This window comes from Microtus pennsylvanicus, chromosome 10 (assembly GCF_037038515.1).
Source record: "Microtus pennsylvanicus isolate mMicPen1 chromosome 10, mMicPen1.hap1, whole genome shotgun sequence".
Classification (NCBI taxonomy): Eukaryota; Metazoa; Chordata; class Mammalia; order Rodentia; family Cricetidae; genus Microtus; species Microtus pennsylvanicus.
This window is the reverse complement of record NC_134588.1, coordinates 28,486,420-28,627,311: the sequence shown is the minus strand read 5'-3', so window position 1 is coordinate 28,627,311 and position 140,892 is coordinate 28,486,420. Positions and strand designations below refer to the sequence as shown.

The 140,892-nt window shown below is 50.0% G+C and overlaps 3 protein-coding genes across 13 annotated transcripts; 1 reads left to right on the top strand and 2 right to left on the bottom strand.

The window, feature by feature from the left end:
* The first annotated feature begins 54,059 nt into the window (after positions 1-54,059).
* Positions 54,060-106,747, top strand: Sox13 (SRY-box transcription factor 13). Of its 9 annotated transcripts, none has more exons than XM_075987977.1 (15): positions 54,060-54,196; positions 57,584-57,692; positions 94,940-95,138; positions 98,667-98,778; positions 98,858-98,944; positions 99,749-99,921; positions 100,120-100,188; positions 100,502-100,613; positions 101,933-102,015; positions 102,191-102,353; positions 102,735-102,844; positions 102,942-103,038; positions 103,353-103,496; positions 104,315-104,531; positions 105,094-106,747. In XM_075987977.1, exons 2-15 carry the CDS (start codon positions 57,667-57,669, stop codon positions 105,368-105,370), a joined length of 1,869 nt encoding a protein of 622 aa, XP_075844092.1. In that variant the 5' UTR covers positions 54,060-54,196; positions 57,584-57,666; the 3' UTR covers positions 105,371-106,747. The 9 variants fall into 9 exon arrangements, with proteins under 9 accessions (XP_075844092.1, XP_075844090.1, XP_075844098.1 ...); XM_075987975.1 differs by having other exon boundaries at positions 100,499-100,613; XM_075987976.1 differs by lacking the exon at positions 54,060-54,196 and adding an exon at positions 54,426-54,903 and having other exon boundaries at positions 100,499-100,613.
* A 2,460-nt stretch (positions 106,748-109,207) lies between these two features.
* Etnk2 (ethanolamine kinase 2) lies at positions 109,208-128,124 on the bottom strand. 3 transcript variants are annotated; one of them, XM_075987971.1, is made up of 8 exons: positions 127,569-128,124; positions 125,765-126,024; positions 122,655-122,777; positions 116,971-117,113; positions 115,688-115,771; positions 113,430-113,575; positions 111,899-111,972; positions 109,208-110,123 (listed from the first exon to the last, which is right to left on the bottom strand). In XM_075987971.1, exons 1-8 carry the CDS (start codon positions 127,821-127,823, stop codon positions 110,051-110,053), a joined length of 1,158 nt encoding a protein of 385 aa, XP_075844086.1. In that variant the 5' UTR covers positions 127,824-128,124; the 3' UTR covers positions 109,208-110,050. The 3 variants fall into 3 exon arrangements, with proteins under 3 accessions (XP_075844086.1, XP_075844087.1, XP_075844089.1); XM_075987972.1 differs by lacking the exon at positions 122,655-122,777 and having other exon boundaries at positions 109,916-110,123; positions 127,569-127,933; XM_075987974.1 differs by lacking the exon at positions 125,765-126,024 and having other exon boundaries at positions 109,916-110,123; positions 127,569-127,793.
* A 3,030-nt stretch (positions 128,125-131,154) lies between these two features.
* Ren (renin) lies at positions 131,155-140,652 on the bottom strand. The gene is made up of 9 exons (XM_075987412.1): positions 140,540-140,652; positions 137,371-137,521; positions 136,725-136,848; positions 135,839-135,957; positions 134,904-135,100; positions 132,941-133,060; positions 132,396-132,540; positions 132,045-132,143; positions 131,155-131,316 (listed from the first exon to the last, which is right to left on the bottom strand). Exons 1-9 carry the CDS (start codon positions 140,632-140,634, stop codon positions 131,155-131,157), a joined length of 1,212 nt encoding a protein of 403 aa, XP_075843527.1. The 5' UTR covers positions 140,635-140,652.
* Between the last annotated feature and the right edge of the window lie 240 nt (positions 140,653-140,892).

Below are 140,892 nucleotides of genomic sequence, written 5' to 3'. Positions count from 1 at the left end.
TTGGAGCACCAATTGTTGTAGGGGTGTTGGGGGCCCACCTGTTTGTCCCAGCCACCCGGCTTGCTTAGCCCTGAAATAACCACACAGAAACTGTATTAATTAAATAACTGCTTGGCCATTAGCTCTAACTTCTTATTGGCTAACTCTTACATATTTAGTTTAACCCATCTCCATTAATCTGTGCATCACCACATGGCATGTGCGCGCGCACACACACACACACACACTTACCCACTCACTCACACACACAAATAATACATTTACAAAATAAATGCAAAACAAGACCTGGTCCCTAGGATACCCCAGAATCCAAAGAGACAGCCCAAGAAAAGATAGACAAAGAAGAGCAAGAGTGGTCAGAAGAGTGGAACTCACTCTTGGTAGCCACTTTTTCTAAGCAGTGTCAGCTCCTCACTTGGACCCACAAATAACAAAGGGCAGGATAGAAACCACACATCCATGTCTTCATTTTGTGTCTCTCTGAATCCTTCACTTTGACTAAAGACACTTTAGCCTTTCCTAAGTCACCTTGGATTCCAGGAACAACAAAACCTTGGAGGACAGCATACCCATCACCCTTCTACAGAGGGTAATGTGGTGGTTTGAATAGAAATGTCCCCCATAAACTCATGTGTTTGAATGCTTGGTCATAGGGAGTAGCACTGTTAGGAGGTGTGGCCTCGTTGGGGGAAGTGTGTCACTGTGGGTGTGGGCTTTGAGGTCTCATATGCTCAAGCTATGCTCAGTGTGATACACAGTCTCCTCCTGCTGCCTGCCGATCAAGAAGAACTCTCAGCTACCTCTCCAGCACCATGTCTGCCTGCATGCCATCATGATAACAGACTAAACCTCTGAAACTGTAGGCCAGCTCCAATTAAAGGTTTTCTTTCATAAGAGTTGCCGTGGTCATGATGTCTCTTCACAGCAATAAACACCCTAACTAACACAGTAATTATCTACTAGGTTGAGGCTCCACCCACAGCTGAACGAATCATATCCTAAGAACCAATGTGTTCACTCATGCCTCTTTTGGACCATCTTATTGTACCAGGATTGAGACCACAGCTTGACAGGACGGTGTCATTATGCGTACCTTTTGTCCCTCATCCCAGTTCTTCCTTTATTTAAATCTGAAGCTCAAGTAGTCACATTGAACAACTCTCCTCCCCGCTTTTCACTGTTATTCACCTCCTTAATCAATGTGTTAAGAGCAGGTGGCTGGGCTTAGCCTATTCAGAATACCCTAAAAACCCCAGCTTCAGCAGGAGTCAAACCAGGTGAGGCTAATGTTCTAGAAGCCAGGTGGGAAAGTCTTTCCAGGAAGACTTGAGATCTTCACCTTTGCCAGGGCTGCTGGAGAAAGCTGCATGGAGGAGTATTCACTACTACGCTAGAGCCTGTGGCAATGGGTGGGTAATAGGCTAAAATGAGAGAAATTGGGGGCTGAATGTTCTTTTAAAAGATTTTGTGAGGAAGAAAGAAGAAAATAGGGTTTGTAATTGAAGAGGGAAGTAGAGGTCAGAGATTCTGTAGCCCAGGCTTTCTGTTTCAGCTTCCCAGGTACAGCTGTAGGCCTTTCTCAAAGGCATGAGACAAGAACATTGTATGTACAACTGTACACACGTTGTAGATTGCATGCTCAATAGGTGACAAGAGGAAACAATGAAACAAGAGACAGCGTGTGGACTCGCTGTGTGAACTCTGGGTGAGTGAGGGTATAGTGGGCCTGGTGTCAGGGAGAGGGTGCCCTCCTTAAGGAGCACAGGGGCAGGGGAGGCAACGTTCACAGGCAAGGGGCAGCCAGGGGTATGGATGTCGTCAGCTTGGAGTGAGGGGGAAGGAGGAGTGCTGGGGCTTTGAGTCAGGGAGAAGAGAGGTGAAGGCCCTGTTGACAGAGTGGGTGCCATGGCCACATGCCAGTGATGAGTCCCAGGAGCAGGCAGGCCTGGCATACTCGGCTGACCAGAACAGATGCAGAGAGATGGGTGTGGGCAAAGCATGGGTTTCACCAGGTTCTTCCCACTCATGCTCATGGCTCTGAGGACCACTGCGGGTGGTTGGTATAGACCTAGTGTATGCTGTTTCTCCAAAATGATTATTAATAATCCCTCCTTCACTCTCAAACATCTTGGTCTCTCTTTCCTCTCTGAAATAGGGTCTTATGTAGACCTGATTAACTTCCAACTTGATATGTTGTGGTGTTACAGGAGGTCCTCCCACTCCTCCAGCCTATTGCCGCTGAGATACCAGCCCCTTGGGGCGTGGTCTCTCTCCCTTTAAAAAAAGCGGCCACTTCCCTCTCCTCTCTCTTCACTTCCTGCTCTGCCGGCGACTAGACTTCCTTCCTGGTTGCGCAGAGGGCTGACGGTGATCTGTAAGTTTTTTCCCCTTTAAATAAATACCACCCTATTAATCATAATTCCAAACTGGTGTGGCATTGTTTATGACTTACGCCTTCATTGTAGGAGGCTGCTTGTTTGTTTCCAGTTGTTCACATCTTAAATTAATCCATCTCCATTAATCTGTGTATCGCCACGAGGCTGTGGCTTACTGGGTAAAGTTTTGGCGTCTGTCTCTGGCAGGGTTCCATGGCTTCTCACTGACTCTGCATTCTTTCTCCCAGCATTCAATTTAGTTTTTCCTGCCTACCTCTATTCTGCCCTGCTCAGGCCTAAGATAGCTTCTTTATTAACCAATGGTATTCACAGCATACAGATGGGAATCCCACATCATTGCTATTTATCCAAAACTGACTTTGAACTCCTAATCCTTCTACCTCTACCTCCAAGTGCTAAGATTATAATTGTATGCCACCAAACCCAGCTATCAAATCTGTATTTGTTTGGATAATAAATGAAATGTCCTTTCACTGAACCTAGAGCCAACATGGAGTCACTGAAGTTTCTAGACAGAATTTATCAATGTGACTTGTTTATTTATTTATTTGTTTGTTTGTGTGTGTGCTGTGCAATGCACATGCGTGTAGAATGTGTGCATTGGCGTGTCTTCTGTTGATGATTTGGTACTTCGAGGCAGGTCTCCTGTTGAAGCTGGATGGACCTCCTGTTTTCCAGCCAGACTAGCAAGGCCCAGTGATCCTTCCCACGCCTACCCTCACCTCTAGTGCTGGCTTACAGGTGTGCATGGGACTGTCCCAGTTTCCACACGGGTGTTGGAATCTAAACTCCAATCCTCGTGCTTGTACAGCAGATAAAACCAGATTTTAGTTGGCTGGTGTCCTTAATCCAGAAGAGTTGGTACCAGTGATGAAGTCTCAGGAGCTGTAGTATGAGCTGCGGGCCTGCTTTTCGTCCCGCCCGGCTCCCACACGGCTAGCTTTACACCAGAAATAACAACACACAAATTGTATTCTTTTAAACACTGCTTGGCCCATTAGCTCTAGCCCTTACTGGCTAATTCTGATATCCCGATCAACCCATCTCTAATAAACTGTGTAGCACCGGTCTTACCAGGATAGATTCAGCATGTCTGACCTGGCGGCTTGCTTCATCTCGTGCGTCTGCCTCAGAGAGCAGAGCTATCACGTCTGCCGGGGAGAGGGGAGCATGGCGTCTCTGAGCTCGCTTCCTCTTCCTCCCAGCATTCTGTTCTGTTTACTCCACCCACCTATGTTCTAACCAATAAAATGGACCAGGGCAGTTTCTTTATTTTTTAACCAATGACCTTCCTCCATCAAGGAGCTGGTGTAGGTGTTAGCATTGTCTGGAGAGCACTTTTTGAGTTGGTCTTGGCCCAGGCAGCAGGACTGACCTGTAAAATGTGCTTAAAACTGCCTGGGGTTAGTGTTTCCCAGAACCTGTAAGAGAACTGGAACAGAGTTACATCTTGGTGTCATAGCAAAAGGCTGTTACTTTAGGTTAAGGCAATTAAAGGAACTGGGGACCCTGGACTTCTGAAGACACACCTGAAGCCTGTTAGTCCTGGACTCTGAAGCCTGTGAAAGAGGCACACCTGTCTGTATTTTAGCAGGAAGCCTTATTAAATGTCATGGATGAAGTAATAAGTTAACAGTACCTTAAGTTGTCAAATGCCATTAGGCAGATCTGGGAGGGTTAAACGAGCAAAAATGAGACAGCTTTTTAGCAACACAGGCAATCCCAAATTCTCTCCTTGGTCCTGGGAGAACACCAGTCTTAGAAGCAGTGCTTGCTGTTAGCTGCTGAGTACGAGAGGCCCAAAGATTTTTCCTGTGGGGGGAAGATGTAGTCTATCTGTCTTGGCAGGAAGAGAAGATCAGTTCCCTGAAAGGCACCCAGGAAGCTGAAGAGCTGAAAGGCCACTTTTTTGCTGTGTGGGTGGGTTTGCCAAACCCAAAGGCAAGGCCTGGAGGCAGACGGTCTTCCATCTTCTTGGAGGAGCTAAAGGATGCTGTGGAAGCTGGCAGGTCTGTGATAGAAGCTCTTTTGTTAAAATGCCATACCCTCAGATCTGTAAAGGCACTTGAGAACTAGGTACCATTACCTGTTATTTTAAACTGGGCATATAAGTTAAATTTAGGCATGTATTTTATCCAATTGGTTACAGTTTATCAATGCTAGTAGATGTAAGAAGATTAAAAGGAATATTTTAATAAGTAAAGAATTCTAGCATATGTGGGACTAGCACACATGGGTGCCCTTACCAAAGAGGGCAGACTAGCACATGTGGGTACCCTTATCAAAGATGGTGAGGTTAAAATGGCTGCTACCCATGTGTTTGTATTTTTCCAGAGTTGCTGTAATCTGGAGATATAAGTTTTACTGATCTTAACATAAGCACACATGCATACAGAACTTAAATTGCGCACATCACTAAAACACATTTACATACTCACACAGACATATGTCCCCAGCCAATGGAAAGGGAGTTGGGTTTAGATTCCCATGGGCGCTGGCCACACCTCCGGGCACCGCTTCGGAGGCCCTGCAGTCTAACGAAGAACTGGACAGAAGTGGGGGCGGGACAAACCATGGGTTGCAGGAGGGGAAACGGAAGTGGGCGCACTTAGAAACTGCGGGCTTTTAGAGCATTATTAATTTAGGTTAGTCCCAATTTAAAAGGATTTTTTTTGGTAAAAGGCCGTGTGAGGGCATTTTAGGAATCGGCTTGGAATTGCAAGGAACCCATGAGAAGCGCATTCCTGTGTGACTCAAGTCTGTCACAGCACGTTCAGCAAGACAATTCTTGAACCAAAAATGGGGCTATGGAAATTGAATGGCAGGCGTCCCTGGCCAATCAAAACTCACCTCAGCAAGCCTGGCTCAGCTGCTTGGATAGGATAAGGCTTTCGGTGAAGACCGCTTTAGCTAAAACCCAAAAAGCTAATGGGTCACCCCAAAACCCTAGGGGTCATGCACCTTAAAAGGGGAACTCACCTGAAGCCGACCTTGCCTGCTGGAGAGGGCACAAGGGAAGGGTGTTTTCCACATGGCCCTGGGCCCTGGGCCTGCGGGGGAGGGGGGAGGAACGGACCTTCTAGGTGGGGGACCCCATCTGTTAAAAATAATCCTTAAAAAGAGCCTCTCCGCAGGCGCAAAGAACTCCAATCAAAATAGATTAGACCGAATCAAAAATGCCCGTGTTTAATAAATGCCACATTCCCAGGTGGACAGGGACAGCATGGCGGGGAGAGGAGGCCACACAAATCCTGGAGCAATTCTAAATTCCCTGTGGGAGTGTTCCTGACCCTCCCCCGGGAGAGGTCAGCGCTTGGCAAGCTAGGAATTGGAGTCTGGATCAGGGCAATTCCTAGGCCAGGGGCTGGGGTGATACTTCCAACTCAATATTACAGAGATTGCAGACTGCGCACCCTCAGAGAGAAACTGCAGCTCACTGGCACAAACAGCTCATTTCAACTCCAAACAGTTACCGGTCTGTGGTCAGGTATCAAACTGGCTCTATGGCTGTGTAAAGAAATACCCCAGGTTCAGTGGCTTACACAACACAAAAATTATCTCCTACGGTTTCTATGATCAGGATGGTCAGGAATCTTGCTCTTGGTTCTACCCGATGGAAATGTAAGGGCTGGCTGGAGGGAAAGGTCCCTTTGCGAGTCCCCATCCCCACCCCATCAGACACTGTTAGGGTTCCTTTCCTTTCACTTTTGGCCTGGAGGACAGCTCGGGATACAGGGCATGCTCAGCCAATGTGAGGCCCTAGGTTCTATGCTGAGCAGCGTGAGCATGAGACCTTTCACCTTTGTCTTATCACCTATCCTGGTGTTGCTACCCAAATTATTCCCATATTCATTCCCAGGTCAGAGGGAGAAGGCTACGTAGGACTCACATCAACCAAGGTCAAGGGTTTTGGGTCTATTTCTTTTAACCTGAAAAGGGATTGTGGTGCCCCTTAAAGACAGCTAGGTGTCCCTGTGGTTACTGAGTTGTGGTGGTTTGAATGAGAATCCCCCATAGGCTCACTATTTAGATGCTTAATCACCAGTGGACCTCTGACAGGATAGAAGGATTAGGAAGTGTGGCCTTGTTGGAGGAAGTGTCCTTGAGAGCGGGATTTGATGTTTTCAAAAGTCTGTATCTGGCCTGCCAAGCGGATAATGTATTAAGTCTCTGAAACTGTAAGCCAGCCCCCAAGTAAATGTTGTTGTTTTTTTTTTTTTAAATAAGAGTTGCCTTGGTCATGGTGTCTCTTTACAGTAATAGAACATCACACATCAACCAGCAGAAATCTGTGAGAGCTCTGGCAACCTTCCCCAAAAAATCCTAAGAACACCAGGCAGTGGTGGTGCACGCCTTTAACCCCAGCACTGGGATGGGGGGCAGAGGCAGGCAGATCTCTATGAGTTCGAGGCCAGCCTAGTCAACCCGAAGCAAGTTCCAGGACAGCCAGAACTGTTTCACAGAGAAAGACTGTTTTGAAAAACAAACAAACAAAAACCCCAAACAAACAAACAAAAGAGTCCTAGGAAGCTGGGAACTGGAGAGAAGGCCCAATGATCGAGTGTGCTTGCTGTTTCTGCAGAGGGCCAGACTTTGGTTCCTAGTATCCACATTAGACAGCTAACATCTGCCGGTAACCTCAGTTCTAGAGACTATGATGCTCTCTTACGACTTCCACAGCTACTACACTTACTTGCACAAACCTACACACAGATACACACATACACATAATTAAAAATTTAACCGGGAGGTGGAGGCTCACATCTTTAATCCCAGCAGAGGCAGGCGAATCTCTTGAGTTCGAGGTCAGCCTGGTCTACAGAGTGAGTTCTAGGACAGCCAGGGCTACACAGAAAAATCCTGTCCCAAAAAAACAAAATAAAACCTAAAAAAACCAAAATATTAAAATAAAGTAAGTTTTGAAATGTCCAGGAAGCAGAAAGTCCCCGAGAGAGTGGAAACAACCAGGCCCACCAGACTTATGGAGTTCACTCCACATGTCCAGAACTGCAGACAGTTTTTCAGCCAGCTCCCAAATAACTACACAGAGACTTAATATTAATTATAAAGCTCAGCCGATAGCTAGGCTTGTTTTCAGCTAGCTCCTGTAACTTAAATCAACCCGTTTCTATTCTTCTATGAGCTGCCCTGAGGCCCATTTACCTCATCTACGTACTTCCCATCCTGCTACCTCTGCATCTTGCGGCATCTCCTCCTGGGTCCCAGGGCTTCGCCCCTCTTCTTCCCAGAGTTCTCTTAGTTTGCTTCTCCTGCCTAACTTTCTCCTGCCTAGCTATAGACCAGTCAGCTTCTTTATTAAACCAACCACAATGACATATATTCACAAAGTATAAAAGGAACATTCCACAGAGAACTGGTTCTACACAGGAGCTGCTCCCACAGCAGGACTCGGTACCAAGGGGCAGTGCTGGGGTTGGCGCCATGATCAAGACCTATGGAGGACTTCAGAGAAATGATTCCAGGACCTGTCACTTCAGTTGAAGCACGAAGAATGTGGCCTGCCAGATCCTTCCAGCCGTTGAGGGGTTGAAATGGTAGGAAAAGACCAAGATGGAAGCCACAAGCTCACATCTCAGGGACGAGAGACCTGGGCAGAATGGCCAGGCAGTTGGCAGCTGCCAACAAGAAACATTAAAACAAAGGACGTTGGGTTGATGCATGGTCTCATTTGAAAACCAATAAAACAATAAAGGTGAAGAGTGAAGTAGACAGGGAGCAGAACTCAGGCCTCCTCAGCTCAAGGGGCATGTGGTTGTGTGTGTGTGTGTGTGTGTGTGTGTGTGTGTGTGTGTGTGTGTGTGTATCTGCTCAGGCCTCCTTAGCTCAATGTGTGTTGGCAGGGAGTTTATGTATGTGTGCAGGGGTCCACTGGGGCCTCCTCAGCTCATGGGGCACATGTGTTGAGAAGGGTCTATGTGCGTGTGTATGTGTGTATGTGCGTATGTGTGTGTCCACTCGGGCATCCTCAGGTCAAGGGGCACATGTGTTGGGGTTTCTATGTATGTATGTGTGGGTTCACTTGGGCCTCCTCAGCTCAAGGGCCATGTGTATTGAGGAGATCCATGTGCATGTGTGTGTGTGTCCACTTGGGCATCCTCTGCTCAAGGGGTACGTGTGTTGGGGAGGGTCTATGTGTGTGTGTGGGGGGTCCGCACGGGCCTCCTCAGCTCAAGGGACACATGTGTCTGGCGGGAGGGCTGTCTGTGTGTGGAGGGAGGGGAGGTCCGCTCAGCACAATTGCATGGTGGGTTTTTTTTTTTTGGCATGGTTTTGTTTTAAACAAAACCTCATTGTGCATCGCTGGCTGATTTAGAACTTGTGTATAGGTCAGGTTGTCAGGTTGGCCTCCAGCCTGCAGCAGTCCTGCTAGCGAGCCTTCCCACGTGCTGGGATTACAGGTGTGCGCCAGGATGAGCACCACTATGCTGGTTTGCAATTGCCTGTTAGAATTGTATGTAGAAGAGCTGGGGTACATCTCAGTGGTAGAGCACTTGCCTAGCATGTGGGGGGCCCTGGGGTCCATCCTTAGTGTGGATAGGGTTGGTATTTACTAAAGTTAAAATTGAGGCTGAGGATATATATCAGAGGCCTGCCTAACTTGGACAATGCCTGGATTTGATTCCCAGCACTGCAGAAATAAAATAGCATAACATTGAACTGAATTAAAAATTTGAAATCAATAAAAAGTTAAAACTTTAATATAATCATGTAAAAGAAGGCAACCATAAAGTTGAAAGTGATATGGAAAAACAAAGTGTATGATTGACAGAGAACAAAAAAATGTAAGCAATGCAAGAGAATTAAACAGGAACTCACTGTGGCACACTAAAAACAACCAAACTTTGTCGAATCGGTCCAGACTGAAGGAGGCAATGAAAAGGACCACAAAACTCAGAAGAACATAAATGATAGCAATAAATCCGATGTGAGAAACGGAGAAGCAGCACCGGGGCATGACGCTGGTTGTGGTAACACCGTCTCCATTTCAGCACTCAGGAGGAAGAGGCAGGCAGAGCTCTATGAGCTTCAGGGCTACCAAGTGAGGTATTGTCTAAAGGAAAGAAAAAGAAACTGAGGTAAGGATAATAATAACAGTGCTTATATCCAAAGCAACAGCAAATTGAAAAGCTTTACAATGTCAAGCTAAGTCAACTACAGACAATGAAGTTGCCCCAGACTCAAAACATGCCCCCATGAGTGTCCTCACACAAGGTCCCCGTCCCAACTGAGGCACACAGAAAGCTATTTAAGTGACTCTTTTCTCCTTCCCTAAAGATGATACATAAGAAGTACCATTTAAACCAAAAAAGAGTCATGTTACTGTACACTGGATGCCCACAGCGATTGGCCTAACTCCTCTCACCGAACTGACTGAGCTATGTCAAAACACAGAGCAGGGTACAGAAATTGCCTGGCATCACAGCTCGGGCTTTGAAAGCCTTGCCTTGTCTCTTATGGCTCCTTCTAGGTGAGAGAGGTGGAAACAAAAGCCAGATTCCTGTGGCACAGCTCCCTTAAGAGCTGCTCCAACAGATAACAGAGCATAAACCAGTTCCAATGGCTGTCTGAGAATCGCAGAGTACACTTGGGAACTAGTGTCTTTAAAAGAGAAAGAAAGAAGAAGGAAGGAAGGAATAAAGGAGCTAGGTGGTGGTGGTGCACACCTTTAATCCCAGCACCCAGGAGGCAGAGGCAGGTGGATCTCTGTGAGTTCAAGGCCAGGCTGGTCTACAGAACAGCTCCAGGACAGGCTCCAAAGCTACACAGAGAAACCCTGTTTCGAAAAAAGAGGAAGAGAAAGAAAAGAAAGAAGGGAAATGAAGGGAGGGAAAGAAAGGGAGGAAAGGAAGAAAGAAAGAAAGAAAGAACAAAAGAAAGGTCAAGAAAAAGAAAGGAAGGAAGGAGGCCCTTCCAAATTCCTAGTTCAGTGGCCAGCACCGCTGTCCTCTGAGGACTGATGAGTGGGTCCAGGCTCACATCCCTACCCCTACCCCTAAGTGAAGAGCAAATGGCTTGAGGTTTACACACAATTGCTTTCTCCAAAAGCTGAGTTAAACTTAGGAACAGTCCAGCAGAACTCAAGACAGACAACAGCAACCAAACTGTCCAGGACTAAAGAGAACAAAATGACCCACAGAAGGATACTCAGGGGAAAAATGGAGGCGGGAAGACAGAGGGGCTGTTAAACATTGTTGTCACGTGTGGCGGTTTCAGAGCAAGTCTGCAGAAACTCTGCTGTTGCTCCCTTTGAAAAGGGATGCATCAGCTGGGGATTCCTGCAAAAACTGAGTTAAATGTAGGAACAGTCCGGCAGGCCACAAGACAGAAGACAGCAATGGGTAAACAAACACTCAGGCAGGATTCTGAACAATAGATTGGTTATCTTCTGTCATGTGACACAGTACTCCAAACTTTAGTGGCCTGTGACAACAGACACCTTGGATGCTTCTGAGGGGCAGGAGTCCCACAATGACATATATTCTGGTTTCACAGTCTCACCAACAGGTCGCTGGGATGGCTACAGTCTGTCACTGTTGGATGCAGACTGAGTCCCTGGTCCTGGCTCCCGCAGACATCAGGAGAACTATCCAGTTTCTTCTTGGTGTGACAGCCACTTCCCCAACCGAGAGGAGAGGTCCGTAGAGTCTCCGGATCCACACGTGTCACTTCCGCTTTGTGCTGTTCCTCAGAAATGACTCACTGTACCGTATGCAGCCCACACATCAGGGGGACAGTCAGACACCCACAGTATTTTCCTCTGTGTGTGTCTGGGTCTCATTGTATAGCCCTGCCTGGCCTGGAACTCACTAGGTAGACTAGGTTGGCCTTGCACTCACAGACATCTTCCTGCCTCTGCTTTCTGAGTGCTGGGATCAAAGGTTGTGTGTGTGTGTGTGTGTGTGTGTGTGTGTGTATGTACCACATCCCAGCTGGGATCAAAGGTTGTGTGTGTGTGTGTGTGTGTGTGTGTGTGTGTATGTATACCACATCCCAGCACGGCCTGTCCTGCTGGGCATAGTTACTGACCCCGGGCTAACTCATCCCAATCTCTCAACCCCTCTTCCTCTTCTAGACTCCATTTCCTTTAGACTCCTGTTGTATCCATTTTGTTTGCTTGTTTGTTTGGGGTTGGTTGATTTTTTTCGAGACAGGGTTTTTCTCTATGTAGCCTTAGCAGTCCTGGAAGTTGCTCTGTAGACCAGGCTAGCCTCAAACTCACAGTGATCTACCTGCCTTGGCCTCCCGAGGGCTGGCATTAAAATTGTGTGTCACCACCACCCTGCTGATGCATCCGTTTTTAAAGGGAGGAACAGCAGAACATCTGCGGGCTTACTCTGAAACTGTCATACGTGACAACAATGTTTAACAGCCCCTCTATCTTCCCACCTCCGTTGCTCCTCTGAGCATCCTTCTGTGGGTCATTTTGTTCTCTCTGGTCCTGGACTGTTTGGTTCCTGGGGCTTCCCTTCTCATTCTACATGTTTGCTCACAGCTACCCTGAAAAGTGTGTGTGTGTGTGTCCTTGAGATTTCCAAGTGTGCTTCCTACCACTTTGCTATATGTCCATGTCCAGCCCAGGCCTAAGCTCTTCTTGAAAGAGCCATGGCCTCACGGGCCATGCAGTCTCTTACAAATACTCAACTCTGCTGCCTTGTGGGCAAGCACCATGGATAATACAACAATGAAAGTCTTGACTGGTGTGCTAATAATACTTTATTTGCAAAACAGCTTGCCAGCCTGCTGGGCATAGTTTGTTGATCCCTGGCTAATGAATCCAAGTCTCCCAACCCGTCTTCCACACTCCAGTTCCTTGGGACCCAGATGCCTGTCCACTGTACTCTGAGTATTGCTCCTGGGTGTCACTGAGGGGCAGAGTTCTCCTCTCCATGCTTCGATTTTCTCTTCTGTTCTTTCTCTTCTAAGTGACAGCCCCAGCTTGTCAGTGCCTAGAGCCGGAAACCTCTGTGTGATCCCAGTTTGTCCCTCTTCTCCACCTCACACGCACATTCAATCTATCACCAGTGTAGTTCCTGGTTATCCCAAGTCTGTTCTCTTGGCCACAGCTCCACTGCTACCAGCGGGTTTAAGCTTGCACCATCTCCTGCCTGAAATACCTCACTGGTCTTCTGGAAGAAAGAATGAATCGTCTGCCGGAGTTCACATCCACATTCAGATCCTGGGAAAATGTCGCCTTACATACCAAAGGGGCTGTGCACATGCGGTCAAGTTAAGGATCTAAGCACAGGAAGGTCAGCTTGGATCTCTCAGTGTAATCGCAAAGGACCAACCAGAGAGAAAGTGACGAGGAAGCAGAGATTGGAGAGATGCCACTGAAGATGGAAGCAAGGAATGGCCCAAGGAATACCAAAGACCTCCAGGAATTGAAAAAGAGGGACAGACTGTCCACGTGGCCCTGCGGAAGCAGCCAGCCCCGCCTGTCCCTTAAGGCCAGCCTACTGAGTCTGACTTAGGGCTTCTAATCTCTGGAACTGTAGACAGAACAGCTGTGATGTCTGAGGCCACTGAATCTGCCGTGAATCACTGGAGCAGCAACAGGAAGTGACCGTATCTCCTAACCCTTCCTCCCAGCTTGTTCCACTCCAGCCTGTTTGTCCACACCACCCCAACACAAATGTGACCTATCACTCCCCATGGGGAACACGTCAGTGACTCCTCCTCCACCCGTCATACAAACTGCAAGCTTTCCTGCAAGACAGTACCATCAATCCCGTTAATGCCCTGACGATTGTGAAGTTTACATCACTCTTTCCCAGTGAACTGGATGCTCTGCTGAAGATATGAAGATATCTCCTCTCTCTCTCTCTCTCTCTCTCTCTCTCTCTCTCTCTCTCTCACTCTCACTCTCTCTCTCTCTCTCTCTCTCTCTCTCTCTCACACACACACACACACACACACACAATTCTTCTTAGGCCTCCTTCATTTTCTGGCTTGAGTGTCACTTCCATAGGTAGCTGGCCCCTGGCCATGGATGCCATTCTGAAGTCAATCCTGTTGAAGGTGACACCATACAGCCGGTTCGTGAAGCCGAAGACTGCATGTCTGTGTGGGCGGCACGGTACACCTAGCACCCAGCACGCTACCTGGTATGCCATGAGTGAATGAGCGGTGGCTCAAGGGACATTTGCTGGGCTGAGCTGGGGGGCTCCTTGTCTGTCTTTCCCCATGTGGGGAGAGAGAGCGTGCGGTGGGAGCAGAATTGCCCTCATTCCCTCTGTGCTCAGCCCTGGTGGAGAAGATGCTGGAAGGAGCGCCAGACACCACTGCCCCTCTGCTACAATTAGCTGAGCCTTTCATTCCTCTCTACAAAGAAGAGCAAGCAAATCAAAGGGAGATAAAAGTGGGTGCCCCACAGAGGACTTTGAGAAGAGGGAGAAGGAAGGGAGGGTGGTGCAGCAAGAGGCAGAGGCGGAGAAAAAGCCCCGCAATCCAAACAAAGACTAAAGCCAGCAGATCCCAAGGATCAGACGTGGAGACACACGGACAAGAAGAAACCAGGCCATGTGGGAGCCTGCCAGCCAAGGAGGAGGGGATGGAGACAGATAAAAAGCCATGTGAATGGTCAGAGAAGAGGGTGGAGAGGGACCCCAAATGGAGTTGGGACAAAGGCTGCCACTGTCCCAAAAGCCACCATGGAAGACAAAGAGGAGCTGAGACAAAGGCAGAGAGAATATGGAAGGGAGCCATGTGGCCCTGTGCTGGTGACAGGGCTGTCAATGTGAGGACCTCCATCCAGCATGCACGGCTGGGAGAGGCCATCATGGGACTGGCCTCTTCTTCAAACCTGCCTCCTGGGTTTGGACTTTATATAAATGGAATTTAAACAACAGACACTCAGATACAAGGTAGCAAGCGGCTTTCAAACAGGGAGGAAGGCCTTTGTCTTCTTTCTCTCAGCTTTCTGTTGCTTGTATTGCTAAGTCATTGTCCTCGGAGTACAGGGTTCCCCTGTGTGGTTGGACCAGAGCTCTCAGCCTTCTGTCCATCCGGTGAAGGATTTTAGTTCAGACTCCCAACCCCTCGTCTGAAATGTTAGGTAGAGTGTGTTTCAAAACTTAGAACGGAAAGGACACGCGCTGTGTCTGCTGCAGCTCCCTTAATCAAACACATTCTTGTTTCTTCAAGGATAAGAGTAAAAATTCTCCCTGTAGATAGTGTCTCCTTGCTTGGGGTCAGGGGTCGGGTGTTGTCATCATAAAAGTTCTGGCTAGATCCGGTTATGCCTCCAAATAAGAGTTTTTTTTTTCTGCAGGGGCGGGGACAAGTGCGTTTCGGACCTGGGACTGAGGAACTGTGGGCCCTTCATTTTATTCTTTCTCAATGACACTTATTTTGGAAACTGGCAGAGAGACAGAAGGACACCACGTTAATGACAGCCCTAGTCAGAAGTTTGGGGCGAGATTCGGAGCTGTTGGCCAAGGGTTCAAGTTCTGACGCTGTGGGAGCAAGGGAGCCTGCTGGTGCAGCTGAGCTCACTCCCTGCTGTGGCTGTTTGGACATCATAAACCTCTTTGTTTCTCTAACCTCAGCTTGTAATCCTATGAACTGTTGATTATATTTTTTTGTACGATTTTTTTTTTAAGCTCATTTCTTTCTTGTTTCCTTTAGTTCTTAACTTTGCTGGTTCTGTTTTACTTATCTTGATCATTCCTTATCTCCATTTTGTCCTTTATAATTTTATATTGCATTCTTTTATCTCATCTTTATCTCCTTGTTTTTGTGTGTGTGTGTGTGTTTTTTTATTGCTATTGTGTTATTTCTTCCTGACTGTGAAGAGACCCCTGGGGCTTGGAGGAGAAGCTGTGCTAGCTCCCTCCCCACCCCTCCCTGGAGCCAGTGTGCTCTGTGTCTGGGAAAGTTTCCTCCCCCGGGGAAATTTCTGGATGGTGGAGAGCCTCAAAATTTAAGTTCAAACCTTAACTATTAATCGGTGGTGAGACTTATGAAGACTTGGGGAACGCTTGATCTCCAAGCAGGAAGCTGTTATAAGTGGCGGGGATTTAATTCTAAGCAAATATTTCTTTGTCCCTGACCAAGGACCTCGACAACCCAGCACGAGTACCCCTTCCTGTCCGCTGGACAATGTTCATCTCTTGCCGGCTCTCACGAGTTGGAGAAGGTGAGGTCCCAGTGCTGGTGAGGTTGAAGCAATGCTGCTGCCTTTCCCCTGGTGCCAGGCTCTCCATGTCCATCCCGATGTGGGAGTGTTCCCACGCAGGCAGGCGTAAATCGCTGCTCCTTCCTAGCCCTTGCCTATGGAACTCAGAAAAGAAGCTTCCAGAAGGATGGCTAGACCTCCTGCTCTCCAGTCTGGCAGAGGTGCCCTCTAGCACCGCAGTGACCTTCAACCCAAGAGGAATGCTGGGGTCTCCTGACTGGGCCCTGCCTTGGGGAGGAATCAAGTTGGTGCCTTGAGAGGACGCGTTATACGCGTAGCTCAATGCTGGGTCTTTACAGACCCTTTGCCCGGACACTGCTGCTCCACAGGGGAATGAGACCTGCAAGTGGCTAGCAGTGGGGGCTCAGGATCCCCGTCAAAGGACTGAAGTCTGCTTTCCTGATTGGGGAGAGGTGGGAAGCAGGCTGGAGGGAGCTGTCTGGTCAGGACTCACTTCCAAGCCTGTCTCCTATCTCCAGAACCCCTCAGAGGTCTGAGCTTCACTGGGCTTCAGACTCCAGTTCTGTTGTGGTGAGCAGGGGCAGCTATTCATGCACTCTGGGGACTGCACGGCAAGAGAGCCCTTCTTCCCCAGCCTCCTCCCCATCAGTGCAGAGGGGAAGGCTTTATGGGGACCAGTGGTTGTGCCTGGCCACCTCAGAGCTGACCAGCTGGTGAGCTGTGGGGCTGAACAGGGGTTATTTTTAGTTCATTTAATCATTTTGCTGCATATTGCCTTTTATATTATTTTAATAATCTCTTCATTTATTCTAATTTGCTTCATCTATTTTTATTGGCTAGGCTACTTTTTTTCTTTGCCTGTTTTCTTTCTTTCTTTTTTTCTTTCTTCCTTCCTTCCTTCCTTTCTTCCTTCCTTCCTTCCTTCCTTTCTTTTTTTCCCCATCTTAATAAGCAGGATGGCTGGAAGCACAGGCTTCAGAGGACAGTAGACGGGGCTTCACTCCACAAAAGGAAAGCCTTCGGGTGTCTCCCTCTAACTGGCCCAAGTCTCTTTGCCAGACAGCTCATGCCCCCAAGGACCCTTGTAGTCTATTTAAAAAAAACTTCTATTGTGGAATGTGAGGCCTCAGGGCAACAGTTCTCCCCAAGGGAGATAGTAGCACATTCACCTAAACTAACAATGCCCTGAATTAGGCAAAGAATGGTGCCACTTTCACTATTATAATTGAAATGATAATGCATATACAAAACACCAAAAAATAACAAAGTGCAGACACTGGGCTGCGAGGACAGCTCAGCGAGGCTTGCTCAGCATATAGGAGACCTGGGTTCAATCCCCAGCAACAAACAACCACAGCAAAACCCAGGTACATTCATAATCTCAGCACTCAGAGGGAATAGTGTGTGGGGGAAGGGCTGTCTAGGTGGCTCAGTGGGCAAATGTGGTTGTTGTGCAAGCCTGGAAACCTGAGTTCAGTGCCTGAAGCCCATATAAAAGTAGGAGAAACCATTTTTTCTAAGTTGTCCTCTGATCCTCATACAAACATGGTAGCACACATGTTTATGCACACACATCATGCACACACAATAATAACAATTATTATTATTATAAGTAATAGTGTTAAACAGCAACAACAAAAGGCAAATGAAGAGTATGAAAAAACCCTGTGTTTTCCTGTCCCCCCTCCTCCCCATTCCTACTCTCATCTCAGAGCAACGTCTCCAGGAAACGCCAGTGTGGGGCTAGATATGATGGATCAACAGCTTAGCTCTGCACAGCCCATTTGGAACAGCCAGTTCCCGGGCTAGCTGGATTCAAGCAGGGGGTCTGTATGAGTGAGCCTGGTCCATTAGTCACAGGAGAGGGAGAGTCCTTGCTGGGCAAGGCTCCTGCCTAGGCTTCATGGCATCAGGTGACTGTTATCCCTGTAAGGGTGAGCCTACAGGCTCTTTAGAGCCCCCAGACAGGGACACCCACTCCTTGCAACCAGGTCTGTCTGAAGATGGATGGCACCTGTCTCTGGCTCTAAGCTTAGAGATTCCCACCAAGCATCAGTAGGAGTCAGTCCTGGAAGTTTATTGGGTTCCCCGCCCCCCAATCCGGCCCCTCTCCCAAAAGAAAATGGCAGTAGCCATGTTCCCATTGTGTCTATATCTGGAGAACACTTTCAATAGGACCTGCATCACTGGCTGGGTGCTGCAGTTAGGAAAGTTGGGCTCCCTTCTAGCATCCTGCAGGGGGTAGGAAGAATGGAAGGGGGTCAGCAGGGCCGTGAGAGGTCATGGCACAGACAGCTTCTTAGAGCATCCATCTGCAGGTGAGAGAGGATAGACAGGAGGGGAGGGAAACAGAAGTAATGGGAAGGAGCTGGGCAGCCTGGATCCCTGGGCCCGAGTGACTGCTATCTCTCTGAAGCCAGGTATCCCTCTGAAAGGTGAGAACCCCTTACCATTCCAGACACCAGCCTGACTCTCTGGCTGAACCAAATGCTTGTCTTTGCCTCAGAGATGCAGCCAGGAAATTTGCCTTGAAAGTTAAGTGAAGCAGAGCATGCTGGGCGTTGTTCTGGATCTACAATCTCCTCACAGAGGAAGCTGAAGCAGGGTGACGTCCTCAAGTTCACCTTGAGGGCACCTGCACTCGCGCCCCCACATAGACACATGTATGCAAAATTTCAAATAAAATAGATTTTTTTTACAGGAATAAAACAAAATATATTAAAAAGAAAACATCAAGGCAGACATCATCTTCCAAACTGAGATGCTGTGGCTGCGACAGGCATGAATCTCCCAGAGATGGTGTTGTCAGCTGCAGCCCTAATGCCAGGCTTGAAGTGAGATCATCCGGGCTCTGTGAGTGCCCCTGCTGACTCCTGGGAGAAGACTCCCCCTTTAAGGAGAGGGGGTTTGAATCGGCAAACATCTAACCATGGGCAGATGCATCCATACCATTCAAAGCTTCCTTTAGCTTGCCGACTTCTACCCAAGCAGCTGCAAAAATACAAACCGACTTTCCTTATCTTCTATAGCTGAGGGGCACTCATGGCCCCTGGGAATGTACTTGAGTTTGGGGAGATGCTTCCTTCTAATAAACAGAACACATGTATCTGACACCATTTGTTCCACCTTGAGTGCAGATGTGATGATGTCCTTATTGTGACTCTGAGAGAGAAAAAAGACCAGGCAAATACAACATGCTTTTCCCAACATCATCATGCCCTCAACTAGTACCAGCTGCCATTAATCCCCAGACCTCAAGCTACGTAAAGGAACACAGATTCCAATTTGTTATGCCCGGATGGACCTCATCGCTAAGAGATCATGTAGCTGTAGGCTGATCCCATAAGAATGGGTCTTTGTGGAGCCATTGACCCTTCCGGCTGAGCCATGTCCCCAACACCCGCCATCTGGGAAGGAAAATCGAAAGTTTGCTGAGGCGCTTCCTTCCCCAAGGGCTCTAGACTCCGCAGCTCTGCTCAAGGGCCTCCTGGAGCCTTCCCAGATGAAGGGCCCTGTACTGTTCCCTCTGCAGGAATCTAGGCGCTGGGCTGAGTGCCAAGGATGTGAAAAAGACAACTTCACCCTGATGGTACCTCTGCCTCTTCCCCCAGGACCCAGGAGGTGCTGGGGTGGTAGGGAACAGTCTGCTGTGAGCCAGGGTTGGCCCTCTCCCCGGATAGCAGGTACACCTGACACTGAGACATGTGTTTGTCACCTCCCTCTTCCTTCAGCCTGGGACTCTGGGAACACACAACCCTGTCTCCAGAGACTCTAGACAAACTGGAGATTCAGACAGCATGGAAAATAAAAAGCAACCCCCAGGGACTAACCCTCATCACTGTGCTGTTTCACACGGAGCAGTCACTAGGGGTGACGTTCTTCTCCAGTAATTGTTCTCGCCTCCTGCATCCTCCTGTCCACTCTGGCCCTCTCCTCCATCCCTTTCCAGCCTCCTCTGCTCCCTCTCGCTCTCCCCATCTCATATCTCACCCCCTCTACCTCTTCACAGTCTCGCCAGCCACTTCACCTCTTCCTCCTCTCACCCCCCCTTCCCGTCTCCTCCCACCGTTACCGTCCTCCATCTCTTTTTCCTCTGCCAGAATTCATTTCTACGGTCTCCATGTCTCCTAAAATTCTAATGGTCCCTGGGTCTCTTTCCCCAGCAAGACTCTCTCCCGAGCCGCAGTCTCAAAAAGCCACCTATTCCTTGCACATCTGCCCTGAGGCATGGTAAACCTAACAAGTTCAGATCATAACTTGCCCCCATCTGCCTTGATGTCACCATTATCCACTATATTCATTTCCCACGTCTGCTGGAGTAGATTCACCATAAACTTACTGGTTTATTTGTTTTGAGACAGTGTTTTGCTGTGTAGTACTGACTGGCCTCAAACTACAGATCCTCCTGCCTCATCCTCTGTGAATGCTGGGAAGGCAGGCATGTGACACCATGCCTTGAAAACTCAGTGGCTGCAACTCCACAGATTTCTGTTACAATTCTCAAGGCCAGAGGTTTGAAGTGCATCGCACTAGTTGAGAATCAAGGTCTAGGCAGCACTGTGCCCCTCTGGAAGCTCTGGAGAAATTCATTTCCTCACCGTTCCAGCCTCCGGAGACTGCTTGCATTATCTCCTCTCCACACCTCATTGGTTTTTTCCTGTGTTGGAGATTAAATCCAAATCCAAGACCTTTCCCTACCACCTGCCTGCATTCCTGGCCCATGGCTTCCTTCCATTCTCCAAATCAGCCACTTATGGTTCCCATGATTGCATCAGGTCTACCTGGATAATCCAAGATCATGTCCTGGACTCGGGATCCTTACTTATACATCTTTGAAACAGGAGATACATTCACATATTCTATGCGCTACAGTGTGAACGGCTATGGGACGGGTCATTTTTCTGCCTGCTCCTGGGTTTTGCCCTTTCAAAGTAATTGCTGCTACCACCGAACGATTTCTGTGGGTTTTTTGAACATAATGTTGGAGGTCGAACTCAAAACCTCACACATGCTACGGCCCTTTGCCACCCTCTGAGCTTTTTCAGACAGTATAGAAAAAAAAACACCAAATTAAACGTGGCCTCTGGACTCTGCAGTTCCTGCTGGCAGGAATCAAGCAGACACTGCTCAGCTGCAAACATGGGCCGTCTTTCATGAGAGAAGAAGGACGAATTAGTAGTCAGAGGGGAAAGCCAGGAGTCATGGAGATTTATACTCTCTGTCTGGCTAGAGGTCAGGATTACTGTGGGCCACTTGCCCTCTCTTGAATAGGAATGTGCGTGGCAGCTAGCCCATCACATCATATATTGAGTGTTTGGGGAGTCAGATAACATTTCTTTGTAGCTGGTCAAGAAGAAACCATTCTGGGAGGGGGAGTGAGCTTGTCAGAATCTGAAACCACCTGAAATGGATCTCTGGGTATAACTGGAGGTTTCTCTCCCACCCGCCAGTCCCTGAATAACCACTCTGAGGCTTAATATTAATTACAAACTGTTTGGCATATGGTGCAGGCTTATTATCAACTGGCTCTTACAACTTAAATTAAGCCATTTCTATTATTCTCTATTTTACCACGAGGCTGGTGGCTTGTTAACTCACATTTTGCTTCCCTGGCGGCTTCTGGCGTCTATCTGATTCTGCCCTTTTTCTCCCTGGATCTCTGTTTGGATTTCTCGCCTGGCTCTATTCTGGCTGGCCATTGGCCAGATCAGCCTCTTTATTGACCAGCGGCAATAAAACATATTCATAGCATACAGAGGGACATCCCGCATCTGGGCATGCCTATGTGGGATTAGCTTGGTTATATTAACTGATGTGATAAGACTCATCTTAATTGTGGGCAGGACCTTTCCCTAAGCAGGGCTCCTGGACTATGTAAGACAGAGAGCATGCGTGCGTTCTTCCGACAGGGAAGTGGTGCTTCGGGCTCCTGCTGACTTGAAGTCCCTGTCACGATGGGCTGAACCTTGAACAATGAACTAAAGTCAACCTTTCCTTTCTTAAGTTGCTTTTATCTGAGTATTTTATTGCAACAGCATTTTTAAAAAAAAAATCTAAGGCACTTACTTAAGCAGCCACACCTGAGGAGCATCACCTACCTGGACCGGACAAGACTGGATTTAGATGGTGCAACATCACCACGTAGTATGCTAGGACGGGGCAGGACTTTGGGGTTCTTGGGAAGGGTGAGCACATTTTGCCTGCAGGAATGGATATTAGGCATGTGTAAGTTTTTCATTGCTGTGACCAAATAATCTGAGCAAGACCGTTTAGAGATGGAGGATTCTCATGGTTTCAGAGGTTCCTGTCTGTGGGTAGTGGGCTCCATTGCCATGGACCTGAAGTGAAACTTCATCATGGGAGGCCACGCCTCCCGGTGACCAGGAAATGAAAAGAAACAAAAGAGAGAGACCAGGGGGAGTTATATCTCTCCCAGGCACACTCACAGTGACCTATTTTCTCTAACTAGGCTCCAGCTCCTGAAATGTCCATTATCTTCGTCAATAATGCCATTCATGGGGAACTAGGCCAATGTACAGGAACCTGTGAGGGACACACTATGAACCAACACAACTGGAGGCAGAGATAGCTAGTCCTAGTGGTCACCACCTCTCCACTGCCTCACTCTTGTGCACCCTTGCACGCTGCACAAAACATGTTTGGATGCCACTCAGATCGGGTCGGAAGGATGGTGGGTGGCAACTGGGTATGCTAACCCTCATCCACCCACAGTTCACCTGTTCTGGGGAAGACGAACTGCCATGTTGGGAGTATCCCACACGCCAAGGAAGAAAGACCCTGGGTCAGAACTACTTCCAGAACCAGAGACAATATCATTTTTGTTTTACTTGGCCTAGTCTTGTGATCTTCTGTTTGACAATAGCTAAAAGCTAAAGAGGCAGGGGGGACTCACTGAAAGCAGTTTCTCTGAAGAAATTTAAATAGCTGTGTTCACTGTGTGCCTCTGCAATGGTGTTTCTTCAGCCTGATTCAGGCTTCCTTCAGCTCTCTTGGGAAGTTGTTTCTAGTGGCGTGTATCATGGAGGCTATTGTTTTGTCTTCACTGCCTCCCCTGCTAGAATGGAAGCTCCAAGAATGCCTTAGTTCCTTTTTCACTGCTGTGACAAAAATGCCATAACCAAGGCAACTCATGAAAGAAAGCTGGGCTGATGGTCTTAAAGACTTGGAGTCCATGATGACCGGGACTAAGAGCCTGAGCCTAGACAGGGGAGATCTACTACCGTCATTCAGTCAAGTAGACAGAGAGACCTCTAATAACTGTGGCTGCAAGCATAGATTAGTGCATCTCCCAACCCTCATCAGAGAGCTCCTTGACGAAGCAGGTCAAGGTGCAGAGAGTAAGAGCCTGGAATTCCCAGGCCTAAGTGGGACATCTGTAACACATCCCCTCCTCCCAGGGCTCAGGGATCGTTGTGAAAGAAGGTGCAGAAAGATCGGAAGAGCCGAGGGCAGCAGACGAATGCACAGAGAGCGTGTTCTCCAGACCCAACAGGGCAGTTGCACGTGTGAACTCACACCAGTGTGGCAGCACCGATAGGACCCGCACAAGCTCAAGCCAAAGAAAATCCCAGCCTGGGGAGGTGAATATGAGATCCCACTCCTCCCTGCGTAGCTTCGGGTAGCGGAGGGAAAGGCAGTTTTTTTAAGGCTGTGGCCCACAGTAGGGCAATCACACTCCAGTAGAAGCCCACATATCTAAGAGTAGATGAGCAAGCAGCACAAATTGGACTTGATGGGTTTCTGGGGCAGGGGACATAAAATTGAGTGGCTTTGGGAGGAGTTGGGGAAGGGGTGAAATTCTCAAAGAATTGAAAGGGAAAAAAAAGGATTGAGAATGGTAATACATGCCTGTACTCCCAGCAAGCAGGAGGCAGAAGCAGAAGGATGGCAACAGGTTCTAAGCCAGCCTGGGCTACATACAAGTTTCAGGCTAACCAAGAGTACACAGTGAAACCCAGTCTTCAAAATCCAAAACCAAACCAACCAACCAAACAAAAAACCCAATGAAAATAATAATAAATGATAAAGTCTATGTATATGAGTACATAAGAAATTAAAAACAAACAAACAAACAAACAACCTTTTAGTCCTTGGCTGTTGAATCCATAACGTGTAAGCTGTGTGTGGAGGGCTGAGTGTAACCTGTTAGGTGGGAAATGAATAACCGCTGTGACTCGACACTGGAACCAGCGTAGCTTCCTCTTTGTCTTCAAGTGGACTGAGGTGGCTCATGCTACCCTCAGGCTGGACCGGTGGGTTCCAGGGATCTCTTCTCCCTCAGTGGATTGCACACCTTCACCACGGTAACTAAGCAGGGTGATGCTGTGTGCTATGCTTTCCTACCGTGAAATCAGGGGAGTACATGGTGGGCACCGGCGCTAGTGGTGGGGGGAGAGTATGAATTTAGGGGCAGAACCCAGTGAGGGAGAAGACACAGGGCAAAGAGGAAGATGGGAGAGAGGCACCATGCCGGCTCATGTGACTTGACTTGAGGATCTCGCACATTGAGACTCCTAGCACAGCCCCCTGGGAACGGCACATCTTCTTCCCCAGCAAAAAGCCTTCCTCAGAACAAAAGGCCTGTCACCAAAAGCATTTATTTAGCAACAATAATAGCAAACATACAAGGTACAAAAACATGTTTCTCAAAAAAAAATTCCAATTCAATTCAACAAATACTTATTTTACTGAAAAAAAAGCAGAGATATATAAAGAAATAGAAACATGGATTTTTTTTTCTTGGTTTTGATTGAAAAGACTATTGGTACAACCAGGAGAACAGCTTTGCCCCAGTGAGCCAAAGCACAATAGAAAAGCATTTTTAAAATAGAAAAGAACACTAATATATAAATATACCAAGGTAATTTTAAAACACAGTGGTGTCTCAGCCCTCCGGTGGGGGATGGGTCTCATGCCCAAAGGCAACTTATGTTCTGTCTTGCTAATGGGCTGCTTGGGGAGCCAGCCTAGCCCAGGTGAAGGTCCATGTCATGTAGTGTGACTGGTAGCTGGAGAGATGGCACAGCAGCTAAGGGCACTTGGTGTTCTTGCAGGGGACCAAGGCTTCATTCCCAGCACCCACACGAGTTCACCACCACTTTTACCTCCCATTCTAGGAGATCCAGTGTCTTCTTCTGACCTCTAAAGGGACCAGTCATGCAAGGTGCATATACATACATGCAGACAAAACACTCATATACAGGAAAAGAAAGGAAGGAAGATAGGAAGGAAGGAAGGAAGGAAGGAAGGAAGGAAGGAAGGAAGGAAGGAAGGAAGGAAGGAAGGAGGTATGGGAACAAATGTTAAATGATCACTAATATGCTTGATTTTAGCCAAAATGCCAAAAAAGATACATTATCATCAGTAAAGACATATATGGCTAGCAAAACCCAATGGAGAAGGGTCAGGTATCGTGGTACACTCTTGTAAGCCCAGAACTCGGGAGAAGGCAGATGGAGGATAAAAGTTCAAAGCCAGCCAGATGTGGTAGCATACAACTTTATTCCCAGAACTTGGGAGCCTGTGGCAAGTGAATCTCTGAGTTTGAGGACAGTATGGTCTCAGAGTGAGTTTCATGACAGCCTGGGCTACACAGACAAACCCTGTCTCAGAAAACAAAAAGTTCAAAGTCAGCCTGAGCTGTATATGGAGTTTGAGGCCAACTCGGGCTACATTGCTACATGAGACAATATCTCAAATAAAAAGAAAAAGGAGAAGGACAAAGGAAGGGAAAGGTAATTTAGAAGTCAGTGGAACTCCACTGAACCAGTTTGGGGTAGGGAGAGAAAGCAGAAGTCCACTTCCCTCCCTGCTGCCTCAGTTCCCACACCGTCTTAGTTAGGGTTCTGTTGCTGTGAGGAAACACCAAGACCAAAAGGCAAACTGGGGGCAGGGGGAGAATAGGATTTATTTGGTTTACACTGCCACATCACTGTTTGCTGTGGGATGTTCTTCATCAAATGAGTCAGGACAGGAACTCAAACAGGGCAGGATCCTGGAGGCAGGAGCTGATGCAAAGATCGTGGAGGGTGCTGCTTACTGGCTTGCTTCACATGGTTTCCTTACCTTGCTTTCTTATAGAACCCAGGACCACCAGCCCAGGGATGGTATCAACCACAGTGGGCTGGGCCCTCTCCATCAATAACTAATTAAGCCGGCAAGTAGTGGCACACACCCTTAATCCCAGCTGTCCAGAGGCAGAGGCAGAGGCAGGCAGATCTCTGTGAGTTCGAGGCCAGCCTGGTCTACAAAGTGAGTTTCAGGATAGCCAGAGCTGTTACACAGAGAAACCCTGTCTCAAAAACAAACAAAACAAACTGATTAAGAAAATGTGTTACAGCCGGGCGGTGGTGGCCCATGCCTTTAATCCCAGCACTCGGGAGGCAGAGACAGGCGGATCTCTGTGAGTTCGAGACCAGCCTGGTCTACAGAGCTAGTTCCAGGACAGGCTCCAAAACCACAGAGAAACCCTGTCTCGAAAAACCAAAAAAAAAAAAAAAAAAAAGTGTTACAGCCAGATCTTATGGAGGTGTTTTCTCAGTTAAGGTTCCCATTCAGATAACTCTAGTTGGGTGTCAAGCTGACCTAAGACCAGCCAGCACACTCACATATCAAAGGGACTCAGTCATCTTTACTATTCCTTCAAGCTGTAGTGTGCTGTAATTCTGCCGAGGAAGCATAGGGACCTAGGGTTCAATACCATGGGAGAGACACAGGAATTCTGTTGCATCCTTGTGGGCACTCCTATGGTAAGGACAGCCCAGGGAAGACAACCTTGGCCAAATGCCCTAAAAAAACCCCACAGGCTTGGGACTGGGGAGATGAAGGACTCAGTGGTTAAGAGCACGGACTACTCTTCCAGAGGACCCAGGTTCAATTCCCAGCACCCACATGGCAGTGCCCAACTGTCTGTAACTCCAGTTCCAGGGGATCTGACACCCTGACACAGACAAACATGCAGACAAAAACACCAATGCACATGAAATAAAAATAAATTAAATAAATAAACAAAAAGAAACCCACAGTCTCAGCCTAATACCAGTAGGGATGTTTAGCATGGTGTTGTGAGCCTTTGCACAGCAGGGGGAATGCAGCCCTGGGTACTGAGTGGGGAGGTACAATACTAGGGGTACCCTGTTGCCCGGCAGAGGCAAAAGGCATCCAGGAAAGAAAACTTCCCAGAATGATGTCAGAGAGAAACAGCCTTGCCATAGTGACCCCTCTGCTTCGTTTGGGATGATGGCCAGCTGTCCTGAGGTCTCTAGCAGTTACACAAGGGATCTGCTGATCCACCCAGTGTGGTCTAATGTTTTTTCGTCTGTCGAGGGTGGTCCAAAGATTGTAGTCTTTGTAAATGGGCCATGTGCACTGGAGAGAGCTCAAGGTGGGAGAGATAACCAGGTCTTGCCTGGCTAGTGAGGAATGAGGCTCTTGGATCTCACTCAGTTCTTTTTCTTTGTGGAAGTCCTTGCCATCCAGCTACTTGGCCTCCCTTGTTCTGGTTCTCTGTCACCCACACCCACCTGATGAAGATGCACTGAGGGTGTGGGGGAACCTGCCACACCCCTCCACCCTGACACCCACAGACACTTCCACACTTCTGTCACGAAGGCCATTCCTGGCTTAATTATTTGCAGATCTTCTCTCTCTCTGGAGTCTCCCAAAGTCCAAAGACTCTTCAATGATTAAACCCAGAGACACGGAGAGGAAGGGGCCCACCCCTGGGCCTTTGGAATGGGTTGGGCGATTAGGTCATCATTGATCTCTATTGTACAGCTGAAGCTATTCCTTTCCCAGAGGAGCGGGTGTCACCATCTGCCCCACCTCCATCTTCCCTGAAGCTGCTCTGCCAGCTGCCTGGAGCCCCCAGTCAGTACCTAGGTGGAACGGGGGGCTATGCTGGCTGTTTACTCACCCTTCCTACTTAAAGATCCTCCTCTGCTGCCCCTCCACATGGGGTTTTCACTCTCCCTGCCTCTGGGCTTCTGTGCCTTGGGGCTCTGGACCTTGCTCAACTCTCCTGGGTCATAGCAAGGGCTCCAGGGCAGTGTTCCTTTCCTGAGCTCCTGAGTGCTTGCTTTCCCAGGCCTGCCCTGGAAAGGAAACAGTCAGAGGCAGGAGGATTCCTAAAAATACACTGTTGTTTCCCAGTGGCTGGATAAGTGGGAAGTAGACACAGGTCTGCAAGCTACAGCAGCTGTTTAGCTCCACTGCCCCTCCTGGAAAGAAGAGTTGATCCTGCCACACACGTGTCTCCTAGACTGCCCTGACCCATAGAGATCCACTACATAGCTATTTGTGATAACCATGCATTTTGTTTTTATAGTGCTAAGACATTTTTGCTGATGTCATTTAGCTCAGAAGCATGACCTCATCTGTCCCGGGCAACGAGGAGGACAGATAGGAGCTCCCCTTTGAAAACAAGAAGCAGCTAAGTCACTTTCCCAAGTCAAAACCAGAACGTGTACCAGGCAGTTGGCTCAGCAAGTAAAAGTAGTAGTAGCCTGGCAGCCCAAGTTCAATGCCCAGAACCCATGCGAAAAGCAGGGTGTCACGGTACCCATCTGTAATACCAGTACTCCCATGGTGAGATGGGAGACGGAGACAGGAGAACTGCCTGGAAGCTCACAGCCCCTCTCTCACCCCCACCCCCAGCCTGGAGTGTATCTGCTTGAAGCACGAGAGAGATCCTGCCCCAGCTAGTTAGCAGATAATAACCGACTCCTGGAAGCTGTTCTCTTAACTCCACACACAGACCAAGGCATCTGTGCGTCCACACTCACACACACATACAAACAAATAAATCCGCCAGTCCCAGCATCTGAGTCTTCTGGCTCACAACAGTGATAGCGAAGCTTTGCTGAAACAGCACTGGGGTCTCGTCCAGGTACAAAAGTTTCACTTCTGTAGAAATCCCCTAATGAGACCCCCGATTCACACCACAAGAGATCCAGGTTTCTGGCCCTCTGGCAGGCTGCAGGTCCTTCTGTGTCAGAGCAGAGTGGCGGGCTATGTAGAAAGAAGGATGTTCACAGTTACCATCGCTGCACCTTGCCTTTGGACCAGATTCAGTGCACGAGTAAGCTAATTCAACATCTCAAGAACCCGTGTTGGGGCCCTCTGGCTACTCTTGTTTTCTGCTGAGATGATAGACTCAAAGGTGTTAACGCGTCCTGAGTTGCACAGGAGTAAGAGTCAGGAAACAAAATTTGAGATCAGGACTGCCCAGACTCTGAAGCAAATGTCTTTACCTGTGAACAGGGTACCTGCTGTGGCTGCACACCCTCCTGGAAGGAAGAAGCCCACCCCAGTTTGCGCTACTGTTACAGAATGCAGAGACTGGATTTGTCTGAAACAACAAGCGTATCTCACAGTTTGGGAGACCGAGAAGTCCCAGGTCAGGGTGCAAGCTGCTTTCTCCACTAACTTCACCATTTTACGCGCCTCCCCGCCCATCCCCACGAGTGCATGCACACACACACACACACACACACACACACACACACACACACACACTGCCTGCCATGCCAAAGATCAACAGAATCAATGATGAGAAAGAACACTTCTTAGATTAAAAACAAAACTCTGAAATCAAGCAAACAAACATCCCTTAAATACTTATAAACCCTCTGAGCTCTGTTCCTCTAAAAGTCTGCCAGTGGGCGTGGTGGCACCTACTTGTTGGCAGCTACATCACTAGACCCTACCTACCTATCTCTATCTATCTATCTATCTATCTATCTATCTATCTATCTATCTATCTATCTATCTATCTATCTATCTCTATATCTGTATAAAGAGATAAGAAAGAGGAGCTGGGGAAATGACTCAGCAAGTAAAGTTCTTGCCACTGATTCATGAGCATCTTAGTTGAGATCCCCGGAACCCCAGAAGCAACACTGAGGGTGTAATTCCAGAGTTGTGGAGGCAGAGATCCAGAGGATCCCTGAAGCTTGCTGGTCAGTCACACCAGCTGATCAGGTTTAGTGAGAAAACTTGTCTCAGAAAATAGAGAGTGACTGAAGCCACTAGATGCTGACCTCTGTGTCTATGTGTACACAAACATCAGCACACATGCGCACCCACACTTATGAACACACACACACACATATACACACACACGCCAAACACAATTTTTAAAAAGGAGGGGAGAGCAAGATAAATGAATAGGGTTGGGGGCAGAGGAAGGAGGAGAGAAGAAAAATAGATATCTCTTATAGTCACCTCAGGTGGCACCCCACCCTGCTGCCCCCATCTTCCAGGCACACCCCTCCCACTTCCTTTTGTGTGTGAACCCAGATAAAGAATCCCCCAGAGCGACAGCCATCTTAGCATCCGTCATACAGCACCGTCCCGAGCCTGTCACACAGGCGTCCCTTCCTATGCACCTTCACCTTGATTTCTTAATGTCTAGAACTCAGTATGGTACAGAAGAGAGAAGTTCTCGCTCCAGAAGGGGGTCCCAACACCCCCTCTCCAGGCTGTTTCAGTGTTCCCACTATTGATTGGGTTAAGTCATTTCCTTAACTTCCCAGGCCTTTGGTCTTCGGGAGTCTATGTCCAGAGAGCAAATCAACCATACTTGGATTCAGTGGTTTAGAAGGGGAATGCCAAGGGATCTCAGAAGTCCCAGTGAGTCTGTCCCCACGCTATGTATGCTAGGACACCAGCTCTCTAGTACCATAAAATCCCCTGATTTGTAGTTTATTGATCGCCATGGAATTAAGACTTCTACAACCACCAGTCACGTGTCACCAGGAATTAAATCCCCCAGAGCTCATCACACTTGGGAGGGCCAGTGTGGTGTCACACCAATGACCCTTCCTCTGCACCTGTCAAAGCTCCCATGTCTCTGATGAGGGGCAGTGTGGCTTTGTCTCAGTCCCAGGCAGGTGTCTGATGAGCAGTCTGGGAAAGCCAAGCCCAGACGGTACATCTCCCCAAGCACCCCTGTTCCAGCCACAGGGGAAGGGAGCAAACACTGGGAAGCCTTGATGTCTGAAAGGTTTTTTTCTTCTAAGGAGTTCAAAGTAGTTCTGCGTCTGATCTTACCTTAGCCTCCTGGTACCCTGGGGAGGTGGGGGAGACAGCAGGAATGATTTCAGTACACCCTGAAAGCTGGGGCCACTGAGGCGCAGCAATCTCAGACGGCTGGGTTCAAGGCCACTAGTGATAGGGAACAGGGGCTACTGTGGGAACCTTAGCACGCCTCGCCGCTCCCTTCCCCCGCTCCACCTGCTCGTGACCCGCAGAAGGAAGCCTGGATGAAGAAGCATGAGAGCTCCCTGTGGTTTTCCCAGACAGAACCCAGGTCTCAACTTCCCAGCTCTCCCAGTCTCAGACCACACACCCTTAGTGCCTCCAGGGGAGCTGGCCCGACAGGCTTCCCTTGGGGCTGAGCCAGCTCTTTCTCCGCTCATTAGCAGGTCTGTTTCCAGGTGGATCTACCACTGGGTCATTAAAGCAATAAACAAGTCGCTGATTGTCGGGTGGGCTAGACCTGGCACCCACGCTCCCGGCATTGTGCTGAGTTCCAGCGGGCCCACACAGTCCCTGAAACAATGCCCCACTTCCTCCCAGGAAGCTGCAGACCCAAGCCAGCCTCCTGGGCTCGCCCACGTGCTCTGGCCAAGTCATTGTCTTGGAGTCCTATGGATCTAGCCATTCCCATGGCTAGGGTAGTTGCATCCTCTTTGCAGTCCAAAAGGACGGGGGTCAAGTGGCCGTGGCCGGGACAAAGAGCTGTCACTCCCCGTGGATGTTATTGCCAAATCTCCAGGCTTCTGGTCAGGAGTTCGAAGCTCTTGGCAATGCAGGGTTCATGTCCCAGCCTCTCTCCCTGGAATGTGGATGCAAAGCAGAGTCTAGAAACAAATGCAGGAAAGGAGTCCTGACCAAGCCTCATAGGCAGTGGGTCTCAACCTTAATGCTGCGACCCATTAATACAGTTCCTCATGTTGTGCTGACCTCCAAAGGTAAAATTTAAAAATTATTTTTTGCTACTTCATAACGTTAATTTTGCTAATATTATAAATCATAATGTAAATATCCGTGTTTCCTGATGATCTTAAGAGATCCTTGTGAAAGGGTCGTTCGCAGCCCACAGGTTGAGAACTGCTTCTCTCTGTCTTCCAGGCTCACTCCCTTTTTCTTAGGCTTGGCTAGAATTTCTGTCTCCAGAACGTTTGTGGGTATATCCCCTTCACACACACACACACACACACACACACACACACACACACACACACACACACACGTGAGGTTGAAGCAAAGATTGTTAGTAAAAGAGTGAGAGAATCACTCAGGTGCGCAGCCACCTGCCTGGTACTCAGAGTTTTCTTTCTCAAAAGATTCTATGGGGCATTCACTTGGTCATCCTCAGAACTGAGGTAAGGACCACTATGCTGGAATCACAGCCAACCTGGGGTTCTCCCCCCCCTTTTTTTTTTGTTCTGGCTAGAGATTGAATCCAGGTTCCTATAAGTTGTCACTGAGACCCATCATCAACTGTTGGATTTTGGTTTTGGTCCCTCCCTCTCTTTCTTTCTTTCTTTCTTTTTTTTTTTGTTGTTTGTTTGGGTTTTTTTTTGTTTTTCGAGACAGGGTTTCTCTGTGGTTTTGGAGCCTGTCCTGGAATTAGCTCTTGTAGACCAGGCTGGTCTCGAACTCACAGAGATCTGCCTACCTCTGCCTCCCAAGTGCTGGGATTAAAGGCGTGCGCCACCACCGCCCGGCCCTCCCTCTCTTTCTTGAAACAGGAGCTCACCATGGTAGCTCTGAACTCTGAACCACGTTGGCTCAGAACTCATCATGTGGAACAGTCTAGCATTGAACCCACAGGAACGCACCTGCCTCCCAAGTGCTGGGCTCAAAGGCATACATCACCGTGCTTGACAACTATCGTTTTTGAGACAGGGTCTCTCCTCATGTAGCTCAGACTCACCTTAAACACCCCATCCTGCTGCTCTATCTTTGAGTGCTGGGATTATAGGCATCTATCACCATGACTGACTTGTTCTTTTCAGCATCTTTTGGGCTACTTTACGAAATGAAAGAACTTGGGACAGCATGAACTTGGGTCTCAAAAGGGTGAGGTTAGGGTGGAAACTCATGTGCCATCTAGGAAAGGCTGTGCCAGAGGCCCACAGGGAAGTGTTGAGGTGTGAGGCAAAAGTGCCAGAGACTCTGTGTGCAGTCTCACCTCTGCCAAGACCTGAAGGAGCTGGGGAAGCTGTTGTGTCTCACTGAGGGCCAACTGTGTATCTGTCCAACACAATGCAATGTGTGCACAGCTTGGCCCAGAGCCCTGAGTAACTTATCTAGCTACAGAACTAGAGTCTCCTGGAGTCTCCTGATTGCGGAGGCAGGTGAAGAAAGTTCTTGGCTGGGGGCAGAGGTGCAGGCAAAAGAACCTTTCTCAGGGAAAGGAGCTCAAATGTAGATGGCTCTGGGGTAATGTGTGAATAGGTGTGTGTGTGTGTTCGAAGATGAATCCAAGTCAACTTTTATATTGCCTCAATATAGACTCAGCAAGGGTCTTCTTTCTCCCTCTCTTCTCTCTTCTTCCCTCCTCTCCCCTCTCCCCTCTTCCTCTCCCTCTCCCCCTCCCCCTCCCCCCCTCCCTTGACACAGTGTGTCCTTGTTTCCTAGGCTGACTTCAAACTGGATAAATAGCTAAAGATGACCTTGAACTCTTGTTCTTCCTGCTTCCACCTCCCAGGTGCTGGGGGTGGGGGTTGTAGTTTTGCATAACCAAACCTGAGAAAAATTTTATTATTTTGTATATAATTAGGTCTTTGATTCATTTCTCCTTTATTTTTGTGTTTATTGTGAGATCAGCTGAAGAGGGCAAGGCGGTGCAACGCCAGCACTTGGGGTGTGTTGCAAAAGGATGAGAAATTCTAGTTCCTCCCTGGCTACTTAGTGAATCCGAAGACAGCTGCAGCTACCTAAGGTCATATCTCAAAAGAAAAGCAAAACAAGCCAACAAACCATCATGGAGGTCTGTTTCCAGACTCTGTCTTGCTTGGTGTAGAGATACCCTCCTCCAGCTACAGCGTTGATGACAGAGCGTCACAGCAAGTTTGAATTCAGGTGACAACAGTTTTGGATAGACTAGGTCCTCTGAGTTTCCAAACTGCCAGTTTTAGAATTAGCTTGTCATCTTTTGCAAAAGTTACTGAGTGATTATGGTTGCACTGGATCCAAAGTTCCAGCTTAGGAACTTTGACATCTTAAAAAGAAAATATACTTATTTTATTATTTTATGTACATAAGTGTTTTGCTTACATGTCTATAAGTGTACCATAAGCATGCCGGGGGCCTGTCACGGTCAGAAGAGGGTGTCAGACCCTCTGGAACTGGAGTTACAGAGGGTTGTCAGCCTCCACGTAGGTGCTGGGAATTGAACCTGAGTCCCCTGCAAGAGCAACGAGTGGTCTCCACTCTCCTGCCTGAGAATAAGCATCTTAATGATACCGACTCTTCTTGGGGTTGGAAAGAAGGCTCAGTAGTTAAGAGCATGTTCCGTTCTGGCAAACAACCAGAATTTGATTCCTAACAGCTCACAATTGAGAATAACTCCAGCTGAAGGGTGGGTGGCTGGAAAATGGCCTACCGGCTAAGAGCACTTGCTGCTCTTTCAGAGGCTATGAGTTCAGTTTTCAGAGCCCATTTCAATCCACTCACAACCGCCTTGGAATTCAGCTCAGGAAACCAGGTAGAGTCTCCTTTGATGCCTATATTTAATACCACATACAGAGAGACACATAAATAAACAAAAAATACAATTTAAAAATAAATCTTCCCCCTACGCTGAGACAGGGTCTCAGTACGTAGCTCTAACTGTCATGAAGCTCACTCTGTAAACCAGGCTGGCCTTGAGCTCACAGAGATCCCCCTGCCCCTACCTCCCGAGTGCTGGAATTAAAGGCATGCGCCACTATGCCTGGATATGAAAATAAATCTTCAAAGCTGAGCATGGTGGCTCTCTGGAGGCAGAGGCAGGCAAATCTCTGTGAGTTTAAGGCTAGCCTGATCTACTTAGTAAGTTCCAGGCCAGAGTGACTTAAACTTAAAAAAAAATTGGCTTGTGCCATTACCTGCATGGCTCTGGACTTGATCAGACTGGACATCAGGGAACGAAGAAACAATACGGAGAAGCCAGGATCTTGCAGGCTGCTCTCTCTGATGGAGATGCACCAGCCATTGGGAAACTCGGGGCATTTGTTTATTAAATACAGCTGAATGAGGAGACCAGCTAGCCAATCTTGGTAGAGGGGTCTCTGGGGGGAGCAGTCTCTGAATGCAGTCATCAGGAGAAGAAAACTAGGATTGGTGCCTTTCTCTGCACACTGTCAACAGGAGTACCAGGACCAGGGAAAGCCTTGCCATTCCCCAGAGCCTGACCTGGGGAAGACCTTGCCATTCCCACGGGTCTGAGACATCGGGGTCCTTGATATGGCCATGCTCATTCCAACTATACACATTCATACAGGATACACTCCCTCCCACAGACTGTCATCCATGAACATAGGATATCTCTTCTCTCGTTTAGACTTTTCTCTCAGAAATGGATTAAAGTTTTCAGTGTAAATGTCTTACAATTTGTTTATTAAGTTGATCTCTAAATATTTCACATTTAATAGTACTACTGTAAATAGTACTTTATTTTCATTTTTCAATGCATACAACTTGTCTGTGCGTGTGCACATGTGTGTATGATGTCAAAACTGGGAACTTATGAATGCGAGGCAGTACTATAGCTCCAAACTGTATCCTCAGCCTCTTACAACCAATTATTAAACCTTATATTCTACAATTGATTATTATATTCTACAGTTGATTATTTTTATCTTATATTCTATAACCTACTTGAGTCACTTACTAGACTCAAAGTATGTTATAATTTGTTGATAAATTCTTAAGGTTTGCCATGTATACCTTATTAACTGTAAATAAATTAAATAAAATAATAAATAAAAAGAATCAACTTCTTTGTTTTTCCAATTCCTAACTAAGCATATTTATAACTTGTTGAAAGCCTGATTAACATGGAGACACAGGACTCAGTCTTTAGCACAAAACAAAACATGCAACAGAGACTGGAGCGATGGCTCAGTAGGTAAGAGTGCTTACTGCACAGCGCGAGGACCTGGGTTCAGATCCCGACACCCATTTAAGAATCAGGGTGTTACAGATTACACCTATAGCCCCAGCACTGTGGGAACTGGAGCCTCCTGATCACTGGGGTTTGCTGGCTACCAACTGAGCCCCAGGTTCAGTAAGAGATCCTGTCTCAAAGAAATAAAATAGGAACTGGTAAACCAGGTGTGATGGTGCACACCTTTAATCCCAGTGTTTGGGAGACAGAAGCAGGTGGATCTCTGTGAGTTTGTGGCCAGCCTGGTCTACAGAGTTCCAGGAAAGCCAGAGCTACACAGAGAAGCCCTGTCTCGAGAAACAAAACAAGCAAACAAAAAGAAAAGTACAGACCAGTAGAGTAAGATGGCAACCTTCTGTTCTGGCCTTCATGAATATATGCACAGATGTATTTATGCCCCCAAACACACACATGTGCACAGATACATATACATACACTTGCAACACACACACGCCAAACAAACAAGTGTGACTATTTGTGAGCCCTGGCTTCCTGCATTACCCTGCTTGATCCTAATGTATTATTCTTTTTATATATTTCTGAGTTCAAGTTAAAAATAGCGAAGGCTTTGTGTCTGTGCTCATGGGAGATGCTAGTCTGCGGTATGATTTCTTTACGTCACTGGCTTCCCTTCAGGATATTGTGTCCCTAGTAGAAAGAAGGGGGCAGTTTCTTCTCTCAGTCCTGAAATGCTATGTGACTGACGTTATTTTCAACTTCCACCGTCTGGTAGAATTTTGTATTGTTTTGTTGTTGTTTATTTGGGAAGGGACAATGAGACAGGGTCTCATCCTGTGTGTAGTTCAGGTTGGCCTGGAACTCACTATGGAGCCCAGGCTGACTTCAAACTCATAGCAATCCTTCTGCCTCAGTATTGTGGTCATGCCTCAACATGGTGCATGCCTCAGTATGCATCACCAGGCCTGGCCACATTCTTATTATGAGTATAATGAGCCTTTATAGGCAGAGAGCTAATAAAATTTCCTTTTTTTCTGGGGCCAGTTTTGATAACACATTCTTATTGTGAGTACAAGTCTACATAGGCAGAAAGCTATTAAAATTTCTCTGTTTTCTGGGGCCAGTTTTGATAACACATGTGTTCCAAGTAGTTTGTCCATGTCATCTAAGTTACTAGCTCTATTCCACAGTATGGCTAATGATACTTTCTCACTGTCTTGGTTTGACTTGGGCTTTAGGGGTTCTGAGACTGGGTCTTATGTAACTCGGGCTGTCCTAGATTTGCTGTGTAGCCAAAGATGACCGTGGCTTTCGAATCCTCCTGCCTCTACTTCCCAAAAGCTGGAATTACAGCCTTCAGAACCACGCTGGTGCCCGACACCAAGTTCCACAAATTCTGGGCAAGCGCTCTACAGGCTGAGCTCCACCTCCAGCCTCAACACTTCCTTCTCATCCTCTCTGCACCTGTAGGACCTGGAGTCATGGACCCTATCGTTTCATTGTTGATATTGGAAATTTGGGTCTGCTTTTGTTGTCAATCAGTCTGGCTAGAGGATTATCGATCTTATTGATTGTCTCTAGGAATCAACCTTGGGCTCATTGATTTCCTTTATTTTAGGTCTGTTTCTTATTACAGTGATGCCCATTCTTTTCCTCCAGCCTTGCCTTGGGGAGGACATGGAAGGGTGCAGGCTTGCACCGCCATCTCCAGTTATAGCCCACAGAGGGTCTTTGTGAAAGGACATCTCAGACGCAGTTCTGTGCAACCTCTCTGGTTTACAGGGGAATGCAAATCTAGAGTGGGAATCAGTTTTGTTCGGGTCACTTAGCTACCTCATTCCTCCTTTCACTCATATATTTTTGTAGGAAAACATGCAAGATATATTTAGGGAGTTTATAGTGTACGCCAGAGGCTGTGTTCTAAGGAACAAAAAACGATGCACAAATCACTGTCTTTGCTTTCAAAATCATCACAGTAAAAACAAAACAAAGCAAACAAACAAAAGCAAAACCACTTTTCAGCTTACCGAGGAAGACAGGATGTTCTCAGCCAACCCACGGACAAATGCCAAAGTAGAGTCTTCTTGGGGTGACATGAGAGTTCTGGAGGACGATGGAAACTCCAGTGGCTGATATAGATGAGGATGGGCGTGATGGATGGTCCAGAGACTTCAGAGAAGACATGTGGAGTACATCCACCACCTGACTGTGGCGGCATACATCCGCAGTCCTAGCCCTGGGGAGGTGGAGGCAGGAGGAACGGGAGGTTAGCCTGGGTTAAGTGAGACTACCTAAATAAAGAGATAGGGGTTAGGGATGGAAGTCGGTTGATAGGGTGCTGTCTACCATGCAAGAAGCCCTGGGTTCCGTCCCCAACACTATAAAATGTGTCTTATCGGTTCACTCCTGCAATCCCAGCAATTGGAGGTCGAGGCTGGAGGCTAAGATGTTCAAGGTCATCCTTGGCTGCAAAATGAGCTTTAGGACACCCTGGAAAGCATGAGACCCTGAATAAATAAAACAAATCCAGTACAGAACACAAGTCCCTTCATGAAGAGTGACCCCGGCTTAGAGACCTGGTAAGATCTCTTCCCAGGGGTGCAGTCTCTTGAGAGTTCACTAGAACTGGAGGATCGCACTCCAAGCTCACTATGGCAGGTAGCTTCAGTTACTTCTCGTGCAGGGTCTTTCCACAGAACTGTTTGACACAGCAAGTGACCCAAACGCCATTCTTTATTTTATGATTTGGTTCGCCATACATCAATACACACTCTGTGAGAAGAAATTATTCTGGGGTACTGGCGTGAACACCAAGAGGTGGGAATCACTGGAGCCAATTTTGGAGATTTACAATCACAATATTCTCATGTACTGACGAGAGTTTAAGAATCTGGAAGATAGGCTAAGCATGGTGGTCCACATCTTTATCCCTGTACTCCAGAGGCAGAAGTAGGTAGATCTTTGTAAATTCCAGGCCAGCCTGGTCTACATATTGAGTTCCAGGTCGACCAGGCCTACGCAGTGAGACCCTGTCTCAGAATAGATAAATGAACAAATGCTAAGACCCTGCTTGCTTTTCCAGATTCCAGAGAACAGGGATGCTCAGCAAAGCAGGCTTGTGTGGATTCAGAGACCAACCACACAGCGCTCAGATCATCCTCCATTGGGCACCCCGATGACAACAGAGGGGCTCTCCTTGCCTACAGTAACCCAATAGGGACAGATTTCATTACTTTCTAAAAAAGTTTTCAGAGTGAAACGATGCCAGGCTGGCCACTCCTTGGCTCTTAAAATTTGGGGAGCTCTTAGGGGGAGAACTACATGTCTGAGAGAATTGATTCCACTGCTGGGACAAAGGCCACTGGCACACAGGCTTGTACGACATCGGTTTATTGTCTCATGTGGTCGTTGAGGAGCAAGCACTGCAGGGTCTTATGAGGGCTCCCTGGTAGCAGGGCCCCAGCCGGACTCCTCACTTGGATGCCCTTCTTTTATCTCATGGCCTGGTAACCGCCACCGCTCATGCCACCATGCATACATTCTAGCCAGCCACTGTGAAAGGAGAAGGGAGAATACCCCCCCTTTCTTTCGTGAGATGTGACCAGGAAGTTGCATGTGCCACTCTGTCTTGCAGAGGCAGAGCCAGGAAGTCCACATCTTTCAGATTTACTGGGCAGAATCAGGAAGCTGAGTGTGTCTTCTGCCTAGGGCAGACTCCAGGCATTTGCCCAGGCTCAGCAGCAAGGAGGGACTGAGCAAGACAGTCATCTAATTGGTAGTCACTTTCTTAGCTAAACTTCTATTACCCAAGAAGGGAAAAATTGATACCCGGGGATGTAGCACGATTAATAAAAACCCAGAGACCGAAACTGGGTTCAACCTGAAGGTCAGAAAAGCAAAACAGCCACCCACTGGCTTATACCTCTCTCTACCTCAGTACAAAATGGCTTTCCGACCTCCAGGAAGCCTCAGAATGAGACTGTGTGTGAGAGCTGTCTCCTCCCATTTTATACTCCTCTCTAGGACTGGAATTAAAGGCGTGCACCACTACCACCTGGTTTCTATGGCGAACTAGTGTGGCTACTGAGATTAAAGGTGTGTCACCACTGCCTGGTCTGTCAGTCTGTAAGGCTAATCAGTGGGGCTGTTCTACTCTCTGAACTTCAGGCAAGCTTTATTTATTAAAATACAAATGAAATATCACTACAAGGGGACAACCAGCAGTATTTGATACAACTCCCCCCCCCATCCCCGATCTTTCCTGGAAGGAAGGCAAAGCGTTGGTAACATAATCAGGTGCATAAGTTTTCATTAGATCGTAACTGTTTATTATTTTTGCACTACTGGAGACAGAACCCAGAGCCTCACACTTGTCAGGCAAATGTCCCACCACTGAGCTACAGTCTAGCCCCTCAGGGACTGAGCCTTTTGAAGACGGATGTTTGTTTAGGAACAGGATTTCTCTGTAGCCTGAGCTGATCTGCTCCATGTACAGCAGGCTGACCTCCAATTTGCGCCACCTCCATCCTGCCTCGGCTTCCCAAATATCAGATTATTGGTGTGACTCATGCCCATTGTTGAGAGGGTTTCGTTTGTACTTTTGAGACAATGTCTTGCCTGAGTCTGGTGGGTCTTGAACACCTGATCCTTCTGCCTCGCCCTCCTAAGGAGGTTCCAGGCCTGTATCACACCCAGCACCCACACAGCAGTTCTGCTGCTGCAGTGAAGGGAGCTTAGTATCTATCTTCCGGAGGGAATTTTATCCCTCAGTGTCCTGTGGTACACGGTCTTGGTCTCACAGGGGGGAGAAGCCGGCCTTGAGGCCAAGGAGGCATTAAGGGTTTCTTCAGAGGCAGCAGGGAGAGCAGAGAGCATGCAGCCTCCTCCCTGTGCGTCTGGGCTAGCCTTGATACTTCTCCCGAGGGCTGTGTTTCCACCCTCCACATTTAATAAGCCGAGAGAATTGAAAACAGTTAAGAATGGAAGATAATACAGCAGACAATAAAAAGATAAACTAAGAAGAAATAAAAAGACTGTTAAGAACAGTTAAAGGGGAGAGGGGACAGCAGGTAATAAAAAGTAGAAACCAAATATACGCCAAATAGACTAAAAAAAGAAATTAAAAGATAGAACAAAGACACAATAAGGCAAGGGTTAGAAATAAAAGACAGTGAGAGAAGAGATAATATAATAACAGTAAATCTGGAAGATAAGATGAGATAAAAAGAAATAATATGAAATAGCTAGGAAGACAAGACAGATTAAAAATGACAGAGATAAGTAAAATCATTAAAACCCGAACAATAAAAGACTAAAGAGATGAAAACAATAAAATGCATTGTGAGGCTAGCAAAAGCAATGAAGTCTCCAGCAGGTGTGGCAGCGCGCATCTACAGTCTGAGCATTTGGGAGGTAGAGGCAGGAAGATTAGGAGCTCATGGCCATCTCCAGTAACAAACTGGACACATGAGATGCTGCCCTCCCCCCCCAAAGGGGAAAAAATGTATATATGCACATATATGTGTACGTGTATATATATCTCAAAAGACTTGGTTATGGGGAGAGATGGATTTCCTCTCAAGCTAACATGATGCAGCAATGCCAGCACACAAGCCCTGGCTCCCTCCGGCACAGCCTGATGGAAGCATCCCACTCACACGGACCTTAGCTCTGAGCAGCTGTAACAATCTGCCAAGGCTCTCTGAGCCAGGCCCCACAGAGTGAGGAGCTCGCCCAAGTTAGTTGACTCCCAGCTCTGGAGGCTGAAAGTCATGGTCAAGGGGAGAGAGAGACTGGTTGAGCCCCCTACATGGTTTCACAGAGACACTTGCTATAGTGACCTCTTAACTCCATCACTACTGTAAAGCCTTGTCTGGCATGGTGGCACATGCCTTCAATCCCAGCACTTGAAAGTCAGTGTCTAGATGCATAGCCTGACTGTCCTGGATCTTACTATGTGGAGCATAGTGGCCTTGAACTCAGAGAGATCTGCCTCTCTGCCTACTGAGGTCTGGATTGAAAGGTATGTGCCACTGTGTCTAGAATGATTTGAGGTTCTGATGCAATTGATTTTGAGTCTTTGGTTTTCATTTTTGATACACATATTCTTCATTTCTTGAGCCCACACAGCAGAGGCGAGGCCCTTAGAGGCACAAGGGTATGGCGTCCTGCCCTGTCTTCCCTTATGACATCAAAACTACACACAGCAGGGAAGGTCCTTACCACAGTTCTCTTAGTGTGTCCATGAGGCCTGGACTGATGGCTTTGAATTGTCAAGAAACTTCTCTGAACAGAAACACTCTCAAGGCCCAAGGTTCCTTCTGAGAAAATATGATCTCCAAGATTGTTGGTCATGCCTCATTCTCTTCTGCCAGTGGGTCTGGTCACCACTGCCCATTAAAACATTCCTAGCCACACTGATGGATATCTTGCATATCACCATAGAACCTTCATCTGGCGATGGATGGAGATTGGGACAGAGACTCACATTGGAGCACTGGACTGAGCTCCCAAGGTCCATATGAAGAGCAGAAGGAGGGAGAACATGAGCAAGGAAGTCAGAACCGCGAGGGGTGCGTCTACCCACTGAGACGGTGGGACTGATCTAATAGGAGATCACCAAGGCCAGTTGGACTGGGACTGATGAAGCACGTGATCAAACCGGACTCTCTGAATGTGGCTGATGGTGGAGGCTGACGGAGAAGCCAAGGACAATGGTGCTGGGTTTTGATTCTACTGCATGGACGGGCTTTGTGGGAGCCTAGTCTGTTTAAATGCTCACCTTCCTAGACCTGGGGGGAGTAGGGAGGACCTTGGACTTCCCATAGGGTAGGGAACCCTGACTGCTCCTTGGACTGGAGAGGGAGGAAGAGGGGGAGTGGGGGGGAGGGGAGGGAAGTGGGAGGAGGTGGAAATTTTCAATAAAAAAATTTAAAAAACCATTCCTCCTCCTCCTCCTCCTCCTTCTCCTCCTCCTCCTTCTTCTTTTTAAATTTTTTCAAGACAGGGTTTCTCTATGCAACTCTGGCTGTCCTGGAATTTACTATGTAAACCAGGCTGGCTTTGAACTGACAGATGCACCTCTGCCTCTGGGATTAAAAGAATGCCCTGCCACCACCTCCCGGATAGAACGTATCACTCTTAACATTTTTTTCTCTTGTTCCAAACCAAGTGTGTCAGTCTGTCTGGGATGTGGGAACAAAATTCCACAGACTAGGTAATTTATAAACAACAAAAAATTCTTGAGAAACCCTGTCTTGAAAAACCAAAACCAACCAACCAAACAACAAAATTCATTGTACACAATTCTAAATAAAGGATGGGAAGGAGGAAGTCCATCATCTGGGTCTCAGCAAAGTAGGAATCGTCAGGTAAGGGTTCTTCCTCAAAGATGGCAGACAGCGCATGTGCGTCCTGACATAGTGGAAGGGGCAGAGACACTTCGAAGACTCTTTTATGGGGCATCATCCTATTTAGGAAGGCTCTGCCCTCACAACACAGTTAGCTTCCAAAGCCCAGGCCTCCGCGTACCATCCGCTTGCAGCGTTCAGCATGTGAAGTTGCCAGTCAAGGGGAGGGGGTGGGGGTGGTACACAAACACTCAGGCCACAAGCACATTAGCGCATGCGCGGAAGTGAAATTACTTTTCACTTTGGAGAAGAAGCACTGAATCTTGTGAAGGAGGTCAGCCAAGGCAAGGATGGCTCAGTTCATTCTCCTCAGTGGTTGAGGAGACATAAACCCAGGGGACTGACTTGGAGTGGTAGCTCACACCTGTTCTTCTGGCTCTCTAAAAATGGAAGCAGGAAGCTGACCACAAGTTTGAGATCAGGATAGACTCCATATTGAGTCAAACAATGGAGAAGAGACCTGCCCCAAAGTAGTGTCCTGTATGCTTCTCACTCAGACTAAGTAGGCCAAGAGAGCTCAGCCCCAGGTTGCCCTGGGAGTTGGCTTTTACATCTGGGAAATCTTAGTGCGCCTTTGACTAACACTCTGCTGTAGCCTTTTAAAGCCCCCTCATAACTCCTGATCCAGAAACGCTACCCTTCGTTTTGCTCTGCGCCCTGCAAGCTCTGTATTGTCCGCCCCCGCACCCTCCTCGAAGCAAGAAGGAAGCCAGGGCCAGCGAGCTGGCTTTGACCAGGCGCTGTCTATCCAGGGTAGATTTGGATGCAGTTCTCAGGACAAAGTGAGCCCTTCCAAGGAAGGGCTCAGTTGCCTTTGATTTGGTCTTCCCTAGTTCCCCGGTGGGCTTTTAGGGATCAAGTCTCAGAGTGACTCTCCTCAGATCTCTTCTCTTGAGCCTTGGCCAGTCCCGGCCCTGCTCCCTCCAGGATCTCCCCGTCTCCCTGGCAGAAACCCAAAGTGGTGTGAGAAGGGAGGGATGAAAGGAAAGTGAAAGGACCAGCCTCTCTGAATGGCCCCTACTCCTCCTCCCTAGCCCCCCCGCGTTGTCATGGAGACCAGAACAAAGCCTCTTTTTTCCCCCCTCTTTTCTGGATTGTTAATTGTCTTTACTCCATGGTGCCTTTGTTAATTGTTGCCAGTCCCTCCCAGGATGGGGATCTAGGTTTCCTCCAGACAGGAAAGAGGGTTTTAAAAAGTTAGGTGGTGGGGGTGGGGCTCTCTAAGCTTGGCTGGGGTGGAAGTGAAGGGCCCCCCAACCTGAGACAGCATTTCCTACAGGGCTCAGGCTTCTGGGAGGGGAAGGATTTCTTCACCAGCTTCCTGCCACATTTCAGGTGGGTTGGAAGAGATGGGAGAGATAAGGAGAAAGACAGCCTAGCATTCTGTGTGGATGTTTGTGGTGTCCTCTGAGACACAGGTGGCCTGCCCTTTAAACTGGGGCAGTAAAGACATGCAACCTGCGTATTATTACCCGAGCATGAAATCTGGATACAAGGGCCCCCGGAAATGGCACAATGCTTAGAGCACTTACTGCTCTTGCAGAGGGCCCAAGTTCAATTCCCAGCACTGGTGCTCACAAACATTTGTAAATTCCAGGGAATCCACTACCCTCTCTGCCCCCTGTGGGCACCAGGCATACATGTGGTGCACATATGCAGGCAAAACACTCATACAAATCAACAAATTCGTGTTTTTAAAAAGTTGTACATAGTTGCGGGACATGGCGACACACGCCTTTAAATCCCAGCACATGAGAGGCAGAGGCAAGCAGATCTCTGTGAGTTAGAGGCCAGCCTGGTCTACAGAGTGAGTTCAAAGACAGCCAGGGCTACACAGAAAAACCCTGACTTGAAAAGCAAAAAATGTATACAGGCCAGGTCCTAGAGTAAGAGTGCCCAACCCTTACTTCCTCATTCCTCATGGCGACTAAAATGTGAGGGATAAATTGGAGGCATTTTAGAAGTGTGTGTGTGTGTATGTGTGTGTGTGTGTGTGTAAGGCATGTGTGCGCGTACATGGAAGACTCACCCATCTGTGTTGAGGTGGCATGGGCTGGGTCTTCCAGTCGGAAGACTGAGAGCTGTTTGCTTTTCTAGGGTCCAGGATAGGGTTCGGGGTATTAGCGACACTCAAGAGCTGGTTTCTATAGTTCAGATTCTAAGTGTTACCCAATGTGGCCCATGTTGCCCACCGTACATGTACCAATCACGGAGACACCAAGTTTTGCAAAGGACTTTATTCGTGAACAGCCACACGAGGAAGGAGGAGCTTCCAAGCTGCAAATATGTCTTGCTGAGGATAGGAGTTGGGACATTTATGTGGCCTGAGGTATGAAGCAATGTGACTGGAGTGGTATCCTTAGAAACCCTGGCCTCCAGAGGTCAAAGGGTCACCAGCACAGGCCCAAGTCAAGGGGTGGTGGTGGTTTCAATCCTTGAAGACAGACAACAGAGTTCCTATGCCTCCTGTCTCCCATTTTAGTAGTAAGACCTGGTATCATCATCAATTAAGCCCCATTGGGTGGATCTACTCAACCTAGCCCAAGCTACATGATACCGATGCCACTCTCCAAACTTCACATGGAGGAGGACCGGAAACAGGCAGGGCAAGCCAGACAGAAAGTCCATTCTTCCTCCCTTTTCTGTCCCTCTGTTTGCTTCTGTTTCAGCCCTCTCTCAGGAAACTGGCCTTGGCTAAGGAAAGCAATTTAGAACTTCTCTGGATTTAACCCTTTTGTGGCTCCCAGCAGAAGCTTTGCTGATGAGATCCCGTCTCTAACCTCAGAAGTTAAAGAGAACATCCATCCCTGGGTCTGAGTCCACCAACGTTTTAGGTGCTAGCTGTATGCAAAGCGCATTGGAGATTGGAGTGGTGGTCCCATGCCTATGATTCCAGAATTTGGGAGTCCGGGACTGGAGTGTTAATGGTGGTCAGTAGGGTCTGGATTGAGTATTTCCAGTATCTTGGTATCTTGTTCAAATAGTTGACATAAAGGCGAGTAAAACTGGAATGAAGTAAAGCCGAACACAGACTGCGAAGCATTAAGGAAACTATTCCAAAGAAATATGCTAGTACAGGCAGCTAAGCTATGGCCGTCACTAGGTCTGTAGAGTAAAAGACCACCGTAGGGCTTGACGTTATTGTCTGGGTTCTGCGGGAAGGAGGGGTTAAGTTGCTAAGAACCATAGTAGCGTAGGTCTCTATTTTGAATGACAGCATATGCCTGTTCCCATGATGCATCTTTAAAAAAGTCATCTGAATGCCTAATTTTAAAAATTATCTTATACCCGTCATGCATAGGTGTAAGATGTTAAACAGAACATTCTCCCTCACTGTACACCAAACGGTCACAGTTTGCCTTCTGAACGCACACAAAACTAGTTCAGGCAGGATCTACCTGAACTTACCAATAGATCCACTTTAGGTTTGAAAGTCGTCTTTTCTTTCTTTCTTTTTTTAGCCATCTTATAGTAAAGAAACTAGGTTCATTCCTGTTTATGATTAAATCTGTTTCTCAAGAAGTGGACTATGCCCCACCTGTATCCTTAACTACACGTGGCTCTGCACTGCCCATTCCAGGAAACGGCAAACATGTCTTTGTTTCACAAAGTTGTTATGACCATCTTGAGCTACCCCCGAGCTATAAAAACCCTGGCTTCCTTACATCCAATGCTAACCTCTTGAACCCTGTCTTGGGGGAGGCAGCCCGTGCATGTGAATAAAAAAGCTTGCTTTGATTCATTTAGTCAGAAGACTTGGGTTGGTGGTTTGTCTCTTTGCATCTTTGGGATTAACATTAGGAGAGTTCAAAAGCAGAGAAACTTAGGTCGTTGTTCAGAGTGCTGCCCAAAGCAGGTGAGGGTCCTAGGGTGTTAAAAATACTGTCAGGGAAGGGGCAAGTGTGCATAATACATGCAGATGGAGATGTAAGCTGCCAGGTGAATGGTTAGAATGGGGGATGGTGTAGTCCAAACCAAATGAAGCCCTAAATTGTTAAACTATGCCCTATCAACTTGGCTTGATGTATGACTGACATCTATAGTGCTAGCTCTTGAGAGACGGAGGCAGAAGGATCACCTCAAGTTTAAAGTTAAGCTGGCTACACAGTGAGTTCCAGACCAGTCTGAACTATAGGAAGACATCCTAATAACCTTTAGCATCACTTGAGTGATTATTATTTTTTAAGTATTTATTTTATTTTATCTATGTGTGTATGGAGGTTGTGCGTGTGTATGTGCAGGTGCCCACAGAGGCCAGAAGGGGATGTCAGATCACTTGCAGTTACCGGATGTGGGTCTGAACCATGGTCCTCTGATAAAAGCAGTAAGCCTTCAACTGCTACATCATCTTTCCAGACTGGGTACTTATTTATTTTAAAATTTCATTTATTTTGTTTCATGTGTATGAGTGTTTTGCCTACATGTTTTGTATGCAGGGGCTATGAAACCCAAGAGACAGTACCAGATCCCTTGGAACTGGAGTTGTAGATGGTTGTGAGCCGCCATGTGTGTGCTGGGAACGGATCCCAGGTCTGTTGCAAGAGCAGCCAGTGCTCTTAACGGCTTAGCCATTTCTCCAACCCCAGAGTCGTTATTTTTTTAATTTTTTTAATATTTATTTATTATGTATACAATATTCTGTCTGTGTGTATGCCTGAAGGCCAGAAGAGGGCACCAGACCCCATTACAGATGGTTGTGAGTCACCATGTGGTTGCTGGGAATTGAACTCAGGACCTTTGGAAAAGCAGGCAATGCTCTTAACCTCTGAGCCATCTCTCCAGCCCCCAGAGTCGTTATTTTTTAAACATCTACTGCAGACTCTAGAGATGAAATGGGGCACAGGGCAGACAAGATTCCCCCTTCGCAGAGCTTAGGTCTGAAGGGGAGCAGGAAAAAAACAAACAAACAAACCAGGAACAAACAAAGTAAGTGCCTGCTGTGGCTGATGTCTAGGGATGTTTTCATTCTCATCAGATGACGAGTGCCTGCTCTGTAGAGAATGAAGTTCAGCTAGGGTGAGAGACACAAAGAGAGCTGTGTGTGTGCTGCACATCTCTGATCCACCACTGGGCAGGTGCGGGCGGGATCTCTGTGGATTTAAGGCTGGCCTGGTCCATAGAGAGAACTTATCTCAAAAAAAAAAAAAAAAGGAAGGATGGAGGGAGGGAGGGAAAGGAGGAAGAAGGAAGGAAGGAAGGAAGGAAGGAAGGAAAGAAGAAGACACAGTGAGGGGAGAATCATGAAATATAAACAAATTATTTGATAAGTTATTGGTTTCCCCAGTTAAAGTATTATCTGGAGAGGGCAGTGGTTTATAACAGCCCGATTTCAGGTCAATTATCTTCAGAAAGTTCCTGAAGCAAATAATGAAGCTATTTACTGGGTTTCAGTGTTACTTTTCTGGAACAAATATCCAAGTCATGTGGAGGTAAGCAGGTGGCCTTGGAAGCGGAGAGTGCTGGTCTAGCCTGGCTAGGATGGTGACAACAGAGAAATGGATGGGCTGGATTATTTTTGAAGACAGAACAATGATGATCACTAAATTGTCTGGATGGGAACAAAAGCAAGATGGTGTGGTGGTTAGATTTTTGCCTTGAATCACTGGGTAGCCAGTGGTACCATTAGTTCAAGCCAGGCCTGGGGTAGTGTGTGTGTATGTGTAGGTATGTTGAGTGTAGGTATGTTGAATTGGCCTAGGGGAAGGAATCTGTTACCCTAGTTACCCTGGATGTGAGGCTAACAGTCATAAATTTAAGACCAGCCTTGGTAACTTAGTGTGACTGTTTCAAAATTAAAAACAAAAACAAAAAGGTGAGTGTCTGGGAATAAGTTTAAAGTAGGGTACTTTTTTTTGCCCAGCACACGAGAACTTCTAAATAGTAGTAATTGTGGGAGGAGGTTGTTGGTACCTAGTACCCAACATTATGAACACATAAAATTTCACCTTGGCTCAGTTGGTAGAGTAGCAGCCTAGCATACCCAAGGATCCTCACTTTCATCCACAGCACCACATAAACCTGTCTTTTGCACGCCTATAATCCCAGCACTTGGGAGGAAGAGGCAGGAGGATCAGAAATTCAAGTTCAGCCTAAATAGTTTGGGGATAGCCTGGGCTACATGAGTCTCCTGCCCCCCCCCCCCCCATCTCAGGAAAGAAGGTAGGTAGGTAAGAAAGTGGAGCACAGGAGAGGATCCCAGAACAGAACACCCACCTGGAGCGATATCCCACTGAAGCTAGTCAGAGACCACAGGGAAACCACTAGGTAGGGATATGCAGGCACGTTGTCTGGAGGGAAGAGAAGAGGGTGGAACCTGGGTAACTCTTCCCTGGCTTCTGGAAAGGTCCCACCAGTCACTGCTGTGGGATCCCTGATCACACTGTGACTGTGAAACTCCTAGATTATGTTAATAAAATTAGCCTTGGATAGGGGCAGAGCCAGTGACTGACAAGAATTAGCCATAGAGAGTATGGAGGACCCAGGAATATGGATAGAGATATGCACAGGAAGGACCAGGAAGGGACTTAGAGATTCGAAGGCTTTTTTGGTTTGGGGATGGCTGGAGAGATGCTCTCTGGCTGAGCCTCCCACTGAAAAGGAAGGCCAACTGGTTGTTTCTCAGCTTCTTTGATCTAGCAGGTTTTCACCCAACATCTGCCCCCCAGTCTTTATTGGTAAATAGAACAACACAGATGAAAACAACAGTTTGTGTATCCTGAATGTACTTAGTGGATTGTGGTCCTCCAACCTTTAGGAGGTCTGCCATATATATGACATTTAAAATGTCTTAAGTTTTCTGCAGTGAATCATGGCCATTCCTAACAGTGGCTTTTGATGACAAATCCATCTAGACTCTGGTAACGCCATTAATCTGACAAGCACCACCCAAAGATCAGGTTTGGACTGCACACTGCTCAGGACATCTTCAAAGCAGCTAGCTGAGATGGTCCAGCCTCACAGACTACTCCAGCCAGGACTTAAGATAAGCTCTGCACTTCCCCATCACACCACAACTGGACAACAGCTGGCTCTCCCAGGACTTGACAATTATCTCAGTTTCGTCAGGGTCTCCTAAAGATGCCATCATCCCCAAATAACAGGAAGTCATTTTAAGGATAAGATGCCCACATTCCCAAGAGGTGGGATGAGTGGGTTTTGGTCATTCAGTGGGTTATAGATGTTTGTCATTGTGTAGGGGTGTTAGTTGCTAGCTATTATTGGTCATGGTTAGAGAGGAAACCAACAAAAGAGGTTAGATTCAGGAATCTCTATGAAAAGAGAAAAAGAGGGGTATAGGACTAACAGGATAAAAGGAGAGATTATTGAATTTACTTTTATACTAAAAAGCATCTATTAGTCTCAAATATTTTACTTTGGTATAGTTTTTTTATATATTTTATTTATTTACTATGTATACAATATTCTGTCTGTCTGTATGCCTGAAGGCCAGAAGAGGGCATCAGACCTAATTACAGATGGTTGAGCCACCATGTGGTTGCTGGGAATTGAACTCAGGACCTTTGGAAGAGCAGGCAGTGCTCTAAACCTCTGAGCCATCTCTCCAGCCCTTTGGTATAGATTTTTATATATTGATACAAATTTAAGGTTATTTTTGTTATAATATACTATATAAATGTTTCTGTTCTTATTTAAGGTGTGGTACCTATGAAACTCATTTTAAAATAAAATGTAAAGTTCTAGTCCTTGAAAGGTATGATTACAAACTGTTGAGGATAATTTAAAAAATTAAGGCTAGGTCGGGCGGTCGTGGTGCAGGCTTTTAATCGCAGCACTTGGGGGGCAGAGGCAGGTGGATCTCTGTGAGTTCAAGGTCAGCCTGATCTACAGAGTTAGTTCCAGGACAGGCTCCAAAAGTTACAGAGAAACCCTGTCTCAAAAAAAAAAAAAAAAAAAAAAAAGGTTAGTAGTTGGTAATCTATAACAATCAAACTTTGTAGTCATTTTAGGTATGTTTTCAGGGTTAAACATATATTAGATAGATAGATGGTCTTCAAACAATTCAGAGATCTACAGAATATGGCATTTAAGATGTTTTAATAACATAAGGCTTTTCATGACAGTGAGATACATCTGCTCCTGGCAGCACCAATCTAATTCAGGAGAAGATGGTGGGCATCAAAGAACCTCCATGTGGAATTTGTTTTCATTGTGGAAAAGTTAGCCACTGAACAAAAAACTGCCCTTGCCTCAACTGTGGACAATACGCTGCCCAAACTGGACAAGCAGAACACAAAGGAAGTTGTTGTAAGATATTTATAGTCTGATACATTTGAGAAAGCTTGCTATAGGAAGTTGACTGCTGGAGTTTTCCAAGATAAGATAGGTCAGTTCTTCAAAATTCCAGCTTCACAGAAAAGTCTGACAGATATCCTAGGCCCGTAGGCTGAAGATGGACGGCCCAGTGTTGCAGAGAAACCTTGACTGTCCTGGAAACCAGCTCTGTCCGTCATTTCTATAGTTTTGGATGTTGCTTGCCCTGCTCTTCCTGTTTACTCAGGTAACATTTTATCCTTCTCTAGTCCCGGGTAGGGGTTGAGGACTAAATAGTTACATCATTTTCTTTGTTACCAAATTCAGAAAAGTAACTAACAAAAGAGGTGGAAGGTTTATAAAGTTGAGAGACATAAAAGCTTAAGTTGTTTATCTAAAAAAATGTTTTAAGGTCTAAAAAGGTTATTTTTAGGTTGGTAATACAAGTTATGATAGAAAGTAGTTTAGATATTAAACTTTGGATTCACCAAGATAGGATAGATAATGGAGTATTTTCTCCAAAATTGCCAAATACAAATGGACTGGACATTGTGAATGTAATTCTTCAATGGCAATTATTCTTGTTGCATATAGTTTTACTATGTGAAGAGTTAAAATCTTCCCTTTTTATTTGACAATACCTGATAATTGTTACAATTGTATAGTTCTTGTTTTATATAGTTTTACTGTGTTAGAGTTAAACCTTTCTTTTTTATTTAGACAAAAGGGGGGAAACATTGCAGGTATTCGGTCACTATAAAATCAGATCCTCAGTAGTTAATGTTGGCTTCTCCCATCGGCTTTCCCATACCCTAGCCCTACCTTAGCTCATCCTTTTGATGCTGGTCACTGGCCTAGCTCTATACCTCTGGCTAGACTGACCTCATCAGAGGCTCATTTAGAACCCCCTTGCCTTTAATCACCCGACCGATAAACCAGAATGTATTAAGGGCCTGCTTTTGGCCAAGTCCTATCTAGACACAGGGATCTAACCATGAACAAGAGGCATATCCCTGTCCTGTAGAGTTTACCATCCAGTGGGGTACACAGGCAAAGGGATGGGGGGTGGGTTCTCAGAGCCCATGCATGAAGCTCCTGGCCCTGATCTGACTCTTTAGAAAGAATTCTTGAAGAGTTGATACTAGACTGAGACCCAAAAGGCAAAAGACAATAAAAGGACTTGTCATCCGGGCAGGAAATGGGGAGTGACGAAATGCAGTCCCTAGAGGGTTTGGGAACTTCCTGGCTGGCCATCCCTCATACAGATTCACAACTGGAATTCCTTCAACCTGCCCTACTCCCACAGGTCCCAAGACCCACTTCAGACGGTGGCCTCTCTAAGGAGATTCCCATTCCAGTCCTTGGTGGCCTTAAGGCTTACCCTGCCTGAGTACGCTAGCATTTTCTAGAATTGTAGCTGACCCATTCCTTCACAATAGGGGAATCCAGGAAGAGTTGCCAACTGTGTCCTTCATTCATCTTGGTAGTCCCAGGCACCTGCTTGGGTCAGGTCTGTTGTGGATATTCAATAAAAGGGCTGAATGGGGAGAACCCTTTCTTCATACACACCTTTGTTGGAGAGACTGAAAAATGACTGGGCTAGGGAGTGGTCAGAGATCTGTGGAAGCGGTCTCTCACAGATCAGGTCGGCTTAAAGCAGGTCTGTCCTCCCTCTCAGGCTGATTTCAAATGAAGACCCTCCTGCCTCAACTTCCCCAGTGTTGGTTAAACCAGCTGAGTCACGCCCAGCTTCAAGGACTGCTCTCAAGTATGGTGTTTTAAAAAAAATTCAGTCTTCAAACTGGGACAGGTAGAGTACACCTTTAATCCCAGCACTCTGGGGGCAGAGGCAAGATGGTTTCTGCGAGTCCAGCCTGATTTACACAGAGAGAAGAAAAAGAAAGTTCTATCCAGGCTCTCTGTTTTTAGAGGAGGCTGTGAGCAGGACAAACAACTTCCCTGGGCTTGTTCCAAGGAGTGAGAATTTTCTATAGCAACTCTCAAACCTGGGTCGAGGGAGTGGGCCGAATTCACCTTCTTTCTCCTATTTTCTTTACTCAGAGGTCACTGCATCTCCACCGGCCTCCGTTCCGGAGAACCTCCGCGGTCCCCTTCTCAGCACAGGTCTCCAGCTGTTGAGGCCTGGCTGGACCAGCTGCTGGGAGGAGGAGGAAACTCGGTCCCTCCCTCCTTCTCCATCTCCCCACCCTCCCTCCTCCCCCGCCTGCTCGCGCCCTCCCTCCCTTTCTCCTCCGCGGCTGTCGAGTGGCTTTCGCAGAAGCGAGTGGCGAGCGCCCTGCTCCAGTCCGGGCTGGGAACTGAAGTGTCGGAGCGGTGCTCCTGGAACCCGAGCTCCGGAGCGGCCGGCGCGGGTCGAAGGCCGGGGCGGCGCGCTCAGCTTCAGAGGCTCTGGCTCTGGACCGAGCGGGCTCGGAACTGCGCGGAGGGGCAGAACGCACTACCCGCCGGCCTGGCCCGCGCAGCAGCGGGGAGTCCGGGAGCCGGAGCGCGGAAGGCAGCACGGCGGCGGCCAGCCGGGGGCAGAGGGCAGAGTGCCGAGCGGCCTGGCTCGGCGAAGGGCGCCGCCCGGCCCGGCCTCAGCTCGGAGCCCACGACAGTGGCCAGCGGAGCCCGGCGGGCCGCGGGTCCTGAGCGCCTCCAGCCCACGGCGGGGGGCGTGCCTCCGCCTGGCCGCGCCGCCCCGCTGCCCGCCGCGTTGCCCGGGCATGTGAGCGGGAAGACCAGGCTGCTGGCCGCCGGGACGTACGGAACAGGAGCCGGAGCGCGGAGCTGCGACCCCGGGCCAGCGCCTGACCGATTAGTAAGTGCGCCCCTCCGCTACGCGCGCCCCTCTCCCCAGCCTCGCGAAGTTTGACACGCGCGGCCCCGCGTTCCTGGGGACACGCTGGCTCTCTTCCGCCCGACTTTCCATCTTAGGCAAAGTTTTGCCAGGCGAAGCCGATCCTACAGGACCCCTCACAATGCCGTCCGGTGGCGCCGCGCTGACCCGAGTCCTTTTGGAGAGCAGTGGCTGCGAGCTGTTGGGGGTGGCGTGCGCGCGCCGCGCGAGCTGGGCTTAGGGAGTCTTCTGCCCGCCTGCCCTCTGCGACCCGCCGCCTCTAGGTCTTTCTCCTCCAGCCTGACCAACCCGCCCAGTTTTAGCATTTCCAGTCGGTGCTTAGACGTCCGGTGCGCGCCCCGCGTGGGGCTTGGGTGGTAGCGACGTGGAGCTCCGGTTCCTGGGTACGTGGGCCGCTGGGGTCCAGCGCGCACCCTTCCCACGGCTCCGGTTCATTCCCCGCGGACCAGTCGGGCGCCGCCTCCCGTTTTTCTGCCGTTGCTGCTCTTGTCCTCTCTCCACGCTAGCCTGCTCCTTGCCACCTCTGCCTCCCACGGTGGGGTGTCGGCGGAGCGCCTTTCACCCCCTTTTTCAAGGCAGAAATAAATTGAACACAGAGCTGGTGGGATGAGGAAGGAGGTGGTCGCTTAGTCCCAACGGTTCGCCATTGTTTTCCCACCCCACGTTCGGTACGTAAACACACACTCACGCGAGTGTATTTGTGTGTGCATGCGTGTGTGTGCACGCGCCGGCTGCGGCTGCCTAGATTCCCCAAGAGCTCTAGGGTCGCCCGCGAGATCTACCAGCAGCCAGCTTAGATGTCCTAGCAGGACATTGCTTGGAGCTGGGAGAGAGGGACGCGAGAAGTGGGAGTTGCCCCAGAGTCCTTGGCGGAGTCGAGAGTCTGGCTTGGGCTGGAAGTGAATTTTGAACTTAAGCTCTGGACCTTTCCGGGAGGACCCCGGGCGCTCGAGCGGCGGATCCCGCCTGGGAGGGTCCCCAGCAGCTGGCGCTCTTGGCAGCGATCTCCGTGACAAGGGCTTGGAGGAAGCCGAGGAGTTTTCCTGGGAAGTTTGCTTTAGCTCTGTGGGAATTTCCGGGCCCGGCGCCCCCGCGCTGGCCGAGGGGTCTGACCTACAGCAGTCAGAGATGCTGCTGCCGCTCGGAGCTGGGTTTCCTGAGACTCTGTTTCCAACCACTTCATGCCTTTTCCTCTCTGAGTGCTGGATGGGATTCAGTACGCTTGGGTCTTGTTGCTCAGCGAGAGGGGCCACTTGAATTTGGCGTTTTCCAAACATCTTCTGTACTTTCTCCAATTATAAAGGGCGGATTGTGCACCTATCTTTGAAACTGGCGTATGTTAATGGTTTCGAGGATGCTGTTTGAAAGATTTTAACCTGTACCACCGAGAGCCAGATAACCTAGTAGTTAGAACCAGGAAGCTGGAGTTGTACACACCGGTGCGGCCGCTGGTGGTGCCGCTCAGTATACAGGCAGTTTAACACAACTTTCTTGCTCAGGTTACTTATCTGTAAAATGTGGTTAAATTCTGACAGTATCCACCTCGTGGGGGTCCTCTTGAAGACGAAAAGTCTTAGTATAGTAATCTCAGAACGCTATGCCTGGCACGTAGTAAATGCTAGGTGTTTGTTAACTGTTGGGGTCGGAGTGTAGCTTAGTGGTAGAGCGCTAGCCTGACGTGCAGGAAGTCCTGAGTACCAGTATGTGCGTTTGGGAAGTTAGCCGTTGTCTACTGTTATTATTAATTATATATTTTATTATTATTATTATTATTTGTTTATTTTTTTGTCGATACAGAGTCTCTGTGTAGCTCTGGCTGCCCTGGTACGTCTTTTGTAGATCAGGCTGGCCTCAAAGTCAGATCGCCTGCCTCTGCCTTCGGAGTGCTAAGATTAAAACCAGCTGTTGTCATTATTGTAATAACATTGTTATGGAGCCCAGGGCCTAGTTCATACTAGGGAAGCGACTCCATGGAGTGGCTTCTCCAACCTGGCTCATTACAATTTCAATGACTTTGTACAGAGCCCAGAAGAACTCTTTGGGATTGTGCCCATTTAATCAATTTTGGTAATTTTCACTTCCGGGGAGGAAGAGATCTCACAGTTCTTCCTACCTCTAATTGATTCTGATCCCTCAGATCAAACTTCTTGCCATTTGCCGGCCTCAACCTTGAGTATTTTTTCCTTCCGCCTTCCCTTTCTCAGTTTTTTTGTGCAAGGCATTTCAATACCTCCTTCCCTCATTCTTAAAAACTAATCTCGGCACCGTGAAGAATTTTCCCTGGGGACCACCCCAGGAAGGAAATGTCTCAAGAGGGGTTTCCTGTACACCCTGGTCTGTGCTGCAGACTTGGGATTGGATGTGCACTTGTGTCTCAGGGACTGGATGGATTTCCACCGAGAGGAACCCAGGTGTCTTGGGCTCAGGGAAAGTCAGGTGGGACAGGCAGGCTGCCTGCCCTGGAGGGTTCTGTTCCCTAGCTAGTATCTGTTTCCTGTTGCTGGGGCTCACTTGAGAACCTCTTCTGGCTAGCCTGACTGGCAAGGCATACTGCATCTGGGACTTAGATAATAGAGGGGCAGTGGTGTCACCTTTGCAGGGCAGTTCTGGGAGTGTAGGCGAGGCGCCAGTTCTTGTCTTTATTGCTGCATAGCACAGGGAGGGAGAGCCAGGGGCACCCCTTTCGCCCTCTGCTCCTCACCAGGCATGCGGGGGAGGGTGGCCAATGTGGGGAAGACTTGGTGTTGGGAAGGTCCTGCAAGGAGCCCGTTTGCAGATGGACACCAGCGCAGAGGACACCTGCTCATCCCTTAACAGAGACTTGAAAGGAATGTGCTGGTTACCTGCTACACAGGCTGACAGGCAGGAGGCTGCTTTCTACCAGATCATGAGAAGATATACCCTCGATGGGGAAATAGAGGCGCCTAGGGCCATGGGAGCATTGGGAGGCCAGTGAAGACTGCCCTGGGGAGAGCTCAGTACAGGCCTGAAGACAGAAGGAGCCAGCTGCACGCAGCTGGGAAGAGGGGCATTCCAGGCTGAGGCACTCGCAGATGCCCTCCTACGCCCACGGTAGAACCAAGTGTGCAGCTTTGTGGTTAGAGAGGAGAGCCCGCTTTGTGGCACCTGACGGAGTGACTGGTGGTGGCGGCGGGCAGGAGGATGCGTTTTATTGTCAGCTCCACAGGAAGCCATTGGAAAGTAGAGGGAAATGACCCAGTTAGGGTTCTTAAAGATGATTTGAGGCACGGGAAACTGCAATTCTCATTGCCCCAGGTCAGGAAATGATGGCTGAGGGAGGGAAGATTGTGTTTTCGCTGTAATTTATTTTGTTCTTTGTAAATTTAGTGTGCACACATATCAGCTGTGCCCCAAACCCGTTTGGCAGAAGAGCTTAGAACCTGGAAGAAGTGAAAAAAACTGATACATGCATGCTGTATAATACAACTTGGGAAAGGTAATTAATGTGTATATGTAGGGTTTTTTGTTTTAAAATGTTTTAAATTACACTGTGTGTGTGTGTGTTTTGGTAGTAGGGACGTGTGGGTTGAGGCATTCCTGTGAAGGTGGAAGAGAAAGATGGCCTCAGGTGGAGACTGACTTGTGGGGAGGGAAGGGTGGCGCAGGTAGGGTTCTGGAGAAACCTGAGGGAAGGTGAGAGTGACTTGATTAGGCTGGGCCCGTTAGGGACCATCTGGAGGTCTCACCTGCTTAGTGCTAACTCTGTCATAGACCTGTAATCCAGGTTGCCAGGACGGGTGAAGAGACCTTGCTAGACTCAAGTCCACCTGCAACCTTACTTCCCGTTGGGAAGAGACCCAACCTGGGCCTTTTGCTGGGAAGTCAGCTGAATTGAGAACTGTAAGAAGGGCCTCGGGGCCGAGCAGATGTGTGCCAAGTGTCATCTCCAGTCCTTTATCTGGGCTGTGAGGTTGCCAGGTAGCTATTGGCCTGAGCTACCCTGATCCTTCCTGGGGACCGGGATCTTGCCTTTGTGGGGCTGTTGCTGGCTCATATGTACTAAGTTTCTTCCAGAGGTTTGGGGCGGCCTTTCTTGGGCTACTATGGGTAAGTTTTCAAGAAGCCGATGTCATGGTGAGAGAGGACTCTGTAGCTCCTGTTCTGCCCTCCTACCCTCAGGTCACTGGAGGATGAAGCTCAGGGTTTGAAAAGGCCTCTGTCCCCGGAGGGCTGCCCCCTTGAAGGGCAGATGTTCTTCTGTTTGCTCCTGCCTGAACTTGCTGCCATGCTCCCCCATTCTTAGTCCCCTTCCTGGAACATGAAAATGTCAACCAGGGTGGCTGTCACAATGCCTGTCACCAGACGGGGAACCAGCACCCACAATCTCCCGGATGCAAAGGCAGAAGGCAAGTTTGGAATGCTGGTTTTTGTCTGGTGCCCCTCTTCTTGAGTGTCTCTTCCTTAGTCTTTTGGAAGACTTGGGTAGGAGATTTGTCACTTGCCATTTGGGCAAGGCCATCTCTACCCTTTGCTACTGTCCCCGAAGTGGGTGTGTGTCACCATGCTTTCTTTTTCCTTCCTTCCTTTCTTTTTTTTGTTTTGTTTTTTGTTTTCCGAGACAGGGTTTCTCTGTAGCTTTGGAGCCTATCCTGGAACTAGCTCTTGTGAACCAGGCTGGTCTTGAACTCACAGAGACCCGCCTGCCTCTGCCTCCCAAGTGCTGGGATTTAAAGCATGCACCACCACCACCCAACCCACCAGGTTTTCTTAAAAGGCACAGGCATCCTCCTAAGCATGCCTGGTCTATGCCAAAAAGACACGAGACCCCCTGCTCCTCCAGGAGAATTCAGGGCCTCATGGCCCAAGATTGGCAGGAGGGTTTCCCAGCTTTAAGAAGACCTCTCCTCTTTTATGGCTTGACATCTTTGGGTTGGCCTGGAGGCCCCTAGGACTGTCAGGTTTTGATACTGTCAAGAGGGACCCCTAAGTCCCAGAGAAGTAGCTAGATGGTGATCAGACCTTTAGGCTGTGAGGGGAGGGAGTAGCTGCTTTCCCTGCTTCCCTCCAAGAACCAGCCTCAGCTTTAGCTGTGCAGTGTGTGGCCTGGTATCCTGGTGCCCACCTGTGCCCACCTGGGACCAGATCAGCTAGAAAAGCCCCAGATACGGAAGAGGCAGGGGCTTATGGAGTACAAGACAAGGAAGAAGTGGGGACAGTATCCCCAGCCGCTGCTTTTTTCCTAAGTAACATTCTTTAGCTAGGCCCTCTGGTCTCTTGGAAGCTGTCAAATCTGGAATTCCGTTCTCCAGCTAGGAACCCACGTCTCACCCCCACTCCCACTGGCCTTAGCAGGAAGCCTCCTAAACTGTCCTTGGGGATGGGCAGGGTTGGGGGAGGAGCATTAGTATCTCCCCCTTCGCTAGCCCCACAAAGCACAGGGTCCTAGGTAAGGAAAGGTTCAGTGCTCTGGCTTGAGAGAAGAAAGGGGAAGGGGCAGCCCAGGGCGCTCCACAGGCGCCTGGCCCCTGGTGTTTGGGTCTGGAATCCCCGCCAGGCTTGGCTCCCTGGGGACCCGCCCCAAGGCGGCCGGCCCGTCCTCCCAAGTACCCCGCCTCCTGCCTGCGGAACCGGCCGGGCGGAGAACCGGTTCCTGTGGGCCGCCCCGCCCCTCGACAGGACAAGGGGTCGGCGCCTGCGCAGAGTTGGGGCTGAGGCAGGTGCCTTGGGGTTCAGGTGTGACAAGTGGACGGAACAGATGATGGGAATGGGCAGCCACAGTATCTGGGTGACCCTCCTGAGGCCAACAGCCTTCGCTGACTTCTTTTGAAAAATTGTGACCCATTAATGAATGCTTTTTCTAGCCTTTTTCTGTGCTGGGGAAGGACCCCAGTACCTTGCTTGACTATGCTAGGCAAGCAGGCTAGCACTGAGCCACATACTCAGTCTTTACTAGTCTCTAAAAGTAGCATCGGCAGGGCAGTTGCTTTTGTTACCAGGGTGAAAGAAGGATTTAAGATATATCTAGATTTGCCAGTGAGACAGAGAAAGGAATGGTGACCTAGAGGAGTTAGGTGCTGAAAGGAACTTCCTACCAGGGGGAGTGATCTTTACAGGACAAAGGACCTGGGAGACTGGGCCAGGCCAGAGGCCCCTGGAACACTCAACAGCACTGACTGAGGATCTCCCCAGTTCTCCAGCTTTGGCCTTTGTGCAGGGACGCTAGACCAGATGAGTCTGGTCCTCACTGCAGGTTTTCTGTGACTCGAAACATCCCTCCCAACTCCCAGCTCTGCTAAAGGAGTCTGAAGTTTATTCAGCCAAGCCAGGGAGGCCTAGGTGCTCAGCCTGTGTCTTAAGGGGTGGGGTAGGGTGGGGAAGGTAGGAAGGAAGGATAAAGGCTGGCCGGAAGCCTGTATGCAGGTACAGTGGGGCTCTGGGAGCAGGTGGGTGTTGAGTGGGACAGGCCTAGGAAGTGTTGAAAGCAGAGGGAGAGACCTGCCGCTCCTTGGCTCAAGGAGCCCTCTCCTCTTTGAGTGGCAGGAAAGGGGTTAGTGTTCTGTTTACAGTGAGGCAGGACAGCTCAGTGAAACAATCTGGGGAGAGTCAGGACTTCACTGTGGCTTTCATGTTGTACTTCCCTTTTCCTTTCTGTGTGTGTGTGTGCATGTGTGTGTGTATGTGTGTGTGCATGCGTGTGTGTATGTGTGTGCATGTGTGTATGTGTGTGTGCATGTGTGTGTATGTGTGTGCATATGTGTGTATGTGTGTGCGCGTGTGTGAGCATGTGTGTGCATGTGTGTGTATGTGTGTAGTGCATGTGTGTATGTGTAGTGCATGTGTGTGTATGTGTGTGTGCATGTGTGTGTGCATGTGTGTGTGCATGTGTGTGTGTGCATGCGTGTGCGTGTGTGTAGTGCATGTATGTATGTGTAGTGCATGTGTGTATGTGTGTGTATGTGTGTGTAGTGCATGTGTGTATGTGTAGTGCATGTGTGTGTATGTGTGTGTGTATGTGTGTATGTGTAGTGCACGTGTGGGGTCAAAGAATAACCTTCCAGGAGTCGGTTCTTTCCGCCATGCCGGTTCCAGGGCTTGAACTCTGGTCAGCAGGCCTGACGGGAAGCACCTTCACTTGCTGAGCCGTCCTTGCCTTCATTCTTCTCTGTTCTGTGAGGTTTCCCTGGTCTCTGATCAGTGTTCCTCAGTGTGACACCCAGATTGGAGGGTGACTTTGACTACGTGTATACGTGAAGTTGGGGGAGACCAGAGTTGAGGGGAGGGCTTGTGTTCAGGTGTGGCGCATTTGGCTGTTTGGAGAGGGCTGTGGACATGGAGTAGGTCTCCTGATGCCCAGTCAAGGCTGATTCGGCTTGAAGCGCTTAGATGGGCCCCCAACACAGTCAAAGCATGGAAAGCTTGCCCACATGACTCCAACACATGGGTCTTGGCATCAGAGCCCTCCTGCCTTTCCCCATCAGAACTCACCCATCCATGTCCTTCACGGGGAGCGGTCCACTGGGCTGTGGTCTCTAAGGAGGTGACTGCCTGGTCAGATATGATCAGTCTAGGCACACGGAGTGGTGGCATCTTCACAGGTCACACCGTAAGGCATTAACCTGGACGCCAGCTGGGGCCTCATTAATTCAAAGATGATGTTAAACGGGGCTGAGGCCGGGGTGGGGCTGGCTTTACTGTGTGTGATAATTCATAGGGACAGGAGGAAGCCTTCCATTCTAGGAGAGCTTGGGCACAGTGTCATACCAGGAGACTGAATGCCCAGTCTTGTCTCTCCCAGGCAGCATAGGGACGGCATCCAAGCTGGCATGAAATGCTTGTGTCGCTTTTGCTGCCCTCCCCAAACCCAATAACAGTGTCAACTTGGGAGATTGTGTTTGACCGGAGCTGCTGGGCTGCCAGGACCAGGCAGGTGCTGTGGAGCCCCATGCAGGGGTCAGGCCACCAGTGCCAGCACTTCAGGATAAACAAGGCTGCTCGCAGGCTGGGGGGAGGGTGGCCACGGAAGGCAGGAGTGGAGAACAGGTGTCTCAGGAGCTGCTGACACAAAGGGCCTCTTGTCCCATCCTCCCGCCTCAAGGGGCAGCCCCCTCCCTCGCTGGGGCCTGCGCGGAGTCCAGTGACCAGGTCAGCTGAGGTGCTGTCTCTGAGCCTGTGTTTACGCTTGCTTAAGACAGATCCTGCAGGTACACCCCAGGAGGAAGGGGACCTGCCTCTACATAATCCCATAGCCCAGATGTCTCTATGGGCCTGAGTTTCCCCTGCTGTGGTAGTGAGCCCAAGAGGATTTAGGAGGTGAGAAGAATGTACCTGGAGCTTGGCAGGGGACTGGATGTAGTGAGGGTCAGGAGTGGGGATTCCCCAGAAATCCATGGGGGGGGGGCTGGAGGCTGAGAGAGCTAAAGTGACAACACCCCCTCCCCGCCTCCTTTCTCCTTCACCAGAGACCTTTACTGACCTTTACTGCTGGCTGTTAGGGCCTGGGCAGGCAGTGCCAGCAGTCTGGAAGGCTCTGCAGCCAAGCTAAGTCTTGTTTCCTCAACTGTAAAATGGGGGTGATAACAGTAGTGCCCATCTCAGGCTCTGATGGTGCACCTATGGAGAGGTGTGAACCACCCTGGCATGCGTTAGGAGAAACCTGCTGTTGATGCCGGGCTTGGGAGAGTATCGGCAGGAGCCTGGGAATGAGACAGGAAACTGGTAATTACAATCTGGTTAAGTACTGTAGAGCTGGGCTGCCCAGGGTTTGTCCATAGGATGCCTCTTGTGGGTAATTGACTCTTCCAGGAATGCTAGGGAAGGGCTTGTAAGGGGGTGGGGGTGGCCTTTCAAAGGGGTTCTGAGTGAAGTGTAGGCTGCTCAGGAATGTAGGCAAGGCTCTTTGACGAGGCCGGCCGGCCCGTGAGCCAGAGCACAGAGGGTGAGTTATGGTGTACCTAGAGTGCTGGGTAGGGAGGTTGACAGCCAGGGGGTGGCCTGGGCCATCCTGAAGGCATGCAAGGAGTTAGGGTGCGCCCCAGGCTCGGCTCCTCCAGGTCTGTCCCCTCGGTATCCTTTGTCCCCCAGCTCTGTGTCATGGTAACACCATTGCTCACTCGGGGTTAGTGTTCAGTTTACATAGAGGGATGGCTTAGTGAAACACCCGGCGCGGGGGTGGGGTGGGGTGGGTGGGTCAGAACATCTTATACTTTTAGGTTTTGAGTATTGGAGTATTAGTTTTGGGCTTTTTTTTTTAAAACACTTGCTTCTTCTTTATCTATAACCCAGTATTTCCCAGACAGGGTTTGCGTGAGGACAGAGGAGCGTGGCCAGGTGTCTGGTGCCCCGTGGGTGAGGGTGCTCCCTGAGGTAGGGTTACAGCACTACCTTGTCATGTCTGTAACAAGGAAACAATGGTCTGTGTCTCCTTTGGCTTTCTAGAGCTGGTGGGCCAGGCTGGGAGGTCCAGGACCCCTGGCTTTGTTGAGGCTCTGCCACATCTGCAGGACTGAATGGAGAGGCCTCTTCTCACGAGTGGGTGTCACTAGGCAGCAGGCTCTGCGTGCAGTTGCCCGGAGCTGCTCCTGTACCTTTCTCACTGGGGAGGAGCCCCCTGGCACCACCCTTGTAGTTGTATGTGTTGGGGGTGGGATATGGGACTACGGGTACCCTGGTCTCGCCCCGCGGCTCATGGCCTGCCACCGAGTCTCTTGGAGCTTTACTTTGAAAGGCTGGCGCTGAGATGGCCTGGGTGTATATAGAACTTTCTGGGCTCCAGAGCCTCCACCCCAGTGGGAAAGGCACAGATCAGCCCCAGACAGGCCCAGGCAGGACCTGATACCTGAAGTTGCCTATCCATGGGGCAGGCCATCTATCATCCATTCTGTCTGGATGACAGGACCCTTTGGGTCTCCCAACAGCCGCAGATAGCCCATCCTGGACATCTGGAAGAGCATGTGCTAGGCAGGGACCACTGTTCCTTCCCTTGCCTCTGTCGCTTGCCACTGTGGCCGAGTCCTTTCCTCTTCCTCCCGAGCTATGTTTCTTAGGTGTCCACAGGGTGAACAGAGGCCGAGGGTGAACAGGGCTGGGATACACACTGCTTGGGGTTCACAGGGCCAGGTGGTGAAGATGGCTTTGTAGGACTTCCAAATGCTGCACCAATGAGCAAGAGAAGAGGAGGGAGCAATAGGGAGCCCTGGTCTTTCCCTGGGCCTTGTCCATATTTAATGTGGTGTGAGTGCAGCCAGCACAGGGAACTCACATTTGCAGCCGGTGGCGTCCAAACACTTAGGTTTATCTCTCGCTGGTCCTGCCAGTCTTTCTCTGCTGCCTTCTTCTCCTTCCCCATTGCAGAGTGCTGACGCCCAGCCTCTCCCACCATAATGGGGTCAGGGCACCCTCGGTCTGTACTCAGCAGGTATTCAATAAATGTGACATAGAGCAGAATGACAAGGAGAAAACATGTAGGGTTCCCATGGCCTGGCTTGTGCCCCTGAAGGAAGGCTTCATGGTGAGGGGTAGCTCCTACAAGGGAGGGTGTCAGAGGCAGAGGTGAGCCAGTGGGAACCGGTTTCTCTGGAAGTGACTGGCCTAAGGGAGCCTTTTTCTCCTCGGCAGGGATGAGTGTTGAGCTTGAGAGGCACAGAAGAGGAAGAGGCCTTTGGTTTTGTTTTTCAGACTGAGTCTGTTAATAGCAATTTATTGCATCCGGGTCTCCAGCCAAGCACATTCTGTTCTCCAGTGTTGGGGGAAGACACTTGGACATGGCAAGGCTAGACAGGAAGGAGGAAGGGATCAACAGTTGTGATTGACGATGGTGTCTTGGGCTATGGAGGCGCCAGCTTCACCAGAGGCTAGCTTGAGCCTGGCCCGCGTAGGGAGGGAAGTAGGGTGGGCAGCTCCGCTCTGCGTACCATGCCTGACGGACCTTGGACTTGAGCTGTTTGTCAAACGGGGTTTGGGCTGTGATGCTGACCAGGCCTGTAGTATATTCCTTGAGCACTCTGGAAAGACCCCTATAAGGAAAAGGAGGGCAATCATGTACGAGAACTTCCAGAAGAGGGGGAGCAGGCAAGATGGCCACCCCCGTGGAAAGAACGGTGCTTGAGCAAAACACCCCCTTTTTGCAATGTGCTGAGCTAGTGGAATTTCAGTCGGTGGCTGCAAGATCAGGCTGGAGATAGAGGTCTGTGGGCGCCTGGGCTGTGTGTGTGCAGACTGTCATGTGGGGGTCCAGGATGGGGAGAGCAGGGCTGGCATCCGGGGTGCCCCTTCCTCAGAGCTGCTCTCCCTGCTTCCCAGGGCACATCACTGGTCCCCACTGCTGGAGGCAAGTCCCCCACCTCTCTCCTTCTCTCAGGTAAGCGAACTTTATTTTTTCCTCGTTTCTCTGTCGTGCTCGCTACGGTCCCCACACTTTCTTCGAGGTCATTCCCAGAAGGCGTGATTCCAGACTCCCTGATTTTCAGAGCTCTGCTCATGGCTTTGGTTTGGGGAGAGCGCTGGCTTTCGTGCACCTCAGCTGTATCCCAAGCACGGTGCCTCTTGATGGTTGTCGAAGGTCAGGTTCACTTTCTCGCAAGCACACTGTGTGTTAGGCCATGGGAACCTGGACATGGTTTCTGCCTGTGAGGTTTGGCCCTGTCGTTCCCAGGGACAGCTAGTGGCCTCTTCACTCTGAGGCCAGTTGCTCGTACCCTGTTCTCTGACCTGACTGACAGTCGTCCATCTCAGAGCCCAAGGCTCCTGCCAGGGGCTCACAGAAAGACAGACACAGTTTACACAGCTCATGGCACCAGGCGTCATTGCACATGGGCACCCAGCACATCAGCCTAAGTGGGACACCGCAGTCCAGAGACTCGGGAGGGAGCCCTGCTGGGTCGGAACAGGAGCAGCAGGCACCAACGTAGACTGCAGTTAGACAGAGCCCACCCAGTTCAGCCAAACCTTGGACCCGGTCACAATACTGGGATGTTGACAATGGGGAAACAGAGGGTGTTTCAGAGACTTTCAGAATGGGTGGCTGCTTCATTCAGGCTGAAGTGTCTCTTATTGTCCCGTGAAAATTCCCAGCAGTCTCTGTTCCTTTCCTTTCCATTTGAAGCCATTGTTGCTGCCTTCTCTTTATGCTGAATGGCGGGTGACTGAGGGGCCTTGCTTTGACTTGCCAAGGCTGGTGGCTCTAGGGTGTGGGGCTCTGGCTAGCAGTGTGGGAGCCATGTTGCTCTGACCATCTGCCTGACCCATGCTGCCCATGCCTTTTTTTGGATGTCCCCCTACCTTGTATAAGACTCCTGTCTGTTCAGGCTTTCTGATGAAGGATGAGTTGGTGTTCCAGGCCTATCTCTCCGTGTCCTTTTTAGAAGGCAACAGTTTGGTGGTCAGCGTTTGCGAGACAGGGTCTCCTGTAGCCTTGACTCGTTTGGAGCTATGTAGTTGAGGATGAACCGGGCAGGTGTGTGTTACCGTGCCCTGCCTGGTTTAATGTATATTTTGAAATGAATGATATTCCCATAAACTTTACCAAGACTTCATTATGGAAGGATTGAGTGAGATGGGAGAGCAGGCAACCGGGCTCCGCCCTCTCTGTGGGATCTGAGGAAGTTGGGGGGGGGGCTGTAGCCTTCCCAGTGTTCCTGGAGAGAGAGAGACCGAGTGAGAGGCCATGTCAGACCTGGGTTTGTGTCCTGACTCTGCTCCTTCCAAACTATGATTTCTGGCAGATATCGGAATGCCCCTCCCCTTGAAATTCAAGGACAAATTTATTAGATAGTTTAAAGGGGGAAAAAAAAACCTGGGCAGGCAAGCTGTGAATCTCAGCAGCTTCTCGGAGGAGGAGGAGGAGGAGGAGGAGGAGGAGGAGGAGGAGGAGGAGGAGGAGGAGGAGGAGGAGGAGAATAGAGAAGGGAGGGAGGGAGGGAGGGAGGGAGGGAGGGAGGGAGGGAGGGAGGGAGGGAGGGTACTGTACCGTGCGATTGGAGTGAGGCCGTCACAGAGGTCAGCTTAGCCACATGGCTGACAGGCAACCACACGGCAGGGAGAGCAGCTTTAGAGAAAAAATAAGGGGCGCCAAAGAACCAGAGAAATCTTTCTTACAACAGAGACAGAAGAAAGGAAACGTTAACAGTTTTTTGAGGGATTCAGAAAAGCAGGCCGACTGTGGAAGCTGCACGGCTGCCAGCCTGGAAGCTGTTTCCTTAGAGCAGAGTTTTCTCACAGTAGGAAAAGGAACAATAAAAGATAAGAGGATTCAGCGAAGTGGTATGTGTGTTCTTGTTTGTCATTTGTGGCCAGCGTGGAGGCGGCTGGCCACTGAGACTGGTCCTGGGCAGGGATAGAACTGTCCTCAGCCTTCACAAGGTGCCAGCTGGTGCTCTGATCGGGCTCTCTGGAAGATCCAGTAAAAGAAGAGTACCAGGCGAGGTGGGCACAGACACTGGCGCCTAGAATGCCTCCCTCAGCTTTCCACAGCCTTCTTCCTTTGGACCCGGGAAGCAGATGCACCATACACCTTGGTCCGGTTCCCCTATGCCTCAGTGTTTTTTTAAGTGCTGGCCACCAGTGCAGGCGTGGGGAGGAGTCCCAAGAAGGCATATGTGAGAGGTGCCTAGGATGGAGCCTGGACTGGAGGGATCTCGTCCAGGTTTTTTTTTTATATTATTATTATTAATTTATTTTTATTTTTTTCTTTTATTTTTATTTATTTATTATGTATACAATGGTCTGCCTGCATGTGTCCTTGCAGACAGAAGTTGGCACCAGATCTTATTACCTACCGGTGGTTGTGAGCCACCATATGGTTGCTGGGAATTGAACTCAGGACCTCTAGAAGAGCAGTCAATGCTCTTAACCACTGAGCCATCTCTCCAGCCCCTCGTCCAGGTTTTGATGCTGTTAACTGACTGCTGTGATCAGCGATACCGGTGTCCATTTCACCCAGAGAAAACCAAGGTGGGAACTGCTGTCCTAGGCACCTTGAAGCTGGGCAGGGGCATGGGCTCTGAGAGAATAAAGGTACAGGGTAGGTGTGACAGAAATGACAGCTCGGCTCAGAGGCCATTGCCTTTCCTGTCTCACCAGGTAAGATGGTAGTTCTCACCAGACAGAACCGACGGAGGCCTGGAACTCCCCCACACAAATGCTGGAAGCGGGACTGTGCGTTATGAATAATTTATAATAGTCGACAGCCTTTAGCTGACCTTTGGACCTTGATGCTGGACGCTCCAGGAGCCTGGCAGGAAGTGAAGGCTGCAAGGCTATATGGGTCTGCTTCCTCCTTGGACCATGGCGGCAGGGACATGTCTTGCTGGGTCACTGTCCCTGCTACCTGCAGATTCCACGGGTGGCAAGGGTTCAGTGGGGCTGGGGGAGTCCATAAGAAGTGGCCCCTTCACAGAGGGCCTGGTCTGTGGTTTGGGATTTGGAGTCAGACTAAGCCGAGGTTGCATCCTCCTCCCTCCTCTTAGCTTCGATTTCCTAGTCTGTGAAATGTATCTGGCTTGCGGGCCAGCCTTGTTAAAGAATCCGGTGATGTCCAAGCCACCGAGGATGGCTATGAATGGGGACAGACACAAAACCATAAGCTTACTTAAAACTTCATGGGGTTATTGTTGATTCTTTTGTTTGTGTTTGTAAATCGGTTGTGTGGACTTTGTAGATGACAAGACAGCATTAAAAGGCTGAACACCAGCCAGGCGTTGGTGGCGCCGCCTTTAATCCCAGCACTCAGGAGACAGAGGCAGGCAGGTCTCTGAGTTCTCTGCTAGCCTGGTCTACAGAGTGAGTTCCAGGATGGCCAGGGGGACACAGAAACCTTAGCTCCAAAAACCAGGAAAAAAAAAAAAGGGTTGAACACGTTGTTTAGTTTGAGATCACTGAGTCGATGAGTGTCTGCTAAGTCCTTCCCCATATGGCCTGCTCTGGGCTGCACCCTCATGGTGGAAGGTAGAACCTTAGCATACCATCTGCCCCCACCTCCTCCCCCACTTTGCATCAAAGGCATGAGCCCTCCTCACCTATAATTTCATCACTGGGAGAAGTCATGACTGGCCCTCTTGCAAATGTTCTGGTGATGTGTACAGACCCCTGGGAACCAAAGGTGTCCAGGTCATTGTGAGTGTATGGGACTGAAAATCGTCCAATATATCTAGTTCATGGACCCATCACTGAGGCCCCGGGCAGCAAAGGGTGTTTTGACTCCTTTTGTGTGAAGGCGAAAGCTGAGGCCTGAAGACCTTCAGAAGCTCAGCCAGACCTGCACAGTGCTGGGGGTGGGGCTCGCATCTGGGCAGGCTCCCTCTAGTACACTCTGAACCCTCGCTCCACCCTTCCAGGCCTCCACAGCTATTTTCCTCGGTTGTGTAGGCAGATCTGCTAGGGTGGATAGTCTCCAGCCGGGCTCAGTGCAGAGCTGGGCACTTCCAGTGACCCCATCCTGGACACCCTGCCCTCACCTGGGTCAGGTCTGCAGCTGGTGGAGGAAGGGAAGCCACGGGAGGAGCCTCAGTGGTCGGCTGGATCAGGGATTCCCCAGAATAGTCGTCCTTCTCTTCCATCAAACAGGGGTGAATGAAGAGGCTAGTGGCTTTCCAGGCAGCACAGGAGGTCCCTGGGGCTCTTGGGGTGGGCGGCCACCTGAGGGGGCTGCACTCTTAGTTAAACACAGCAGACTCTGATGTGTTCTTAGTCACGAGAGAATGAGTGGTTTTTGTCAGTAAAATACCAGATTAAAAAAAAAAATCAGAAAATGGGACTGGAGAGATAGTTCAGCAGTTAAGGTTGCTCTTCCAGAGGACCTGGGTGAATTTCCCAGCAACCACATGGTGGCTCATAGCCATCTATAATAGGACCCAGTGGCCTCTTCTGCCGTGTGGGCATGCATGCGGGTGCAGCACTCATGATGTACAGAAAATACAAAAATAAATACAATCTTCAAAACAATCAGAAAATTAAGCATCAGATGGCCCTTAGGGCGAGTGGGACTTCGGGGCTGGTTTGTCACTGTTGAGAAGGAAAAAGATACCCAGGTGGCCAACTGCAGCCAACGACCATGACCTCAAGTGGATGATTCCTGAAGATTGGGACGGCAGTGGTCCTGCCCTCCCCAGGGGGTCCTCGGCACAGGGCAGCTGCTGTGACACTCACTACTCTGTCCTGAGTCCTCGGTAGACAGTGGGGCACCCGGAAGTAACCTTATTTCACAGCCCAGAGTATAGAAAATACAGCAGGCTGTTCTGGAAACCAGGGGTCAGTCTAGCTCCAACTGGTCACCCTAGGGGGACCCCTGAAGAAGGGGTTTCCGGGAAAGACAGCTTTGAGGGAAGACAAAATATCTTCTCTCCTAGGCGTCCTGCCTCCCAGCGGCAGAATCTAAGTACACCTTGTGTTGCAGGTGGAAGCCTTTCATCTTTCTTAGAGACTGTGGGGAAAGACCTCTATGGCAGAGCGGGCGCTATCTGGCTCTGGCTGTTTCTAGACTCTTCAATTAGTGACTTTAATTATGGCCTTGCCAGCAGCCAGGTTGCCCTTTTGACGCTCCATCTCATGCTAGTCCCCAGTCTGTGGGGCTGTCGCGTTCTTGTCTTAGCTTCTGTGGGGATTAAAGGTGTCTGAAGTGCAGTTAATGAACAGTTTATAGCTGATTTGTGTGTGTGTGTGGGGGGGGTACTAGGTATGGAACCCAGGGCCTCAGCACATGCTAGCCAAGTACCCTACCACTGAACTGCAGCTCTAGACTTTGTCTCTTGATTAAAAACAAGCAAACAAAAGTGAGCCAGGGTGGTGTCACACACCTGTAACCCCAGCACTTGAGAAGCTGAAGCAGGGGGATTAACATGACTCTCATGTTAGCCTGGGGTACAGTACAAATTGAGGCTCTGTCTCAAAAAAGCAAACAATGTGTGTTAAAATATACACAGCATCAAATTTACCGATACACCATTGTAAAATGTAGTTAGAGGGCATTCTCTACCATTATGTTATATGACAGTCATCAACTCCGCCCCCCACCCCCCAGCAGGTCACTCTACCCTGAAACTGGCTCCTTTCGGTGCCTGGAACGCTATCCTTTTCTCTGCGTTCCCAGTCCCTCACCAGTGAGAACATAACAGTGGTTGTCCCCTACGTCTGGCCTTTTTCACTTAGCATGTTTCATGGTTCATTCATGTTGCAGCGTGTCATTTCCTTCCTTTTTAAGGCAAAGAATCCATTGTATCTATAAACTGCATATTGTTGGTTTGTTTCCGTCTCTTGGTTGTCATAGTGTTGCTGCGAGTCTGGAGGTAGAGCTTGCTTTCGGTTCTTGGGGCTGCATATTCCTGAGCCGTGGGATTGCTGTGCTGAGCCACGGTTCCGTGGGATTGCTGTGCCGAGGCACATGGCACTTCTGTGTCTGGTCTTTTGGAGGAGCCACCTTGCTCTTCTCCACAACACCGTTGTTTTATGCTCCACATCCTAGCTTCCATCTTTAAAAAGAAAACCATCTGAAGGCTGAGGATACGGTTGAGTGCTTGCTGCGCTGTCGTGAAGACTTGATTCCAAATTCTAGCGCCTTTATAAGCAGCCATGGATGGCTGCACGTTCCTGTGCACACGCAGATACACACCCACTCCAGGTGGGTGGATGGTGCCGAGACAGCGTTGCTGGTGTTTGCTGGCCGCCAGCCTAGTTCCAGAGTCAGTGAGAGCCCCTTGTCTCACAGCGAAAGGCAGAGATGGAGTGAGGCATTATGGCTTCCTCTGAAGCGAAACCCCCGTGAGATACAGATATTCCTCTTTTTACTAGAAGCTTTCTGGCCTTGGGCCTGGTTCCTGGCCCTGTTCATGGCCTCTAAATCAAGGCTCCTTGATACTTTGTCATAGGAGGAGGCCGGCGAGGTCCCCTGTTGGTGCTCTTGCTTCCTACCTGTCACAGTGCAGAACAGCCAACTCAGCAGAACAGTGATACTGGGGTTTAGGGAGACACGGCCTTGTGGGTGGTGTGAGGGGATATGGGGTACAAGGTGGAAGATGTACAGCCATTAAAAATGGCTGCCCTAAGTACTCTGAAGGCCTGGTGAATGCTGAGAAAACACTCTGCCACTGGGCTGCATTCCCATCCTTGGGATTTTTGAAATAGGGTCTTAAGGTATATAGCTCAGCCTGGCCTTGAACTCACTGTGTAGCCTACGCTGGCTTTGAGATCCTCCTGCCTCAGCCTCACAGGTGCTGGGATTACAAGCACTTGTCCTCACACCCAACTCAAAGAATATTTGGCCTTTAGCAGCACAGAGATTCCCTTGGTAGCAAATTCACGGGAGAAATAGGAGAACCTGTTTCTTTTTTATTTCCAGCTCAGTGATGAGAACTGGGATTGGAAAAAGCACCAGTGGGCCCTGACGATCAGGGAGCAGCCACCTCCAGACTGCTGTGAGCCAGGTGACGTCACAGTTTCTGTCTAAGGTTCTGGAGATTTTCTACAGAGTACACATTCCTTTTACAGAAAAAAAATAAAAAAGGAAAGAAAGAAAGAGCGGCCACACCCATTCATGAGACCCAAAGCTGTAGAGAGTTTGGGGGTGAACAAGGAGGCTTTAGAGAGGGTAGTGGCGTGTGTGGATAGGTGGCATGGGGGAGAGGTTGGAGACCAAAGCATTGATATATGTGAGGAGAAGGGGGCCAGAGCAGCCCTGTGCTCCTCGTTTGCCAGGAAGATACTGTGATTACAGTGGGGCTTTGAACCCCTTGTCCTTGCAAGAGCTGTGAGCAGGCCACAGCAAGCTCCCCACATGTACCGCTCTGGTCTCTGGGAGTGAGTGCCGCCGTGGCCGGAGAACCAGGGTCTTTCCTGCCAGGCTTGCTGTGAGCTTCCTGAGCCGGGTGCATCGCTGGGCAAGCAGGAATGGGGCTGGTTCAGGTTCCAGGTGACAGCTCTCGGGGGCCACAGTGGGCTTTGGAGAAGGGCCACATCAGCCAGCCTCTTAGGTGCCATTGGCTGTGACTTTTGCCTCCTTATATCTGGTGTCCCCATCAGTAAGAGATGATTAATCGTAGCTGTTTGAGAAGGCTGATGAATGACGGGACAGAGCTGAAGCTGACACTCCAAGTTGTTAGTCAGTTCCTGTTTCCAGATCACAAGGCTGGGCTGCCTAGGCTCAGGTCTTCGCAGTGGGAAATGGAGGTTAACATTAGTGCCTACCTCAGATGATTCCTCTGAAGAATCGGTAAATGAGTAGGAGGAAAAACAGTTTGGATATGCTGGGCATGAAGTAAACAACCAAGAAAGGTTAGCTATAGTTGGGGGTCCTTAGTCACATGCACCGGGGTGGCTCAACCGCTCCCCGTAGCTTGTCTGATTGCCTAATACTCCTGATTCTAAACTGGTTTGGATGTCACCACTGTTCTGGTGGAAGCTCCACCCCAAACCCCCTCCCCCATCTCTCTCCAAACCCTGCCACATCTCAGAAAGTCCACCAAATGATGCCCCTCCCCTAGAGATTCTCAAGACCACTCCCATGGAGTGCTTAAACTGCCCCCCACAAAACAGGTGGTTTCTGGTACCTCTTCCCTGTGTCCTCCTTGGGGGTCTGGGAAATCACCTGGGAGCATTTTATCCATTAAACCTGGAATTTTTCTAACTGGGTTTGATTTGATCTGATTTGGATTGTGGTGGTGGTGGCGGCTGCATTCGTGGAGAGGCTTATCAGGGTGCAGGAACTTACTAACCACTCCAAGTCTTTTCTTGGTGCTGCCTCTCGATCCCTCCCTTGCCCACTGGTCATCTCAGCCCTTTGCCAAGTCATGGTTGCTGCCTCCATTGCCAAAGAGAGTTGGTGAGTGAAGCCGAGGCTGGGGCAGGACAGACTTCCGGAAAGGCTGGCCACTGCTTGTTGAATGCTGTGGTGGATTAGAGACGTGAGGCTGCCTCCTCCTCCTCGCTTGCCTTCCCCTTTGAAAGGGAGCCAAAGCCAATTGAAAACAATACCTATAAAATTAAAGGTCACACATGAGGAGTGACACCCAAGCTTGGACTCTGGCCTGCACACAGGCGCACACACATGCATGTGCCTACATGAACATTCACTCACATGTATACACACGTGTGTACACATACCACACACACACAAACAGTGTGGCGCGTGTTGGGAGGGTACTGTGAAAATGAAAAGAAATGTCTATCTTGTAACTATCCCTGGAGTAGATAATGGGAGAGGACCTGCAGCCTCTGCAGAGAAAATGGACAGAACGCTCTTCACTGGTAAATGAACACAGTATGAGCAGAAGCTGCTGAATTGGGGCTTCTGCAGAACTTGGTTTTTGGGGAGATGGTGACAGTTAGGTTTACTTGAGGCACAGGTAGTATCCCATCTAGAATCCTGGGATGGGGAGGAGGCCACGGTTACTGTGGGTTACTGGTGCCAGGATTGGTGACTGGGTGATGCTGGCCACCTACTTTGTCCTTAGTGTCTGCTCAAGCTGGAGCGCTAGAGGCTTGAGTCCCTAGGGAAGCCCTTATACCTGACAAGGTAAATTTCCCATGGCAGAATAGATAGGTGGTCCCACCTGACTGTTGCTATGACAACCTTCCTGTCCACAGTGCCTGTGGCTTTCTTGGTGATGAGTGTCAACTGATGCCTTCATTTTTTGAGGCGGTTACCCATCTTGATTGCTGATCCATTTCTTTGCGGTTGCAGTGGGATGGCTGCAGGCAGCAGAGTGAGAGGAACTAGGAGAAGGAAGAATCAGTCCCCTTTCCCAGCCTGCAGGGGCCCTAGGGATACTGTGTGGAGGTGCCCATCATGAAACAGGGTGTGGTCTCGTGAGGTGTGGAGGCTGGTGTATAAATGCCTTTAAAGAATACCTTCAGAATATATCCTGCTCTGAGCCCAGAGATGCACACTTCCTCCAATTCATTCAATCATTCATTCATCCAACCAGCTAACCCAGTGCTAAGTGCCATTCTGTCTTCTGCAGACTTGTGCTAAGCACTTTAGATTACAGTAACTTGGTAACTCCCCAGTCAGCCTGCAAGAAGGTAGTGTGAGAAGGTAGTGTCAGAAGTGTAAAGAGAGACAGTCTCAATGTTCGCCAGGCAAGTTGGGCAGTTCCCTGTTCCTGCCCTCAAGCCTCCAAATCTATCTGATTGCTGTGGTTATAATCATCATAGTCAACTGGTTAGGAACTGGGCTTTGTCTTTATTATCTCATTTACTACTCAAAACCGTGTGTGTGTGTGTGTGTGTGTGTGTGTGTGTGTGTGTGTGGTCACATTTACAGATAAAGGGAGTAGCAGGCTTCGAGAGTTAATATATTAGCTCTTAAGAAAGTGCTTGACTTTGGACACAGGACTCAGAGGTTAGGAGCTAAATCTAACCTGAAGACCTGCTCCCTGGGAACTAGCTTTCTACCAGAAAGGCACCATGCAAGCTTCCAAAGGAAGGAAGCAACCAACACCTCTATCCAGCTATAATGCCTGTGAACCATAGCAACAACCAGCATAGCACAACACACCTTAAGGCTGCAATAGAGGCACATGCATTCCTTGGCAGTAACCGATGGCTCTGTAATTGGTCTTAAGGTGGCTCGACAAGAGAGAAATCATGCCTGGTACTAGAAATCTAGATAACGACTCAGGTCTAGTGAAGTCATGGGTCTTGAAAGGAGCCTACAACCTCCACCCTACTACACCAGCCCAATCCCTAGATACATCTAAAAGTGTTGTTCACACCCCCTTAGCAAGGAAACTTCTCCTTGCAACAGACGGAAGCCATTAAAGGAAACTGCAACTGGTCAAAATGCAGAGTTGTGACGCTCAGTCCCAGGGGATCCACCCACAGCACAACTGCACCCAAGGCTCAGGGATCGTTGCAGATGAGAGGAAAGGTTGTTAGAGCCAGAGGAACAGGAAGCTTACTGTAAGGTAAGCCACACCCATGTAATCTCACAAACATGGCTGCCCACCTGTGAACTGAGCCTGGACGACACCAGTAGGCGTGCTAATATGGGGGTGGGATCTACTCACAGAACTACAGACAGCCGCAGAGTGCTGAGAACAGGAGGAATAGTCTTCCCCAGGGAAGAGCACACCCATTGGTTTTCCACTTCCAAATGGTCAACCCTGAAAACGTTTTACATCCGGGTGACCCTGTACAGACTGAACAGGGTGTAATTATTTAAAAGTGCATTTGAAGCCAGGGTGGTGGTGCACGCCTTTAATCCCAGCACTCCGGAGGCAGAGGCAGGGAGACTTCTGTGAGTTTGAGGCCAGCCTGGTCTACAGAGTGAGTTCCAGGACAGTCAGGCTAGGTTAGAGGGACACTGTCTCTAAAAAAGGCTCACAGTGGGGGAGGGGTACATTTGCAGTAAGAGCAGTTGGCACAGTGTTCAAGAGGACCCCTACCACACCCATCCTATCAATAGTAGATATGATAAAGCTAAAAGAACAGATTAAACAGCCAAGTGAAAAATGGAGAAAAAAGAGAGGAGATGGCTCAGCGGTTAAGAGCATTGTTTGCGCTCCCAGAGGACCCGGATTCATTCCCAGCCCCCATGTTGCTGTGCTCTGCTTAACTCTAGTCTTAGGATATCCAGCACCCTCTTCTGGACTCTTTGAGTATCAGGCACACACGTACACAGACATACATGTAGGCAAAACATGCATGTATATAAAATAAAAGTTAAGAGGTTGGAGAGATGGCTCAGTGGTTAAGAGCACTGGCTGTTCTTTCAGAAGACTCCCAGGTTGACATACCATCTTACAACTGTCTGTACCTCCAGTTCCAGGGGATCCTGACACCCTCACACAGACATGCAGGCAAAATAATGCATATAAAAGTAAAAATAAAAGAAGAATTAAAAGGGGGAGGGTACTGGGGTTTCAGCCCTCTTGGCATGTCTGCAAAGCCACTATTCACCTAACACCACCTAAGATTTTGAAAAGAGAACCAGAGCTTAGTTGGCAGAGCCTAGCCTTATCACTAAGCTGAAGCCACATGCTGCCCAGCCCAGAGGGCAGGTAGGAGGTCTGTGTAGCAAGGATGAAATTCCTCTTGCATGATGGGTAAATGCAGCTTATTGCAGACTGTCTTCCTCAAATGTGACCATCCTTTGATCTTCATCTCTTTGTTCTTGGGATTGGCATGCCACTGCCTTGTTACTGGAAGGGCATTTCACACTGGTGGGTACCAGAAGGAGATGGTATTCTGAGGAGCTGGTGAGTTCTGAAGAGATGTGTCATCCCAGGGAGGGAGGGTGCAGTGGTTCATGCTCCATGCAGGAACTTGTCCAGATAAGCAGGGCCTTCTGCTTACTTGGGCTTCCTTCACAAGCCTGTGTCCTCACTATGGGCATTTGAGGACCTACATTGTGTAGTACTTGTCAGAGAGGTGCTAGTTGTTGGGGATGCCAAAAGGACATTTAGGACATCAGTTCTAGGGGCACACACGTGCAACAGCAGCTGCTAAGGAGGCAGGAGTGAAGGCGTAAGTCACAAACAATGCCACACCAGTTTGGAATTATGATTAATAGGGTGGTATTTATTTAAAGGGGAAAAAACTTACAGATCACCATCCCAGACAACAGCCCTCTGCGTAACCAGGAAGGGAGTCTAGTGGCCGGCGGAGCAGGAAGTGAAGAGAGAGAGGAGAGGGAAGTGGCCGCTTTTTTAAAGGGAGAGAGACCACGCCCCAATGGGCTGGTATCTCAGTGGCTATAGGCTGGAGCAGAAGGACCTCCCGCAACACCTCCCCCTTTTGTTTAAGTAAGAGAGTTCTAAACCTACTACGATATTACATACAATAAGTACAAATATCCTATTCTAACTAGCTTAGGTCTTGTATAATAAATAACTTGGCCAAGTCATGAGAGAAAAGTAACTACATTTATATAGTCTTCAACCTCATCGAAGATCTGAGAAGGGAAATAATGTTACCTGGGTAATTAGGAAGTTCAGTAAAACAACTTCCAAAACATGCAACAAATCACAGAGACAACTAGCTACCTGGGCAATCACCCAAAGTCACATTAGCAGCGTTGAAGCAACCAACTTTGGCTAAGACCTAACATAACTGACATACCATTTTCAAAGGCAAGCAACTTTTCAAAACTATCTTACCCTGTCTTGGCAGGATATGACAGTCCTGTTTTATCCATTGATGCACGCTCGGTATCTCTGTCAGTGGTTGAGGTATGGGCATTTCTTTGCCCAAAGGCCAGTTCTGCCAAAAAGAAAGGCTCCAGGTGGAGTGTCTTTGGTGCTCAACATTCTCTCGGGAATTGAGCGGTGTTGCCAGTAGCAATTGTGTCTCACTACCACAAAACTCTGAGTTAGATTAAAGGCCATTTTCTACAGCTCTTTGAAGAAGTTGAAGATTATCTATCTATACTGAGTATAATCTCTATATCTAAAGGACCTGATTAGTCTAATTATAAATGACAAACTTAGATGACTATTAGTCTATATAATTCTCAATATCTATCTAACTTAAAGACTAAGACAATAAATGACTGTGAAACAAATGAGGACAATGACCTCCAAATATAAACAATGTACAAATATACATTGCAGTATGGTAAATATATATCAATACACAAACAGTATATAAGTATCTTAATCAGAGGTAGAAATGTACACTGCAATATGGTAAATATATACAATATATATATATCAATACAATATATGTCAATACATAAAAAATATTTTAAACAGAGGTAGAAACATGCATGCATACAGTAGTCAATATAATTTAACTTTGTATCAATATACAAGAATCAATACCAATATATTTGTCTAAAAACAGTAACTCACAATTATAAATCTATTATCTCATCATCCCTCTTTTTTTTTCTTCCAAAATGATCCCTGAGCTTATAAAATTCCTCCCCCAACCCTCAATAGTATACTAATTATAATCAACCCCTAAATGATGTCCCTAAACCCAAGGGCAAACTTTACTAGGAGAGGGGACGTCGTCCTCTAGAATTACTTCCAGCTGTCATGGGGGCAATGTTCTTTCTGGGGGATCCTGTGAAAGTAAAATGATGGTTAAATTTCAAGATCAATGTCTTTTAAAATTGCAAATAGTCTCTGAGTATTTTGTGCAGGTCTGGCCAAAACGTTGTATAAGATGTGCACCATTCCAGCTAACCAAGTTGGAACTGTCTTATGCAGCTGGTACCCAAAGCAGGTCTTGTAGTAGCGCTATCAGTATCATGACGTCATATCAACCAGGTGGAGTTGTTGTTATGGGGCCCCATCTTCTTCCTGGAAACTTCAAATGTCACTTCAGGAAAAACTCATTGTTCATTGGGAAAAACTTAAACATTAAACATATAGACATATATATATATATATATATATATATATATATATATATATATATATATATATTCAGTGAAAGGCATGATAGATATGAAGAAAAGCAAAGATGTTTTCTAAACTCATATTTCTTTCTGTCCCATATCATGGCTCTTGACATGAGACAGAAACTCCAGAAACTCTAGGTTTTTCTCTTACTAACAGGCTTGGAATTGGAGAGGGACTGAGCCAGAGTCCAACTTCAAAACCAGCATTATAAATTTAGAAATATGGTTTAATATATTTTACTTACACAACCCGTTCAGTTTTCTTGATATTTCCTATTGGGCAGGTATTTTTCCATCTGTCAGTATCCAAACATCCAGGGTCCCTTGAATTTTTCAAAGATGAGTGTTTTCCTGTGGAGATAAGAACAGAACCCTGCCCCTATTCTATATGTTTTTCTTACCACCTGTATGAATATCATCATTGTGGATGAGTTGTCATTTCTCCTTTCCAAGAGGTTTTTCCTCTTCAAATCGAAACTTTATTAATTTTGATGGTATTCACAATTTTTCTTCTCCTGTGGAAACAAGAGCAAAACCCCTTCCCCAACGTAGCACATCTCCTGGCTTCCATTGAGAGGTCAGCACATCTTTGAAATAAATCAGTTGATTTAGTTCAGCAGACTTTTCCATTATCCAATGTTTTTCTGCTGCTATCGTTCCTTTCTCATTAGCGTTAAGAAAATTCAAGGTTAATAAAGCATTATGTAATCTATTTCTGGGGGTATTTTCGGTCCCTTTCTGTTTGTTCAGCATATCCTTTATAGTACGATTTGATCTTTCTATAACTGCCTGACCTGTAGGATTATTTGGTATACCTGTAATGTGTTTTATATTATAATAATCAAAAAAGCGTTTCATTTTCTTAGATACATATGCTGGACCATTATCTGTCTTTATTTGTGCAGGTATACCCATGATGGTCATAACTTCCAATAAATGTGTGATTTCTGAATCAGCCTTTTCTGAGCTCAGGGCAGTAGCCCATTGAAAACCTGAATACGTGTTTATGGTGTGGTGTACATATTTTAATTTACCAAATTCCATAAAGTGGAACACATCCATCTGCCAGATTTCATTTCTCTTAGTACCCTTTTGGGTTACTCCCTGCAGGCAACGGTGTTTGATTATAGAAAGAACAAGTAGGACATCGCTTTATAATGTCCTTAGCTTGTTGCCAAGTAATGGAAAATTCTTTCTTTAGGCCTTTACTATTGACATGATGCTTCTTATGAAATTCTGAGGCCTGCAACACACTTCCAATCAATAATTGATCAATCTCAGCGTTGCCTTGGGCTAGAGGACCAGGCAGACCTGTATGGGACCGGATGTGTGTTATATACATCAGACAAAGCCTGTTCCTGATTATGTCTTGTACCTGGATAAACAGTGAAGTCAACTCTGTGTCATCTGGTATAAATTCAGCGGTTTCAATATGCAAGATAACTCTTTCTGCATATTGTGAATCTGTAACTATATTAAGAGGTTCTTTAAAATCCCTTAGCACCATAAGAATGGCATATAATTCTGCCTTCTGGACAGGATTATAAGGGCTTTGTTTCACCTTACTCAATTCATCTGACTTGTAACCTGCTTTCCCTGATTTATTTGCATCAGTATAGAACGTACGGGCTCCAGTTATTGGAGCATCATGTACAATTCTAGGAAGAATCCAAGATGTTCTTTTTATGAGGTTAAGTCTACCACTTTTGGGATAGTTGCTATTAATTTCTCCCAAAAAATCAGCACAAGCTCTTTGCCACGGTTCATTGTCTTCCCATAACTTTTTTATTTCTTCAGTAGTAAAAGGCACTATAATTTCTGCTGGGTCTATACCTGCTAGTTGACGAAGTCTCAGCTTATCTTTTATAATTAATTCAGAAACTTTTTCCACATAAGTTTTTAATTTTTTACTTGGTTTATTAGGTATAAATATCCACTCTAAAATAATATCTTCCCTCTGCATTAGAATCCCTGTAGGAGAAATTCTGGAAGGCAATATGACTAGGATGCAGCTAAGATTTGGGTTCACCCTGTCCACATGTGCCTCCTGTAATTTTTCCTCAATCATTGTCAGTTCCTTTTCTGCTTCAGCTGTCAGTTTTCTTGGACTATTCAAATCTTTATCACCATCTAAGGTTTTGTTTAAATGAACTATTAGATCAGGTGTTATCCCAACAGCTGGTCGTAGACTGGAAATGTCTCCTAACAATCTTTGGAAGTCATTAAGAGTCTTTAAGCGGTCTCTCCTAATTTGTGCCTTTTGCGTTTTAATTTTCTCTAACCCTATTCTGTAACCTAGGTAATTAATAGAGTTTCCTCTTTGAATCTTTTCAGGGGCAATTTGTAATCCCCACCTAGGCAAGACTTTCTTTACTTCTTCAAACATCCTTTCTAAAGTATCTTTATTTGAATCAGATAACAAGATGTCATCCATGTAATGATAAATTATGGACTTGGGGAATTGTTTACGAATTATTTCCAATGGCTTACTTACAAAATATTGGCACAATGTAGGACTATTGAGCATACCCTGTGGGAGGACAGTCCATTGATATCTCCTATTAGGCTGAGAATTATTACAAGTAGGCACTGTGAAGGCAAATTTTTCTCTATCCTATTCTTGTAACGGTATAGTGAAAAAACAATCTTTCAAATCAATAACTATAAGAGGCCATCCTTTTGGTAACAGAGAAGGCAAAGGAATTCCAGATTGTAGTGGGCCCATAGGTTTAATTACTTTGTTGACAGCTCTGAGATCTGTCACCATTCTCCATTTACCAGATTTCTTTTTTACAACAAACACAGGAGAATTCCAAGGGCTGGTTGATTCTTCAATATGGTGAGCATCTAGTTGCTCTTGCACCAGCTGTTCCAATGCCTGTAGTTGATCTTCAGCTAGAGGCCACTGTTTGATCCATATTGGCTTCTCAGTTAGCCATTTTAAAGGTAGGGCTGTTGGTACCTCTAAAGGTTTGGTATTTGCTGTATGTTCTTGTACAGCCTGAATGGCTGGTGACCTTTTTCCATAATACCTCATCATATCCTTCCCAGAATTATGAGTTCCTGGAACTACAGGAATGTTAATCTGGGTATTCCATTGCTGTAGCAGGTCACAGCCCCATAAATTTATGGCAATATTGGCTATATATGGCCTTAGTCTTTCTATTTGCCCTTCGGGCCCTATGCATTCAACCCATCTTGTGCTTTGTTTTACATGAGATAGGGTTCCAATTCCCAGGAACTGAACATCTACCTCTTGAAGAGGCCAATTCGGATGCCAAGATTCTAGGGTAATGATACTTACACCCGCACCTGTGTCTAATAAGCCTTCAATAAAAGTGCCATTTATATAGACTCTTAGCTTTGGTCTTTGATCATTAATAGAAGTCTGCCAAAATATACGTTTACTCTGTCCTACTGGGTTTTTTGACTCATCCTCCACACGTAATTCATCATTTAGACCAGTATTACTTTTTACAGCAGAAATTGGAGCTTTTAATTTTCTTGGTGAGGCACGTTCTCCACTGTGACTGGGAATGACTGGGCCACTGTTGGCTTGGGGGCCTGCGAGAGGCCCCCCCAAGGAGTTTCCCGATGATATCGGATTGCCCCGTCTGTCTATTGGACCAATGCCGGCCTTTACCGCATCTCCTACATATACCTGAAGGCCGAGGTCTCCTATTTTTGTCATTCCCAGAAGAGATATTATTCCTAGAAATTCTTTGCTTGCAATCCCTTTGCAAATGTCCTAATTTACCACAATTAAAACACCTGGCAGTTTGATGTCTCCTCATTGCTTTGGAAATCGCTTCTCCTACCCAAGGTTCATCATTATAGCTAAAAGTCTCAACATTCATCGTATGCTGAATCCATTCATCCATAGGTGCTGATCTAGACTTTAAAGGTCTTTTTGCATTCTATGTTTGCATTCTCAAAAGCTAGAGATTCAAGAAGTATTCGTCTAGCTTCTGGGTCTGTTACCCCTATGTCCAGAGCGTTAATTAATCGTTGCAAAAAGTCAATAAAGGGTTCTCTCTGTCCCTGCCTAATTCTGGTATATGATTCAACCCTTTTTGCTGGATCTTGTATCCTATTCCAAGCATTTAAAGCTGCTTGGTGACATAGACATAGTACTTCATCGTCATAAAGAGCTTGGACCTGTGGATCAGCATATTCTCTTGCACCAAGAATTTGATCTTGGGAAACCTCAACACCTTTTGCTCTTCCTTGCTGTTCCATATGTTTGGATTCTTCTCTGAAATAAATTCCAAACATCAAGGAAGGTCCATTATCAAAAACTGCAGACACTAATTGATGGAAATCATGGGGGGTAGCTCTAGCATTAGAAGCCCAAGTCCTTATCATTTCCTTTACATATGCATTGTGGAAGCCAAAATTAATAACAGTTTGCTTAATTTCTTTCAGATTATTCATTGCTATTGGCGTCCATCTAGCTTCTCTGACTCCCTTTGAGCCTTTAGAAGTTGACACTTTGTCAGAATTAAGTATAGCGTATGTTGCTAGAACCCTGGGTAAGCCAGTTCTAATAGCTGGTGGAGGCATTGTATCCTGTCCTTGTGCCTCCTTACTCTGTTCACCAGCTGCAATAATTTCTCCAATCTTTTCAAATCTTTTTATCATTGTCTCTCTTAAATCCTGAATCTCCTGACCTGTATATATTTCCAGTGATTTCACTGAGGTATCAATTTTTGGTCCCCATTCTGCACCTGTGATTCCAAAGCTTTAATTTTTTCCTTCAAAGATAACATGTCCTCCCTAAACTTTTCTTGTATATCATGTAGATTCCCATCTTGGAGGTACATTCTGTCAGTTACCTTATCAAAACTTTGTGATAAAGTCTGAAGGTCAAATTCAACAGCTGAACCCTTTCAGGTAACTTTCTAGTACCCTTGGATATGGAGTCAATTTTGTCTGTCATAGTATCCACTTGTTCAGATAACCTCTGATTTTCAATAATTTTAATCCTGTCAATTAGTTGTTCATTATTAGTTCGTAAAGATTCTATCATTCTTAGGAGTGCCATATTTTTCTGTTCATTATTAGTTTGTAAAGATTCTATTGTTCTTAGGAGTGCCATATTCTTCTGTTCATTATTAGTTTGTAAAGATTCTATCGTTCTTAGGAGTGCCATATTCTTCCTTAATGATAGAATATGGAAAAGAAAACTGAAACCTAGTACCAAGCAAATTAAGGTATCCCCATAATCATATAAACCTTGTATGACGTAATCCATTGTATGAGTAAATATAAATTTACTAATCCGTTGTATTAGTGAAAACAAAGCAGTAAAATTTGCATTAGAAACGAAAACTGCCATATTACCTATTATCCAGCAGGTGGCGCTGTTGCTGAGTCGCGATGAAAACGGGGTCCTGTTTTAGTGCCTTAGTAGATGTTAAAAACTGGAAAATGCAAGTTTCTCAACAAAGTAAATGTAATTAAATCAATTCCAGAGACGGAACCAGAAACCCAGAATCCAGGGGTAGAGAAGAGCAACCTGAAAGCTGCTTATGCCTCCAAGTGACAGAGTCACCCTGAGGGGTTGCAGCTTTCAGCAACCACGTGGTCTGGTTCGCGCCACTTAAGAGCTGTGCTTGCAAGGGAGATTTAAAAACGACTCAGAAAAGAGCAAACCACGCGGGCAGAGACTACGCAGGCCTGTGGAGTTTAAATCCACGTGGGGAGGCAGACAATAGGGTGCGTGGGGAGTGGAAGTCAATCTGAGGTGTCTAAAGAGAAAATATAAAGAACTGCAGCAAGAAAAGCCAGTGCGTGATGATTTATATTAAGCTGCTGGCTCCACGTACAAGACACAGGCCACAAGACAGCTGCCACAAGGTGGCCACCGCCTCCGCAAGGCACAGGCCGTGGCTGAGGAAGGGAGGCTCAGGCCAAGCTGAACTCGCGGCCGGCAGCCGAGCGGGGGAAGGAGAGGTCCTAACACCAAACGTTGGGTGCCAACTGAAGGCGTAAGTCACAAACAATGCCACACCAGTTTGGAATTATGATTAATAGGGTGGTATTTATTTAAAGGGGAAAAAACTTACAGATCACCATCCCAGACAACAGCCCTCTGCATAACCAGGAAGGGAGTCTAGTGGCCTGCAGAGCAGGAAGTGAAGAGAGAGAGGAGAGGGAAGTGGCCCCTTTTTTAAAGGGAGAGAGACCACGCCCCAATGGGCTGGTATCTCAGCGGCTATAGGCTGGAGCTGAAGGACCTCCCGCAACACAGGAGGATCGAGGCCAACCTGAGATCCTTTCTCAGAAATATCAAGGGCTGGGGGTGGGTGCTTTGACTGGAATTGGATTAAATGGAGAGGAGGGAGGGGATATAGAGAGGGACAGCTAAAATTAAGGGCTATTTGGGGAGTAGTATGTAAACCTACTGCAGTAGAAGCTCCTTAAAATATATACATAAATGAGCCAGGCGGTGGTGGTGCATGCCTTTAATCCCAGCACTTGGGAGGCAGAGGCAGGCGGATCTCTGTGAATTTGAGGCCAGACTAGTATAGAGTGAATTCCAGGATAGACTCAAAAGCTACAGAGTAACCTGGCCTTGAAAATCCAAAAAAAGAAAAACAAACAAACCCAACATATCTATCTATCTATCTATCTATCTATCTATCTATCTATCTATCTATCTATCTATCTACATGAATGAAAAAAATCTAAATAGAACCTCTGAATAATGGGAAGACACAGCCCCAACTAGATATCTCTTGCCACCAAATGAAACCTTCAGGGTCAGAAATGGGTTACATCTAATTGAGTTGTTGGCCAAAGAGACCCCATGGAAACCCCTGGACAACCCAGACTATTGCCAATGCTAATTGTTGGTTCTCTGCGAAGTGACGGTAAGGTGCTGTTGCTGAAGACAGCACTTACATAGCTCACCGAAGAGAGAGGTAGAGCTGGTGCCTATCTAGAGCTTTCATCACTATTTACTAGTGTTCATGATACTGAAAGGTACGCCACACACGACCAGAGGAGAAGGCTAAACGCCAACCCAGCAACAAACCTTTAAAATGGTGACCTGCTGAAAGCTTGCGCCGGTGCAATAGTGGCACAAAAGTCGGGGGAGTAACCAACCACTGTCTGATTGGAACCCGTGCCCCACGCTACTTGGGTCGCCAAGACCCTGGGACCAGATGGGCAATGGAGCCGAGGGAAGCCAAATCCTGCTATTCTCCTCAATGAATGGTCCAATAAAATGACTCCTAATAACATTCCGCTATGTTCAGATCAGTGCTTTGCTTGGCCATCCTCAGAGAATCTCCTGCAGTAAATGAAAACAGATACAGGCACCCCCAATTGGACAGTCTGCAGAGAGTAAGAGACCTTGGAACATCAGCCCTAAATAGGCTGTCTCCATCAAATCCCTCCCCTCGGAGCTCAGAGAACTCTGTGGAAGAGGAGACAGAGATGCCAAGGAGAGAAGGCCTTCTAGACACAACAGGACTGATAAATTCAGGAAGACTGAAGAGGACTGATGCACAGCAGGGAGTTCCCCCCCAGACCCAGGATTAGGCACAAGCCTCACCCAAACACCTGTTTTCACAGGGAGATCCTTTATTAAGCAGGGAAGAAAAGTTAAAGCAGCTGCTTTCTGACCCAGGCAGAAAACAGCAGCAAATGACCTTGCAGGTATAATTTTTAAGAGGAGGAAAGGGGGAGGTCTGTGTTATAATGAATGGGTTAGGATGCAGTGGTAAAGGAGATAGGGGATGAGGAAGAAGGGGAAGGAGACAAGAGAAGGGGCAGGGGTATTTGACCCAGAGGGACAAAGGACTGTCCCTGGATAGAGAGGAGACAGACATGCCACACAGGCAAATGGTGATGTATAAAAGCAAAGGGGGGAACCCCGTGTTAGGATGAGGTATTTAGTTTTTATGTTATTTTTTTTTAACTTTTTTGAGATGTCTAATTTTAATTGGGCATGTTTATTAGGTGAACTAAGGGGGCTTCTGATTGTTGACCTTTGGTAGTCAGCCTCAGGAGGAGGAAGTGGCCACATAAGGAGATAGAGCTTGGTTGCTAGCTTTAGGGATGTAATCTAATCTAGCAAGGCAGAGGGGATAGAGAGAAAGGCAAGGCCTGTCAGAGCCGTGCTCGAGCGGGCCAGTGTCCCTGCAGAGACTGGCTGCGTGCACAGGTCTAACCCATATGTGGTCCTAGTGCTGAGACGGGAAGGAGACACAAGCCCCGATCCCTAACTCAGAACCTATCTCCAGTTGATAGCTGCTTGAGAAGGAAAAATTCGTCTTCTCCAGCTGAGTCTCCCTGGGTGTACAAACCACACTTAGGGGTAACCCTGTGTCCAACCAGATGGCCGACACAAAATGAATTTAATGTTTGTTGTTGTTGCTGACCTTATAGGTCGTTTGCTTACATATTATGGTTTCCAGTTTTGTACTTTTATGAGATTTCTGTGTATGCAAATATTTTTCTCTTTGTCTCTTTGTGTTTCTTGTGCTTTTTCTTTGACTTTGTTTTCTGTTTGTCTGTTTTATCCTATTGTGGTTTGTTTTTATTTTATTATTTTTTTAGATGCCTGATTGTTTTTTTAATGGGAGATAGATAGATAGATAGATAGATAGATAGGGTGTGGTTTGGGGAAGACAGAGGAGAATCTAGGAGGAGTTTGCAGAGGGAAAATTGATCAGAATATATTGTGCAGAAAAATCTATTTTCACTTTAAAAAAAGAAAAAATAGTACAAATCTAAACCATGAATGCACAATGTAGGCTTGGCATCGATGAGAATGACCTCAGATATCCCACCTCTGTCAGACAGGATGCACCAGCCCTCGGCTGCTATAGTTTCTCTCAAGGAAGAGAGAGTGGAACACCAGTGCTTGTAGCTGAGTGGATGCTATTCTAGCGCCTCTTTTATTTTGCTTCTCCTTCCTTTGGTTAATGCTCAGGTCTGTCCCTTATGGGGTTGTGACAAGGTCGACCAGTCCCGGCTGCAGTGGCCTGGAAGTCTTCCCTTTCTGGGAGACAAGGATGGACCAGTTGCATTCCTGGTACTGTTGGGATGGAGCATTCAGTTCTCCATGGAAGACCTCTTGGGGACACGTCTCAGTGTGAGCTTCAGCAGCGCCTCAGAGTTGCCCCCTTCCCAGTCACCCCCTGTCCTGACAACGCCTCTGAGGCTGGAAGGCCAAGTGGGGTGGGGAGACGATCTCAGCTACTGTTTCTTCTACACCACTGCTTTCCAATGTATTCCTGAGGGCTCATATATCTGAGTGCCAGGGAAGAAAGCTCAGTGCTGAATGGGTTCTGGGCTAGAGACACTTATAGGTAGGGGCCGCCACCTCTCCCAGGCTGGGACAGGAACAGGAATCTCCCTGAGCCTCCATCTGCCCAGGTGGATGGATACTGCTTTGGCCAGCCAGGGGTTGTCGGTCAGTCCAGGGGCTGGAATATTGGCTCTTCTTACCCAGCTGAGACTTAGACCAGCCACAGCTGGATCCTATCCACCACAGGCTGCAAAGGGTGAGGGGACCTTCAGGAAAGCTTCATCCCCAGCCTGCGGCCAGCCCAGCTCCCAGCGCTGAGTAAACACAGAGATAGGATCGGGTGGAGCCAGGAAGGGTGGCAGGGTGCGGCCTGTGGGAAGAATGACAGGATGTGGCACGGGGCACCATTCTGGGCACCCACGCCTTGGGACTATTGTTCAGGGCAGCCTGAGGCTCTCAACTCTCTGGGGTTTCAGAGGAAGTGCAATTCCCTTTGGGACCGGTGCCTGCCCCACCCATGCTGCATAGATCTCTTTCCCTGGCCAGGATGCCCTTGGCACCAGCCACTCTGACAAGTTGTGGGAAGGGGCAGCGGTGGTTGTTGGCGGTGCCCAGGGGCCATCCTCGGAAGGTCTTCCTGTGCCCCAGGTCTGAGTCACGGTCATACTGTGATAACTGGAATCTTCTCTACATCTAGACGAGTGGGGGACTGGAGCTGTGGTTAGGGAGGAGGAAGAACTCGGAGGACTTTCTTTGATTCCCATTCAGCTGGGTCTGTCATTGAGTGATTAGAAGAGGAAGTGACTGATGGTTTGTTTGGGGGTAGAAAGGGGTTGGCGCAGGATGGGGAAGCCTGCTTATGGGGAGAACAGGAGCCATCTCGTGTGTGGGCAGCGTTCTGCCTCTAGTCCTCCTTGGAGGGGCTTCTTTCTCCGCGCCTTTATCCAGACACTGGATTCAAAGTCTCGCGCACCAGTTCAGAGTCTTAGTGAGATAAAGCTAAGAAGGAAGGAGTGTAGTAGAAGACCCATGAGGTGGGCTCCCTAGGAGAGGGGAGGGTAGAAAAAGGGGTGCGATGATAAATACAAAAGGCGAAGTGGGTGCCTTTTGGTGGGCCCTGCCGAGGTATGCCACTACGCAAACATGGCCCATGCAGCAGAGTTAATGCCAGAGGTTTATTGGTGGGGGTGGAAGGGGAAGCAAGAGAGTGAACAGTTGTGTGGGAGTTGGGACATGAGAGAGGCAGGCAGAGCAGACAGGGAGAACAGGGAAGAGAGAAGACGAAGAGGAGAGGCAAGAGAGCCACCTGTGCCTGACGGGCACTTTTAAGGGGGCACACATGTCACGTAACAGCCCTAGCTATCCTGGAACTCGCTCTGTAGACCAGGCTGGCCTCGAACTCACAGAGACCCACCTGCTTCTGCCTCCCAAGTGCCGGGATTAAAGGCGTGCACCTGTTCAGCCTCCTTGCTGGTAGAAAGTCTGCTAGGGTCCTTGCTGGTGGTAGTTCTGAAGCAGGGCTGCCCCAAGAGTGTGATGCTGGACAAGAGGGAGGGCGGATAACACAGGGGAGCATCCATTGCGCTTGTGGGCTGCCGTGGGTTTATGACTCTTAACTAGGACTTGGGGTTGCAGAATAGGGTGGAGCTGGGGAAGCCCATAATTGTCTCCTGCACACTGAGGGCTTTGGGCTTCTGGGCATCTAGAGAGAGGGAAATCCCCTGAGAAGGTGTAGCATGTGCTTTGCAAGGAAGGAGTAAAGGAAGTTGGTGGGGTCTTTAGTCCCTGGAAAAGGGGCTTAAGAAGGGAGGCTCCTACGGGGTCTTTAAATCCTAAGACTGAGGGAAAGGTTTCTTATCAGTTGGGGGTAGGAAGAAAAAGAAATGAACTTGCTCTGTTGCTGGGTGTCTCTCACACAGAGGAAGGGCAGGGAGCAGCATCCGGTCCCCCATGCTGCAGGCTCTGTGCTAGACTCTAGGGCCACAGTGATGGGTGGAAACAGCTATATTTTCACCCTGCCTTGGTTGGGTTCCCAAGCTCCTGGGTGAGTCAGAAACAGCAGGCATTCGAAGGTATCTTCAGGTATGATTTAGTCCTGTGAAGGCCAAGTTCAAGGTGCCCGAGAATGTAAAACAGGCACATTTCATAGGTTAGCTCTTCTTCCTGGGTTGTCTTATGCCCATGTTACTGAGGGGGAAACAGGCTCAGGGAGGTTACTTGCCCAAGGTGGCACAGCAGTGGCTATTCAGGGTTCGAGCGCAGACAATACCCAGGTCTGTGTGACTTGGAGACTTGTCTGTCACCCACTTGACTCAGCATCCTGGGCTATTCACGTCCATGTACAGGATGCTCACCGTGTGGTACTTAACCCCCATGGACTTCTGTGAGGTGTGGCTAACTACCCAGTGTGCAGAAGATGAGACAGGCCGAGAGGCTGCTTGCCAGTGTTCACACAGGGTCAGGCAAGAATTACAGACTCTAGCCCTGACCCTTACCTTGCTTCTTTTAAGGCTGCGACAGGGCAAGGATGGGTAGGCAGTGAGGTGGTCCCTGCCAAGGCCTGCCTCCTAGGCCCAGGCTGTGCCTCTCCTTAAGTAAGCTCGGAGCAGACCAACCACGAGCCCTGTCCCTGCCTCTGCTAAGCCAGGTGCCTGCCTGTGAGCATATGGACCCCAGGATCTGTTAGGGTTACCTGAGGGCACTAGGCTGAGGTGACAAGGTTGACAACTCCAAACCAGTCTGATGTCAGTGGGAGCCATTTCTTTAGTTTACCAGTGCCGGGAGCCCCAAGATGCCACTTCTTAATAGCAGATAACCCCAAGTATGGGCTAGGGGTGCTGGGTGGAGATGGGAGAGGTGGGAAAGAGCATTGAGGCTCAGTGGTTCCCCTGAGGAACACACTGGCCATGACTTGCATGATGTTGTGTCTCCTAGTAAATACATGTAAAAAGAAATTTAAATGCTGGGTGTGCTGCTCCGTGGCAGAATGTGTACTAACTGTGTGAGGCCCTGGGTGCAGCCCCCATCGCAACCCCGAATAAACAAACTGAACTACAAAGACGATCAGGTGTGGGGCCTGGAGAGAGGTCTCAGTGATTCAGAGCACTGGCTGCTCTTCCAGGGGACCCAGGTTCAATTCTCAGCCCCCACATGGCAGCTCACAACTGTCTCTACCTCCAGATCTAGGGGATCTGACACCCTCACTCAGGCATACATGTTGGCAAAACACCAATGCACATAAAAATAAAAAAAATAATAATAAATTAATCCGGTGACTCAGGCACTGAGGCAGGTGGATCTTAGTTCCGTCTGGCCCACACGGTTAGGCCCTGTTTCGGGGAAGAAAAAGGTGGGATGAGTCTTAAGAATGTTTAGTCTAGCTGGCCGGTGGTGGCGCACACCTTTAATCCTAGCGCTCTGGAGGCAGAAGCAGGAGGATCTCTCTGAGTTCAAAGCCAGTCTGGTCTACAGAGTGAGTTCCAGGACAGCCAGGACTACACAGAGAAACCCTGTCTCGAAACAACAACAACAACAAAAGACTGTTTTGTCTAGAGCTAGAAAGATGGCTCAGACGTTCAGAGTGGGTACCACTGTTGCAGAGGACAAGTAAACCACAGCTCCAAGGGGAATCTGATGCCTCGGGCCCCGGGCACGTGCATTCATGAGCGCACACACATAGAACGCACACACATAATTAAAAACAAAACAGATCTTTAAAAGATGTAAGCGAGAGGGAGAGAAGAGACTGTTTTCTCTAGCCTAATCCATCAGGTTGTGACCACAGCTGATAATGAACGCTGAGTTTGGGGACCCTTGGTGTGTTTGATGTGGCACGTTCCCACCCTGACTGGCTGCAAGGGCTCAGTAGCCAAATGTAGCCAGTGAGGCTGGTCTTGGGTAGTCAGGACAGCCCTCGTGGGGCGGGGATGGGTGGGTGGATGGTCACCACGTCCCGTAGGGCAGCATTTGACCTCAGGGGCTCGTCTGACCGCGCGCTCTGGCTGCGGTGGCCGGGACTGCTTGAACTGAGGTAGGAGTTGGAAACCTGAGGCCAGGTCCTGATGGAGAAGGAGAGCCCTTTGGGACCCAAGTCTGGCCAGCGGAGGCGATCTGGTGGCAGCCAATGGTGTGGGATGAGGTGGCCGAGAGCCTAGGGATCAGAAGCCCACAGGCGTTCATTGTGCGCCTGTCACACTTCCTCTGGCTTTGTTGCTTTTGTCCAGCACCCTATTGTCTGGTTTCCTTTTGTCCCGGCTTTCAGCACCGCTGCCTTTTATTTCCCAGCCAGCCTGGTTGTTTTCATTTCTTTTGTCTGAAGTTCCTGAGAGGAAGGTTTTATTTTCAGCGGTTTGATTAATTCACAGCTTGAGCCCGGGTTTGTTTGTTATGTAATTGCTGCCCTCAGCTCCAGGATAATGCCCCCCGCCCCCACTCCTGCCCCCTGCGGGGCCTGGCTCCCGGCCCCTCCCCAGCCGGATGGGCTGAGCTGCCTGCTTTTCTGCAGGTTCTCCAGGCAGCCCCCCTGGGCCAAGCCGGGCAGGGGTCTGTTTTCTCTTCATCCAGGTGAGATGGGCCCCAACTAGGGTCAGCTGGCCTTCTCTTGCCCGGTCCTATCCTGGGTTCCTGATTACCTTGCACTCAGAAAAGAGGGTGGGGGAAGTCTGCCGTCCTCTGATCTACAGGATACAATCAAATCAAATACAGATGTGTATATCTTAGTCGCTTATAATAGTCCTGTAGCTGTTCATAAAACACCTTATGTATTCCGTTGTATACAAAGCTGTAACATTGTATGATCCAGTACACAGTACCAGAATAGTTGGTGTAATCTATGGACTACGGGATACCCTGTACAGAATTGCTGAGATATGCAAATTCACTGGTCGCTCTATTCAGGGGGCCACCGTGATCTGAAAGTATAGGTGGGAAACCGTAGAAGTAAATAATTCATAACGTGTTTTTGTTTTGCTTTAAACTTATTGCGAGTGTGAGGAGGAGAGGGGAGGGAGATATTTGTGTCTGGACGTGAATGGAAGTCAGATGGCAATTCTGGGGTGGTTCTTGCCTTCTACATTTATGTGGGTTAAAGGGTCTGTTAGTGCATCTGATGGTTGTTGCTCTTTGATCCCTGTGTGTCTAAGCGTGTGCTTTTCCTGCGCTATCACCCTGTGGCAGGAGGGCACAGGACTACCAGGTTAACTCAACTCTAGTAAAGTCTCCCCAGAGCTGACGTTAACCCATTTGTGAAGGAAGACAGAGGGTTCCTAACCTAATACCCTCTACTGAGGCCCCACCTCCCAACACTTCTGCCGGAGGCCAGACCCTTGTGTGCTACCTGAGACCAGCAGGCAACTCTGAGTGCTTGCCCAGGGACTGGAGAGGGTGAGAGCTGCTGCTTGGTCTCTAGCCTGATGTGACCCTGGAAACTGCTCTCCAGAGCCCCGCAGACTCTCACCGTTGGGGGGTGCTAGGCTGTGTGATAAAGGAGAAGGCCACTTTGTGCACTTCCTGAGAGTCTACCAAGCATATTGCAAGATGGGCATGAGTTCAAGGCCATCCTCAGCTTCATAGTAAGTTCAGTGCTAGCCTGGACTATCTGAGATCATGTCTTTTTATTTTTCGAGACAGTTTTTTTTTTTTCTGTGTAGCCCTGGTTGTCCTGGAACTCACTGGTTTCGAACTCATAGAGCTCCGCCTGTCTCTGCCTCCCGAGTACTGGGATTAAAGGCATGCGCCACTACTGCCTGGCTCCAGTACATACGTTTACATAGATACAGTGTTCAGTTGTCTTGGGTTCTGACACAGCCAGTTAACCCCCTCTGGCTTCCTCGGGTGAGCTCATCAGCTCACTGGCTCCAGCATGGCAAGAAACACGGAGTGTTCACTTAGCACGTGCAAGGCCCTGGCACTGCAAAAGCAAAAGGAGGGAGTGAATACCAAAGGTGGGAATCACAAATGGATTCTACTAATTAAAAAATAAGAAAGCAGGTTCCAAAGTAGGCTTGTGTTTTAGACATATGCACCTTTGAGGGGTGCCAGGAAATGCTTGGGTTGGGAAACAAAGGATAGGGGCACCTCCTGCAGGGGCAGGGTGGGCTCATAAACTGGATCTTGGACCTCACTCCAGGTCCTCTGTCCCTCTTCCCAGGATGTCCATGCGGAGCCCCATCTCTGTGCAGCTGGCCCTGGACAGTGCTAGCACCATGGTGAATTGCACCATCAAGTCTGAGGAGAAGAAGGAGCCTCCCCACGAGGCCCCCCAAGTCACAGCCACTGCAGTGGAGCCCCAGCCTGGAGATCCAGCCCTGGCTCCACAGGAAGCCGCCAACTCACAAGCTCCAGCTCAGGTATCTAGCGCTTTCTTTTGAGGTTATTGCCCCCCACCCTGCCTTGTGCCTCCACCTGGTGCTGATCTACCCTTTCCACCAGGCCTCTATGCTTTTGTCTAGTTTGTGTGCAGAAATGGTCTCTGAAAGGGCAATGGGGCCCCGGGGGAGCCCAGGTGAGCAGATGGGAGGAGCCACATGGTCAGGGTTAGAAGCTGGGTAACCTGTCAGAGCAGGACAGGAGGTGTCTCCTTCCATCCCTATCTGAGTGGCCATTTCAGACTATAATTTCCTTAAGACAAGGGAACAGGGGCTGGAGAGATGAGTCAGTGGGTAAAGCCCTTGCTGCACACGCGAGAGGATGGAAGTTTGGATTTCCAGGACCCTCGTAAAAGCCAAGAAAGTGCGGCAGCTGCCTGGAGGCAGAGGTGGGAGTCCCTGGAACAGGAGCGCTGGGTGCAGTGAGAGACCTGCCTCAGTAAATAAAAGGACAGGTGCCTGTCAAAGTAGGGCCTATGCCGCACGCGCGCACGCGCACACACACACACACACACACACACACACACACGCACACGCATGCACGTGTAGAACACATGTACACAGAGAGGAGAGAGCTGAAATATATGGTAGAAATTCTGCAGGTCTTAAACTTCTGTTTCCATACAGGAAGTTTAATTTGATGACTCTAAGGAGGAACTCCATTTGGAAGAGTGGGGGTGACCAGGGGACACATTTTGGAGTGGTAAACCTTAGACACCGGGAGGCTTGGCTTAGATGAAACAAGGAGCACTGCTGCTGCTGCTTCCCCCCCACTCCTCCCCTCTTCTCCTTCCCTCCTCCCCTCTTCACCCTCCCCCTCCTCCCCTCTTTACCCTCCTCCCCTCTTTACCCTCCTCCCCTCTTCACCCTCCCCCTCCTCCCCTCTTTACCCTCCTTCCCTCTTCACCCTCCCCCTCCTCCCCTCTTTACCCTCCCCCTCCTCCCCTCTTCACCCTCCCCCTCCTTCCCTCTTCACCCTCCCCCTCCTCCCCTCTTTACCCTCCTTCCCTCTTCACCCTCCCCCTCCTCCCCTCTTTACCCTCCTCCCCTCTTCACCCTCCCCCTCCTCCTCTCTTTACCCTCCTCCCCTCTTCACCCTCCCCCTCCTCCCCTCTTTACCCTCCTCCCCTCTTCACCCTCTCCCTCCTCCCCTCTTTACCCTCCTTCCCTCTTCACCCTCCCCCTCCTCCCCTCTTTACCCTCCTCCCCTCTTTACCCTCCTCCCCTCTTCACCCTCCTCCTCCTCCTCTCTTTACCCTCCTCCCCTCTTCACCCTCCCCCTCCTCCTCTCTTTACCCTCCTCCCCTCTTCACCCTCCCCCTCCTCCCCTCTTTACCCTCCTCCCCTCTTCACCCTCTCCCTCCTCCTCTCTTTACCCTCCTCCCCTCTTCACCCTCCCCCTCCTCCCCTCTTCACCCTCCCCCTCCTCCCCTCTTTACCCTCCTCCCCTCTTCACCCTCCCCCTCCTCCCCTCTTTACCCTCCTTCCCTCTTCACCCTCCCCTTCCTCCCCTATTTCCCCCTCTTCCCCCTCCTCCCCTCCCCCTCCACCCTTTCCCCCTCCTCCCTCTTCTCCTCTTTCGCCTCCTCTTGTTTTTTGAGACAGGGTCTCTATTATGGTCAGTCAGGCTATCTAGGCACTCAAAGAAATCTACCTGCCTCTACCCCTGAGTTCTGGGATTAAAGGCTGGACTACCATGCCCAATTGAACACTTCTTTTTTTTTAAAGATTTGTTTTCATTCATTCATTCATCCATCCACATATTTGTTTATATTTTTCAATTTTTCAGATTTGTTTATTTTATATTTATGAGTTTTGGCTTCTGGTTTTGGTTTCGTATTGTTGTTTTGTTGTTGTCTTTTTCTTTCTTTTTTTTGTGTATCACATGAGTGCCTGGTGCTACAGAGGAGGGTGTGAGAGCCCCTGGAACTGGAGTGGTTGTAAGCAACCGTGTGGGTGCTAGAAATTGAACCTGGGTTCTCTGCAAGAGCTACAAAAGCAATTGCTGAGCTATCTTTTCAGCCCCTATTTTTCTTTAAAAATGTGTGAGTGTGTGTGTGTGTGTGTGTGTGTGTGTGTGTGTGTGCACGCGCGCGCAGTTGCCCTCAGAGGCCAGAAGAGGATGTCGGATGTAATTGGAAGTTTCCTTGGACCACCAGCCATCTCCCAAATAAAGACATGGAGAGTTATTAATTATGAATGCTCGGGCTTAGCTTAGGCTTGTACCACTAGCTCTTTTAACTTATTTTAACCTGTTTCTATTCATTTCTGTTTTGCCTCAGGGCTTTTTAATCTTTCTCTCATTCTGTGTGTCCTATTTTTCTGCTTCTTTTGTGTCTAGCTGGCCCCTGGCATCTTTCTGGCGTCTCGTCTCCTTTTCTCTTTCTCTTTTCTTTCTTCTTAAGCCTAAATTCTTCTTCCTACTTATTCTCCCTGCCTGGAGGTTCTGCCTGTACCTACCTTCTTCCTCGCAATTGGCTGTTCAGCTTTCAATTAAACTAATCAGGCTGGGCGGTGGTGGCGCACGCCTTTAATCCCAGCACTCGAGAGGCAGGCGGATCTCTGGGAGTTCGAGGCCAGCCTGGTCTATGAGAGCTAGTTCTGGGACCGGCACCAAAGCTACAAAGAAACCCTGTCTCAACCCCCCCCCAAAAAAAATCAATTAATCAGGTGCCTTAGGCAGGCAAGGTAAAACAGCAACATATCTTTCCATAATTAAATAAATGCAACACACCTTTACCTAGTTAAATAAATACTCTGCAACAGTTGGGTCCTCTGGAGCTGGATGTGGGTGCTGAGAACTGAACTCCAGTCCCCTGCAAGAGCTCCCAACTGCTGAGGCAGTGCTCCAGCCCAGGGGATCATTTAGGGAGGCCACAGTAGGTGCCCGAAATCAAGCAGCGGGACTGGAGCAGCACGTGGATTCGTAGGAATAACTAGCCTAGGTGGGTTCTGTATTAGTTACTTCTCTAGTGCTGGGACAGAATGCCCCACGGAAGCAACCTAAAGAAGGGTTTGTTTTGGCTCAAGTTCAAGGGCACACATGGTGGAGAAGGTATGGTGGCCAAGAAGTTGAGGCAGCTGGCCATGTTGCATCTGTAGTCTGGAAGTGGGGAGACAAAATTGTTCAGGATCCTCCAGTCAGGGCAGGTTTTCCTTCTGGAAGCATCCTCATAGACAAACCTACAGGTGTGTTTCCATGGTGATCCCAATGTATCGGCTCCTCATTCAGATGCTTTACTCTATGGATCCCAGAGACAGTCCTGGCTTTCAGAGAGTTGTCGGGGTTTATGTGAGGTCCAGCCCCTTACTGATACCCAGGTCTCCTGTCCCCAGGTCTCTTCATCTCACTGTATCAGTTATAGGGTGGTGCAAGCCAGGCCTGGGAATGTGAGAATGAGCAATATCCTACAGAGTCTTGGTCCCTCGGAAAGGACACCTTTGGGGTGCTCAGCCCTGTCTGTGCTCCCTTTCCTGGGAGTGGCAGTGATAATTCATTGTCTCTTGCAGGACTGTGCCTCACCAGAGAGCAGTATGTCCCCAGACCCCAAGAGACCAGCAGCTTCTGAGGCCGCTTCGGGAAGCCAGGAGCGGTTGGACTTCAACCGTAACTTACAAGAAGGTAGGATGCTTGAGTCAGAGGTGAGGTCTGGGATGCTCTCTGGTGGGCTTCGCCCTGCCCTTACCCTGCCTTCTTCCAGTTGTGCCGGCCATTGAGAAGCTGCTGTCCAGCGACTGGAAGGAGCGATTTCTGGGAAGAAGCTCTGTGGAAACCAAGGATGTCAAAGGTGCAGGGCCTGTGTGCGGAGATCAGGGGAGGGCATCTCAGCCCTAGCCTTTCCTTTCTGGTCTATCATGCACTCTGGGTATATCAGGCAGTCCCTCATTCCTACTTGGCTCACCTGGGCATCTCTAAGCAGTTGTCTGGCCCATCCCCAGGTGGGAGCAGCCTGACTGGAAACAGATCCCATGGGGGGTGAATCTAGGCTCTCGTTAGGGGACCCTTGGGACTTGAGGCTCGTCATTCAACCTCCAGGTCCTAGTCTAAAGTGAGCCGAAACTTTCCACGCAGTGTTGGCAGTTGAAGCTAGGCTTCCAGAACCACAGTGAAGGCCGCGGCTTACCTCCTCAGGGTGACCATTTTCTCAAGTGTTGTTGAGTATGCCCACAGTGGGAGCATTAAATCAATACTTATGCTCCCCGCGTTCACGGATGGGAAGCCTAAAGATGGAGGCCTGAGCTTCGGCATTTTCCAGAGGCATCCTGACTATAAAATGGTCCCCACTTGAGTGCTTGGAAGTATACTGCTCATCAGACAGCCATGTTGGAATGGAAGACTTGAGCAATCGCAGTTAGGTCCTAGACAAACAACTTTCCACACATTATTAGCTCGTTCATCCTCAGGCTGATCCCAGGAAGTAACTGCCATCGTGCCAAACAGTAGATTTTTTTTTTTTAAATCCCTTCAAGTACAGAGAAGTTGGGCACCAGCCTGGCAGGCTCCTGGGACAGAGAGGTTGTCAGATGGGTGGGTGGGCAAATAGATAGGCGCACTAACAAAGGTCTCCGTGGTGGCATTTCACCATGAACAGGGACCCAAGAGAGCCTGGCTGAGAAGGAGCTTCAGCTTCTGGTCATGATTCACCAGCTGTCCGCCCTTCGGGACCAGCTCCTCACAGCCCACTCCGAGCAGAAGAACATGGCGGCCATGCTGTTTGAGAAGCAGCAGCAGCAGATGGAACTGGCCCGGCAGCAGCAGGAACAGGTAGGTGCCAGCCAGGGCAGGGGCTTCTGAGACTCCTTGGGAAGGGTGACTGTCTGCAGAGGAGACCAGGTTCTGAGAACTGGTGCTCTACCCCACACCCCACTCCTCATGCTCCTGGGGAAGACGGGTGGGCTGTGGTAGGCGCTGGAGGAGGCCAGGGCCTTCCATAATTCTCTTGTTGACTCCATGTCTCACCAGATTGCCAAGCAGCAGCAGCAGCTGATTCAGCAGCAGCACAAGATCAACGTCCTCCAGCAGCAGATCCAGGTGACCAGGGGACAGTGCAGGCAGAGCTGCCTGGGAAGGGGACGGCAGAACAGGCTCCCCCTAGGCTTGATGAAGAGGCCATATTCTTCATCCAATTTTGCTCCAATTCCTTCCAATTCCGGAGTCCTGTTTTGAGGGGGTGACAAGTAGATGGGCTCGTAGATGTCGTACGGGGTCAGATGGATCTTTTGGAAAATTGTCCCTACCCTGTGTTCTGTGTATACCCACTCTACCTCGGGTCCTGGGCAGAACGACATCTGGGCAGCGCTTTGGGTCCCCAGTGACTTACGGCAGGTTTCTTTGCCTTCAGCAGGTTAACATGCCTTATGTCATGATTCCAGCCTTTCCCCCAAGTCACCAGCCACTGCCTGTCACCCCTGACTCCCAGCTGGCTTTGCCCATCCAGCCCATTCCCTGCAAACCAGGTGAGTGAGACAGGGAAGGGCCCACCGCAGAGGCTGTGGTGAGATGAGAGAGCCCATCCATGCTCAGTGGTTTGTCTGGTGGAAGAATAAGTCCTTCCTGAGCTTGGCAGGAAGGATGGGTAGGAAGAGCGCACCGAAAAGCAGAGTCTCAAGAGAGAGAAGGCTGGAGAAAGGCCTGGGGGGCTCCCTGAGGAGGGGGCACTTGATGATTGGGTCCTGGGGGGTAAGGAAGTGAGGGAGAAGCTGGAACTGGGGTACAGGGTGGAGGGAATAGAGGTGGCAGAGGTTTGCGAGAGTGACAGGGATGTGGGATTCCACTGAGGATTGGAGCATGGGGTCTGGGAAGTGGGTGCATGGGAACACTTGAGCAGGGAGTGCATTGTCTCTAGTGGGCTGTGGGGGTGAAGGTGACTGATGAAATGATCCCAGTGATTTCTGGTGACAGAGCTGGGGACAGGGCAGACATGCTGCCTGAAACTGCCCCAATGGGATGGGTAGCAATGAAGACTACTGGTCTACCCTCCCCGTCCCACAAGCCCACATAGAGTGCCAGCTCTCTGCTACAGAGACAACCTTGCTTACCCACTGGGTTCATGGTCCTCATTACGTCCTCAAACCTTACTCCCCACCTCCACCCCAGCTCGAACAAAGTGCCCTGACACACCTCCTGTGAGCTTATCTACCTGCCTTGGGGCTGGTGATTTGTATACAGTCTTATCTCTGCGGAACTGCCACGCCCCCTTGATGCTAAGCCTAGTGAGGTAGGATAGGTAGGAGAGAGTACTGTACAGGCCAAGGTTATGGCGTCTAGAAGACCTGGTTTAGAATCCTGGCACTGCCGTTTGATAGCTTCATGGGCAGCCCACTGAACTGTCTCCTTGCCCACCGAGATCTCTGGAGAACCCCGACTGATACACATGTAAAATGAGACTGGTGTTTTACATAGTCTCTTACACACCGCAAGCATGTAACCCTAGGGGGAGAGCTCGTGAGGCACATTCCTCCCAACAGGGTCGCTTTGTCCCCGCCCCCCCCCCCCCCAACTCAGCAAGTATGAGACCCGAGTATGCCCTCCTATGCATGGACCGTGGGAAACTCTTTAGAGTTGGTTAAAAAGGACAGACATGGCCACCAGCCTGCAGGGCCCATGTAGGAAGAGGGGGTGATGGACAGTCCCCTGCGGTGCTTGGATCTGATGTGGACAGAACAAGTGGGGCCCTCTCCAGTCTCAGCCCACCATGTAGCCCTGGGACCTGTCATGCTGGTACCGGCTGTTTGGTTCTCATCTGGGACTTTGCCCCTTGCTTTTCTTTCCACAGTGGAGTACCCGCTGCAGCTGCTGCACAGCCCTCCTGCCCCTGTGGTGAAAAGGCCCGGGGTGGCCACCCACCACCCCCTGCAGGTACTCCCCTGCCCACTGCGTGGGGTGCCCTCCTCCTTTGCTCTCATTCTTTCCCTCTTGGCTGCTCTGGGCAGGTGCTTTAGCCTCACTCTCTCCCCGAGCCCTGTCTGTCCCACGACGTGGGGGAAGGGGTGTCCTTTGGTGTCTCTCACTTTCTGACATTCTGGGTCCCCAGGAGCCCCCCCAGCCATTGAACCTCACAGCCAAGCCTAAGGCACCTGAGCTGCCCAACACCTCCAGCTCCCCCAGCCTCAAGATGAACAGCTGCGGGCCGCACCCCTCTAGCCACGGGGCTCCCACAAGGGACCTGCAGTCCAGCCCCCCCAGCCTGCCTCTGGGTAAGCTTTCCTATCTGCTCTCACCCAGGAGGACAGTTGAGTCAGATGCCACTGTGGGCACGTCCCTTCCCTTTCTCTGGTCCAGTGTGGGGTTTTAAAGATTCCCAGGCTCTCTATCACTGAACTCAACTCCAGCCTCTGTTTTCTTAAAGCCCGGGTCTAGGCTGGCTCGGAGGAGGCCTCCTTCCATGGCCCATTTGTCCTCCAGTATCGGATTAGACAGCCCAGGGTCTTCATTCCCAGCCTCTTAGGTGTGTGGGGGATGGGCAGAGAGCGTGCTACCACAAAGATGCCATTACAAGGACGCCCTAGGAGTGACATGGCAGGGAGTGTAAGAAGTGTGGGTTGCCCCTGTCCTCCACTTTGCTCCCTCCTCAACAGGCTTCCTTGGTGAAGGGGATGCTGTCACCAAAGCCATCCAGGATGCTCGCCAACTGCTGCACAGCCACGGTGGGACCTTGGAAAACTCCCCCAACCCCCCATTCCGCAAGGTATGGGCCACACGTCCTCTCCCCAGAGGGCAGGAGCCTGTGATAGAAGATGCAGCCAGGGTGACACGGGACATACTGATGTCTCTATCACCTGCAGGACCTCATCAGCCTGGACTCATCCCCAGCCAAGGAGAGGCCAGAGGAGAGCTGTGTGCACCCGCTGGAGGAAGCCATGCTGAGCTGCGACATGGACGGTGAGGGCTCTGATCCTGGGCACCCCTTCATTCCACTAGGGCCCTCCCTGTCTGTCTCTGGTCACTTCTCTCCTCCTTTCCTGGGTCCTCCTGGGATTAAGCCCTCAGGTCCTGGCCTGCATCTCCATTGTGCCCAGGTGTCTATCCTTAGGTCTGCTCTGTGGGGCCCTGCAGTTCTGGGCTCCTGCTGTGCCAGTTCTCTGCTTCCCACCTGAACTGAGCTGACCGCTGTGTGAGCCTCCTCAGTGCCTCCTGGTGGCCATGCAAGGGATGTCTGCCAGCCCCGTTGCTGACTCTGTCTGCCCATCCTCCAGGCGCCCGCCATTTCTCTGAGTCCCGGAACAGCAGTCATATCAAGAGACCCATGAATGCCTTCATGGTGTGGGCCAAGGATGAGCGGAGGAAAATTCTGCAGGCCTTCCCAGACATGCACAACTCCAGCATCAGCAAGATTCTTGGTAAGGGCAGGGGATAGTTCAATAGGACTGGGTCCCAGGAGCCAGCTAGGTCCACTTAGGGCTTGCTTGGTGATATTCCATGTCTTGTTAACCCCTGGTAGAATCTTAGAGGGTGTAGGAGTTGAGTTGTAATGGGTGTCTGGATCCTAGGACCTTGTACCAGAGCAAGGCTGTTCTGGTTGCTCCTTCCCTTGGGACATAGTGCTTTCCTTACCTCCCCGATACTCCCAATGCCTCCTAGCCAGTGCTGTGGCAGTAAACGGGAGATTGGTATCCTGGATCGTCCATACCAAGACTTTAAATGCCACACTGTGTCTGAGACTGAGGAGGGGGCAGGGCAGACAAAGCTGAGGGGGGAGGGGGATGTTTTCATGGCTGAACCCTCCAGTAACAATGCAGGATTACTATCTGGAGCACCGGGGTTTGTTTTTAGCTTTGTTGTGCTGGGGGGAGGGGGGGGTGCAGCCTAGGAGCTGGCGCATGCTCAGCAGGTGCTCTACCACGCACCGGAGCTGGAGCTGCACCTCAGACCGACACTGGATACCTGGTGTCCTGGAGTGACTTCTCTCCTGTGAATGCCCTTGGGAAGACACCTCTCAGGGGTGGAAGTTGTTCAGCGTGAGGGTGGTGCCATTACCAGGCTCACCCATTTCCCTGCCCAGCATCCAGGGAGCATCCGCACTGGGCCAGGCCCTCGATGAGGGCTTTCACTTGTATTATCTGTCGACCCACTTGGGGATCAGGGTCCAGTCAGGGTTTCTAGGGTCTGAGGTGATTCCGAGAGTCTGGCCCTGAGTTCTTGCCTGGGTTTGGGTCAGGCTCTCGCTGGAAGTCCATGACAAACCAAGAGAAACAGCCGTACTACGAGGAGCAGGCCCGCCTGAGCCGGCAGCACCTGGAGAAATACCCTGACTACAAGTACAAGCCGAGGCCTAAGCGCACCTGCGTCGTGGAGGGACGGCGGCTGCGTGTGGGCGAGTACAAGGCCCTGATGAGAACACGGCGCCAGGGTGCTCGCCAGAGCTACGCCATCCCGTGAGCAGGCCTCCCCTCGTGGCCAGGAGCAGCCTGTGGCTGCTGGGAGAGGCTGGGTTCATGTGTGGCTGGCCTTTGTGTGAGGGCAGGCAGGGTTTGTGTGGCTGCTCCCTGGGCATCCGTGTGCAGATCAGTTTGTCATCCGCCTCTGCGTGATCCCCGGTGGATAATGACTGTATGTAAGACTCTGGTGACTGGGGGTTGGGTCCGACCCAGAATGACCGCGGGGCGCCTGCCACCCGACAAATGCAGGGCAAACGGAGACACGCTGCAGGGATTCAGCCCATAGGAAGGTAGTCCTGTAGTCAGTGACAGTAAAATGAAATAATATTCATGTGCCACCTTCCGAGAATACACCCATGGCTCTAGATTTTCCATCTATAGCAGACAGTTAATTTGGCCGTCAGGATGCACACACAGGGCCCAGGGTGTGACGGTGCCCCAGACAGGACAGGGGTTGGAATGCATGCCTGTGATGCCCGGAGGACAGCCAGCAGCAGGGAGGGCTGGGCGGGCACGTGGGTACATCTGTAACTGCCTGCCCCTTTTCTCCGCCTCTCAGCCCGCAGGCTGGCCAGGCACAGGTGAGCTCCTCAGATGTCCTGTTCCCTCGGGCAGCAGGCATGCCCCTGGCACAACCATTGGTGGAGCACTATGTCCCCCAGGGCCTGGACCCCAACATGCCCGTCATCGTCAATACCTGCAGCCTCCGGGAGGAAGGGGAGGGCACAGATGACAGGCACTCAGTGGCTGATGGAGAGATGTACCGGTACAGCGAGGACGAGGACTCAGAGGGCGAAGAGAAGAGTGATGGGGAACTGGTGGTCCTTACAGACTGATCCCCGGCCAGCTGGGCCTGGCCTGTCGCCCCTGGGGAAGACCTTGTTCCCAGCCAGCCAGCCTGAACTATGTTGGTACTTGGACTTGGGTGTGCCCAGGTGATGGGCAAAGCTGTGCACTTGTAGATACATTCCCAAGGTGGGGGGAGGGCTCTCCTCTTCACCACACCTTCAGGCACATCTGAGGAGTTAATGGACTGGCTGGGCGGGATTCATGTGACCATGATGAGGAGCCGAGCTGGCTGAGGTCTTTGGCCCTCGGGGCTAATGGCCCGGGAACACTGGATGTACCCCGTCTTGTAGGTCTGCCTTCCTGAGGGGATGGCGGGTACACACCTGTCCCCCAAAACGTGCTTTGTTTCCATCTTGTCCTGGCCACCGCAGCCATGATGGGACAACATGTCTGCCCCAGAAGGTCCCACCCAGGTCACTCCTCTGTCATCTGGATCACTTTGTCCTTTCTGCAGAAGGGTCTGCTTATCCTGTCTTTGTCTTCCAAGTCCATGTGCCTCTGGCTGTTGCGTGCGTGCGTGCGTGCGTGGGCACATTGTCATCTCGCTTCTCCGGGCAGAAGGTGTTTGCTAAGTGGCTGCTGTGAGCCAGGCATGTTGATGAGCTCTGTGACGTGTCTCTTGATGCTTCTCTGGGGGCCTCTTCTGTGCTTCTTTGTCCCCAAATTGCTACCTCTTCGTCAGTCTGGTGTCTCAGGTTCTGTGTGTTCTCTCCCAGTGTGCACTTCTCTGTTCCTCCGTCTGTCCGTGCTCCCACCCCACCCACTGGACTCTCTGACTTTCCGTAGGGCCCAGCCTGCCCCTGGGACTGGCAGTTTCCTGACCCTGTGCTGACCCCTTTTCTCCCTCCCAACTTTGCCAGTCAGTTCCCACGGAGTCATTTTTAGCTCCTAGTACTGTGAGAGTGTGCCTCGGCCTCCACGGGGCTTTGTCCCGAGTCCCAGGCATGGGGGCCAGAGCACTGATGGCTCCTCTTTTTGTCGGTGACAGCCCTGCAGAGGGGACCCCATGGCAGCTGGTCTCCATCCCTTCTTCATGAGCGTGGGGTGGGTTCCTTCCTCCCCCACTCCATCCTGGGGATTGGGCTTCACTCCTGATGAACATCCTGGTTCTTTCCCAAGAAAATCAAAGACCATTAGCACCTAGCTCCAAAGATCTGGAACAGTCCCCAAGCCAGGGGAGGTGACCCCAAACTCCACATGGCCAGGTGCCCCCCCCTCGTGACCCTATTTCTCTCCAGACTGTTTCTTTTTATGACTGTAAACATAGATAGTGCTTTATTTTGTTACTAAGAAGATAATGATGAATAACTTAACCAGCACATTTGTTTTCTGATGGCATAATAAAGACCGACCATTTCAGAATTTGGACCCTTGCTCTGTAGAGAGGCTGTCCTCAATCCAGTCCCAAGTCTCCCGCCAGCCAGGCACTTCTGCCCCCTGGTGGCAGCATATGGGAGCATCAGGCAAAGTGTCTGGGAGAAATGGCTTTGTCAAGAGGGAGACCACAGATAGGCCCGGGAGCTGAGGGAGGAGGTACTGCAGCGGCCTGGAGGAACAGTGGCTCACTGTCCCACCTGAAAGCAAGAGCCTGGAACTTCTCCATGATTCCTACCCCTCTCTGGGAGAGGGAGCCCCTTAAATCCAGTGAAAACTGTGGCTCATCCCAGAAGAGCCATCATACACAGACACTGGGTCTCCCGTGGTCTTCAGGTCTCTGTGACCTTGCACTTTGAATGGGGATTTCATGGGCATAGTTGTGACATTATCATCGCTGGGGACAAGGTTGGATAAAAGACCGAAAATCTTCAAAATCAATGGGATTCTATAAGACAAGTTCTGTTTAAGTTAATACCGTCAGCATGGCATGGGGGAAACAAAACCAAATAGCAATCCTTGTGAAAGAGATGGGCCGGATTAACGGGGTTATGTCTTCAATGAGGGAGGCTACGGGTAGTATATTCCACGTAGGATTAGTCCGAAGTGTGTCAGTCTCGTCCAGACCCCTCTTTAGAAAAAGACACTATCATCTGGAAGGGCCCAGAATCAGCCTGTGAGAACAGAAGGATCTTTAGGGGAGTGGTCATAGGGGCAAGGGCCATCTAGTCCATGAAGGGGGTGAGAGGGAGAAGAGAATGTTCAGTTTCTGGGTAGCAAAGGTAGAGGCTGTGAGATTGAACCTGAGCTGATCGTCTCAAAGATCACTTTGGGGAGGCTGCATACACACACTTCAGCAAAGACATTCAGAAGTATAGCGAGCTTCAGAACCCAGGAACTTAAGGCTCAGACTTGACGCTGCAAGGGGGTTTCTAATTCTACTTGCTGGTGAGGCAGTAGGTAGAATGGAGACCACACTACCAAGAAGTAGAGGCAGTGGATCAGGGAATGGCCTCGTTCCCAGCCTTGTCCTGTGGAGCTCCGACTGCCTTTTCTTGCTGTCCTCACACCTTGGCGCCCTGCCCAGCCCCAAGACAGGGGCCAACAACAAGAAATCAGCCCAGGGTTCTGGAAACATCTCTGGCTGCTGCCTGGCCCAGTTAGGTGGCCACTAGGGGGAGCTGCTTAGCTCAAAGCCCTTAACTTCACTCCAAACTTGAACCTCCACCAAACCTGATCTTTAATCTCCCTGGGACTCCTTGCAATCCTGAGTTCCCCTTTGCCCTGTGGCTGGTCCTTGGCAGCCTGGAGGGTTGGGCCCGCGCTGCCAAAAGTATTCCAAGTACTTCTGTCCGCAGACCTCATCTACCTGCTGGGCCATCACCACCCAAGTCCTCTGGCCAACTGGACCTCACCCCTTCCTAGGAGAAGCAGGGCACGGTCAGGTGGACAGAAACAGGGACAGTATGTTCTGGTCGCTATTAGGAAAGCTAGCGGCAAGCTCACCTGACCCCTGCCCACTTCTCCACAGGCCAAAGGTCAACCCGGGAAAGGTGGCCCTGGCCTGGAGCTCCTGCCTAGGGTGACAGAGAGAGGTGGGACTCTGGCTTTGTGGGGAAGGAACACAGAGCCCTCTGCGCCTCCAGCCCACCTGCCTGCCCATCGCAACCACAATCTACTCAATGCAGCATTTTCGTCTACAGGGTAATGGAGGCTGCTCATGGAGCCAGCTGCACAGGGACTAACTATGCTCTTGGTTCTAGGACCTTGGGGACCCCTCCTTCCCAGCTCTGGCACTATCTGTATGCCTGGGCACGTCTTTCCCCCCCAGGTCCTCCGTCAGCACACTCTGGAGGGCCTGCCTCCACTGGAGCATGTGACCTTGAAGGCCCTAGCCGCCAGTGTCCACTAAAAGCTGTTGCCATGACGCCTGGTCCATTTGCAGGCAAATGCTGAACAGCCGGATGCTTCCCCACCCTCTACCCTGGCCAGCTGCTGCCAGTCGAGACAGTTGAGGTGTTCTTGCTTGAGTTTCTGCTCTGGCCTCCTGAGGAGGCTGGTTGCAGAAAACTCACGCCTGCTGCTAGACAGTGGCTCTCTCCCACCCAATAGCTGAGGGTCAGAAAGGACTGGTGGGGGGGGGCGTAAGTGTTCTGTCCCATGTTCTCTGGATTAGCCCAGGGCAGTTGCATCAGGGCTCCCCTGCTAAGCAATGTATTGCAGAGGCAATTGACAGGGTGGCGAAGGTGGAGAGGCTGTGGAAGAGAGCATCAGTCTTGCCCAGGTCTGCAGGATGCCGGGCAAGGATGGCATCAGAGGTGCACAGGCTGTTGTTCCTGACTCAAGCAGGTACAGACGCCAAAGGCTCAGCAGAAGGGAAGCTGAGCCTGGCCCAGCTCCTCCACATGTACAATGGTTACACTCCAAGCCCTTGTCCTTCCAAGACAGCATTCCAGAAACAAACATTTTAATGCAGAAAAACATAGTAATTTACAGTGAATCACGGTGGGGGCCTACAAGCCCCCTAGGAATGAATAGTAAGGACCGGGAGAGGGAGACCGAGCTGGTAAAGGCCATGCCCCTTGCCTCCACTGCTTATTTCCGCATGAGAAGACCTCGGGTACGTTCAGAATAGAAGACAGAGACGAGCAGACCCTTGGAGGGGAGAGAGGCGGAGACTGCTGGTCGCTCTGGTGCCTGCCACCGGATCCAAGGCCATACCTACTCAGGGTCTGCCCTTCCCTCTCCTAAGGGGCCTGGCAGAAGCACAGCCCGAGTACAAGGGGAGCTGGGGAAGGGGTGACCGGATGGCATCTGGCTTGGAGAAGTTAGCAGCTCAGATGAAGCCGCAGAGCTGGCAGGCCTGGCCAAGGAGACAAGCAGAGTTAGCTTCCTGCTGGCTTGGAGCTCAACACCTCTCACCTGGGGCAGATGCCCCTCAGCTGGAGGCTGGGACACCAGAGGTAGAAAGGAGCCCTTCCCCTCCCCTACTAGGAAGGGTCAAGGACAAACAGGCAGCGTGAGCTCCACAGGCTTGGGCTGGCCACGGTGTGCTTTCTTCACAGGGTGACAGTCTGGGCCCAGCTGTCTGCAGGCACTTCCTCTCCAAGCCTGGCAGGGTGAAGGGGAACGCCCCCACCCCAACGCTGGGTTTCAGCCCCTCCAAACAGGAAAATGAAGTCTTCATTGGCATCCACAGTGAGGGGGGCAGGGCGCTTCACCACCTTCCCCAAGGGTGCCAACCTCAAGGCAAGAGGGTACCCTTGGGAGCAGGTCCGGCAGCAGGAGGCTGGTCACTTTGGCATCTCCAAGGCCAGCACTTGAGGCTTCACTCTGAAATACTGGTTGAATCGAATCACTGCGTACCTGCCAGGGACAGGCAAGGAAGCGCGTGAGCACGGAGCCTGGCAGCCTCCCGAGGACTCTGCCTCCCAGGCTCAAGCCCGCCTAGGTCTGGGCAAGTGAACTCTGTTTCTGAGACAGGGTTTCTCTGTGTAGCCCTGACTGTCTTGGAACTCACTCTGTAAACCAGGCTGGCCTCAAACTCACTGAGATCTGTCTGCCTCTGCCTTCCAAGGGCTGGGATTAAAGGTGTGCACTGCCACTGCCCGGCTAGAGGAAAGAAAACTCTTAAATTTTCACTATAGTCTCATTTCTTCACTGAGACAGGAGCAATCCTCCTGATCGTGTGCTTGGCGTTTTGTTTATTGTTTTGTAGTGTTGATCTGTGTGTTGTTTCACAGTGGACCTGTTAACCCTTGTCACTTTGTGGTCCCAGCCCAGTGACCACTCTGCTCTGTCCCTATGCACGTGACTATCATGTCTCAGAGTCCTAAGGCCTGCCTTTTTGTGACTGCCTTATTTCACTCAGCAAAATGTCCTCAAGGTTCATCTGCATAGCACATGACCAGATCCCCTTGTTTACAAAGCCAGAACGGTGTTGACGTTCTGTGTCATTCATTCGTCAGGTGACAGCACTTGGCTGCCTTGGGGGCCAATGTTCTAAACAGACTTGGGTGCGCAAACACTACAATGAGCCCGCTCTTCAGTCCTCTGGGACATGCACCCAGGAAGAGGATTGCTGGATCGTACAGGCGTTCTCTTTTTCAATGTCTAAAAAACATTCTTTCCCAGAATGGCTGGCCAGTTTGCATTCCCAACATATACAAGAGTTCCTGTTTCCCCACATCCTTGCAAATGCTCTTGATTTTCTGTCTTTGTTGGTTTTGTAACATACTCCGATGTGGGCGCCAGTATCTGGGCCAGCACAGTGCTATAGCTGAGGGTGGATGGGGACAGAATGGAGGAATTAATTCCCTGCCTGCAAGGACAAAGGGGCCTCATTTAATGGACTCCCAAGTTGTCATTTAATAAGAGTTTGGATATGATCCCTAAGCCTACGGAAGAGGTGGATGCGAGTGGTTCCAGGGGGCAGTGTGGGTAGATAGAATTCACCCGAGTAATTTGTGAAAGACCCTTGCCCTCTGTAGCTCCTTCTTAGTTTTTTTTTTTTTAACTTTATTTTATGTGCATTGGTGTGAAGTCCCTTGGAACTAGATCTTCAGACAGTTGTGAGCTGCCATGTGGGTGCTGGGAATTGAACCCGGATCCTCTGGAAGAGCAGTCAGTGCTCTTAGCCACTGAGCCATCTCTCCAGCCCCTCCTTTTTAGTTTACTATTACTATTACTGTGTGAGTGTAGGGTGTGTGCGCCACAGTGCATGTGGAGGTCAGAGGACAATTTTCAGGATCCAGTTCTCTCCTCCCACTTTTCCATAGGTGCTGGGGGTCGAACTCGGCTCACCAGGCTGGACCACAAATACCTTCACCCACCAAGTCATCTCACTGGCTTTCCAGCCTTGCGCACTGATTCTCTGGCCTGTCTTTATTTGTCCCAGGCTCTGGCTAGGATGGTACCAGCAGAGTGGGCCCTGGTGCTGGGTAGGACAGTATAGCAGGCTTAGTGGAGGATGGGAGCACTTTTGCTAGGTTTTGTGGGGCTCCCTTGGGAACTGGGGTTAGGTCAGCTGTGCAGTGGAAGGCTCTGGCATCTTATTTTGATTAGCTTGGTCACATACTAGTCAGGGCCGTGCCTTCTCTCTGCCCCACGCCCATCTTCCCCGAATGTCCCCCCATACTCACCTGAGGAAGTCAAAACTGATGGTGGAGTACTGGTTCTGTATGAGCGCCCAGAGTGCCCAGAAGAAATGGGAGGCCTGCAAACAGGCCAGAGAGGGTCAGCCCTACAAGGCCACACCTGTCACAGCCTTCAAGAGCGAGAGAGACACAGCCACCGTGGGTGTCTTGCAGAGCTACACACTGTCCATTGTGGGGAGATACAGAGGCCAGACCACGGGATAGTACTTGGGGACCCACTAGTAAAAGGCAAGAAGGGTCAGTTCTACCCAGATCCCCGCATCCAGGCAAGCAGAATGGGGCTCCATGGACTTTAAGGTTCTCCAGGTTGCCTCTTTGCACCCTAGGCTCAAAGAGCCAGAAAGCCATGATTCCCAGTCCCTTCCCCCAAACTACAATACTATAACCTTCCTAGGCATGGGGGTGCACCCTTAGGGCTTTTCCCACCCATCCCAGGCTTTTGTCACGCAGTTTCTGAGAAGGGTTCTCTCTACTTCCCTTTCCATGACTTAAAAGGGACGTAGGTGAGCCAGCAAGCACGGGGGTTGTTTTGTTAAAGGTTGAGCAAGAGATTTGTTCTTAAGGTGCAACAAGGAGGAAGAGGGCCAGGTTTGGGCCAGTGTGGACCAGAACAAGCAATCAATCACAGAAAAGAGAGATTTTCTAAGCTCTGTTACAAAGTGTGAAACTTGGAGCAGCTGGCTTGTGTCCCCATGTGTTAGTAGTCCTAGTGCCCTAGGCACAGGCCAGTGGACACCTGGCATGAGCCATTTTCCTTGGAGAAGTGGCATTCCCAAGTGAATGCCATAACGCAGTATGGGGGGGGGGCTGGGAGGCAAGGCTGGAAAGTTATGGGTGAGGTAACGGTGGAGGTTACAAGGGGGGGGTCTTAGTGCATCATGAAACACTAAGGCTAGCTAGCAGAGAGAACCACCCATCCAAACAGATTTGCTGAGTTAGGAAGCTGAGGTCTTTCTTGGAAATGTTCATCTAGAGAGGTGAGTGCCCAGGCTGGGTGGCATAGGTGTCAGGAACATTAAGGGGACATCTGATGTGATTGTTCTAAGACTCTTTCTCGGTGGGGTGCAGTCCAAAACTGGACTGGCTAGTCTTAACGTTTAACTTGACACAAGCTAGAGTCATTTTGGAAGATGGGATCTAAATTGAGAAAATAACCTCACCAGATTGCCCTGTAGACAAGTATGTAGGGCATTTTCGTGACTGCTTTGGGAGGGCCCTGTCCACTGTGGGCGGTGCTACTCCCTAGGCTGGTGGTCCTGGATGGCATGGGAAAGCAGGCTGAGCAGGCCATGGGGAACAGCCAGTAAGCAGCGCTCCTCCTAGCCGCTACAGTTTCTATGTCCAGGTTGCTGCCCTGGGTTCCTTGGATGGTGGACTTAAGCTGTAAGGCAAAATCAGCCCTTTCCTCCCCAAGATGCTTTTGGTCGTAATGTTTCATCACAGCACTAGAGACCATCACTAAGAACCACTGACCCTGGGCTCTGGGTGGGAGACTATGGCAGGTTCAAACACTCACCAGAGCAAATTTGTTGACTTGTGCATAAAGTCGCTCCACCTCTCTGGGGGTTGCAGCCGTCCCCTTTTGTGCCTCAAGATAATAGTTCAACCACTGTAGCTGGATCTCCCGAGCTGGATACCGGCAATAGTCAACCTCATTCACACCTACAAGGCAGGAGAAAGACAGAAGTTGCTGGAAAAGTTCCTCTCAGGTTTGAGCCCAGGAGTCTCCTACCTTGAGATGTGGGCTAGTCTGGGGAGGGGCCCTCTGAGGGCAGCTGGGTCAGTAGAGGGGTCTCCCCTACCCAGCTGCCTAGGGGTGAGGAAGGAGAGGCTGAGAGTGGTCAAGGGTCACTGCGAGTGGTGGGAATCCCAGGGCAGGGCCACCATATGCATGTCCCTCTATAAAGTGAAGCTTCAGGTCTCGGGCTTGGACCACTTGACCCCAGACCAACCTTCTCAGCTCAGCGCAATAATTCCCTCACCTTCCAGACAAGGAGTTGGATTTAATTACCAGTGTTAGATGTCGGTGCTTGCACTGGCATTTCCCAGGGAAGTGTCCCACCTCCACTGCTCCCATGACTGACACCCCCATTTGTACCCTTCCCCATCCTAGGTGTTTTCAGGTTGCTTTCCAGTTGCTCCAGGTATGTGTTTGGCACAGGGTAGACCAGGGACTAGAAAGAAGTAGTTTATTTAAGGTGGGAACAGAGCTGGGCCACCATCTCCAGGGTCTCGCCCTTGCAGGTGAGAAGGCCCAGGTCGCACAGTCTGTTACTGGCGGGGTTGGGCTGGACCTGTATCTTCCTACTGCCCAGAGTCTGCCTGCTGGCTCCTAACGGATCCAGCCCATGCCTTTGGAGAAGCTCTACTTGACCTTTGCTCTGTGCCCTGGACAAGGACTTAACACCTCTGCAAAGGCCTCCCAGCGGTGACCACTGCCAGGCCTGTGCCCTGCAGGCCAGGCCTCTGCTTCAGCTCCGCTGAGGCCCAAACCCTCCCCTCTGATCGCCCTAGAGAGTTGGGCCCTTGGCCGCAAGCAACTGCACGAACCTGGTCCTCTGAGGCTCTAAAAGAGATGTGATACATCAACCTGGGCTGGGCTGGGTTGGTTAGGGGGAGCCGTGGGGGCCAGCCATAGCACATTGGGAAGCCCACGTACCAGCCTGCAGACGGCCTCCCAGCTGTGCCCAACTCCAGTGAGGAGTTGTCTGCGTGGTCCTATGCCCTGCTGCCCTTCCATGGATGGGACTAGATTATTATGTCTTTAGGGTACAACTGCCAAATCTGAGGGAGTAGGAAGGGGGAGACTTTTTTTTTTTTTTGAGGCTGGGTCTCTATAGTCCTGGCTGTCCTAGAATCAATATATAGACAAGGCTGGCTTCAAGCTCACCAAGATCTGCCTGCCTCCCTCTGCCTCCTGAGCACTGGGACTGAAGGTGTGTACCAGCACACCCAGCCTTGCGTGTGTATCTTAACTCAAGGGTGTGATGGAGGTATTACACCGTCTCCATTTTACAGCTTTAAAGGGCAGCGACTGACCTGAATCCCACCACTAGTGACGACAAAACTAGGGTCGAAACTCAGGAAATCAAGTCGTGGGACTACTAACTAGCTCTGCCTAGACATTTGCTTCAGGACACCAGGCAAATGGCTCCTTACAGCTTATTTGGTCACATATCTGCATTCGAGGCCTGCAGGGACAATTGCACAAGTTGTACTGGGTATGAAGGATGAAGGAGTGTTAACCAAGCTGGTGAGGGCTGTCCTTGTCCTGAGGAAGGGATATTTTCTTCTTTTTCTCACTCCCTCTCCTTTGGTAGTAGATATTGAACTCAGGGCCTTGTACATGCTAGGCAAGAGGTCTACCACTGAGATAACATCCATAACTATCTTTAATTTTAAGATGGGGTCTTACTAAGTTGCCCAGATTGGCCCTGAACTGGGAACCTCCTGCCTCAGCCTCCCAAGTAGCTGATATCACGGGAATGCACTACTGAGTCCCGCTTGGAAGGGGGTCCTTCTTAAGTCACGTGTCAGGCCGAGTAGCTCCTGGGATGGGACCCAACAGTGAATGCATATTCCTCATTTGTACCAAACTGCCTGTCACGCAAGCTAGCAGAGGGCAGCTCTGGAGAGGCGTCCCTTTCTGTGAGCTACTTTAATCTTCAGAAGCAGGCTGTGCCCACCTTCCACCCATCAAGCCTAAGCCAAGAACCACTTGTGGTAGATGTGGTGCCCTATCACGAGGAGGGGGCTGAGCATAACTCCCCCTACCTGCGAACTCGTTGAAATGGTTGCCAATGTCAAAAGCCTGGTAGTTGTACCCTGCGTACTCATAGTCGATGAACCTCACATGGCCTGCAAGGGAAAGGAGAAGCAATGAGAGCTTTTGTCCCCACAACACACCCTCTGGTCCTCCCTGATCTCTGCTGCAGCCTTCTAGGCCGCTGCCCTCTGTCTACCTGCCTTCCCCATTGCTCCAGGCCTCCAGCTCAGCTGGGTCCTCAGGTTCCCGTCTAAAGGCATCTGTCCACAGCATAACTAGGGACCAGAAGCAAAGCAAATACTTCCTACCTACCATGTCCATGGTCCCGCAGTCATGGAGTCAACTCACTATAGACTGCAGATCTTTAAAATTTGATCTGAGGGATGGAGATATGGCCCAGCGGTTAAGAAGTACAGGCTACTCTTGCAAACAACCTGAGGTTCAATTCCCAGAACTCACATGGTGGCTCCTAACCAATTATAACCACAGGTCCAGGGGATTCAACAACACCCCCTTCTGGCTTCTTTGGGCACTACGTGCATATGCCACATGGACATAGATGCAGGCAAAATAATCATACACATAAAATACTAGTTAAAAAATTTATATGTATTAAACATGTACAGCATTTTCCCCTTTGTCCTTCCCAAGACAACATGGCTTAACACCTATTTAGCTCATATTTCCACTGTACTGGATATTTTAAGTAGCCAGAAGGTACCAGAAGATGCTATATGGATGTCCTATGCAAATACACTCTTGCTTATTTTCACCTGTTTTCAGGGTGCTGGGGACAGGGTTCGGGGTTCCACACATGGCAACTCTGCCTGCAAAGCTCCACCCACTCTGCTGTTTTATAGGAGACTTGGCATTCTCAGATGTCCCACAACCAATCTTCCATGTGTAATGGGGGACCCCTGTATGCCCAGGGAAACTATATCCTCAGCAACAGTAAAGAGCAGATAATCTCCCCCTGCCCTCTCGAGGCTTAGGGAAGCCATGATGTCTTCAAAGGCCCACAAATCATCAGGGTGCGAGACTTGGGTGTTCTCATGTTGAAGAGCTTCTCAGTTAGGATCTCGAGTTCCTTCTTATAATGCGTCTTTCTAAGTGGTACTTTCCTGTTCCATTTCCCTCTTCTTTCTCACAAATTAAGATCACCGTTAGGCACACCCGTGTCCTCCGTAAAAAAGGAAAGTCAAAACTCAGGTCTCCTAGTCCTTGTCCTCGGACCCCTGAAGCCAGCAGACCAGCCGGCTGGCCCAACTCTGAGGGGATTGAGGGGCTGTACCTTTGGTGCTGTCATAGATGATATTCTTGCAGAGCAGATCATTGTGACAGAAGACCACAGGGGACTCCAGTTGGGACAGGTGCTCCTTCAGCCAGGACAACTCCTGTTCCAGCACCTCCACCTTAGGGACATCTGCAGAAAGGCTAGGCATTGGCAAGAAAAAAAAAGTTGCAGGTCGGGAGAGGGTTGACTCAGACAGGCAAGCCCTAAACTCCAATCCAGTCATTATTTTACTGTAGAGACTAGAGACCTCAGACAAAAAGACAAAAGGCCAGTCCTGAGAGCCCCACTTGTCACACGTAAGTGTATCCTGTCCTTCTGGTTCCCATGAGAAGCAGGAAATAACCTGGTCAAAAAAGAAGCTGGCAAAACATAAAAGCCACTAACTAAGCCTGGCAGCAGTGGTGCATGCCTTTAATCCCAACACTCAGGTGGATCTTGGTGAGTTTGAGGCCAGCCTGGTCTACAGAGCTAGTTCCAGGACAGGCAGGGAGACACAGAGAAACTGTCTTGAAAAACAACAAACAAGCCAGGCAGTAGTGGTGGCGCACACCTTTAATCCCAGCACTCAGGAGGCAGAGGCAGGCGGATCTCTGTGAATTGGAGGCCAGCCTGGTCTACAAGAGCTAGTTCCAGGACAGGCTCCAAAGCTACAGAGAAACCCTGTCTCGAAAACAAACAAACAAACAACAACAACAAAAACCCAAAAAGAAAAACAACAAACAAACAAAAAGTCACTAACTAAATGGCATCCGGGCTACTTTGTGAATGGACAGGGTGAGGAAGGGGGGGACCCAGGAGAAGACAGGAGAGGTGACAAGTGTCACAGGAAAAGAGAATGGGGCCCATGGAACTAATGTGAGAGGCAGGACAGACTGCACCAGGAACTCCCGAAGAAAGGCTGTGCTCCTCTAAGATGAGACTCCCCTGTAACAGAAGCCCAGGAGGGACTGGAAAAACAGAGCTTTCTCAACACAGCAGAGGGGTGCCCTGTTGTGGCCCCTCATCCCCGTAGACTATGGTCTAGTCAGTCACTTCACAGGGATGTAACGAGGCAAGCTATACACCATGCAATGTCAGAGAAACAAAAGCACCCGCAACACACCCCGTGGGAGAGACCTGTTTTGCCATTCCCAGCAACTAATTCCTGTCACCTGGAGTTATGAGTGCTTCCGGTCCCTGGCATCTGCTAGACTAGCTTGAAGGCGGAGCCAAAAAGCACAAGGCTACTTCCACCTACTCCCGAGTCACACTGAAGTAGTGTTGTCTGCCCAGCGTGCCGGGTCGGGGAATGGTCAATCAATGCAGAAGTTGGGCAAGGACATGCTGAACTCAGGTGCTCTGAACTTTGACCTTCAGGTACACACGTCTGTGTACAGTGAAAAAGCCAAACAGCACAGTTTTTCAAAATTCAAAACTACCCCTGGGAGGGGGGTGCTAGGCCTGGTCTCCACTCCTGTTTCTCTGCCTAGGACAGCAAAGGTTCATAGGGGAAGATGAAAACAAGATGGGTCCTGGCTCAGCTCCCCACACTGGACAGAACTGTCTGACATGTCCTTATGTCCCCTGTAGAAAAGGAATCCCAAGGGGCTGGAGAGATGGCTCAGTGGTTAAGAGCACTGACTGTTCTTCCAGAGGTCCTGAGTTCAATTCCTAGCAACCACATGGTGGCTCACAGCCATCTATAATGAGATCTGGTGCCCTCTTCTGGCCTGCAGGCACACATGGAAGGAATGTTGTATACATAATAAATAAATAAATCTTAAAAAAAGAATAATAAGGAAAAGGAATGCCAAGGCTAGAGGGTCTTAGGTCTTCCATCCTACAGGACTGGGAAATGGAGGGTCCAAAAGGGCAAAAAGCCTCATCCCAGATGCCTCATAGCACAGGCACACCTAGACCCAACACCTCACCCAGCTGGCTTCCCAGCCCACCTACCGTGTGTCATCACAGGGCTGTGGACCCTTGATCTGTTCCCTCCGTCTCTAAGACAGCTTCCCTGAGCCAGGCAGCCCATGGACAGATCGGAGGGCAAGCTCCATCCCCAGCCATGCATGTGGTCCTGAAGCTACTCTAGGGCTCCTATCTTACTCCAAGACTATCTCAAGATAAAGTCGAGGAGGATTCCTTTGGTCTTCCCAGTTCTCGGTCTGAAAATCCTGTCACAGCCGGATGCCCACTCCCAGTTCCTGGCCTCAGTCTGACCCTACCCTGCCATGCCAAGGCCACTCTGATACTCACTATGAGGACAATCCGGGCCCATCTCCAGGGCCCCCTTCAACTGTGGTGTCCCTCCCTGAACATGTGGCCCTCTGCCAGCTTTGTAGCCTTCCATCCTGACAGCACCAAACCCCTCCACCTCTGCAGGGTTGGAAACATTCACACTGCAGAAACAGTGGAGGGGATGAGGGCTGGGGTCTCTGGAAAGCCAGGGGCTCCTGCTGAGGGAGGAACTGCTGCTTGGTCGTCTCCTTTCAGTTCCCACTGGAGCAGCAAAAGAAAGTTCTTTCTCCTTTAAGGGACCAACTCTCGACTTCTCCAGACTCTTGACTTTCTACCTTTGCCCCCTCATTAGACCACCCATCAGTATCCCTTCATGATGTCCCTAAGGTAGTTACCAGCCCATATTGCCCCACCCAGGGCCACCAAGTCACTTTCTGCAGTCTCTGACATAGCCTATTCTCCATTCCTACCTACCCACCAAACTGCCCCAAACTGTTCTGTGCTTCAGGGAGGTCACCTAAATGCAGTCCTGGTCTATAGGAACACTCCCTCACCCAGACTGGCAAAGTTCATTCAGCAAGCACTCTATGGGGATCCCGGTTCTTCTAGCCCAGGTCTCCCAGTCCTAGGACCTGCCCCAGCTTATCTCCTTACCTCTAGTGTGCAGCCAGCCCCCTCACCAAAGCTGCCCTTAAGCCCGGCAGGCCCCTTCCTTTTTTTTTTTTTTGTTTGGTTTTTCGAGACAGGGTTTCTCTGCGGCTTTGGAGCCTGTCCTGGAACTAGCTCTGTAGACCAGGCTGGTCTCGAACTCACAGAGATCCACCTGCCTCTGCCTCCCAAGTGCTGGGATTAAAGGCGTGCGCCACCATCGCCCAGCCCCCTTCCTAAACTGTAGTTCTGGCTCAGAGACCTTGAGAATAGCAGGCATGGGGGCGGGCACATACTTGGAGTCCTAACACTGGGGAGACCGGGAAGTAAGACCATAAGTTCAAGACAGATTAGCTTGAGTTACGTGAGTTTTAGGTCAGTGTGGGCTACATAGTAACACCCTGTCTCAGACAAACAAACATACAAAACCCAAACACACCTTCATGAGTTCCTGCTGCTTTTCACTTTCATCCTGGCTCCTTAAGCCTGGAACCTAAGCCCTCTTCCCTCTAGCTACCATTCCCCCCTGCTATGGCCTCCTGAACTCACTGGCCACATGACCCCCTCAGGCTGTCTCCTGAGCTGGAGCAGCCCCTCTCGTCTTGCCCTGCCACCTCTGCCATGATGATTTTTGCTGCCCCTTCCTACCGCTGCTTATGCATTACACACCCTGCCTTCTTTTGTGCCAAGTACAGGCGTGCTCTGTTTGCCAGGCTCTGAAACTCCTCACAGGCAGGACCCGTGCCACATTCACCGTGGCTTTTCTACCGTTGTAATCCCAGTCAGTGTTTGTGAAATGAAGGATCGAATAAGTCAGGACTGTGAGGGAATGGCTGGAGTCCAAGATGCTCCAGCTTGTCTCCATGACTGCTCGGCACTGTCCTGCTGTGGGCCATGCAAGGCAATTCTAAAGGATGAGGGAATGAGCCCTTAGAGAGGCTCAAAGAAGCCTGGATTTCCCTGAGGCCAAAGGCATGACCACAACAAAGGAGGCTGGCCAGTGCTTCACCAAGGGCCTCTCCCTCCTGGACAAGATCATTCTCCACAGCTGCACAGGGACAGCCAAGGACGCTGTGGTGTCCGTTCACGTATGAGCAGCAGACCTGCACCTGGAGACAGCTAGTCCCATCTCGACCTGTCCAGCAGCGGTGCTGGCTAGTAGTCTTCAGGGGTATGGGAGCCCTTGTCCCAGGATCTGAACATGGCCAGACAGAGGGCAGCTAGGGCCATTCTGGGCACTCATAGCACAGTTACTGGGTGTGAAAGTTTAGATAAGGTCGTGGGTGTGTGCAAGAGATGGATGATGGGGTTGGAGTTAATGACTGCCATAGAAGAGGAGGGAATGAGAGTCGTTTCTTGTGGACCTCCCTCTCGCCCGCTCTACAGTGACACCGGCAGAAATTGTGTTCAGATTAACTGTCTATTTCAAAAACTGCAAGAGGAGAAGACTTTGAATGCCCAGCACAAAGAAATGATAGGCATCGGAAGTGAAGAAACGAGTTCCCCGATTTCATCACCGCGTATTGTATGTATGTCTACCAAAGACATTCAAATACACTCTTTTTGGCCTTTTTTTTTTTACTTTTGGTTTTTGTTTCTTTGTTTGTTTTTGGTTTTTCAAGACAGGGTTTCTCTGTGTAGCTTTGGAGCCTGTCCTGGAACTCACTCTGTAGACCAAGCTGGCTTCAAACTTACTGAGATCTGCCTGCCTCTGCCTCCTGAGTGCTGGAATTAGAGGTGTGTGCCACCACTGCCCAGCTTCAAATACATTTTAAAAGGCAATGCTTGCTGGGTATGATAACACACACCTTTAATCCTGGCTCTGGAAAGACAGAGGCAGATTGATCTCTGTGAGTTCAAAGCCAGCTTGAGCTACACAGTGAGTTCCAGACCAGCAGTGTGTGTGTGTGTGGGGGGGGGGGGGGTTTACACTGTTTCAAAAAAAAAAAGTTGTGGATGTATGGGAGGTCAGGGGTCATGTTGTTGAGTCTTTTCCATGCTTTAGTCTCCTAGGTGTGTCAGGAGTTGGATACCTGCAGGCTGGCGAGCAAAGGGGGAGTTTGGGGGACCCTTCTTTGCTTGAAAGTAGAATGAGGCCAGGAAGGAGACCTCTGTCCCTGGAAAGAGCACTCGATGGAGCAGTGGGTGTGAGAAGAAACAAAACAGGGAACATGGTTTCCAAAGGCGCACAGGCTTAAGAGGAGTCTAGGCGATCTGCAGAAAATGGTGGCTCCCAAGGGCTGGCTGTCTACTCTATGACCCTTGAGCTTGGCACCTTAGGTTCTCAGAGGCTCCGCCCTCCCATGGTTCCAAAGGAAGACAGTTCATGCAGAGTTAAGTCCTAGGAGGAGAAACTAAAGCCTCAAACTGACAGCTTGACAGGGGAGCAGAGCAGCCTTAGTTGTCCCTGATCCTGCTTCCTGACACAGTCAGAAAACTCAAACAGAAATAAATGCTAGTGTGTAAAATTACTGATCTGCATTGCTAAGACGCAGTCAGTGGCCTCCCTCTGCCTGGACTGCGGCTCAGGATGGAAGGTGCCCAGGAGAAACTCTTCTAAGAGTTGCCTGAGAGATGGCTCAGCGGTTAAGAGCACTGGCCTCTCTTCCAGAGGTCCTGAGTTCAATTCCCAGCACCCACATGGCAGCTCACAACCGTCTGTAACCCCAGTTCCAGGGTATCCAACCCTCACACCAGTGAACATAAAATAATAATAATAATAATAAAAATTTTTTAAAAAAGGTTGCCTGGAGGCAAGAGTAGGGGGCGGGGCAGAGACATTGGCAGCCCGGAGCCCTCCCAGATCTCTGTACCTGGGAGTGATCTCATCCTTGACCAGCGTGAAATAACGGTGCATCTTATGCCAGAGGGTGGGCATAGGCAGGCTGCCATTGGCATGGATGGTGTGAATCTTTGCCATTTCTAGGGCGATTAACCTACAACAGAAATGTGAGGAACAGTGAGTGTCAGGACGGGGCTTGTCCTCATGCCCAGCCCCTCCTGACCAGAAAGGGTTTGGAAGGTTCTTCTGGATACTAGCCAGCGGGCCACGTGTGGCATCTCTCCAAACAAGGTCTCGGCAGAAGGCAGAAAAATGCAATGAGACCTTTAACCATCGCCCCTTTTCTAGTCCCAGAGCCGGGTCAGAGAAAAGCAGACGACCGTCCCCGCTCCCACCCCAGGCTAGTGGCTTGACCTGCCCCAGTCTTCCCATAGCTGCCCCTAAGAATGCTGAGGTAACCAGGCATAAGGGTAGTACCCAACCCTCAGACTTCGCCCCATCCTCTGGAGAGGCAGCAGCAGGTCCCTTTCCATGAAGAGAATAGTGGGTGTTGTTGACAGGCAAGGAGGAAATGTTAGCTTTTTATTAGTCTGGCCAAGGTGAGGAGGCTGGCCCAGGGCAGCCCCTTCTGACACTACAGGGTGAGTGGATACCAAGGACGCAAAACAAGCCAGCCTTCTATCTTCAAGTTCTCCTGCAGACATTATCCAAGGTCCTGGGGGAGGAGTGGGTAGCAGGGAGGTCTGCTGGGAGTGAGAAGGGGTGCATAGAGCACTAGCTACCAGAGAGGGAAGGACCCTGATAAGAGCCCAGCACCAAGGCCAGTGCCAAGGTCAGCAGAGAGGCTGGGGTCCCAGCTGGGCTGCGGCAGCCCTCCCTGCTCCCGTTCAACCCTAACTGCCTGCCAAGCCTTCGGTGTCCAAGCTTCTGCCTGTCGCTAGAATAATAATCACTAGGAAGGACAACAAAGGCCCTGGTTGTTTGAAACCTTGTTACAGAGCTGTTTAGCTGTCCTCCTCTTGCCGGGACTGGGAAGGGACCAGCCATACACCATCAGGATAATGGCAATTTCAGGTTCCTCCTCAAGCCTGCCACATTTCCTCAAGGGTGGAGGGCCATCAGCAGTTAGAAGGTACATGGAGGTCAGAGGTCCTGGGGTAGGTGAGAGCCCACCAAGGGTCTTGGAAGACCAAAGACACAGACCTAAGGCCCAGCCCTAGTCTTCCTTCCCTAGGGAGACTCTGAACAGAGCCGTTCCTTGAATGTCAGAAGGGCTGTAGTGTGAATAGCAATTGAAGTAACTTCAACACTCAGCATTTTCCTGCAGCAGAGCCTCAGCAGACCAGGCAGGGGTGGGCTCAAGAGATATGGGATGTGGGGTGGGGGTGGGGTGCTTTCCTGCAGGCCCCCTGTCACTGTGACAGGATGGGGAAAGCTCCATCCTGGGAAAATCACCAAGCAAAGGCCTTCCTCCTATACCCACCCCAATTTCTGGCTTTCCCCCAAACACCAATTTCTTATTTTGGCACCTAAATCCCCCTTCAATCTTCCTGACAGTGGTAATTGTTTCCAGAAAGAGGGTGAGTGACGGCATGAGGTTCACAGAGGCAGAGAGAGACTAGGAGTGGTGGGGACCTGCCTGTATTTGAGCTTATTTGCACAAGACTAAAGGAGGAGCCATGAGAAAGGCAGGGCAGGGCCCCTTGTACCCCACTTTGACCTCACCTCTCCAGGTTGGGTATACTCAGCTTGACTGCCAATGACCCCTAACATAGGTGGACACACCCTTCACACACATACACATGCATGCTCTCTCTCTCTCTCTCTCTCTCTCTCTCTCTCACACACACACACACACACACACACACACACACACACACCCCAAGGCCAGCTATAGCACAACTCAAATACAATGTCCTGAGGCCCCAGCAGTCTCAGAGGCAGCACTGAAGAGTATGGAGGGCCGCCATGTACGCAGAAAGCTAAGTGTGCTTGGGTTGACTTGAGGGGGGGCACAGCTGAGGAGGCATTGAAGAGCTAAGTCTACCCCTAGGTGGGCATTACTGCCTTCAGCATGCAAGAAAAACCTCCTTCCTCTTGGGTTGGACACAGCAGATGCCAAGCAAAGCACCTGGGCAGACCCTGCACTGTTGCCCCCAGCATCAGGAGTAAAGGTCAACTTGCCCATGCCTTACTATGATAGCCTGGTGGCCTTCATCTGCGTGGGTCATGACATTGGGGAGGAAAGGATACTGACTGACCACACTTCCTGGCCCAGCTAGCACAGAGAGGGTGGTGTACTGGGGGCTGTTTGGTTCTTCCTCTTTGGGGCCCTACAGTAGTAGTCACAGGGCTTGAAGGTTAAATGCAGTTCCTAGGCCCCACATATCCAGGTATTCACTGGGGACAGGGCCCAGTTCTTGTGGGCCTTCTGCATGGAGGTCTCAGTTGTACTCCAGACATGGGTCTTCACTGTCAGGGAACCCAAAGGGCCCTCAGCTTAGGGGGCGGGGAGAGGCTAAAGTCAAGTTCACCCTGGATTGGGCTGTTTGTCTTCACACCTTCCACTTTCTGCAAGCAATGGGAGGGAAGCTGCTCAAGGTGGCACACACCTTTGATCCCAATACTTGGGAGGAAGAGGTAGGTAGACCTCTTTGAGTTGAAGCCAGCCTGGTCTACATGTCACATCCCATGCTAGCCAGCGCTACATCGAGAGACCCTGTCTCCAAAAGTAAATAAATAAATAAGAAAAAAAAAGACAGAAAGATGGGAGGGGGGACATCCTGTGTGCCTTCAGAATTTGGCTCAGATTTATCTCCAGGGCTTCTGGATGTTTCCATATCTAACACAGGGTGGATGGAGGTTTGAGATATGGGGACAACTAAAACAACAAAAATCTGATGTCTGTTACATTTTTGGGACCCCCTTTGTTCCCCTGGAACGCATCCTTCTAGTGGACACCACTGTGAGGCTATGGAATGTTGGTTGCAGTCTCCAAGAAGAGCATATCAACAAATATTTTCAAAGCAATGTGGAAACACGCCTTAGGACTCTTACAACTCTTCTCCACGAACCCCACTGCACACGGAAGAAGCCATAGCCTCAGGGAAAATGGCGCATAGTGCCTTGTACCCTACTCACCTGAAGAGCTGGGGTTCTCTGATGTGTTCCGGTCCCAGGGCCACACCCTGCATGTACTCATAGCACAGCCCATTCTGAAAGGTGCAGTAGAGTTTGGGGGCGCAGCCGTGTGCTCGCAGCAGCTGGAAGTTCCTGATCTCATTCTCCCGGTCCACCAGCAACTCTGTCCGCTCCCCATACACCCGGACCAGGACACAGTCCCGCATGTCCTCCTCCACATAGCAGGCCACTAGCTTGTTGGTGATGCCATCTTTGAAGCGCTAGCATGGGGAGAGGGGAGCTATGGGTGGAAGGATGGGGTACAATCCTCGGCTCTCTTCCCAGAGCTTCAATCAGAGCAGAGTGTGCGCATTTGACAACTGAACACAATCCCACACCAGCCAGCACTATCCTCTGCCTGGGAGTGAGACACAAGGCGGGAGGGAGGTGGCAGCCCCAGTGAGCCCAGGCACACTCACTCAGCCTAGATCTGCCTCCAGGGCACGGGATTTGGTAGAGTGGGCATGTTCACACTAGGTAGTGGGTAGAGCTTCTCCCCACTTTCTCCATCCTGACCTGAAGGACTCCACCACAGGTGAGAGTGGCCAAGGAGAGCTGGAAATCGCCCAGCCATCCTGACCAGCTGCCTCTTACCAAGGCAGGCAAGGGCTCTCAGCTTTATCTCTTGCTCCATCCAGTGGCAGAGGGATAAGGAGGGTACTGAGGTTGGCACTCCTCCCAGGGTTCTGGTGGCCAGAGGTCATTGAATCTCTGAATTCCACACCAAAAGAAACAGGAGACAACAGAGCGGGAACAGTCTCTGGGCATGGCGATAGGAAGACGGAATCATGAGCTAAAGTTTTATGGGCACCACGTGACTGTTGGATGGGATTTTAGAGGCCACCTGAACCCACTCTGGGTCAGGAAACAGGCCTAGTGAGAGTACGGATTAGTATTGCTATCGAGTGCTGGATTTAATCTCAGGTCTGCCTTGCTCCTGACTAGGTCTTCTGAAAAAAACAAAAACAAAACGCTACCACACTCAGCCTAGATTCTCCTCAGAGCTGTGCCTTCCCCACTAGGAAGGTCTGTGATATGGAACCCTACCCCTCTGCGCCTTCCTGCGCAGGCTTCCCAGGCTCTGGGCGGCTGAATAGATGTAAAGATCATTTTTAAGAGAATGCTGGACTGTTAGGGAGTGAGCTAGGGACCAAGTTGGGCAGCTTTGCCCACAGGTGTGTATGGGAGAATGAATCCAGCTGAGGTGGGAAGACAATCTGTGGGGGTGGGGGGTGGGGAGTGTTACTCAGAGCTAGCCTGAGGCCATGGTGAAGGTGTTTGCTGGAATTCCACAGGGCTGGTTCCTGGGGTTCAGACCCCTTAGGGCTTGGCTCTCATGATAGGGTGAAGCAGCCCCTCAGGGTGTAGGGGGAGATTTCCTTAAAAGTTCGTGCCTCCTCGGGTTTCAAAGTGGTTGAGTTCGCACTTCTGGGCAACTAGGGGGGGGACAAGCTCTCATCTACAGGGGGTGGGGCCACACGCACAGCATGCTGACAGTGGGCAGGTCGACCTCAGGCTGAGTGCTTTGGGAACCCCTGGAACAGGCGAGTGCGGAGGGTCCAGGAGAGAGTGAACCCAGCTTTGCATAGGGATCAAAAGAGATGGAGAGCTAAACACATATACAAGCCACAGTCCAAAACCTTTCCTGCGCAACAGCGGCGCAACCCTGGGACCAGCATTCGGAAAGATGCACTGACGGGAGTCCACGCAGCCCCGCTGCAGCCCAGGCAGGGCCCCATCCCCGGTCTCGCGCCCGCTCGACTACCTTGGTCCTAACTTGCTCGGGCTTCCAGTGCGGCCGCAGCTCCCGGATGAGGCGCAAGGCACCGGGGAGGATGTCATCCTGATCCACCACGACGCTGAAGCACGGGACGGCTGCCCTCGAGGGCCCTGGTGGCTCCCAGTAGCCGGCGCTGGCCGCCGCCTTCTCCTCCATGCCCCATGAGCACTGCGGGCAAGGCGCCTGCCTCCGCAGGTAAAAGGGCGAGCACGGCACTGGAGCTGAAGGGGGCACAGCCATTCCCAGCAGCCCCACCCCCTCGGAGACGCCGCGCCCGCGTTAGCCCCTACGGGGGGGCCCTAAGAGGGAGTGGGAGTGGTCGAGGAGGGGCCAGGAAAAGTCCATGACTCAGGACCGAGCCGCCCGCTCCGTTCGCCGGGGCCCAGACCCGCAACACAGCTGGCTGGGGATCGCCAGGGTCTGCCGCGACGGTGACATCACGGGCCACAGCAACGCCCCCTGCCCGCCCCGCCCCCTCCTCCGGGCGAGTGCAGCCTGCCGTCTCCAGCAGCCCGGGCAGTAGCTACCTGGAGCTCTGGGTGGGAATGATGCCCCGCCTCAATGACGCAAAAGGTGGGACCTCCTAACGCCCCGCCCCAAGTCCCTGTTCAGGCAGCCTAGTGCGGGATGACCGGTTTCCCGTTGGGGCCCACATCCCTTCTCCAGCTCTTTCCCGGTAGCCAAGGGTAGGGCTCGTCTTTGTCCCCACCTTATCCTGGAATATGGAGATTGACTGCTCCCAAAGAGTGGGCTTTGGCTTGCCCTCAAATCACTGGACCCCTGGGAAAAGGTTGGACTGCACCTCTAAGGCCTCCAGGCATCGCTCACCACCACACACATATTCTCTGGAAAGCCACTTGGTGCTGGGGTGTGACTGTCCCGTAGGCAGAATGAACTCTTAACTGAACATTCTCCGGTATCTTATGAGTACACAGGCACTCACTAAATAATCCTTAAATCTTCTTCCCTGTCCTGAGAGGCTGACTGGGCACACATAGTAGGCACACATAGTAGGTACACATAGTAGGTACACAGGCGCCTGTAGCCCAGTGCTTTGTTGAACAAAGAGGTGATCAAAGGCCTTGAGCAACCCGTGGACCTAAGTGCACGTGGAGTAGCTAATGGCCCAGATCCTGGCGGACTTGCTGTGGAGAGGAGACTCGTAGATGCAGTGCCAGCCTTTGGAAAGCCCCTCTCTTAGCCAGATGTTCCCCGGGTCACCTCCAGAGCAACCTGTATTAGCTGCTAGCCCCCCTGCTGTAGCGCAAGCTGGACTTGCCTTTCGTTGCTTACCATCTCATACTGCTGCACTTGAAAAATGCCCCCAAAATGAACGTTTCTGTGTCCCTAAGTTGTCCTTTTGACCTATTCAGGAACCTCTCAACCACAAGGCCCTTTGATTCTTACTGCCCAGAACCCAGGTCTTCTGGTACAATTTCTATGTGATGCCTCTTATGGTGGGCACTAGCCCCACGTGGGGCTAGTCAGCACTTGAAATGTGACTGCAGTGGCATTTTGTGTAACTTTAATCTTAATAAGGATGTAAATAGCCATTTGTAGCCACTATACTGGACATTGTAGCAGATGACAGAGGAGGGACCGCCTGCTTGAGGTCATGAAGCCCCAGCATGCCAGAACTGGAAAGGACATTGCCTCCAGCTCTTTCTTTTGCAATAGGCAAAGCAAACCATGCTGGGCAAGGGTTCACAAACAGTGGAAGGCCAGGCTCTGGTTCTCAGCTTCTCTGCCAGGACTTGGCAAATAGCTCTGCTATGCAAATACCACCTCAGAGAAGCCCCGGGACCCTTAACCCCAGCAGAGTGAAATCCAGACACCAAGGGCTTCATTGGTACCCAGTGTTTTATACTTTTTGGTCAGCAGAGGGATGAGAAGCTACAGGTAGAGGCTGCTTTCTCATCCCCAAAGCTACACAGCCGGCAGTGGAGGGTGAATGGGAGAAGAGTCATCAGCCTGTGGTGTCCTCAGGCCTGTGTGTGAACCTGACCCTAACCAAGGTGTCTGAAGCTCTGTGCCTGCGCCAGCCCCACTCGCTCACATGGAATTGAGGCAGAAGTCCCTAGGCCCTAAGGAAGCCAGCTTGACTGGGTTCTAGGCTAGTTTTTCATTGTTTTTCAGGATTCTTTGCTGCTCGATTCTTCACCAAGGGATCTTGGGCAAAATGTCTTTTTCTGTCTATATATTTATCACATGCAAGGTAGGGTTGCTGGAGGTCTGAAGTCCCGTGTTCTTAGATGGTGATGACTTAGATAGCCTGTGTAAATGGTCACATGGCATACAGAGGGTGCAGAGCAAGCTGAGAGGAGTTTCTCGGGGAACTCCATATTAAGGTCGAATCTCTCAGCAGCACAGAGTCTGGGATCAGTACTGGATTCTGTGAGCTTGAAGCATGTTCCTGAGTCTCTCAGTCAGGGTCGCTATTGCTGCGATGAAACACCATGATCAAGCAACTTGGGAGGAAAGGGTTTGTTTGAGTTACACTTCCTCATCACACTCATCAAAAGAACTCAAGATAGGAGGTCAAGCAGAGCAGGAACCTGGAGGCAGGAGCTGATGCAGAGACCGTGAAAGAGTGCTGCTTACTGGCTTGCTCCTTCGGACTTGCTCCTTCTGACTTGTTTAGCCTGCTATGTTATAGAACCTGGCTCCACCCACAATGGGTTGGGCCCTTCCACATCAATCACTAATTAAGAACATTTCCTACAGGCTTGCCTGTGGCTCCCTCCTAAGGAGGTATTTTCTTAATTGAGGTTTCCTCATCTCAGATGACTTTCACTTGTGTCAAGTTGACGTAAAACTAGCCAATGTGTTTACCTACACTTTACTACTACAGCCCTAAGGGTTTTTTTTCCCCAGTTGCCCTAGGGGAACCTGCAACCTCTCTCTTTGCAAACTCCCCAACCAAGGTTGCTGTATGAACAAGCTATATGTGAATCCTGTTGACAATAGACGGAAGGCATTGACCTTACATACAAAAGCATGCGGGAGTGGTGTCTATTTTGTTACATTGTCCCCCTTTCTCTGTCTCTCTCTGTGTGTCTCTGTGCTTGTGCCTGTCTGTCTGTCTCTTTGTTTCTCTGTGTGTTTGTGTGTGTAGAAGTCAAAGGAAAACTTCAGTTATAATTCCTCAGGTATCAAAGCCTGGGGACCAGCTTGTCCCTGTCCTCCTGGTTGCCATCATGCCTGTTTTTGCTTGTCTGTTTGTTTTTGTTGTTTTTTTTTTATATGGTTCTGGGATCAAACTTAGGCGCTCACACTTACTGACAAAGCCACATCTACACCCCTGTTTGTCATGTGTGTCTTCTCCACACAACTGTCCCTCCTTTTGCTCCAAACGCAAAAGAATCAACCTGACTCAGGCTGTAACATGAAGTCTTTATTGTCTTTCCTCAAAGCAGGGAATGGTGAGTGCAGGCGCGGGGGGGGGGGGGCAAGCACTCCTCGGGAGCTGTGTCCAGTGTCCCTGTGTGGAGGTTAAGCCCAGACAAAATGACCCTCAGGAGCATCATCTTTGCCTCGGCCAGAAACTAGGGTCACTGGGTGACAGAGGGCCTTAGCGGGCCAAGGCAAACCCAATGCGGTTGTTATGTCGATCAAACTCTATGTAGAACTTGCGGATGAAGCTGGCACCCAGGACCCAGACAGGCCCAGTGGGTGGTGGGATGTCCAGGCCATGGAGAGCCAACGTGCATAGGTCATCATTGTTGTAAGGATCCTGGCAAGAAGTATGAGGCTTGCTCTGTTGCCCATGACACAACCCCTTCTCACCACCTGACCCAGCAGCTGTCTTTAGTATATGCCCCTCTCGCCTGGATCCTTCCAGAACTGTTTTAGCCCAGCCTAAATTGCAGCCTTCCCAGGGCAGGCAGGCACTGCGGTAGATATGAGGCAAACAGTGTGTCTACCCTGGCTGTGAGCCACCATGTGGTTGCTGGGAATTGAACTCAGGACCTCTGGAAGAACAGTCAGAGCTCTTAACCTCTGAGCCATCTCTCCAGCCCTCCCTCTTTCCTTCCTTCCTTCCTTCCTTCCTTCCTTCCTTCCTTCCTTCTTTCTTTCTTTCTTTCTTTCTTCCTTTCTTTCTTTTTGAGACAGGGTTTCTCTGAGTAACAGTCCTGGCTGTCCTGGAACTCGCTTTGTAGACCAGGCTGGCCTCAAACTCACAGAAGTCCACCTGCCTCTGCCTCCCAAGTGCTGGGATTAAAGGTATGTACCACCACTGCCCAAGTGAATCTGGGGAGTTTTGAAAACTCTGATTCCCAGGTGCCTGTCATGGAAGTTCTGATCTGCGAGGCGAGGCATGTGACCTGGGTACTGGGATTGTTGAAAATTCTCTAGGCGACCTGAGTTGCACTCATGAACCATTGGCCTAGTAGGTGATCTGTACAGTACAACTTCTCCCCCTTTCTGTGGCCCCTGCCCACCCTTCCCACTGAACCTCACCTGCAGCACGTAGTCCGCACTGGTGAGTGTATAGGCTCTGCCTCCCAGGTGGAAAGAGATGTCGGGGAGGGTGGGCACCTGGTTACAGTTTACAACATACTGGAGGAAGGAAGGAAGGAAGGAAGGAAGGAAGGAAGGAAGGAAGCTCTTCTCAGTGTGGGACTCTCTGAGAAGTCCAGAGCCCTGCGCCAGAGAGTCCTGACACAGTCTCTGCTCACCCTCCGCGGGAGACAAGCCACCCATTCAGGAAGTGAGAGGCTTTGCTTGGGACCCAGTACTGTCCAGATGGGCTGGAGGCTGGAACCAGGTGGTGCTACCCCTCCCCCGGCGTTCTCTCCACCAATTCCTTACTTCATCGGTGCTCTGCTCCTTGGCCCCCAGGGCTTGCATGATTAGCTTCATGGAGATCGTAGGACCCGAGATATAAGATGCACCAGTGTCCACCACGGCCATGCAGCCCTCCTCACACAGCAAGGTGGCCGACCCCACAGACACCCTGCAGAGGCTACAGTTAGCCAGGCAAACAGACAGACAAGAAGGCAGACAGGCAGAAGTCACCACTCACCCCCCAGCCTGCATGTCTTTTCCAGTTTAGGGTAGAGTAGGAGACCGGCCTTACAAGTGGTCTGGTGGCACACGGATAAAAGCCGAGAGGCCCGGAGAAGGTGCTGATTGTTCTTGTCACCAATACATAGTCTAGAGACTCTGCCTCCTCTCCCTGAGTCCTCTCCTGCTCATCCTCAAATCTCATCCCATGCCCCCATCCTGGACAGAGCTGACAGAGAGCAGATAGTGGCTGTACCTTAAGGAGTGGCTGCCCCCACCCTTACCCCACCCCACCCCAATCCCAGTGACACCATCAGTTTTGGAGGGTTAGGAAGGTTATGATCGCTGACCCCTTCATGGTGATCTGCCAGGAGCCAGTCTTGCTGACGCTCACATAGTGAAAATTGCCTTGGTAATGTTGGGGGTCGCTGCCCCCCAGCACCACTTCTCCACCCAGCAGGTGGGAATCCCTAAAGGAAAGATCAGCAGAAGTTAGAGACAGGCGACCTTTGAAGCCTGAGACTTCAGGGATGAGGTGCAGGGTGGGAGAGAGCGAGGGATTAGGGGGGTAGATTAGGAAGCACGCAGAACCCATTGTTTCTCTCCCTTGCTGGCCAGTCCCCAAATGCAGCAGAAGTTGCAGCTAGGGTTGTTTAGCTGCCTCCAGAAAACCATCAGATTCAAGGGCAGGGGGTAGATGCACATAAGTCATAAATAATGCCTTCCTCACTTGGGGGCAACAGGTGTGTGTGGTTGACTCCAGACTCTAGCGTCTAGGGAGAAACCAGGCAGCTAGTGGAGCTGGGCCCAACAAATGGGAGTCTGTGTGGGTGGCATGGTTCCGGGGCAAGGGTTCAGGGCCACATGGGGCCCCTGTCTCACTCAGGTTCCTGTTGAGGCTGAGAGGAACACAGAGAGGAGACCCTCTTTGTGGGTAAGGTTCAGCAACCTGGTTGTTTGGTAGGGTAGAGGTTAACTCTTGCCCTTCAGACAGCTGAAACCACCCAGAGCTTGGTGGGCACGTGGTGACTGGAGCCAGGCTGTTGTTCCCAGCCAAAGCTAACTGCCCTTGTCTTCCTCTCCACGTTTGTTCGTGATGCTACCCTCAGCCCAGGGCTGCCTTGGGCTGCTTTCCGAGGTACTAAAGTGTAAGTGAAGGACCCATGACCTACACATATGTTTGTGCACATGTGTGCACGGGGCAGGTGTGCACCTGTTCTGTGCAAGTCAGCTACTTATATGAATGTTACTTCTTCCTAGGGCCCGCGCTCACAGGCCTGCTTGCTGCCTGTTGCTGGATCCTAATTCCTTCCATGGCCCCTATTTCTGAGTCCCATGTATTTTAAGTCTTCCCATCAGCTCTTCTTCCACCCACAGCGTTGCTCAAGCATCCTTTAGCATTTAGAACACCCACCTCCCTTTCCCTGCTTCTCTCTGGATCTTACCCCACACCCTGCCTCACGTCCTCTTCCCTGTTGAACTTCCCAAAGCAGCCTATGTTTTGTGATCTACACTTTCTGACACCCACTTCCACTCTTAACCTCTATCTATCATCTATCTATCTATCTATCTATCTATCTATCTATCTATCTATCTATCTATCTATCTACCCATGGTCTTGCCTTCACTCTGTGAAATACAGACATCCGCTGACTGCAGGACCCTCTGGCTGGTGTAATTCACTCAAAGTCCTCCAGAGTCACCATCCGGAGACTCCTGCTTCCTCCGAGTTTGCTCTGTATTCCACCCCTCCATTTCACTCTCAGTGCCCCTGAACTCTGTTCTTACCCCTAATGATTTTACCACCAGCTCAGACCGTCTTTCTAAACCCAGAAATTGGCAGCAGATCCCAGACCCACATGGACCCTGACCACAGCTTCCCCAAGGCCGGCTGAACTGCACAGATTCCTGGCTTAGAACTGAAAAACACTGTAGCTTTCAGGACTGGGCGCCTGGTATTGTGCTGCATTCCCTGTGTCCCCTACTGGATAGCAAGCTCTGCGAGGATGGAGGGTAGGGATTGTCTTGTTCACTGTGTGCCCCTGGAGCCTCCCACAGCACACGGCACAGGGCACTGGCTGGGTCAATGAGAGAACAAACAAACAAAGGTACCAACAAAGACACGAAGCTGGCTGTGTCTGTGTGGCCACTCCCTAAGGACTCAGTGTTTGATTTCCATTCTTTTTAATTGACTAGCGTGTGGTTCTAGATATGGATTGAGGATCACCTCATCAGACGCACATAAATCCTGGCCTGGACTCTTGCCATTCCTCCAGCTCTCCGCCCCTCCCTGCCTTGGGATCAAAGGCCCACCTGCTGTAGTAGACAGAAAAGACTTCCTCCGTCAGCACCCTCTGGGATAGGATGTGGTCAAAGACAGGGGTGACCCCGCCGACGGCCTGAGCAGGGAAGCCCATGCCCAGAACCCCATCAAACTTGGCCAGCATAAAGGGTATTAGGGGCAGCTCGGTGACCTCTCCAAACGTCTGTGTCACAAGGATTCCACCCACCTGTGAGAGAAGAACCAGAGGGAATGGAGGTCACTGTCCAACCCTGGCTGGGGTCTGCTCTGGCTCCATACCAGGGACCCCAGAGATATCCAGGTTCTGTACAGCAGGTGGCTAAGACTATTCCAGCAAGCCTACATGTATGCGCTCAACACATCTATGCTCAGGGGCCAGAGAGGTGGTGTTGACTAGAGCTGAAAAGGCTGAGAAAGAGATCCTGCCAGGTCCGCACCCCTCTCAGAGGCCCGTTTTCAGGCTCGCCCCACCAGCCCGATCTCAGGATTTCCCCATCATAACCAGGGCTTCCTTTTCGGCCCCTACCCGATTTCACAGGCATGGTGAGAGGGAAGGGTTCACACAGATTCCCTCTGGGGCTCTGTGTGTCTTTCCCTAGCTTGGCACAGCAGGGCCGAGCGACTCCACAACACAGTTTAGACCCTGGCCAAAAGAAAGCAAACCACGCCCCAGCACAAACCCCTGATCCCCAGTCTCGACGCTACTCCAAGCCTGGTCTGGCTCTTCACAAGGTTGGAAGCTGGGCTTTAGGCTTGCCCACACGGGGGTTAGATGCCAAACCTCCACAAGCAGTGTCTCCTCCACTGCAGCTGTGGTCTCTGCGGCTTCAGCTAGAAGCTGCCAAGGAGGTTGTTCCTCCACATCCCAGGCTCCAAGATGGGCTGGGGTGTACCTACCCTGCTCCACAGGGGCCCCATGGATGTCAGTAGGGCTGATCCTACTTACAGTTACTATGTCCTGGCTGAGAAAACCTTTGACCTTCCCTGACCCATAGTGGATGGTGAATTCGGTCCCATTCTCCATGTAGCTGGAGGATTCCGAGGAGTCGTAGAGGCTGTGAATCTCTAGCAGAGGGATACAGGCTCAGATCAGCATGAGAGTTAGTGATCTAGGCTCAGAAGCGGGGCAAGTGGTGGACATGGCTAGTATGGCTGAAGACTTAACTCGGGTGTGTGTGTCGGGGGACGGGGATTCCCGAGTCTCCAGTTTGGAAAAGATATACACACTGGCCAAGGATAGTGTTTCTTGGTTTTGTCTTATGTGCTTATGCTTCTGAAACTTTGGTTTCAAACAAAGAATTCTTTTTTTTTAGATATTTATTTATTATGTATACAATATTCTGTCTGTATGCCTGAAGGCCAGAAGAGGGTGCCAGACCTCTTTACAGATGGTTGTGAGCCACCATGTGGTTGCTGGGAATTGAACTCAGGACCTTTGGAAGAGCAGGCAATGCTCTTAACCACTGAGCCAGCTCTCCAGCCCCTCAAACAAAGAATTCTATAGCCATTGCTAACATTGATACAGTGCTGGAGAGGATTCTGGGTACAGAGTAAGTGCGCAGAGTGGGGCCATTGGCTACGTCTATCATTGGAAGAGTCTCAGGACTCTGGGGTCGCAACATTGCTCCTGACTGAATCCTAGGAACCCTGGGGGCATTCCAGGTGCTTATTCACCATGGTGGCCAATTCAGGAAGGTGAGAGACATTTTCTCTCTTTTTTTTCTAGGATCAGAGGCATGGGGCTGAGGGAAAGCAGCTCCCTGGAGGATGGGAAACTGAGTTAGGTGCAGCAGGAAGGGCTTGGGGAGAAGCATGAGGCCTGACTCCCTTACCACAGGCGGTGTAGAGAGGGCTGCACTTGGTGGAGGGGACCCAGAGGTTGGCGGAACCTGTGTCAAAGATGACTTTGAAGGTCTGGGGTGGGGTGCCAATGCCAATCTCACCGTAGTACTGGGTCTGCAGGGGTAGAAGAAAAGTGAGGGCCCAGGCTCAGGAGCCTTGAGTTTGGAAGTTTTGCGCGGACCCCCTCTTGGCTCTTGGTTTTCCACTTTGCTGAAGTGTGGGGGTTCTGCAGTACCTCCAGCAGACTCACTGAGGCATGAAAGCCCAGTTAAAGTGGTTAAGATAGCTGGGTATGAAAGCACCTGCTGGCAGAGGCATGTAGATCTCTGCAGGTTTGAGGACAGCCTAGACTACACAGTGAGTTCCAGGCCTGCCAAGGCAACATAGTGAGACCATGCCTCAAAATCAAAATAAAACAAACAAACTACCACCACAAACAAAACCACAGGCTTCTCAACCATAAGCAGGAGTTCTATAGAGTTCTCGGTGCACCACCAAAACCACAGACTTCTCAACCATAAGCAGGAGTTCTATAGAGCTCTCGGTGCTCTTTGGCTCTCTGCCAAGCATGTGTGGAAAGAGCCCGGCCTTCCAGTCCAGAGAGAAAGGGAAATAGTAGCTGGGGTAGACACTCACGTCCAAGTAGTTGGTGAGAACCACGGGGGAGGTGCCATTGCCAAAGGAGGACCTCTTGGTGAACTCCCCCCATTCAGCACTGAGCTTGGTCATGTCCACTCCGCGCTCCTTCAGGATTTCCCGGACGGAGGGCATTTTCTTGAGCAAGATCCTGCTCCAGGGTAGAGGAAGGTAAACATCGACAGAGCCCAGACTCCTTGCTTTTGGTTTGTCAATCACTAGCCCTTTCCCATGCACCTAAGAATCACTTCTTGTGTCCCAGGGTTTCTCAGAATGTACACACCTCTTCTAGTCCCTTATTCTGGTACTAAATAATCCCCAAATCTCTTTTGTTGTCTCATGTTAATTAGAAAAGGCAATTTTTCCATCCACCCGTCCGTCATCATCATCATGTGTTTGAACCCACTGTGCCGCATTGTTCTGGATTGAGACATAAAGGTCATTACTGCCTCTTGACCTGTCCTCTGATTGACAGGGGAGGCAGTGCCGCGTGGGGCCCATAGGTGGCAGCAGATGTCCACAGCAGACTGTAGGGAGTTGGGGACCCCTGGGGTATCACAGAGCCAGGTAGTGTGCACCCACTGAACCAGCCAGATTCAGATGGACCAGCGTCTATAGACTGCCGGTGTGCCTCACCTGGGGAATGATGTGTCCTGGGCCTGAATCCCAGGCCCTTCGCCTCATATCAGCTGTCCTCCAGTCACCTCTGGCTGGCAGAGATAAAGAGGGGCACAAACAGCGGCCCACAGGGCTGCTCCTGACCACCGAGCAGCTGCCTGGCCTAGATCCGCATACAAACCACCAGACAGCTAGCTCCCTGTTTTCCAGCTGAGACACTGAAGGCTCACAGGGGTGAAGATGACTCAGAAATACCGAACAGAGAGTCCATGCTCTGCTTGGTTGTCTTTCCTACCCAGGGCTGCCAGGCCCAGACAGACACGAAGACTCTTGCAGTCAGAGGAAGAGGTGCCTTGAGCCCTGAGCCAGGGAACTCTGGCAGGAGCCCACCTCAGTGGCGGTGTGCTTTCCCAGACACACAGAGGAGCCCTGTTTCTTCTCCCTCGTGAGTCCTAAACTTTCTTCCTGGCACTCAGTGCCCTCACCCGCCCTGCTTTGCCTATCTTCGTAATCTCTGGCATAAACGACTTGTAGTCCCACCACGGTTTACTCTTCACAAGTGTCTTCACACTTATTTTATTTGATCCCAGCCATCCCACGAGATAGGTGCTTTCATTATTCCCACTCCTTACAGGAGGAAAGGAAAATAGAACCAAACAAGGTCTATTCCCCAACGTTTCCTGAACAGACCCGTGTTTTGCTGTACTCTGTGGCCCTTCCTCTTTTAGAAAACCCCTCTGCATTGTGGGTTTTCTGCATGTCTTCAATCCCAGCACTCAGGAGGCAGAGGAAGGAGGATCTTGTGAATTTGAGTCCAATCTGGTCTATATGGTGAGTTCCAAGTTCCACAGTAAGGCCCGGTCTCAGAAAGAAAACGAATCCTCTTCCATTCCTCTCCTGGAGCCTTAGTCCTTCAAGCCATGACCAGAACATACCTGGATGCCAACCCCGAGGATGCCAGCCCAAGGAGCCGTTTTCCCTGAGTGTTCCCCACAGCCTAGCCTATGGCATAGTGGGGACATGTGGTGCTGAGGACATGCTGTGTGATTCTGAGTGTTCTCTAACCCCTCCAGCCTCTGGGACCTGGATGGTTGTGTTTTGTCACTGCTCAGGCTAAGCGGGCTGCCTTCAGCTTGGAAGTTGGACACTGTGTATTTGTAAGGCAATGACCTTGACAAGAGGAATGTTGCTCAGACCCCTCAAGGGTATGACAGAGCCCGACGCCTGCCCCCCTCTGAGCCCACTCTCTCTCTCTCTCACTGGCTTTAGCTTTCTTAGGCCTTTGTCCTTGTGTGTGTGTGGGGAGGGGGGGTGCTAGGAAGCACGATCCTCTTCCTGCAGCAGCGGCTGTCTGCAAACCCGGGAGCGAAGGAGGGGCAGGCTTTGGAAACAAAGGCCAGGGGCCTGAGAAGACCTTCTGTGAGGACATCCCTAGTATCCTCATCTGCAAAATGGGTGCTCAGGGTTGGGGCCACGATTAGGATTAATCTATAAGATCCTACACCAGATAGATTCACAACTTTTCTTTTTCTGTTTTTCTTGAGACAAGGTTTCACTTTGTCAAGGTGTAGTCCTGGCTGCCCTGGTACTCACTCTGTTGCCAGGCTGGCCTTGAACTCAGAGATCCACCTGCCTCTGCCTCCCAAGTGCTGGGATTAAAGGCACCAACCACCACCTGGAAGATTCACAACTCTTACCACAATGAATCCTTCAGGACTTCCCTGGGCCCCTCCCCCATCGCAGTCTCCAGACTCTGGCTCTGTGGGAACCTTCTCCTAGTCTTGCCTCTTCCCTCCCTGCTCCTGCAGGAAGAAACCTTGCTCCAACACCTTAAATCCCCAGTACTCGGGAGGCAGAGGCAGATGGATTCTGTGAGTTCGAGACCAGCCTGGTCTTCAGAACGAATTCCAGGACAGCCAAGGCTGCACAGAGAAACTCTGTCTCCAAAACAACAACAGCAAAGAAACCTTGTTCCCACAAGCCTAGACATGCACTGAACGAATGTTTCATCTTCCCTGCATGAGGCTGCCAGGAGCCTTTCCTTTACTTCACTCGGTGATAATCCAATCTGTGGCCATGGCTTCCAACGCCACGACACTCATGGCTTTATATGTATTATCTCATCAAATCTTCAAGGCAGCCCCACGAAGCAGGCTCTGTTATGATCCTGTTTTAAAACGGCGCATGAAGACTTGGTGAGATTAGCTTGCTGCTCACTGGAGCTGGCTTTGTCTGCTGCTATTGAAGCAGGGAATTTAATCTGGAAGAATCTAGAGGCCCTGCCCCTGACTTCTTCACCGTTCTCCTTGCCCAGGAGAGTTAACTTGCCCGTGCCCTCCGCAGTCATGGCATGATGAGCATAGGGGTCAGGAATGTGTGGTCCTCTGATGAGAATCCAAAGACAGCTCTTTATCAGTGTGGCACTGGGCAAGTCACTGAGATTCTCAGAGCAGAGCACATCCATGGCTGACAGGCTGTAAGAACTGGTGACCTGCAAGCCGAGAGCATTAGCCAGTCCCATACCCTGCCATCCCCTCTCTGCCCAAGTTACCGTCCAAAGGCAGGGGTGTCTGTCGGGAGACTGAAGGCATCAGGGCTCCAGAGCATCAACAGGAGTCCCCAGAGAGGCATCCTCCTTCCGTCCATCTGGTTCAGTCAAGGCTTCCTAAGGTCTCTGTAGCTCCAGAGCCTTTTATACACACACAGGCTCTGCTGTGATTTATTTCCCCCCAGGACCCATGGCAGGGAAGTTCTCATAAATCCTACCTCGTGAGACCAAGCTAGGTGGGTGAGGGATAGGCAGGTCCTGGAGGCAGAGCAGAGTGGCTGAGCAGGGTGTGTGTGTGTGTGTGTGTGTGTGTGTGTGTGTGTGTGTGTGCCTGTGTGTGTGTGTGTGTGTACTGT

Bases quoted from the DNA above. Each gene is read 5' to 3' on its own strand.
- Sox13 (XM_075987975.1), top strand. From the start codon at position 57,667: ATGCTGTATAATACAACTTGGGAAAG. The intron at 98,945-99,748 runs GTGCAGGGCCTG...CACCATGAACAG, and splicing joins GGAAACCAAGGATGTCAAAG to GGACCCAAGAGAGCCTGGCT. The intron at 102,354-102,734 runs GTAAGCTTTCCT...CCTCCTCAACAG, and splicing joins CCCCCCCAGCCTGCCTCTGG to GCTTCCTTGGTGAAGGGGAT.
- Ren (XM_075987412.1), bottom strand. From the start codon at position 140,634: ATGGACGGAAGGAGGATGCCTCTCTGGGGACTCCTGTTGATGCTCTGG. The intron at 137,522-140,539 runs GTAACTTGGGCA...ACCCTGGAGCAG, and splicing joins GACACCCCTGCCTTTGGACG to GATCTTGCTCAAGAAAATGC. The intron at 132,144-132,395 runs GTAAGGAATTGG...TCCTTCCTCCAG, and splicing joins AGGAGCAGAGCACCGATGAA to TATGTTGTAAACTGTAACCA.
- Etnk2 (XM_075987971.1), bottom strand. From the start codon at position 127,823: ATGGCTGTGCCCCCTTCAGCTCCAGTGCCGTGCTCGCCCTTTTACCTG. The intron at 115,772-116,970 runs GTACAGCCCCTC...TTTCCCTTGCAG, and splicing joins CATCTATGACAGCACCAAAG to GCCATGTGAGGTTCATCGAC. The intron at 113,576-115,687 runs GTAGGGGGAGTT...CCTGCCTTGTAG, and splicing joins CCATTTCAACGAGTTCGCAG to GTGTGAATGAGGTTGACTAT.